The sequence below is a fragment of the Acartia tonsa genome, chromosome 12 (genome assembly GCF_053477335.1).
Source record: "Acartia tonsa isolate MP-2025a chromosome 12, ASM5347733v1, whole genome shotgun sequence".
Lineage (NCBI taxonomy): Eukaryota > Metazoa > Arthropoda > Copepoda > Calanoida > Acartiidae > Acartia > Acartia tonsa.
Genome location: NC_137271.1, coordinates 15,971,329 through 16,115,507, shown reverse-complemented (window position 1 = coordinate 16,115,507; position 144,179 = coordinate 15,971,329). Strand labels below are relative to the sequence as shown.

At 32.7% G+C, this 144,179-nt stretch overlaps 6 protein-coding genes across 6 annotated transcripts; 4 read left to right on the top strand and 2 right to left on the bottom strand.

Annotated features, from left to right (window-relative positions):
* Positions 1-7,715: 7,715 nt before the first annotated feature.
* On the bottom strand, positions 7,716-20,972 carry LOC145333209 (mitochondrial ornithine transporter 1-like). The gene is made up of 13 exons (XM_080178354.1): positions 20,927-20,972; positions 19,553-19,633; positions 19,168-19,257; positions 16,996-17,050; positions 16,446-16,499; positions 15,734-15,803; positions 15,396-15,454; positions 10,093-10,139; positions 9,759-9,822; positions 9,048-9,124; positions 8,817-8,872; positions 8,497-8,546; positions 7,716-8,098 (listed from the first exon to the last, which is right to left on the bottom strand). Exons 1-13 carry the CDS (start codon positions 20,970-20,972, stop codon positions 7,951-7,953), a joined length of 897 nt encoding a protein of 298 aa, XP_080034480.1. The 3' UTR covers positions 7,716-7,950.
* A 15,198-nt stretch (positions 20,973-36,170) lies between these two features.
* Positions 36,171-39,099, top strand: LOC145333848 (uncharacterized). The gene is made up of 4 exons (XM_080179107.1): positions 36,171-36,225; positions 37,171-37,298; positions 37,625-37,684; positions 38,155-39,099. The coding sequence occupies exons 1-4, from the start codon at positions 36,171-36,173 to the stop codon at positions 38,926-38,928; spliced, it is 1,017 nt and encodes a 338-aa protein (XP_080035233.1). The 3' UTR covers positions 38,929-39,099.
* A 42,018-nt stretch (positions 39,100-81,117) lies between these two features.
* On the top strand, positions 81,118-103,394 carry LOC145333755 (uncharacterized). The gene is made up of 9 exons (XM_080178981.1): positions 81,118-81,849; positions 82,055-82,172; positions 82,413-82,519; positions 82,889-82,978; positions 88,284-88,402; positions 89,060-89,134; positions 101,298-101,369; positions 101,761-101,944; positions 102,477-103,394. The coding sequence occupies exons 2-9, from the start codon at positions 82,084-82,086 to the stop codon at positions 102,842-102,844; spliced, it is 1,104 nt and encodes a 367-aa protein (XP_080035107.1). The 5' UTR covers positions 81,118-81,849; positions 82,055-82,083; the 3' UTR covers positions 102,845-103,394.
* Positions 103,395-103,735: 341 nt separating this feature from the next.
* Positions 103,736-118,648, bottom strand: LOC145333852 (uncharacterized). The gene is made up of 19 exons (XM_080179110.1): positions 118,591-118,648; positions 118,240-118,349; positions 117,445-117,583; positions 116,868-117,047; positions 115,333-116,787; positions 115,094-115,132; positions 114,832-114,951; positions 112,608-112,700; positions 112,177-112,241; positions 111,983-112,061; positions 111,785-111,820; positions 111,548-111,667; positions 111,218-111,310; positions 110,821-110,885; positions 110,662-110,740; positions 109,763-110,158; positions 106,431-109,676; positions 106,094-106,182; positions 103,736-104,172 (listed from the first exon to the last, which is right to left on the bottom strand). Exons 1-19 carry the CDS (start codon positions 118,640-118,642, stop codon positions 104,038-104,040), a joined length of 6,591 nt encoding a protein of 2,196 aa, XP_080035236.1. The 5' UTR covers positions 118,643-118,648; the 3' UTR covers positions 103,736-104,037.
* An 8,488-nt stretch (positions 118,649-127,136) lies between these two features.
* On the top strand, positions 127,137-129,743 carry LOC145334187 (uncharacterized). The gene is made up of 9 exons (XM_080179557.1): positions 127,137-127,175; positions 127,525-127,634; positions 127,814-127,931; positions 128,087-128,225; positions 128,584-128,633; positions 128,768-128,859; positions 129,133-129,175; positions 129,310-129,397; positions 129,520-129,743. The coding sequence occupies exons 1-9, from the start codon at positions 127,152-127,154 to the stop codon at positions 129,606-129,608; spliced, it is 753 nt and encodes a 250-aa protein (XP_080035683.1). The 5' UTR covers positions 127,137-127,151; the 3' UTR covers positions 129,609-129,743.
* A 6,309-nt stretch (positions 129,744-136,052) lies between these two features.
* On the top strand, positions 136,053-138,957 carry LOC145334215 (actin-5C-like). Its single transcript, XM_080179592.1, has 2 exons — positions 136,053-136,188; positions 137,663-138,957. The coding sequence occupies exons 1-2, from the start codon at positions 136,143-136,145 to the stop codon at positions 138,745-138,747; spliced, it is 1,131 nt and encodes a 376-aa protein (XP_080035718.1). The 5' UTR covers positions 136,053-136,142; the 3' UTR covers positions 138,748-138,957.
* Positions 138,958-144,179: the final 5,222 nt, after the last annotated feature.

Below are 144,179 nucleotides of genomic sequence, written 5' to 3'. Positions count from 1 at the left end.
CCTCGTAAAAGTGTCGAACTATGACGTCAGAAAAAATTAACAATCAACCAATGAGAAGCCAGTATTCACTGTAATTGACCAATGGTAAAACATATAGCGTTCTCTCATAGGTTAATTGTTAATTTTTTCTGACGTCATAGTCAGACACTTTTACGAGGTTCATGGCATATCATTGGTCATTTGTATTGTAAAATGTCATTTTTAATAAGCTGCTTCATAACGTACAGACATTAAACCTTGCAAGTTCTGCTACCAAAATACCAGTATGGCTCTTCGGTTATATCTTTGCAGTAGTAGTCTTCCATCAGCTCGCACAGGTTGTCCTTCCACTGCCAGAACTTGCAGCCAGGGAACATGGCACACTCTGCATGGCATTCTCTAGCATCACCTGTTGTCAAACTTTTGCCAGTTCTAAAATAGCAGACGTTGAACTCCCTGACATGGCATTCCTCAAACATCTGACAGGCTGGGTTTACAATGTTCAGCATAGTGTAGCCTCCTCCGGGGAAAAATGTCTTTTTAGTTTTGGCACAGATGTTATCCTCGCGCCACAGATACTCAAAACACCACTGATCATACACACAGGCAGCTATACAGCTGGCTTCATCGCAGACACCATTGCAAACAGTTTGTGTTGACTGTTGCATGCCATAATCTTCTAGGAAACATTCATCAGGAATGGTTGCTACAGTTCTGTTCACAGCCGCTCCATGTGTAACTAAAAAAGAAATAATATATCTAGATGGCCCATCTGACCCCAAATTTCGTCTTAGTGAAGGGGATACCTTTGGCAGACAATTTTTGTGTTTTTTTTGCATTCACGTAAAAGGCCAACAAATTTATTCTAGGTCATAATTTCTAGAAAGCTAACTTTAACCTAAGGAATTCAACTATTACTCTATACTAGGAAAGAAATACTTACACAATATAATTATTTTTAGAAAAGCTTTGCCTTTATCTAAAGAACTGCAACTATTTATAGCTGACTCATTATGCAAACGAAATGAAAATATTATGCACTTACCTACCAAATTCTTTAAACAATTTCAACCAATACCATGGCTGGGTTGTTCCTAAACTATTATCCTATTGGCTGATTTAGAGAGTATGTCTCTATTGTAACTATATAAAAAGACTTCATTTATACTCTATAACTAGGATATGTTCATTTGGTCTCAAGTTAGAATCCTACAGGATGAAACAATATGAGCGTTAACAATATTAAAACTTTTTATTATGGGTCTAAAAGTTACAAGCATTTAAAAATAAAAGTTAATTGAAGAATTAACAAATCATATTAAATTTAGTATACAGAAGCGAAAAAGTGTTAAGTGTTATGTTAGAATAAAAAACATTCAGACTTTCTATTAATGGGGGTCATCATTCTTCATTCAAGATTTGAATACGACAGGACAGCTCAAACATGTATGAAATACTATGATTACCATTAAGGACAGAGGACCCTACGGATACTGACTTAATAAACTACTAATCTACTACACAAAAATCATTGAAAAACCTGTCCCTAATCATATGAAAGGACGTATGGACGGACAGAATTCCTAGTGAGCTTCCTAAATGAAAACTATGTTGGCTGTTTTATGCTTACCTGTAAAAAAGGAAAGCTCCAATAAGTAGAAATTGAGTCTTCATTGTAACTCTTTTAAACCTTATATAAAAATAAACGTTTATTTGATGCTTATTCTAGGTTAGGTTAGGTTAAATAAAAGTTTTGAGAGCCCAACAGGAAAGTAGTATATTTGAATTGGATAGTAAAAACATGGTAATATTGAAGTTCCAAAACCAGTACGTGCGACTATCCGTGAAACCTTTATTTAAGTTCTTGTCCCCCTCTGCAATGTAATCGGTTCTGATTTTATTGTTATTTTTGAGATATTCATAAAATAAGTTGAAACTTACCTTACTGTAAAAGAAGAAAATAAGATAACTGATAATGTACGATTATTAAGCCATGGTTTTATACAAAAATTTTAAACAATGACAAAATTGTACAAAACAAAAATCAACAAGCAAAATTACAATTTATCACATATTTATACCTTTTTCCAACTGTTAAACAACTTACCAATAGATATGTGTTTTAGGGTAGGTTAAGATAGGTCAAGTTTTTTTGTATTTAGATAGTACATCAAAGCTTGTAGAGTAGTATTGCTATGGTAAAATACAACTTTTCTTATCTTTTTTACGTCTTTTATAAAATAAACAATAGTATCTAGGAAAATAATGATTTAAAATTACGAGGATGTTTAACTTTCATTTTTTTAATATTAAAATGTAGAGTACAAAGTTTTCTTATTGAGGCAAAAGATCGCAGAAACGGCTAGTCTGAATGAGTTGTGCGCTTAAGGGGATAGTTTTAGGCTACTTCTTTCCCATACAATTACTTTTTCATATTCGATGGCACAACAAATTTGGAACTTTTACTGAATTTTGATTCGTTGGATTATTAAGTTATTAAATCACTACTTTAATATACAGAAGGAATAATTTTGTGTGTTATTAATGGGGAAGTACAACAATTTTTCGACCATTGTCTGATCCCTTTAGATCCCTGCCAAACAACCCTTTGTATTGTGGCTATTGTATTATTAGCTTCAAGTTAAATGAGCCTTCTTAAAAGGATTGTTACTTTGGTTAGCCTTAGTTGTAAATCTTTTTTAAAACAGGAATATCTTAGATAACAAATCTTTAACAGTTTCCCCTTTACGGTAAAAAGTTATAGTATACCTTCAGGGATATTTAATGATAACACAATGATCATTTACCAATAAATCTTTATTATCAATTATACTGACAACAAGGATGACAACATCCATAAAAGCGAAGCACTGAAATGGTAGGACAAACGGACATTAACACTTGTATATTGTCAGAACTAAATAATCATAATATAAATGTATAAGAGTCAAAGCAAAATTGTAGGTAAATTTGTTGAAAAACTGCTTGATTCAGGATAATGATTATGGACATACTTATATTTTAGGACTTGATTATAGAGTTGCTTTGCTTATTACATTATACTTTGTTGTCCCAGGAATCTATATACCAAAAATCAGATCAATCGGATGATTAGATCACATAAAAATTTGTTGTTAAAAAAGTAAAAAAATCAACATGTTTAAAATGGACGTACGGACATTTTGTTGATGATTATAGAGTTGCTACGCTTTCTAAATCGTACCTAACTATTAAAGGAATCACCATGCAAAATTTGAAATCTATAGGACAATTCTAACATGCCTAAATTAACAAAAAAAGCTATCCGTTACGGACGGACGTACGGACGGACCGACCCTAATTATAGAAAAGCTTCGCTTTTAAAAATAGAGATAATTTGTCGTAGTAAGCACATGTTTAACTCTAAACAGAGAAAAGAAATAACTAAATATCAACATAAGTACCTAGTATTCATCTTAAACAAGGAATATACATTTAGAGGGAGCGCAACTAGCCGACAACCTGAAAGGCCACATAATCATATCAATCCTTTTCCTAAGTGCATATTTATCTTAACCAGATATTTATTATTACTTATAATTTTATTTAGTATAGTAGCATAAAAAAAATACTTTTTTTAAAGGAAAGGAATTTTATTGCACTGAAAATTAAACTTCATTTGATTGTAACTAATCTAAAGCAAAAATTGTTTGATTACATTTTTGTTCTTTTTGATAGTATATCCTTATTTTTTTATCTGATTTGTCTGCTTATTTTTTAGCCAAAAAATCTTAAAATATACAAAAAAGTGTGTCATTTTTTAATTTTTATAAAAACAATAAAAAGCCAAGTCTTAATTTTGTTTTAACTTTAACTAAAAGTAATTTTTAATTTATCCTTTACTTAACAATTTTATCAATCTATAAATATTTTAACTTGTTTATTTTATATGACCTTGAACTTGTGACTTTATTAAAAACTAGCAGCATAGCCCCTAGCATATAGTTGCTTTGTAATTGAAGGGGGTTTGTAAAGCAGAATAAAGCCTTAATCCAACCAAGATAAAAATCAAAAACCTAAATAGCCTAAAACAATCCCGGGACTAATGTGAAGCTTTCCTAAGATGAAGAAATCAATCTATTGAGTAGTTCTTGAAATCTTATGCTACAGACAAAAAAAACTTACTACTTTATGTAATATAGCGGCTTCGCCCCTAGCCTCTAGGGGCTTTTCCCCAAGAGGTATAATTACATCTTCTATTACTTACCCAGCAGAACCGATTGCAAATTTTCGCACCTACCCAGCAGGAAAACATTTTCTCGATTAAATAACGAATTCGCAAAATTCGTAAAAAAAAAAATAGCGATTAAATAATGAATTTGCAAAATTCGTAAAAAAAAATGGGGGGAGGATTTTTTTGTTTTTTGGGGGGTTGGGGGTGTCCCACCCCCCAAGAAATAGGATAATTGTAATAAGATATTAAGACATAAAAGAAATAGATTTTGTTAAGTGGCAGTAGCTAGATTTTCTTATATTGAAGGAAGTTTTCATAGACTAGCGTGTTTAATAAAAGAATCTGTCAGCTTAGTATTCTATTATTCTTATTGTCCACTGAACCGACAATTGCTTCTTAATATCCAGCAACAGTAGGGTTTTTATAGTACTGAGTATATTTTTCTTCAAAGGATATGGAAAAATTCTTCAAAGGATATGGAAAAAGTCAATAAATTTGTCGCAAGGATTGATGGATCAAAAAACAAGAAGCATCTTTTTGCCCTTTAATTCATTAGAAAAATCCTTTTACACAATCCTATCCTATTATTTAAAGAAGTAAGCTTTTTTTTTGTCTGTAGCGAGAGATCTTGCTAACCGCTGAACTGATATGGTTCTCTTTTAAGTAAGGCTGTTTATAGGCCCTGAGATGGTTTAAAGCCATTTTATTTTCATAAATAAGTCTGGGTATGATGGTTTTAGGTTATTTTTCTATTCTTTCATATACCTTTGAATATAGACCCCTAGATTCTAGGGGCGCATCCGAGAGTTAAAATTAAAAGGAAAAACCTTAAGTTCGGGGTATTAAGCACCCACCCCAGAATAGAGTTAAATATATCTTTTGGTGAATATAGCTGCAAAGATAACAGTGATACAACTGTCTTGACATTATCCAAAATTAATTAAACCTCAGAGTTTTACCTTCACAAATTTAAGGAATGTTACACCTGGTGAAGGGAATGCATTAAAACAAAGAGCAATATGTAACTCTGTCTATTTATGCGGGGAGACTGTTCCGAATTTTTAATGGGTCTTTTGTTAAATTAGCTAATAGCACTAGAAATTCAAACATAGTCGAGTAACTACAAAAGAACAGAAAGCAAATTGCTTGCAGAAAAAAAGCGTCTCCGCAACTAGGGCCAGGTAGTCGTCGTTATTAAATATCTATAAATTTATTGGTAATACTCATTCAAACAAATTAGACTCAACTGAAGTAGCAGCAGCAACTTCGCAAAAAAACTTGACAACTTGGAGTAAAAATCTGCCACACGCTGTTGACCCTTGTCTAAAACATGTCAAATACTTTGCCTACGTCTAATTGTTGCCTTATTTAAATTTAAATCTCTTGGTGCTCTTGTACCAACAACTTTACTTAGTAAAGCAAAGTACTTAATCTTTATATCTATCCAATGTATAAAAATAATATTGTGTTTTATTTTTTGATATTGACAACGGTAACGCCCCCACATATTTAAAAATGACATTCCTATTGAAAAATGCAACAAAAGCTTTTCATTAAATACACCTGAATGTATTTTTATATACGTCTTTTTTCTATTCAATTCGGTTTGCAAAGAAATATTCACAAGTGGTTAAGAATTGCATAAAAAACAAACAAACTAAAGAATTCTTTTCATTTTCTTATATTACACGTAGATTATCTTATATAGAAATATTTTTATTTACGTCAATTCAATTTATATCTTCATTTTTCATGATTATAATAATTATTTTATATTTATTTTTAGTAGCGAAGCTACTCTATAATTCACAATGTCCGTCCGTCCGTCTGTCCGTCCGTCTGTCCGTCCGTCTGTCCGTCCGCCTGTCCGTCCGTCTGTCCGTCCGTCCGTAATTAATGAATTGGGGGAAACGTGATTTTCTCGGCTCCTATAAAAGATAGAGAGCTGAAATTTTTTGACAACATTCCCATCATTAGGGAGCACAATTAACTATAAAACATCAATTGTGGTCGGACTGCTTTTTAGCAGGTTTTAGGCTATTTTTTTTATATTTTTCAAATTTTCCTCATATCTTTGGTGTTTATGGACCGATTTTCGAAATTTTTTCAGTTAAAGATATCAAAATTAAATTTCCCGTCTTTTGAAGAAAACAACAATGACGGTCAGACTGCCTTTTTGCAGGTTTTTTGCTATTTTTATATTTTTCACATTTCCCCCCATATCTTTGGTGTTTATGGTCCGATTATCGAAATTTTTTCAGTTAAAAATATCAAAATTAAATTTCCTGTCGTTTGAAGAAAACAACAATGACAGTCAGACTGCCTTTTTGCAGGTTTTAGGCTATTTTTTATATTTTCCAAATTTTCCTCATATCTTTGGTGTTTATGGTCCGATTATCGAAATTTTTTCAGTTAAAGATATCAAAATTAAATTTCCCGTCTTTTGAAGAAAACAACAATGACGGTCAGACTGCCTTTTTGCAGGTTTTTTGCTATTTTTATATTTTTCACATTTCCCCCCATATCTTTGGTGTTTATGGTCCGATTTTCAAAATTTTTTCAGTTAAAGTTATCAAAACAAATTTCCCGTCATTTGAAGAAAACAACAATGACGGTCAGACTGCCTTTTTGCAGGTTTTTGGCTATTTTTATATTTTTCACATTTTTACCCATATCTTTGGTGTTTATATTCCAATTTTCATAAATTTTTCAGTTAAAGATATTAAAATTAAATTTCTGGCGTTTTAAGAAAAGAAACAATGGCGGCAGGTTTTTGGCTATTTTTATATGTTGATATATTTCCCCATATCTTTGGCATTTTTGGTCCAATTTTAAAACTTTTTTGCATTAACAGTTTCAAAATATTTTTTCCCATTGTTATGTGCATCTAGTATGTAATTTACTTTAACCATCTTCATCATACAAAATAATACAAGGTTTCATGTTTATTTTCTCCAATAAATCTATTATTGATTTTAATATATAAACTTTAAATCTACTTCTACGTATTCCCATCCACAATTTTTGTGCTTCGCTACTTATGGATGTTGTCATCCTTGTTTATCCTAATAAATTAAATGATTAATAACAAGTTACTGGAACATATAGGTTTTCTTTTTGCAGTAGTTGCATTTCCCTCATCATAAGATAAAAGGTTTCTTGTTGTATTTATTTTGATAATAAAGGTTTCGTGCTTTTTTAAAGAAAACTCTTAAACCCCGCGTGGCTCAACACATAGGGCATCCGCTTGTCGTCGGGGAGGTAATGGGTTCGAATCTCGGCTTAACACCGCGCCAAGGGTATTAAAGGGTTCCTATTGCTGCTATGCTGCACGACATTAAGGGTTAGAGTAGAGGGAAAGCCTTGTCCCAAAACTGGCGCTACTCATTACAATGCCCAGTTCGGACTTCCAGACAAAGGTCGTGCATTCTGTTGGGTGTTACTTATCCTAATACTCAGGGTAGAGGAAAATTTATATTATAGGTCATTGACAGGGCTCAAAAACTCAAAAACAAAATATGAATTTTACATGTTTATTCAGACATTAAAAATGGTTACAAAAATTTAAATTTAAATGATTTTTACAAATATGTTAAAATATTTTTTTGTACATATTTAAATATATATTGAACTAAAAATGTTCAATTTATACACCTCGGTGTTTTATATAAAATACTTAATAACTTTTTTTTTTAAATTAAGTTATTTATAAGAAAAAATTATTTCACTAATTTAATTTTGCTAAAGAAACCACAAATTTAATCAACTTCACTACTATTCTGCTTTGTGAGGCTATTTAATAATTTCTTGGTATTCTCATAAGCGAGGAAAAGTGCTGCTGTGGCTGGAAAAGTTCTGAGAAGGCTTGGCAGCAGACCATTGTATAAAGCTTTGGGTCCCTCAGTTCTAAATTTAAAATAAGGACGATTAAGTTTAATATGCAATTTAAAAATGTTTATTACACAAGTCTCCAAAGTTTTATTATAACGTTTTCTTATTGGTTGGATTTACAACTTTGGGGAATATAGTAAATTTTTATTAGTTGTTTCATTAAGTTGAGTGTTCAAACGTTTCAACTACTAATTTTAATGTACAAAAGGGATAATTTTGTGTATCATCATTGGGGATGTTCATCGATTTGTCTTATCCCTTTAGATCCCTGACTCTTTTTATTTTAAATGACAGGTTTGGTGATTTTTTCAATTAAAAAGTATTTAAAGGTTTGGAGAGCCCCACAAGGTAATCAAATTAGGGGCTACAAAGTACAAAGATACAAGTTTTTTTTATAAAACTAATCCTGTTACCTTAATATTTGTAAACCAACAGCAGGAATACTTCTTTTGTCTCCAAACACCTAAAAATCAAACAATATTTGTGGCTAAAACTATTATTTAAAAAATGAATGACAATGAAACAGCCCAATTTCGCAAAAAAAATCAAAAGTATGGTATTTAGAGCCTTTAAAAATAATAATTTCATTCTAAAACAATAAGTAAGCAAAATTATTAAAAAATTTAAATTTAATTTATAGACCAATTACACTATACAGCTTTTTCTTCAGTTTACTGATAAGCGTTTTTTTAACCTAAATTTATGAAGAAGTACAAGTAATAAATAAAAAAACCTGTATCCTTGATTTGATGACATCCATTGGAAAAACACACGTCCAAAAAGTCATGCCTGAAATCATATTGTTTTAACTTGTCAACTGTTATAAGTAAAAATGGACTTGAGTCAATTATTTAATTAACATCCATATTTATGCATTTATTTAAAAATAAATATTAAGCAAATTAAAAATAGAATATTTATTATGACGACATCAAAAAGAACTTTTATCTATCTATCTCTCTACCTGCTATTCCCCCGGCACAAATTGTTGCCAAAGGACTGAGATCGCCTTTTGTCTTGCCTTCGGGGGTTAATAATACCCTAAAAATTAAACATTAAATAAAATAAAGTTTAATAAAATCATGTGTTTTAGGTTAGGTTAGGTAAGATTTGGTACTGGGTAGCCACACTGGGACCCCTGTGTCTCTATATATATGAGATATACAATTTCAAAATATATTTTTATGGTAGCTTCGCCATAAAAGTTGATGCTTCTCACAAAATACCTGTTGGGGCCTTAACCCTATGTTGATACCCAGTATAAACTAGGGATCTAAAGGGATATGAATATAGCATATACATCCCTAATGATACACTAAATTAACCCTTCTATTACAATTACTGGTTGAAATGTTTGTACATTTAAATAAATGAACCAACCAATCAAAATTTAATAAAAGTCCCCTAACGTTATTATAAGACTGTGGGGTCTAGTGTAATAAACAGCCCAATGTCCCCTCCCTTCCTGGTATAAACTAACCTAACCTGACCAAAAGAAATGAACAAACAACCAATACTAACCCATCCCTCTTTTATTTTCAATTTATTTCAAAACAATATTTGAATAATAGGAGGAGAGTGCTGGACTAGGCACTTTGAGGAAACCACCGAAAGAGGAGATAGTTTGTTTGCTCGACTAGACACATTGAGGGAAACCGCCCTTATAATATCTGACCTTGTACCCTCGTATCCCAGGAAGAAGAAAAAGTATCCAGGTACTTCTCTGGACCAGGTAGCTCCTAGGCAAAAACAAGGATGACAACTTCCTTAAATACGAAGCTCTGAAATGGCTTGACAAACGAACATTAAAACTTTTAGAGTGTCAGAACTGATTGAGCAAAATATAAATTTAATAGGTTTAAAATATGAGATTCTTAGCTACAGACAATAACAAAACTTTATAGGAAATATGCTGTTTAAAATGTGAATTTCTGAAAGCCAAATTGCATTTCTAAATGTATAATAAGAACAATTTTGAAAAAGATAAAAATCGAAATAGTCATAATTACCTAATCCAGTAAATAAACCAGTCAGCCCACTTTCTTTAATTATTTTTCTGAAAAAAATAATTATAGATAGAAATGTAAACAATTTCTTAAAACTTATATATATAAAGGGAAAAGGGAATGTGATTCTGACAAAAGATTCTAAGTAAAAATTTCCCCTCACCCCCCTTTTCCTTTTTCTCCCCTTCTTACACACTTCCCTTTCAGTTACACCAAAAAACAAAATATTTAATTACGAATTAATTGGCTAAATAGCAGTCTATATATGTTAAATGAATAGTGAGAATATTACCAGTGGTTTAAAACTATAAGACAATGGCTGATAAATTGATGTACATACCTAATGTTAATACAAAAGTTCCCTATTCAGTAGTTACAATTATTGGTTGAAATATTTGGACACTCAACTCAATAAATCAACCAATAAAAATTCCACAAAGTCACCAAAGTTTTAATCCAGAAAATAAGAAAACTTTAGGAAAAATATCAAATTACAGACTAACCTTGAATTGGATTTTATTATTGGTTGTTTTGTTTGGACACTAATTATTTTGAACCAACCAATCAAATTTGATAAAAGTACCGCAAATTATTATGTCAAAAAATAAAACTTTTGGTGCCAATGTAATTTACAGTCCAATTGTGGTATTCGGCAGCCGTGAGCCATGTTCTATGGCAACCCTGACCTTGGTTCGGAGAAGGGCCGAGGGCCCTCCCCCGAGTACTGGGGAAGGGGTCAGCCGACCCCTCCCTATGCCTTAAAATTAATGATAGATTTTGACAGCCTTATTATGGTTAAGCTGTATTGTTTGGTTCCCCCACCCTTTCCAGGGATGGGGGATCATTATTGCCCAATCTGATTATTGTATATGTATTCATATTGATTCTGCTTTATGATTACTTATTCCAATCTGTGTATTTATTGTTTGTTGTATATAACTTTAGTAAACCTTAGACCCTGAATAAAGGAACATCTGAATAGACTCTGTTTATTATTTAGTGATTGCTAGAGAAGCGTAGCTTCTCTATAATATATGTGTCCACGTCTGTTCGCACTGCCGTAGTCATTTGAACTCGGGTGTCTGCCATTTAACCTAGGCGGATACCACAACTTTTGGTGACAGCTGTGTGAGATTACGGCAAACCACAAGTGTAGAGCAGACGCGCAGCTGAGGCTAAGGTACTCCCAGCAGTGAAACTGGCAAAACTGACACAAGCAACCTGAATTACCCACCCTGGATAGCAAGGTCTAACTCTGTATCCGGCAGTTGTGGAAGCGAAACCTAGCGAAAGACCACTAAGTGTGGCGGAACCCGAGCTGCGGAGAGTAGCGAAATCGGACGAGAGACTGCGGAGAGCAGCGAAACTTGACGGAGAACTGTGAAAAGCGCCGACATCTAACAGAGGATTGAGCGCTCATGGGCTGACACAGGCCTGCGGACGGGCTGAAACAGGCCAAATAAGTGCAAACGGCTGAAAATAGGCCAACATTTACTGCAAGAGATAGCAGGATCCGAACCCGCAGCGCTGCAGGAAGGGACATTCCCTGCCGCCACCAACTGGATTCGGACACACGGCGCTGCAGGACGGGACATTCCCTGCCGCCGACTGGCTGAAACAAGCCAAATAGCTGCGAGCTGTGAGCGAAAATACGAGTGTAGTGTACCAAGCAGAAGAAAAACTATGTTAACTCCAAGTATCCTGAGAGGCTACAGCGCAGCCACCCATTGAGAAAAACAGATATTATATCAGATTTTATGGATTACCACCCTGGTGTGAAAGCTGAACAATAGATTTTATGGGCAGGGCTTGGTAAACAAATTTGTTGTGTATTGTGATAAAGCCAAAAATAGAACCTAGATGTAAGATAACAATGCATTGGTAAACAATCTGACCCCAAGCCTTCAGCACGACAAATACACCCCCTTATCCCAACGGAAGGGGAGGGGCCCACCATAAATTGAAGCAAATACAATTGAGGTGACATAACAATAAGCCAAGGATTAAGGAAGAGGCACAATTACCTCACCACCCAGTCACTTCAAACCTGCAGCACCCCCCTCCCCATAGGGGGAAAGGACGGCTTTACCCCGTCCCCTCACGCACTCCCCCTTCTCCCCACACTTGGATAAGTCCGTCCACGGTGCGGAGATAGCGACCGAGAGAACGGAGCGCAATTCACGGGTTGCGCAGCGGAGCTTGGGACGCAACAAAAATTCAACGGACAAAGGAGATAAAGCGGACCAATGAGAGAGCAGATTGAGGGATAGATGCGCGTTTTACCTGTGTGCGCAATCTGACGGCGCGTAGGCGCGTTGCAAGGAAAGGAGATTTCACGCACACACACACACACAGGAGAGGAGCTACTCCATAGCATACAACAGAGATATTTTTAGAAAAAAAGACTTGCAAGCTCCTCCCTCCTATCTATAGTGTGATAAGGAAAACCAAATCAGTTCCTGACAGCAGTTCAGACCCTCAACAACTATCTACACCTACCAGCCTACCTTAAAGCTCAGAAGCTAGTGTTCTAGTGTACACCTATTTTAGATCTTTGTAGCTTAAACTACCAACCAAGTGATAAACGGTGTTGGCTGCTAGGCTAGAGAGCCATAAGTGTAAACCACCTATAGTATTGACTTAAAACTTAGTGTCCCGCCGCTGAACCTTTGACCCGATGGAGCAGCCACAAGCGCAAGGATGCGACCAGCTCCAAGGATGGCTCCAGGACGATCCCCAGCTGGCTCCAGCCGAGTACCGCAAGCTGATGCTGAGTAACCTGCCGGAGTACCGAGGACCGCCCAAGCAATCCTGGAATTCCCACATCCGGAGGCTGGAGATGTCATGGGGGGGCACACGGTAAGCCGCCCTAAACCGCCGCAACGCCCTTTTACTATCCCTGGCGGGGCAAGCGGCGGAGATGGCCTCTCATCTGTTTGGAGAGGCAGGCCAAGCCTTGACATACGAACAAGTCAAGGCCGAGTGTGAAATGTTATTTCGTCCAGCCTATGAGTCTCAGACCCTGAAGCAAGCCTTCAGAGACTACAGGCAACACTCGACGGAGCCTATACAAGCCTACATATCCACAAAGTGTGCGCTGTACCGGGAGGCCTACAGCCACGAAGATTTGGAGTTATTGATAGATGAACTAAATCGCAGCATTCGCAACGCTAATGTGAAACGCATTATGATGGGTCATGAGATCGCCTCGGTACCTGAGTACACGAGGCGAGCCATGTTCACCGTGACCATGATCACCAAGCAGCTGAAGGAGGGTGTGTGCCTATTGGACGCCACCGACGGGCTCACGGGATCGGCCAGCGTCCAGTTGCCCCAGTATGATGAGTCGGAGCCAATGGAGATTGGCGCCTTGGCTCCGGGTCTCCACCAGATGGGGAAGGTTGCACCAGACGACAAGATTCCAGGCCGCTGCTACCGCTGCCATGGGAAGGGCCACCGAATCAGAGATTGTCCTACGCCTATGGAGGTCAGCCTAGAAGAGCGACGCACCCAGCCACGCCGTGACCGTCCTGCCAAATGTGAACGTTGCCATTACGCAGGCCATACAGCAGCCGAGTGCAAGGCTGACTGGGACCAGGTAGCCGGCCGGAGACGTGTAGCTGACAAGGGCGCTCACTCAGGAAAGCCCAGCCGAGTAGCCAACATGGAAGGGAGCGCGCCCCCAGCAACACTCCAGCAGGCAGCCGCCCCCAGCGCGGCGGGCCAATCAGAAGGAATGCCGCAGTTTGGGACCATCCCAGCCAGGATCAACGTGCTGGGAGGAGCGGCTGAACCCAACCGGGTTGGCCTGGGCTTCAGCCTCAACCACTTGGGACCGGAGTTCGTGCAGCCAACCAACATTGCGGAGCCAGAAGTCCTGAGGCCTCAACCATTCAGCCTCAACATGATGGGGCCTGCCAGACTGAGTCCCCCCAGCAAGAGCGGAGGGGCGCTACCCAGCGCCACCGAGACAGTGTACGGGGAGGCCCTGGTGGTCGCTGAGCAAGAGAGGCAAGAGGCGCTAGCCAGCGCATTGGAGTCGATGTATGGGGCGCCATCTGGCATCGCCACCTGGGAAGGACGAGAGGTGCGCCCCCGTACCCCCAAGCTGATGTCTGGGGCGGCAACCGCCGCCGCCACCTGTGAAGACTGGGGGGTGCTATCCAGCGCCCCCACACTGGTGCCTGGGGCGACAACCGTCGCCGCCACCGAGATACCTGGACCCTGGAACGAGCCTGCAGCCCCAGAGGGAGGGGTGACATCCGTCACTCCCAGTCAGCCAGCGCCACCAGCCAGCAGGGAGAGTCCAGCTATCCACCATCCAGCGCCCCCTGCCAGCAGAGAGAGTCCAGCTGTCCACCACCCTCAACTGAGCCAGGATAAGTTAAAATTGACAAATGTATTGTATCCAAAGTATTGTAACCCTCCAGCCTTGCCTGTGCCTCCCGCACCAGAGGCTGGGGAGATTGAGATTTGGGGTTATCAGGACTTGCCTGTGCCACATGCACCTGAGTTCCTAGGGCAGGGGAGGGATGTAATACAGGGCGAGCCTGTGCCACACGCACTCCAGCCCCATGCCACTGGGCATGCCATGGACGAGGGAAGGGACACCTTGGGGCTAGGGTAGCCGACGCCCAGACAGGCGCCAGTCGCCTGTCAGTCTGTCATTGGGGAGGGCATCGGGACGCCCCGGGCGTCCAAAGATAACACTCAATGGAAATTTATATCCAGCCAGGAGCAGTCCAGCAGTGTCCAGCCCCAAGAAGCAGTCGTGGCCCGAGCCGAGGATCCCCAGATGCGTGCGCGAGGACGATGGCTGTCTGGCAGATTCTCCCATTGGTGGATGGTACTGTGGAGCCTACTGCTAGCAGCTGTGTGGCCTACAACTAGCTATGTCTTGGTAGGGTGGGACTGTGCCAACCCCACCCATGTCACCGCCTACAACAAGGAGCAGATGTGTAGCAAGGAGCCGCTACACCAGGAGGTGCCCTTGGGCCATGAGGTACATGTCCTGCAGCAAGTCAAGATTCGGGAGACCACGGGATATAGCTGTCAACTCGCAGTGTCCCAGTGGACATTTAGGTGTGGAGTCTGGGGCCACCTGAAGGTCAATTTAACCTAGGCGGATACCACACAATATCCCCTCCATTACTGAGTAGAAAAAACTGTGCAATAAAAAAAACACGCAACCTTTCATGGCATTTATAAGAGGATTAATCAGTCTAACCCTAGCCTCAAGAGGAGGTTGCAGTTTTTGAGATCTTTAGCTTTAGACAAAAAAAACCATTACTACTTTATTTGTTTACCTGGTCACCCCAATAACACTGTGTTTCACTTCACTTCCTTTATGCAGTTCTCGTAGTGCCTAACAATAAAACAATTATTAATTTTAAAATTTAACATTACTGGAAATTTATAAAACTAAATCCACCTATCTATTCATTCATATATCCATTTATTTATATTATAAATCTATTTATTTTTCAACAAACTATATTTATGTATCTTTATTTAACCATATCTCCGTCCATTTATTCATATATCTATCTCTCTATTTATTCAACCAATTGCTGAATATATTTATCTACATATATATCTTTTTATTTATTTATCTATCTATCTATCCATCTAAATAAATATCTACCTGTAATTTACACTTGACAAGCTCTGAAGGACATATGGTAATGGATGAAAAGATAGAAGCACATGAACCTAGGGGCTAATAATCAATACTTTACCTTAATAACAATTCAAAACAAAACGGATTTTTTAAAAAGACGTCATAAACATTTGTGGGGCTAATGGCCAATGGGATTTTATCCCCTTAAACTTTGAAACCCCTCAGTTACCGCCCTCAAAATAAAAAGCTTTGACGTCCATGTTGAATCCTATAAAATTATGTAAGTATCTCCCAAATAGTTAGATCATATAAAGATTGATATACCTAACTGTTTTATTTATCTAAGTTTTAACCTTAATCCTTATTTTCAATAGGGCTCGGCAGCAGTGCACTAGCCTTCTCTTATTCTCAGAGAAATGAACGTATTACAATTTTAAAATCAGCTGGAAGTCTAAAATTGACCCAAATATGGCAATCCTTCTTTTTAACAAAAATTTTAAAAGTATCCAAATGTGTTTAATTTTAAGGCTTTTTCGCGGCTGCCCAACCCTAGTTTTAAAAGATCAATAATATTTTCGTTGATTATTGACAATAACTGTCAAAAAATGTGTTATTACTGGGTTAAATCATTGATATTGTTTGAATGATTTATACCCTTATTCACAAAGATCCTTTTAAATTGAAATTATTTTTTTTTATGATAGAACAATTGTTTTTGGTTAAGTATTGATTTCCTGCTAATGCCAGGCTTGGAAGACTCATATCATCTGGATTTTCTACACTAAGCATTCTAAAACAAGAATAACATACATAATTAGAATCCAATGAGGACGGGAAACACCACGAGATCTCTGAAGCAAATCTTGCTTAATAGTGTGCTAATTATATATTGTCATACGCCCTTTACACAAGCCTTTGATTGAACAACCTTTGCCTGGAAGTCCTAACTGTGCATAGTTAAGAGTTATGCACCATACAAACAACACACCTCCCTTGAAATTAAAAGGCCTGCCTTTACCTTTTTTACCCAATAATGGTTTTACACACCCCTGAATCGCTGTGCACGCCACTTGACTTCTTCTTCACAAAAATTAGAAGTGAAAAAGATCTTTACTGCCAGATCGACAGACTGAGTGAGTTACAGAGTAGATGCTTATAGGTCAGAAGAATCTTCACAGAAATATTAGGCCATGTACCTTAAATAGCAGCCGAGATTCATGTTTCCTTAGAACATTTTATACTTACAAAGATTAAGTTTACTCATATGCATAAATTGAAAGTTTTACCTCCCAACAAGTTTTTGGCATAATCCATAAGCTGTGAACAACACACTATTTTCCCCTGAACAAAAATGTCTTAAGCCTCAAATATAAAAATACTAGAGTTGGCTCGATATAACTATCTCACTATTGGCTAGTTTTATATAAGTACATAACTATTTGTCTATTTCAATTTTCCTCCCTCGCCATTACTTTCTATAAGAAAGAAGTAAATATTTAATATTTTAAATGATTTTGAAAAGATTTCTTTAATTATATTTTTATTTACATTACCATCACCAAAGGGTTAATATGATTAAAATTTTAGTTTTAATATTTGAACACTACGGAAGTGTCGCCACAATCGAATTCTTTTAAAACAGAGTTTTCTTAGATTTTCTATATTATGAACGTATATTTTTTGTTTATTAAATCAAGATTAAATACTTCAATGTAATTCAAATATCAACATGGATTGAAAAACTTTATTCATTCCATAAACAAATAGAATAAAGAAGAAGGTTAATGAAAAGCTAAGACCTAATCAAACTGGATTTAGACCAAACCATTCCACTATTGATCAGATAACCTCTCTAAGAATCATCATAGAACAATCCAAGGAATGGAACTCTGAGCTTTTTGTAAACTTTATTGACTACAAAAAAGCATTTGATTCTTTAGACAGGAAATCTCTCTGGAAGATCTGCCGACTCTATGGCATTCCAGAAAAGATAATCAATATCATTAAAGCTATCTATCATAAAGGAGGTGGAAATGTTATGTATAAAGGTAAACTATCAACCTTTTTTGAGATTGTAACAGGTGTCAGACAAGGATGCCTTCTCTCTCCCTTCCTATTCCTCCTTGCCATTGACTGGATCATGAAGAACTGTGAAAGCAATGATGGCATTCGCTGGCAGTTATTTGGCAATCCCAAATATTTGGGAGATCTGGACTTTGCTGATGATATTGCTTTGTTAACAAGCAATAGAAGTCAAATGCAAAGAAGGACTAACATGATAGCTGAAACTTCCAAGAAAGTTGGACTTGAAATAAATGTTCCAAAAACCAAAATACTCAGATTAAATGCAAACTCCCAAGAACCAATAACTATTGGAAACCAAATTCTTGAGGATGTTAACTGCTTTGAGTATCTTGGAAGTAAAATTGATGAAGCTGGAGGCAATTTGACGGATGTTAAAGCTAGAATTAACAAATCTAGAACAGCCTTTGCCAGCTTGAACAAAATTTGGAATTCCAACAACATCTCCATAAAGACCAAGTTAAGACTTTTCAAGTCAAATGATCTCTCTGTTTTGCTGTATGGGGCCGAAACTTGGTTCCTAAACACAGCAGTGGTCTCCAAGCTACAGACATATGTCAACAAATGTCTTAGGAGAATCCACAAGATCTTTTGGCCAAACAAGATCACAAATGCTGAGCTTTTAGAGCGCAGTGATATGTCAGACATCAAACTGACAATAAAACAGAGAAAATGGAGATGGTTGGGGCACACTCTAAGGAAAGGGCATGATGATTTAACCAATCAAGCCTTGACTTGGGACCCCTTCACAGGAAAAAGGAAACCAGGTAGACCAAAAACAACCTGGAGGAGGGAATTCCTTGAGGAACTGAGAGCTGAGGAATTTTCATCTTTCAGTGAAGCCTCTACTGAGGCCCAAATCAAAGATAAATGGAGAACCATTGTGCGTGGTCTATGCTCTGGAAAGAAGAGATAAATGGCGATGATGAAACAAATAGAATAAAGGTCTTATCGCTTTGGTCAATGAGAGTTTAATGATGATTATTGGAGCACTATGAGTTTTAAACATTTATTCCTTGGAAAACTTGAGCTCATTTATAGACATTTATTTCCTATATAGATCTGACATAAATAAAAGTTATCGCAAATATACTTAGTAAATATTTTAAAACTTGCAAATTGTAATTTTTTGGGGTGATTTGCCCCCTAAAAAAATTTCAGGGGTGATAATTACCCCACACAAGCAAACTTTACCAGCGGGATGAATAAGTTTTGAGGAAGGTAAAATTTTTTGGCTTCTTTCTCTATCCCCATCAAATAGGAAGTGCCAAGATTTTTACCCCCCTCTAAAAAGCTTGAACGTCTTTTGGCTTTAAATTCTACAATCTTCTATGCATATAATTATTACAACAGCTACAAAACTAAATAATACATACCAACATTAGCAATAAGAGAGGGTAAAGTACCAGCGTAGTATCCTCTAAATCCTTCAGATTTGTAGATCTTTTTTACACAATCATAGGTTCCTTCAAATTATTATCATTTTAGTATTGATGCTATCCAGTATATAATTTACTTTTGTGTGTGTAAATTCCTATAATGAATAATCCATGAGCACCTACTCTATAATCTTGCATCCTTTTATTTGTAAATGGTCATTTTTAAGACAGGGATTAGGGACCAGGATTCTGATAATTTAATCTAAGCGAAAATTTCCTCACAACTCACTTCCTTCTCCTCCCCTCTACTTTTCATCCACTTCCCTTTAATTACAGAACAAAAATAATTATAGAAAAGCTACACTAACAATAATAAGTTTACCATTATATAAGTGTGGGAATGCTTGCATTTTGACTTTTATAGTATCCATAGGTTGGCCCACAAACACACCACATGCCCCACCTTAACAAGAACAATATTGTATCCATAGGATGGCCCACAAACAGACCACATGCCCCACCTTAATAAGAACAATATTGTATCCATAGGTTGACCCACAAATACACCACATGCCCCACCTTAACAAGAACAATATTGTATCCATAGTTGGCCCACAAACACACCACATGCCCCACCTTAACAAGAACAATATAGTATCCAGAGGTTGACCCACAAACACACCACATGCTCCACCTTAACAAGAACAATATTGTATCCATAGGTTGACCCACAAATACACCACATGCCCCACCTTAACAAGAACAATATTGTATCCATAGGTTGGCCCACAAACACACCACATGCCCCACCTTAACAAGAACAATATTGTATCCATAGGTTGGCCCACAAACACACCACATGCCCCACCTTAACAAGAACAATATTGTATCCATAGGTTGGCCCACAAACACACCACATGCCCCACCTTAACAAGAACAATATTGTATCCATAGGTTGGCCCACAAACACACCACATGCCCCACCATAACAAGAACAATATAGTATCCATAGGTTGGCCCACAAACACACCACATGCTCCACCTTAACAAGAACAATATTGTATCCATAGGTTGACCCACAAATACACCACATGCCCCACCTTAACAAGAACAATATTGTATCCATAGGTTGACCCACAAATACACCACATGCCCCACCTTAACAAGAACAATATTGTATCCATAGGTTGGCCCACAAACAGACCACATGCCCCACCTTAACAAGAACAATATTGTATCCATAGGTTGGCCCACAAACACACCACATGCCCCACCTTAATAAGAACAATATTGTATCCATAGGTTGACCCACAAACACACCACATGCCCCACCTTAACAATAACAATATTGTATCCATAGGATGGCCCACAAATACACCACATGCCCCACCTTAATAAGAACAATATTGTATCCATAGGATGGCCCACAAATACACCACATGCCCCACCTTAACAAGAATATTAGAGTAAAACACTAGAGGTGGAAGGGGTTAAATAACTGTTTGTTCCCCTCCCATGGACCCTGTGCCGACTTTCAATTGGGTCTTTAAAAACACACCAATAGCGTTGGGAATTTTAACACAGCCAAGTCTGGTTATACATCTATACTATCAATTTATTATCGATACAAAAGATTTATTGAAAAGCTACACAGAAAATAACATTTTTTCCATGGTATTACGGACTGAAGGACAGACAAACATAGTGATTTAAAGAGTAGCTTCGCTACTAACAGAACAAAGATTTATAAAATTACCTACAGAGCCAGAGAATAAATCTATAGAGGCCTCAAAATTTGTCATTTCTAATGTGAAATTTTCTAAATATTTATTTGTTTATTTTAAAAGTAGTTAAATTATTTTTGTTTCGTTCACTTGATAGCTGTTGTTTCTACTGTTTGAATATCTTTTATCCGTTAAAACGTCATTTTTTCAAATAATTTATAATTTGTTGACTATGAAATCGTCATTTTTTCACTTCAGTACGTCTAAGTAACTTTACGAAATTTATTACATTCTTCTTCTTTATTAATCTTGAAATGTTAAAATAGTTATTCATCGCATCTCTTATTATAGACAGATATTAAAAAGGAAAATTATAAGATTAAAACCAATTTTGCTATCCCCGATGGGCCGAAGGGCTGAGCTAATAATACTGGTATTAATTTTATGATATGAATTTTAAAATTCGTTTAAAATTGTCTCTCATACGATGCTATACACTATTCTTCAGTATGTCTGAGAAACGGTTCTAATCCAGCGGAAATTAATCGATTTTGAAGCCATACTTGAAAATATCATTTGAGCACAAGATATTAACAAACTAAGCTTGTCTATTTCATAAAAGCAACTGAATCCATATAGTAAATATGAAAATTTCACTAATGCAATGTATAGTAGTAGTAAAACAGAAGTCACATGATTTTCAAACTATAAAACCATTCTCAACTATAAAGCCCATTTCAAGTTGTATTACCAAAATGGATATATTATTACGTGGATCTTACATCCGATTTTCATGTTCTCCAATAAAGTGAAAATACAATAACGATTCCCCTCTTCCACTCCCTGTACGAACGAACTATCCAATAAACGAGTATAATGTTAGCAAGCTAAATTGACTGAATTTCTCCCCCTGTCATAATATCCACGTAAATTCTACATCCATTATTAGCAAACATTGTAATGTTCCTCTAAACCAGCAAATTTGATACAGCTTTAGCTTTTATAGAGCTAATACGTTTGCTAGTTGTTTGTCATGTTAGATACATCCAAAATGGTTCTTATGTCTCCGAAACCGATTAATGAACCAGTTCTGAGCTTTAAAAATATGTATCGCATCGTAATTTAGACATTTCTACGAATAAGAAAATCTAAATTATAAAATCAATAACAGTTTAGTTGACCTTGGGTGTGACAAAACTGGAAATAATCTAATAATTTCTAATTTTACAATCCGCGGACAGCTGTCTATAACACAATACGTTAAATATGATGATGCAATTAAAGAATTGGCTGTAAAAAGGGAAAATAGTCGATAAATGAATGTACATCTCCAATGATGATACACAAAAATTCCATTTCTTTAGATCACAAATAGTAGTTGAAACGTTTGGGCACACAACTTGATGAAACAACAAATTAAAATTCATTAAAGTCGAAAGAAGTTTTGAGGCAACGAATTAGAAAACGTAACTAAAAAACTTAAAAATTTAATACTGTAAACTATTTTCAAATGTGAATAATGTATAATTTTTTATTTGTTCTTTTGTTGATTTTAGTAGATTTGTAGGGCTACTTTCTCTTTTTCTCGAAATCAAAATCCATATTTATCGATGTTTCGGTACGCATGCCTTGCCGTACACGAAATCTTAATCTCCAAGCCCTCCGAATGACCAACATGTGAATGTTTACAAATGTGTATTTATTACCATGAAAACGGTGAATCTAAAACAAAAATATAAAAATTAATTACATAATATTAATGGTTTATTATTTTTGTATATCGAGGTTGCGTGATTTCAATTTAATTAAAAATATAAAATTTCTAAAAAACTTTAAATTGGCACGAAACATATTAAATAGCATCAGAAATTGATAATTTTAGATTCAAATGATCAATAAAATTAAGGAAAATATTCGTATGTCAAAAGTTAGCAGTTAAATGGTCTATTTGTTGAAAAATTAATGTTTTAAATTTCTTCGTAAAAATATACCATACTACACTTATTATTAAGAATTAAGATAAATTCTTACCACATTATGATGTCAAACTAAGCAGGAAGGCTTATTTGAGATCTTCCACGGATTAGAGCGCATGTATATCCATCCAATACATTATTTTTATTCACGTAGCTCTTCACATGGGAATCAACAAGGAAAAAATGTGCGCGCCTTTGTTTGTTTACAAGCGAAGCGCGGAGATAGTTAGGAATGCCGCGTAACACACTCATTCTCTGGTGTAAGGAAAAGGGAATTAATGGGTTCAAACTTGCCAGGGAATACAAGAAAATCATTCCAACACACACCCGTCTAGTCACTGGGAATCGAACACAATAACTCATCTTAACATCATGCGTGCAGACAGTGTCCACAAAATCACAATCTCATAACGCATAAATTACAAGAGTTTAAAATGGCATGGCCATCAGGCCTAAAATTAATTATGGTAACTTACGAACACCACAATAACTCAAACCGACTCCACTACCACATAAGGATAGGAATAAGGAATGGGAAAAGCATTCAACATTCATGAAATGCACATTTACCACTCACACATCTCATTAATCATGGCCTCATAATCTCAATTAAAGTTAGAATTACAGACCATGTAATTGCGAATACATGAATTAATAATCAATAGTACCTAAACTTTGATTAGATACCTACATAATAATAGGCAAATGATTTTTATATTAAAAATCGCATCAATAATTAAATAATCAACTCAAACTTTTAATCAAAAGAAAGAAAGATTAAATAATGACATTTTTTCTACTAAATCTTTTTGCTAAAAAAGAAAAGTAAAATTTTCATAAAAAACTTCTCAAAGTTAAGCATTTTCTCCAGCGGAAAAATACTCGGGCTTACATCTAGACATTCTTAGATAAGATAGGTAAATCCTTAAATCTAACATGTTTAATAAAATAGATACTTAAATCTAAATAAAATATGACTGTAAAAAAATCATCAAACATCGGAAAATTAAAATTTCATAATTTTAAATCTTCGTGAATCAAAATTGCGTAAAATAAAATTGCAATTGAAATATGCAAATTAAATTACCAAAATAAAACAAAAGCTCAATTATAAGAAAAGAACTTCTCTAAATGCTGAGTTTGCAATTTCTCTCTGTTTTAAGAAGAAAGCAACTTGTACATATTCATACAGTCAAAATTAAGGCAATTTGGGGCCTCAGTTAGAATGAACCCCTCAAGATACAAACTAACCAATCTTTCAAATATTAATAATGCCATGTTCCAGCTATCCTGACGGACGTTATGTCTTTCCATCACAATTTTTTGATACTGCATAATTTCCGACAGGATTTCTGGCGCAGGGCTCCATCAACTGAAAATAAACATAATTAGTGATGTTTAAATCAAATCAAAAATTAAAAGAATCATGAATAATTCAAGAAACTTTAAAATCATCAGTCAAAGCAATCAAAATAAAATTATCTTATGCTTTAGTTTTGCCGTTCTGTAGTATGTCTGGCCGAGGTAACAGAGCTAAGATACACTATAGAGCGGTCTTATTAAGCTTAAATCTTCAAACTCAAAGAATCTACTTAATTCAAGACGAAAAAAATCTGCATTTTTCTTTAGGTACATCGGTTAAAAGGTAAATAGAAATAATTTTAATATATATGTAATATTAAATTATCTATGTGATTATAATAAATCTTAAAGAAATATTTGTATGATGTAAAAAATCTCATTGTGTTACTTTTTATCATATCGAATTTCAATTAAACAAGGATAAAAATGTTCGTATTTGCGTAGGTACCTAGGAAAATTTCCGCGAAAAAAATCCCTGGTCCCGGAAAGACTTGAATCATTGAAAAAACTTGCGTAAACGTATAAATAACTTAAGTTTGCATTTCAAATGAAAAAATCTTGCGTCGATTTGAAAGTTTAAACGAAATTGAGTCAAAATTTGCGTTTTTTGTCTTTCGAAAAAAAATATCTGATAAATCTACCGCAAAAATAAATTTCAAAGTTAAACAAGAACGATACTTATACTAAACTTTGGGTAGATTGATCTTGAGCAGACGTCTTGCGGAAGTCTCGTTACTCGTGGCGGCTGCGTCATCTGATAATTTGAACTTGCAAACCACGGTCCTCCCACCTGGGCGCACTTCTTCCACACGCCCCAATCTGAACTTCTTCATCAAATTTGTGCTATCGTCGATCAGCACCACGTCTCCCGGCTCGAGCAGCACCTTGTTGCTGCGCCACTTGACGGACTTGAGTAGCTCAGGCATGAGCTGCTCCTTGTACACCTGATGGAACTGACGGGTCAACTCCTCCAAGTTCTCCAGCCTCCTGGTGATGGGCTCTTTACAACCTGTTTCAAAGGTGCAGATTGCATCGTTGGTCCTGCCGCCTAACAGATCAGCAGGTGAAATTATTCTCCAGCAATTGACGTCATCTCCTTGGGTGGCATAGGTCAATGGCTTAGAATTCAGGACTCTTGCAGTCTCAGCACACAACACCAATAAATCATTGAAGGTTACAGTAGCACCAGCCAACTTCTTGTTCAACACACGCTTGACCAGCCCAACCTGCCTCTCCACAGTACCCACGAACGAGTGTGCTGCGCTGGGCACCAGATGCCATTCAAAATGCATTCGGGTATCCTTCAAAAGTTCATCCATAATTCGTTTGGCACCAGCCATATTGGTGCCTCTGTCTGTGGTAACCCTTCTAGGCATATTGTAAAACGCCTGAAGTTTTCTCAAGCCGACCAGCACGGCTTCAGTTGAATAATCAGTCAACACATCAACAAACACAGCCTGTGTAAATCTACAGGCCACAATCAACAACCAAACTTTGTACTTGGTCTTGGAACTCCTGGTGCCAACGCCAGGCTTCGTAACTTCGATCGGCCCCGCAAGGTCCATATGCACCTCCTTGAAGGGCACAGAGGGCTCGACACGATCTGGCAGAATATTAGCAATTGCGGGACTCGAACGCTTGGCATATTCAATGGAACATGCAGCACAATTCTTGACCACTTTCATAGCCTCCATGCGGCCATGTGTGATCCATGCATACCTGCGGCTTTGCGCCAACGTCTTACGATGGGCTCCATGCCCCAATTCATCGTGGGACTGTTGAAGGATGAGCCGCGTCAGCCTGTTGTGGCGGCTGAGCAAGACAACACCTGGGCTGTCCTTCATAATCTTCCTGGGGCCTCCAGCAGCGGCCTCTAGAGCCTCATCTCCTCTCCCGGACATTTTCAATATTGTAAATGTCCTAAGAGGATAACATCCATCATGACCCACAATGGGCCAACAAACCTGGACCTTGTGATGATAAGATTGAAGGGAGTCGAATTTCCCCTCGGCGTCCATGGTCATCTCCTTCTCTTGGTTGAAGGAAGTCAAAAACAGATCACAAACAGAATCCATGTATGTATTTGTGAAAGTATAGTTCTCATAATACTTAGAACTATCATTGTTGCTAACACCATCCTCATTTGCTGCAACGCCACGTTTCTTGATAAGCAGCGTTTTAAAGCAGTTGGCAGCCTTAAGAACTGCGGCCACAGTCCTCCTTGCCTGCCTGTAGGTCCTTCTTGCCAGAGACCTCCAAAAATCATTGTCCACTACCTGTGTGAACATTACCTTGAGCTTCGCCATCTTGGGATTTAGCTCGCTCTCGGGAATGGATGCATTTACCTCACCCGCCGTCTTAACGGGCCACTGGTCCTGTTCCAGGCGCAACCAGCTTGGACCTTCCTGGTATGTAGATCCAGGTTGTACATCCTCAATCGTACACAAACCACGCGTTGCCAGATCGGCAATGTTGTGCTGGGTTGGAACCCATCTCCAATCTTCAGGGCTCGTCAACTGTTGTATCTCAGAAACACGATGACTGTTAAAAACATTTAACATAACACTGTCACTGGATAGCTGAGCTAGGGCGCAGCTGCTATCACTAAAAAACACTTTGCCAGAAATGTTGAAAGGTAGGGCTCTGGCAACAGTATCCACAAGCCTTGCCAAAATTAGACAACTAAGCATTTCTAACCTTGGTATAGACTCAATCTTCACTGGTGCGACACGTGACTTGGCGCAACACAAAACTACATCATATCCTCCAGGAACTGGCCATCTCAGGTAGGTGACGGCTGCATAGGCCTGGTTAGATGCATCGCAGAAACCAACAAGCATTGGAAGCCCCAACGGCTTATCAGGAACCATCAAACGTCTGAACGACACATTTCCAAGTGCCGAACGGTCCTGGAGGCTGGACACGAGCTCCGACCTCAACTCTCCAGGTATAACATCATCCCAGTTGCATCCATGTATGCAAACTGAGCGCAGACAAAGCTTGGATTTAAGCAGCAATGGCGCTGCTAGACCCATTGGGTCATAAAGTTGTTGCACAATTCTCCAAACTTCACGTTTAGTTATCAACTCAGGTAAACTTTTCCAGAGGTCCTCCAGATCCAGATCCTCCAGTAACTTTCTACCCTTAATCTTCTCGCCGTGGTTGGCTCTGACAGGTAGGAACAACTTATCCTGTTTAGGGTCCCATACAAGGCCCAGAACTTTTACACTGTCAACATCATCTCCAGAATAAACAACAGATTTAAACTTGAAATTGCCAGGTGCAATCATATCCTCCAGCTCTTGGACCAGCTGGACAGCTTCAGGTTTACTATTATGACCGCTCAAACAGTCATCCACGTAAGTACAAGTCTCCAATTTGACCGATGGAGGATCTTGATACAAAATAAATTCAGAACTGAGTGGTTGCTGAACATCTCTCCAAACATCCTGCTGGGCTACAACGTCACAACCTCTAATCTTCTCAGATCCATAAACATCTTGAACATCCTGCTGGGAACGTCCACCAAAAATACGACCAGTGAGTCTGAGGGCGGTCACGGCCATATCTCCAGCCAAGGCCTCACCAAAGTTGATGGTTTTGGTAAGGTAGACCTCTGGCTCTCCATCAATTGTATCAGCGAAAAAAACACGTTTCAGCTGAGAATCTTCATAGGTAGCTAATAATGAATTGTAGAACTTCTGAATATCAGCCACGAATGCACACTTATAACTTCTGAACCGGATAAGATTGTGCATCAGAGTATATAATGGAACTGGGCCGTCCATCATAATACTATTGAGGCTTAGCCCCTTGCAGCAGAGGCTAGAATTGGCGCATATCCTCAACGGCGTGGAAATAGACTCTTTATATGCGCAGACTAGGCTCGAATAATACACGGGCTTAGTATAAGCTAGGTCTTCTGGCGAAGCTTTCTGATACACTCCACGAGACACAGCTTCTTGAAACACTTGGCAGAAGGTGCTGTATTCACCTTTTTTAATCATTCTCTGCCGGTCACGTAAGCAGATCTTATAGGCCTGCTCTGAATTGTCAAATAACACACTTGGCGGCTGCTTGTAGGGATATGAGGCCGTCCAAATATGGTTCTCAAGATCTAATGTCAGACCTTCTTCAATCAGCTGCCGCTTACGCACATCCAAGGCGGACTGCCCGGCGGCAATGGCGGCGCAATGACGGCAGTTCTTACAACCGCTGCACATTGATGGCGGCTGTATTCCCAAACTCTCAGTACTCAGGAACTCCATCTTGCTGACCTCCAACTTCACAGCTTTACAGGCGACAGGATTGGCAACAGTCCTGCCATCTGCAGACACAACTAAATAGCCTGTACCAAATAAGCTTCTGTACAGTCTAGAGTCACCAACCATTTTATCTGCACACGGGAACATAGCTGGTGTTAAATGGCCGATTAAAACATCAATCTTGCCGTCGACCATAGAAAAATTATCAGGCTTCATGTTGAAAATGTCGGCGGCGGCTGTAGGATCAATAGAACGCAACCCTTCTTCAGTACCAATGCTGGGCACTACCGCCGCCTCCAGAATATGTGAATTCCGGTTGCGGTCAACCAAACAAATCTTGACTGTAGGACATGCTTGGCTCTTTCCATCTGCCAGAGAAATAGTAGCTGTGCGACCAGTTGATGGCAACTCTAACTTCTTGGCAATACTTCTAGAAATCAACGTCAAATTTGCTCCACTGTCCCACATGGCATTGACGGTGACTTGACGTTTGTCAGCCGCCAACGCCGGGACCTGCTGCAACATCAGCATAAAATTGTTCTTGCTAAACAATTGTGATTCATACACTGCCGCAACTTGTCCACTAGCAACCGATTCATGCAATAATGAATTATGAGGCTGGTTGCAACTGTCAATGGTACAGCTGCCAAGCTTATCGGCTCTGGGACAATCGGCCACCCGATGCCCTTTTTGTAAGCAGAGCAAACAGGCGCCTATCTTCTTGATGAAGACTTTGCGTTCAGGAACAGACATATCCCTAAACTTGGAACACTTAAACAACAGGTGATCAGAGTTACAACCTTCCGACGGGCAAGGCTGTTTCTTCTTGGTCTTAGCTGGAGACCCAGGTTTACCAACGGCTGTAGCTGCGGCCGCAGGATTACCTTTCTTCTTGGAGGGGGTGTCTACATCGATTGAACACCTCATCAAAATGGCGCCACGCTGTTCCTCTATAATCTTCAACAGCTTAGGAATATTTGGGGTATCCATCGAGCCCAACGCCAGGTTGAGCTTGTCCTGGAAATCACGTGGCAACTTCTTGGATAACATTTCCAAAAGAATAATGGTCAACCACTGGCTTGTGGTGACTTCCTCATCATCATCATCTTTAGTCAGCTGCTCGAGCTGGCTAACTGCACCACCAAACTCTGCTAAGACTGTCACAATCTGGTTGGAGTCCGACGGTTTAGGCTTCTTCTCCCATTGGTTGAAAAGGCAGAGCATCTGACGTGTTTTGGACTTAAAACGTGCGTCGAGGTAAGCCCATTGAGATTCATGTGATTGAATCTGAATTAACTGAAGTCTCAACTCTTTATTTTTGCAGACCTTTTCACTGCTCAACAATAACTGTAAATATGACGGGTCCTGTCCTACGGTAAGCTTTTTAAAATTGTCCTTGAAACTTACGTAGGCTGACTCTGAGCCGTCAAAGCTTGGAAGAAGGCGTTCGTCGACACGATTCATATATCCTGGCGTGAATATAGAACCGGTGCCGAACTGTGGTGTGCCAAACGGCGACACAAATGGCGATGCTGTCGAAGCACCCGCCGTCGTTGTAGGCGGCTTCACAGGTTCAAGCTTAACCTCGGCCAGCCGTTTCATCAAAGCAGACAAAGTGTTTATAATTGGTTCTGGTAAGGGAAAGTATGACCCTTTGATAACCTTCACAATCTTTAAGCAACGATCATATAGTTCAGCCTTATGGTCAGGCAAATTATCACCAACTAAATCAACAACACTTTGAATGTCACTAAGCTCCTCCATAGCATCTAGAGCATCTTTCAGAGCGTTATAATCTTTTTGCACAGTAATTATATTAGAATAAATGTCACTAAACTCCTCAAGCTCTTGGATTCTCACACCAAGCTTGCTAAAACCGACCATAATGCTATCGAATGTCTCGAACTTGTCATGGACAAGGATTGACTCCTTAGTGAAATGTCTAACATCAAGCTCTGAAGATTCACTGACCAACTTCATCACTTTATTTAGTTCACTGGTTAGGGCCTCGACGGCTGGGCGCAGCCGTAGTCCCAGTTGAGCGCCTTTATTCTTTTTAGGACCCATGATTGTCACAATAATTAACTGTACTGATTACGATTATAATAGTGTGTGGTAAGGTATCACAACCAACACATTCACAAAACTTCACAGATATTTTCTTAGCCGCATCTGTTCTGTCTCGTTTTCATTGTTTCGGTACGCATGCCTTGCCGTACACGAAATCTTAATCTCCAAGCCCTCCGAATGACCAACATGTGAATGTTTACAAATGTGTATTTATTACCATGAAAACGGTGAATCTAAAACAAAAATATAAAAATTAATTACATAATATTAATGGTTTATTATTTTTGTATATCGAGGTTGCGTGATTTCAATTTAATTAAAAATATAAAATTTCTAAAAAACTTTAAATTGGCACGAAACATATTAAATAGCATCAGAAATTGATAATTTTAGATTCAAATGATCAATAAAATTAAGGAAAATATTCGTATGTCAAAAGTTAGCAGTTAAATGGTCTATTTGTTGAAAAATTAATGTTTTAAATTTCTTCGTAAAAATATACCATACTACACTTATTATTAAGAATTAAGATAAATTCTTACCACATTATGATGTCAAACTAAGCAGGAAGGCTTATTTGAGATCTTCCACGGATTAGAGCGCATGTATATCCATCCAATACATTATTTTTATTCACGTAGCTCTTCACATGGGAATCAACAAGGAAAAAATGTGCGCGCCTTTGTTTGTTTACAAGCGAAGCGCGGAGATAGTTAGGAATGCCGCGTAACACACTCATTCTCTGGTGTAAGGAAAAGGGAATTAATGGGTTCGAACTTGCCAGGGAATACAAGAAAATCATTCCAACACAATCGATAATAACCAAAGTTATAAAAAGACTATTTCTTAGATTTATCTTGTATTTTTACATTTACCCAACATACCTAAAGAGTTTATATTTTACTGAATGTTTAAAAATATTAACTATAAAATTTGAAATATTAATGTGTCTTAATGAACCAAACACTTGCTTTACTCGGCTGCTATTTTGGATGAACCTCAACCTGATATATCTCTGTTTCCATTTTTAACAAACCTAAGGACCCAAATTTCCAACAATAAGCGCTCAGAAAAGGGTATCTACACCACCCTATAACAAAATAATAGAAAAAATCTGCCTCCTACTTTTTCACCCCCCAAAGTTAGAACCCTATACACTCCAAATGATCGTTCCAATCAGAACACAAACATTGCTAAATCTTGTGAATAGATTTTAATTGTAAAATTTGTTTATTTATGATGCAAGCACGCTTCAATTTGAATGGTGTTTCTATAATGTGAAAAATTAAAGATTAGTTATTTTCACATCGTGTTGCCGTGGTTATTAAAATGGAAAATTAAAAGATTAAACCAGTTTTGTTAGGCCCGATCTAACAAAACTGGTATTAATTTTAAAATTTTTATTTGATATTCGTGGAAAATTTCCTGTAATTCGATGCTATACATGATTTTTCAGTTTGACTGAGAACCTGTTCTAATCCACCGGATATTAATCGGTTTCGATGCTATATTTTAATATTATTACGTACTCTATAAAAGGACATTCTAGACTGTCCGAGAAATAGATTTAGGCATTTTAGAATCAACCTCTTATTTCCAGACCCTTAATGAGATTTCTGTGTCGATCTGAGGAGTAGTAATATTGAAAGCGTAGCAAATCTATCAATACCATTACCAGAAAGTATATTTGAAATATATTCATTTTGCAAATTGAAACAAATTGATTATTCTTATGATTTGATTTTTTAAGTAAGGATTCCTTTTACGATGTTATAAGTCTATATTTATTACCAAAAGCATCCATAAGATAAAAAAGTTGATGGTTGTTGTCCCACCTCCAAGAAAAAAGCCTTAATCATTTGGCTGAATAGTAGGCATGTATTCGGAAAAGAAGAGCCAATCAGTCAAGTGGTGAGCGTTATTTAAGGCATCAAACGCATAGATTTTAAAAACGCTTATTTATTATTTTCATAATATAATTTAGGATTTTTTAAAAACACTTTGATAAATGACCCATGATTGGGTTAACCTACATTTCTCTTTCTTTTCCAAATGTATTCATTTCAAACAACTTCGCTACTGTTGGTTGTAATCGATCGATCTTGTTGTGATTTAAAACAATAGAATATTAAAAGTATTTAAAATAAAAAAAAAGCCTAAAGATTTTATATTGCGTTTTTATTTTAATTTTACACATTATTTGTATTTGTTGTTGTAAATTTATATTATATGAAGTAAATGCTACAAACTGTGTATATATATGAAAACAAGGATGACAACATCCATAAAAGCGAAGCTCTAAAGTCAAATGGTAAAACATTTAAACATTTTTAGGTCTTAATTATTAAAATGCTCCGCTTAAAAAATTGTATCTTGTTTTCCTAGTAATCAATGTTTCAAAAAAATCTGTTAAAACTGATTTATTAACTTGTAGTGCATAGGTAAGAGAAATCATATTTTCCCCCCATAGCGTTACGGACTGACAGACTTGTGTTGAACTAAAATTTTACCTGAGTAAAGCGGCACTCCTTATTTACTTTAATTTCTTAAGCATGAAAAGCAATAAAAATTGGTATATAAAATTTATATTTGCTTCTTTTCTGACTAATATATTACTTGTTATGTGTATAATATGAGTATTTATTATTCTCATATGTGTCAATTTTCTGACTAATATACTACTTTTTATGTACGTGTAAAATATGAGTATTTATTATTCTCATATGTGTGAACATAATCTCTGACGCGTTTAACCCTTACAGATCGGAACCCAATTCCCACCTTAAGACTCTTTAAGACCCCCCCCCCCTCTATCTCGACTCCTGTTACAGATAGAGACAAAACATTAATTTCTGGTGGTTCGTGTGTATTTTTAGATAAAATTACTTTTTCTAGTCATAGCTGTCACACCGCTCCTTAGCCGCTCTTTAGCGGCCAGTCATGAATTTTTAAAACAGTTGTAAAGCGGCCAATTTTAAAGCTAGGATTACCAAATTTTAGGCCCAACTTTTATTTTTCATAACAAAAAAATACTTTTTCTGACCATCGCCGAAATACGGCAAATAACGGAAACCACCATTTTTGGCGGTTACTACGAAAAAACGGCGGCGCCAAATAATACCTTTTTCTGTTTCGGATCACAATAAAAGACTACATAAAAAATTGGCTGATCTAGAGCTGTTTTAAAATTCGGCAACTGGCAGCTTAAAAACGGCAAAATTACAGTTAGGATATAGAAAATCGGCCAAGGAGTGGTCAAACGGTCTTGACCTTACTTTTCACGGAAGTTCATTATTGCTCAAGGATTTACCAAAACAATTTATAGGTCTCAAGATGTAACAGAAGACACGATATTCATGATATATGTTCATAGTAAAAGCCAGCAAAAAAACGGTCATAAAATCGGTCAGGGAGCGGTCGAACGGTCAAACCGTCAGAACACTAGTTTTCTCAGATGTTCATTGATATCTAAGTATTCACCAAAAAAAATTTAGGTCTCTACCTACACAAAAGTCATAATGTAAAAATTAAGATTTATTTAGAAATTTTTCTAATTTTGGTGCCACCTAACTGAATTTGACCGGACACCACGACCGACACAGACCTGATATCCTCATAAAATCAACTCTTAATGTTAAAGTATTCAATCCCTAATAATTTCAGCCGTCTATCTTGAATAGGAGTTGAGAAAATCATGAAAACTTAAGATCGATCTAACACTCCAATTTATTGACGAACCTTAATGAAACTTTGTTAAATTATGAAGAATAGTAACATATTTAATCCCTGAAAATTTCAGGTGACTTTCTTTTATAGGAGCCACTTTTCTGTCACTAACAGACGGACAGACGGATGGACATTTCGAATTATAGAGTAGTTTTACTACTAATAAGAGGGAGGGGATATCAGAGCTTAAGATGGCAAATTGTGCGCTAGCGCCAAATAATATCTATAAAACTTCTGATTATGTCAATAAAATTAGTCAGTTTCTTTTCATTCATTCAGAAAAGAGGTAAGCCACTTTATGTTCTACTTGCTTATTTCACAGCTACAAACCCCCTATAACCACTCTTCCTTAAACTTAATCCCTAGGTGGAGTTTATAATAATATTCCAGGAATGATTTCCTTCATAGGAGCACTCCCTAAAATAAAATATAAGTGCCAAGACAAAAACAGAAATTATAAATTAATGAAAAAAAAAGGGGATATTTATAATCTAGGTTAGAACACGTTATAATGGGTGTAAGTTTTCATAGACTTAAAAAAAACCAACTAATACGTTTACTTTATTTCCAAGTTAGGAGGGGGGAGGTTCTCTAGGAACTTTAAGGGAAAGCAGCAAAAAATATCCAGTAACTTTAAGAAACTTTAAGGATCTTTTGTTTTTATAGTTGAATATATTATTTGATATTAATATTATGAGCGGTAGGACAAACGAACATTAACACTTGTAGAGTGTCAGAGAATATAGAATATAAATGTATTAAAGTTGAAAAAAATTTAAGTAAACTTTTTGAAAAACTGCTTAAATGCAGGAAAATAAATCAGGACATACTTACATTTTTCGGAATTGATTATAGAGATGCTTTGCTTATACTATTGTACTTTGTTGTCCTAGGCATCAGTATTCCAAAAATAAGGTCAATCGGATTATAATATCACATTAAAATTTGTTGTTGAAATAGTTTAAAATCAATAAAAATGTTTAAAATGAACGTACGGACATTCTAGTAACGCTAATAAAGTTGCTACGCTTTCTAAATCACCATACAAAGTTTGAAATCAATAGGACAGTTATAACATGCCAAAACTAACGTAAAAAGCTATCCGTTCCAGACGTACGGGCGGACTGACCCTAATTATAGAAAAGCTTAGCGTTTAAAAAGGATATAGACTTAAACTTTTCAACCATTCTCACATTTTTCAACATAGCTCCTAAATTACCAATAGCAATAAAATGTATTTCCAAAATACACAATTTATAACGGTATATATAACATTTTCTATTAAATAATATATTTTACATTTCTCGCCAAATTTGGCGATTTTGAATCATTACCATTTTTAATGTTAATCTATTTTAGTGGCCCACCAAAACATGATTTTGTTCCAATATTTTTAAAACATACCTTAATAAACAAGAATTTTTAAAAAGAACCACGGCATATTTTATTGATCTTCAAAGGCGCAGAAGCATTGAATTTATTATTTATTTAAAATTGTCCCCCCGGATGGGATGACAAATTTTAGAAAAAAATAATATGGTCTTAAATGATTCCAAATTGCCTAATTCACAAGAAATGAGAGAGAATTTTTTTTGGTGGTGGCGGAAAACGGCGGTGATCAGTGGGAGAAGCAGGGAGCCCGCCGTTTTTATAAAAGATACCAAAAATATTTTACCCAATTATCTATAAAACTCAAAATAAAATTGCTGATATTCGTGTTACAAATTGCCGCATTCCTCCCTCTTTTATGAACTTTACTTTATTTGAAGAAATACAATAAATACAAACAAATGATTGTTTAGTATAACGATGAACTGGTTTTAATCCTTTGAAAATAAATCTGATTCTGAGCTATACTGAAATTTTTCTGATTTAGGATGAGAGGAATATTATCCTTCGTTGTTGTGCTTGGTGCATTGTGGCACTGCGGAAGTAAGTATTTTAGTTTGTTATCTCATTGATAATAATTATAGTGGCCCCAGGCCTAATTTTATATAGGCTGTGCTACCTCTAAATGTATATTCCTTGTTAAACATGTATACTATATGCTAATGTTGATGATTCAATTATTGTATAGAAAAGTTATATAGGATTACTGTCGAAAATACAAAATGACAGGAATTTCCCAAGATATTCTGCTTAACCTACCCTATTGGTGTTATTAGTGGGTTAAGCAGGACTGTAGGACCAACCCCCAACCCTGGTTCAGGGAGGAGCCTACTTGAAACCTAGTGTGTTTATATTTTAGGAGTAGAGCAGCTCTATGAACTGCTATCTTTTATAAGTAAGAGTATACCCCCCCAAAAAATTTTTTACCTGGGGGGTGGTATTTATCACCTCTGAAAACTGTTGGGAGGGGTAAATACCCCCCGTAATCTGTTGGTGGGGGTAATCACCACCCTAAAAAATTTCCCTTGGGTAAAGTTTTGTTTTGTTTTGGGAATGGGAGGGGGGGGGGTTAATTTAATAATGTAAAAGTACCTACTTAATAATGAAGTATTATTAAATATTTAGTAGTTTCTCATTCCTATACATAAATACACAATAATCAACTAACAAGTATGGCTAACTAATGAACCAATATGATTCTCCTTTAAAGTGTAGCTTCAAATAGGTCCTGGTAATTTTTTAAACTAGTTTTGGGAGGGTACAACCACCCTGTAAGCCTGCCAAGATAGATTGCCCCTAGAAAAAAAGATTTTTATATTTACTGAAATGCTTGATTAAGATAAAAATTGACTGGGAAAATTACAATAGCGGTATCAGCCTTCTACCTTTCCCATACAGAAATTTAATGTTCTCAAGAACATTACAGACCTTCACACATAGTGAGAGTTGTAGTCTTGTAGAAATTTATTTATCATTTCTTATGTATAGGAACATGTGGGGTCACTATCCCCCCAACTAAAACAGCATTTGGAACAACAACCACTGCAGATCCTGATACAACAACTACAGCAGCCACTGTAACAACAACTAAAGAGGACCTTCCATCTGCTGCTATGGTAGGTATAATTTAATTAAAAAGATAATTTTTATTGTTGGAGTTGTGAAGAGTGGTGTGAGCCTTAATGTTTTTATAACATTATGGTGGTTTTCTTACTTATTTTGATTTTTTTCTCCAAGACAAATAGACCCTAGAAAATAATAAAAGCAGATTGACTAAACCCCCTCCCCCCCCCTCAAAAAAAGGCCTCTAAGGGGCGTAGCTGAAATAGTAAGAAATAAACTAGGTATTTTCAATCCATATTATATATGTATGAATGGTATATATCAGAATAACTACCAACTTTTTGTGCATTATTTATATCATAAAATTTACCATATTCAGATTGATTCATCAGCTGACAGTGACAATAGTAATATGTTCTACAGTAGAAAAACCATGAGGGATGATATTAAACAAAAAATTTTAGTATAGTATAGTTTTATAGTTTTGGTTTGGCTCTTCACATACTAATATTGCGGCTTTAAATGTTGATGTGTATTTAATATTGATTTATGAACTTTTCTCTTTAATGTTGTTCATTAAATACATATCTATATTGTTGTTTAAAGTCTTTGACAATTTGTTAAATATGAAACTATTAATATATTAATTACTAGCGGCTGCGCCCCTAGCATCTAGGGGCTCTATATTCGAAGGGCAGTAAAATAGCATAAAACCCTACCCAGACTTATTTTTAAAAAATCAAATAGCCTAAAACTATCTCATAGCCTATAAAAAGCTTCACTGTAAAAAAAACCATATCAGTTCATCGGTTAGCGAGATCCTTTGCTACAGACAAAAAAAGCTTATTACTTTTTATTATAGAAAGAATTGATCTATGCAGAAACATTAAATATCATCTTTAAAACAGGTCATCAAATGGTTGTCCACACCCTTCAGAATTTCCAAAAGTATTACATGGACAATTCATTGGTGCACGAATTTATTACAATAAAGGAGGCCCAATTTCCTCCCTTGCCTGTAATGGAGATTATTCCGATAAGAAGGCTGGAACAATGCGTCCTGGATCTCCTGTAAGTATCTTGTGGATGGGGTCAGTGTATGTGCATTCTGGTTGTCAACTTCACATATTCGAAAAACCTGATTACCAAGGAAAGATGGCAACCATTAAGGGACCTGTCTTTCAATATGATGATAAAGATTATGGTGTTTTAAAAAAATGTTATGGACGTCCTTGTGTTAGAAGCTACATTGTAGAATGTGGTATGATTATGCCCAACTGTGTTCCGTCAGATGAATGGACTTCTGTAGCGTATTTGGACAATTCAGGTTCAAGCTTCCCAACCACATTCACTTATGAATATGAAATTGGAACAGAGTGGTCCACAGAAATATCTCAAGGTTTTCATATTGACGTGTCAGTTACAACAACAGTAAAAGCAAGCTTTTTTGAAATTTTTGAAGCTTCGGTTAGTACAACTTTCTCTACTGGTTATAACTGGCAACATACTAGCTATGAAGCCAGGAGTGAAGTATCAACTTTCAACATCGAAACAGAAATTCCAGCCGGCAAAATATTGAAAATTGAGCAGGCTAGAGGAGTGTGTGGCAATACTGCAATAAAGACAGAGATGTTTAAAACTACTGAGATAAACTCTGGTAGATCCAAAATCTTTTATCAGTAATTCCTCATGACAACCGTTCACAACACCTGCATCTGCAACCCGGAACAAGATATCCTGCAATCCAGTTTGTAAAAAATATCATGATATTATTTGATTTATTAATTATTAGACATAGTGTGTGTATTGTATATCAATATCTTATTTGTATGGCCATATGAATAAATATAAAAGCATCAATTTCTCCTTTGATATTTTTAATAGGGAAGCTACTCTATAATTTAAATATCCGTCTGTTTGTTGGAGATGAAGGAAGGGAAACATGATTTTCTCTTCTCCTATTTAAGAAAGAAAACTTCTTGTCAACAATATTATTCAGCATAATTAGCTAAAAAACAGGTTTTAGGCTACTTTTATATTTTACACATTTTCCTCCATATCTTTGGTGGTTTTGGTCAAATAAAACTTCCCGTCATTCTTCGGGATTTTTGTATCTCTAGATGAAAGGAGAAGTAACATTCTTTTGACTTTCAAATATTTCTTCATATCTGTGTTGTTTTGGTCCGATTTTCTAAAGGTGTCCTAACTTTTTTGATATTTTATTAAAACAGCTAGTCGGTGCTCCCATTGATTAGTAGATATAAAATGATCCATGGAATTTAGATATGCAATCGTTTTTTTTTCGTAGACCTCTTAATTTTGAAGTAGTTAAGTTTTATCCTTTAAAATTTAAGTTGGTTGAACAAGGACGTCCTAGGGGGAGGGGGGGGGGGGTAAAGTATTATTGGTATTTCAAAGAAAGAAAAGAAATTCGACCCCTATTACTTTAGAGGACAGCTGTCAACCTCTAATTTTCTGGATGTAGTGCATAGTTTAATGTAAAGGCCATTACAAACTATAATATGTATTTTATATCATGGTTCGAACAATAGTCTTTTGATTTTGGCGGTGGTAAAAAATCTTGATAGTGAAAGTAAAAATGTGCGGGAAGCGCACCAAAATCTTTTTTTATGTATTATTTTTTGGGGGGTACACTTACATTTATAGGACTTAATTATAGAGATGCTTCGCTTATAATATTGTACTTTGTTGTCCTTGGAAGTAGTATTTCAAAATCGGATATTTATATTACATAAAAATTTGTTGTTAAAAAAGTAAAAAAAAACTCAACATGTTTAACATTGAAGTACGATTGGTAACATAGAGATGCTACGCTTTCTAAATTGTACCTAACTACTCCAGGAATTAATTGGACAATTCTTAAATTAACAAAAAAAGCTATCCGTTCTGACAGACGGACCGACCCTAATTATAGAAAAATTCGTTTTTAAATAATAATCCTAATTTTAAACCCTTAAAGGTTAATAGTTTGGGTAAGGCAAAAAGCGATTTCACACTCTAGATTCTTTATGTAATTTTCTATGAGATAAAAGGCTATGATTTAATTTTTACTGCCTGTCTGTAATGCGTTACACGTGTAATATTAGAGAATATGGTATAGGAGTGCTCTTGAGGCTGATTTTTAAAGGCGAAGCTTTTCTATTATTGGGGTCGGTCCATCCGTTCGGAAAGGTTACCTCTTTTTGTTAATACTAGCGGCTTCGCCCCTAGCCTCTAGGGGATTTGCCCAAGAGGTAATTAAAGAGAAAAAAAATAATTACCTCTGAATATGCCAGCAGAAGAAAAAAAAATTGAGGGGGGGATTTTTTCATTTTTTTTGGGGTGGGGGATTGTGGGTGTCCAACCCACCAAGAAAATAGCCTAAAACCACCACAGGACCAGTAGGTATATTCCCTGAGGAGTAGAATCTGATCGGTTCAGTGGTTACCGAGATCTTAAGGGACAGACAGACAGACATCATTCTACTTTGTATTATAGATAAACTTGTTAGAATTGCCCAATCAATTTCAAACTTTGAATAATGATTCCTATAACAATAAGGTACGATTTAGAAAGTAACTCTATAATCGTTACTAGAAAGTCCGTACACCCATTTTAAACATGTTGCTTTCAAACCTATCTAACTATTCTTCTTACTATTTCTTTTACAAGCGGCTACGCCCCTAGAAGCCTCTAGGGGGCACTTGAGGAGAAGAGAGTCGAATTAAATAACCCAATTTCTTATTTTAGATTTTTTTTTTGGGGGGGGGGGCGAAATTTTTTATATTTTTTTAGAGGGGGGTGCCGGGTGCTCCCCCCCTCATTTTTAATTTTAGTAAAAAAATTTTAAATTTTTTTTTCGGGGGGGATTTTTCATTTTTTGGGGGGTTGGGTGTGTCCCACCCCCTAGAAAATAGTTATAAACCTTCCAGGGACTTATGAGAAGCTACCCTGTTAAGGAGAACCCGATCGGTTCAGAAGAGGCAATTTTGTTTATCATAATTATATAGGAATGTACATTAATTTATTATCGTCCATTGTCTTATCTTTTAAGATCATTGATCTACGCTGTAATTGATTCGCTATCTCTGGTTTAAATCATCCTTGTTCAATGCTTAAAATTCATAGTTGTTAATGATCTATTAATTCCTATTAATATTGAGACAACATTGTAATCAGGGATCTTAAGAGATAAGACAATGAATGAGATTATGTTTACATTCCACATGGTGATAAACAAAATCATCCCTTCTTTAGATTAAAATTATTGGAAGAAAAGCTTGGACACTCCTAGTTTTAACGAACCAATCAAGAATTTATATAAATCCTTAAAGTTTAAAGCTAACAAATGAGAGAAGATTTAAATAGAATTTTATTTCAGAATAATTTACAATACAATGAATGCAATTTACAAAATTCAGAAATATTATTTTCGGTCGGACAAACAAACGGCCATTTAAACCTCACTAATGAAGTAACTATTAAATACTTTATTTGTCCATATATTTATTATATCCATTACTCCCCCCCCCCCCTCCTTACTAAAAAATCCCCCTACCCAATTTCCCCCTGCTCTATATTTAGCCCTCTAACAAGAGTGACAAAATAATCCCCCAATGAGGGGAAAAAATAATTTCCCCACACCCTCCCCAAATTTTTTTTATCTTGTTTAAATGGTTGGGAAAGGATTATTGGGAACGGGGGAAACTTTTGGGGGATTATCAGTTAGGGGTGAGTGTTTATTTGTACAAACTAACGGTTTAGAAATAGCAAATTAGCATTCCAAATAATTATATATATTGATTTTATATGAAATGAAATAAACTAGTTGAACATGCACACATACATTGGAATATAAAATAGTTAAAGAGTATCTATGCTTCTAATGAATGATAGTATTTTGCTGAAAAATGCCTTTTTTTGTTTTTTTTTATTGAAAATTCCCCTCTCCCCTCGACCCCCCCCCCCTGATTTGCCCAGAGGGCAAAATCCCCCTTAGACGACTAGAGATATACTTTACTCCTCCCCCCAACCCCCCAACCCTACGGAGTATTAGCCCATTGGGACTTAACTTACTTGAATAAACCTAACATTAAAAAAATTATTACAAATATGCCTTTTTTGTCTAATATTTTAACAAAAATACTGAGGGTATCGAAAAGGGGAGGGGGTGTTTAACGTTGGTCCAATGCCAAATTAAGGGAAATTACCCCGCCCGGAGTATATACAAATGTGATTACATAAAATCTATGGTCCGTGTATCGGCCTACAGATGCTAAGGATAACAAATGCCAACATATGGGTGAGTCAGAAAAAGTCCCCAAAGTTTTGTAATAACGTTTATTTATTCATTGTCTTAGTAACTTTGGGAAGTTTGATTGGTGTGTTAATCAAGTTGAGTGTCCAATTGTTTCAGCCACTAATTTTCATAAACATAAGGGTAATCATTGGGAATAACCATTGTACATCATTTTTATCGGCCATTGTCTTTTGCCTGGAAAAATCACACTTTGATTTTCTCATTTTATTTGATATCCTCAAATTTATCAAATAAAATGAGAGATAGACATAAGCGACCCCCTTTTAAAATGAAATTGGAAAGGCCAGGCTTCCCTTTTCTACCCCCTAAAGGCTCCATACACCCCCGGATAAATTTCTGTGCACGTCATATCATGGAGATACAATTAAGTAACATACAAGATGCTCTTATGTATGACTAATCTTCATTATAAGTTTCAGAACCCTATCTCATATAGCTGCCAATTAAATCTTCTTTCAATTTAGATAATTCCATTTCCTATTTATTGTTCTTTATGGACAGATAACTCAATGGTCAAATGAGAGTTTCCAAGTACTAGTAGACCGACCTACACATTGATGTTTTTAAGAAACTAATTAAACAGTAGCCGGGCTACTTGAAAACTCGAAAGCAGTTTTTTTGTCAATATTTTTGTGGACATAAGATTATTACTTTTACAAACTAAAAAATGTATATTTATTATCCAAGTGGTGTAGACCCAATAGTGGTTGAAACGTTAGGAACTCAATAAAGCAACCAATCAAAATTCAATAATTTGTCCCCAAAGTTGTTGAGCCAACGATTAAGAAAACTTTATTATAAAAATTGAAAAGCACAATGTCCCCTCCCTTCCTGACAAATAGACATCAACTACTTTAAAATGAAGACTAGAGAGCCTTTATCTAACCTCCCCAATATAATATGTACAATAAACATTGAATATTAAGACATAACACTCCTTACTACTCCACAGAATACTTATTACATTAGATTAAAACAATAGAGGGAGAAGGGGTTGTATAACTAAGTCCCAACCCTAAGACTCTTTGCCGACTTTTAATCGGGTCTTTGAAAACCAACCAATAGCGTCGGGAATATAAATACAGCCAAATTGCTACAAAAGAACATAAAGCAATTTGCTAGCAGACGAAAAAGGTCCTAAACAAAGGGATTTATTCATACTACAGCCAAAAATTCCTAATAATTTAGAAATAAAAAAAGATAATTTAATCAAAAAGTAGAACGATGTCTGTCTGCCTGTTAACTCAGATGAAGCACAAGATCTCGCCAACCGCTGGGAGGAGTGGGCTCGAAAAATCACCCCCTGGAAATAAAAAAAAATATACAACTTTGTTAACAAATAGCGGTTGAGCCCCTTGCATCTAGAGGATCTGTATTGGATTAAGAGGTGATGGAATGAAAGATAGCATTAAACCACGATTAGATCTTAATATCAAATGGTATAAAACCACCCTAGAACCTATATGAAGCTTCCCTAAAATGGAGAAATTAATCGGTTCAGAAGTTATTGAAATCTTAAACTTCAAAAATAAATTACTACTTTTATAATAGGATTACTTTAGCGTTTGAAATTGTGAGAATAAATAATTTTAGTGATCATTAACAGCATTCTGCACTGTCTGACAGACGAACATACAGACATTATACTACTCTAATTGATTCTATTACATCTCAATAAACTACCTGAAATTATATCTATATTATTCTTTGGTTGGAACTGAAAGTTTTCTAGTTTATATTTAGGTTTATGAATATTTTATTATCAGAGATGGGGTTTTAATAAATGCCGCGTTTTTTCGACAATTTTTTAGACATTGATTGATTGAACGAAGACGATGGGAGAGTATACAACATAAGAATTTAAAATTTTAAAATTATTATTTTAGCCATACAACTTAAATCCATTTTCGGTGCATATTTATCAATGCATCTTTTTAAATCTGTATTAGACATTATACAAATGGCCAAAATAATAATTTTAAAATTTTTGAATACTTAAGTTGTATACTCTGCTAAAAACCTTATTCCATCTTGAAGATCAATGCCCCGTACGATTTTAACAGAGTATACAACTTGAAAATTCAAAATTTTAAATTATTATTTTAGCCATTTGTATAATGTCTAACACAGCTCTAAAAAGACGCATTAATAAGTATGCAGCGAAAATGGATTTAAGTTGTATTAGACATTAAACAAATGGCTAAAATAATAATTTTATAATTTTGAATTCTTATGTTGTATACTCTCCCTTCGTCTTCGTTCAATCAATCAATGTCTAAAAAATTGTCGAAAAAACGCGGCATTTATTAAAAACCCATCTCAGAATATTGTTTACAAATTATTTTACAACATTCTACCAGATGGAGAGAGGGAAAATGTACAGGGAAAATGGGGATGGGCTTTAAATTATACTGGTACCCAATGTTTTATAAGCGGTTGGTAGAAAAACTTTGGTTACCATTTATAAATTTTGATTTGTTGGTTCAACCTATAATTTTCATCTTGAGAAGGAATAATTTTATTTATCATCATCAGGAATTTTCATCAATTTATCAGCTAACAATGTCTTATCCCTTAATATCCCTGAAAAGAAAAGTTGTCTTTTAATCTTGTGATTGTTATTTTTGCATTATTTATTAGGTTGTTGCACTTTCCATGTTTACCTGGATAATGGATATAATATACATGGATATATTAACAGGGGAAATATTTACATGTTTCACTGTATTAGCCAGTTTCACTGTATTAGCCAGTTCGGTCATCCAGTAGAAGGGGAAGGGTTCTTGGTAATGTTATTTTAGCCAGCTGCAAGTATCACTTTATTCGAGTACATGAAAATCAGGTGAAACATCCAAGTAATAATATAAACATAGATTACCTGGACAAAATCTATTAAGATACACAACGAGATTAAAGAACCAAATCTTGCTAATAAAGTTCCTATGAATTTTACAGTCAAACGTCCTACAGACAACCAAATATTTGATTGTTTTACCTCTTTTCTTGTAGTCCTAACTGTGTGCTTGGTAATGAGTTGTGCCTGTTTTAGGTCAACAATTTTCCCTTAATCTAACTAAAATCTAATCTAAAAATACATAGAAGCAGTAGGAATATATTGAAATCCTTATTGGCTTGTAGTTTTTATAGCCTGATTTTATTACGAGGCAATGAAAGTCCAAATAAGACATAAAAAACAACACTTAAATTAAGTATATCATAATTACCTAATTAATTAATGTTCTTCCTAGAACACAGTAAAAGTGTCGGACTGCTATGACGTAAAATAAAAATTAGCCAATGAGAGGCCACTATAAATTTTACCATTGGTCAATAATGGCCTCTCATTGGCTAATTTTTTTTGTTACGTCATAATCAGTCCGACACTTTTACTGTGTTCTTCTTCCTAACATACTAGAACCGGTTTGTTTCTAGTTTAAATAATTCGAATTTATTGCCACCAATAATTCTTTAAATATGGTATAAAGCATGAGTATTATAATAAGAAAAAAAAATCACCCAACCTTATGAAGACAATAAACTAAAGTTTGGCATGCATTGATTGAGAAAGGGGACATAGAACTAAAAATTTATACTGGTCCTCAGAATTGTAATTACGTTTTCTGTTTAAACTTTTGGAACTTTTATTAAATCTTGATTGGATTGTACAAATGAATAGTGTCAAAATTTGTACATCAATAATTTTTCTATGGCTTTTAAGTTAACATTATAGAAATTTTCATTTCAATTAGAAATCAATAGGACGATTAAAAATGACTATTTACAGACAGATAGACGAACTGACGGACATACACATGTTAAAAATCGTTGGAAAAAAAACAGTTTTATAGAAAATTGTACCGACTCATTAAACTTTACTAAAACGTGGCTTACATTATTTGGACATTAATTTATTCTAAAAATAAGAACAAAAATCAATTTTCCTAATGATTTTTCAAAATAGCCCCCAATCCCCAAAAGAGCACTAAAGGCCATAAAATTTGAGAAAACAATAGTCTTAATTAAACATTAGATTTTTCTTTTATTATGGGAAAAAATGTAAAACGAACTTATTGATTTAAAGTAATTAGCTGATTCGACCCTAGCATTAAATTTATCTATCTATCTATACCAACGTCTTATTATAACAATTTCTCATGGACTTAACATATGTAGATGAAAAAAGTTAATAATCCACTTGTATATCTATTTATCTATCTATCTATTAACATCTTATTATAACAATTTATCATGGAATTTAGATACAGATGAAAACAAAGGTGGCTAATCTATCTGTCTACCTATTAATCTATTTATATAAAAAAAATAACAATTTCTTTTGGAATTAAGATATAAAGATGGAAAAAGTTAATAATCCACTTGTATATCTATCTATCTATCTGTCTATCTACCTATCTATCTACATATTAAAATAACAATTTCTCATGTAATCCAACTGTATACCTATCTATCTACTAATCTGTCTGTTTATCTAACTACTGACATCTTAAAATTACGATTTTCAGGGAATTAAGATATAAAGATGAAATAAAGTTAATAATCTACTTGTATATCTATCTAAATATCTAACTATCTATCTGTCTATCTGTCTAATCCAATTGTATACCTATCTATCTACTAATCTGCCTATTTATCTAACTACTGACATCTTAAAATTACTATTTTTCATGGAATTAAGATAAGAACATAAAAAATTTTAATATTCCACTTGTATATCTATCTATCTATCTACCTATCTGTCTGTCTATCTAGCTACTTATATATCTATCTATCTACCCATCTGTATGTCTGTCCAGCAAAATCTCAAAAAAAATTTCTTATTGAATTAAGATAAAAAAAAGATAAAAATTAATAATCCACTTGTATATCTATCTATCTATCTGTCTGTATATCTATCTACATCTTAAAATAACAATTTCTCATGGAATTAAGATATAAAGATGGAAAAGTTAATAATCCACTTCTATATCTATCTATCTCTCTGTCTATCTATCTATCTATTAACATCTTATTATAAGAATTTATCATGGAATTAAGATAAAAAGATGACAAATTTTAACATTTCATTTGTATATCTATTTATCTATCTTTCTATCTGTCTATCTATTAACATCTTATTATAACAATTTTTCATGGAATTAGATAAAAAGATGAAAACAAAATAATCTACTTCTGATCCCTTGACATAGTGTAGAAATACTGTAAATATATTTCAGGGATTATGGAACAATAATAACAAATCTTCAAAAATAATCTTTTTTTCATTTCTCTTACAATTTTACTATACTTAAAAGCGAAGATTTATACGTTAGGTTGAATTATCTTATCTTTGTTAAACTTTGTTTGATGATTCTAGGAGCAATGAGGTAATCTACAAAATGTACTAATCATATAGGCACTTTTCTATGTTTTGTATATTTTGCATTTTTTATATAACAAAAATGATTACTAGGACGACAAAGAACAATGTAAAAAAAGTAAAGCATCTCTATATAAGTCTCAAAAATACATAACAAAAATATATAACCTTAAAATCCGTCTGCTCTGCCTTGAAACAATACTTCTACTGACAATGCCTATTATGAAAACAATTGTCATTATGAATCCCTTAACCATGAAAATAGATATAAATATGATATCTGTTGATCTAAAAGGTTCTTCTTATTGTAAATAACATCATATTTATATACAAGGATGATTATTTCCATTAACTTGAATCTAAATGATTATATTATATATGGACACTTAGTAGTTATTTATCGTATCGTATTATAGACAGCTTTCCGCGGAAATCTAAATGAAAAATTATAAGATTAAAGCCAGTTTTGTTAGTCCCTAGGGTCCAAATGCAGAGGCTATCTAAACTAGTATTAATATTATGATTTTTATTTTAATATTCGTGAACAATTGTCTGTAATACGATGCTATACATGATTTTTCAGTACGCCTGTGAACCAGTTCTAATCCTGCGGTTTCAAAGCTGATAGTTTCGTTTATTTGTATTTTCATGAATTTAAAACTCTTATGTATTGCTGAAATATAAAGCTTTTGTTATCTTTTATGGCTAAAAAATCTTAAAAGTTACCCAAAGCCCTTAAACTGAAAGTTTGTTTTATTAAAAGGTGTAATTTCTTGCTGTTTGTGTTTCTTTAGATTACAATAGATCTAATATAGAAATATTTTGGCGGGTTCATAAATAAGTATTTTTTCGTTTGTTTTTATAATAATTTGGACCAAGTTAGGTTATATTGGGTACTTGGTAGCCCTGCAGGGTTAAGGTAAAATAGGCACTACGAGGGAAAGCACCAGTATTTTCAAATTTCGATGTATAGATATTAATGTTTAACATAGTAATGTCCAAGATCAGCTCAATTTAATTGAAGGTTCTCTATTTCAACTGATTTTCAGATACATAAAGATACACTTAAATATGAATCTATTATGCTGCATTGGATCTAATATGATGAGGATGTAGGAAGGGTAACAAAATAATATTGAATTTTAATTTAATAAATCCTTTATATTTTTATGAGATGTAAAAGACAATTTTATTCTATTTGTAATGCGTCTAATAGATGAAAAGGGAAATATTTAGGGGGGCAGATGGTAGGCGCGATATTGGACACGCGACCTCGACAAGGGTTGTCACGTGACCCCGACAAGCTGGCCACGTGACCTCACAAGAAATGGCACGCGGCAAAGATGCGCTTTGCCGCGGTGCGGTGTTTTCATAAAATATTTAAGAACACACACAAAAAAAATTTTTTTAGTAGTATTACACTAATCCCCAAAGTTTTATAATGCTGTTTCTCATTCTTGGTTTAACAACTTTGGGGACTTAAATTATGATTAGTTGGTTCATTAAATCCTGTGTCCAAATATCTCATCCCCTAATTGTAATTTAAAGAAGGGGTAATATTGTGTATCATCATTGAGGATGTGTGCCAATTATCGGCCTTTGTCTTATCCCTTTAGATAATGAGTAATTTTAAAAACTTTTAGCTATATTCAAATTGTATAAATACATCTTCTTACTTATTCTTAATTATTAAAAAAAATATTTTTTAATTTAACAGCTCTTCTGCTGTTTTTAAGGAACACTTTAGGTTGTAACCATAAACATGAAATTTTGGCAGATTACAAGAGTATTCAGGATGTAAAAATAACAAATAGTTTCCTTTACATAGATAGATAGATGGATGGATGGATAAATAGATGGATAAACGGATGGATAGATTGAAAAAGGCATGGATGGATTGATTAAAAGCATATCAAAGATGTAATAAAAAATATTTAACTAGATAGCCAGGTATATGGATGGATAGAAAAAAAGATAGACAAATATATGGCTGGATAGATAAATAGACCAATCAATATAGATTTAATAAAAGTTCCCAAGGTGTTGCAGTCAAGAATGAGAGAACGTTTTGATGAAACAATGGGTATCAGTGTAATTTACTTTTCAATGTCTTCTCCCTCCAAATAAAGATATACCTGTCAACAAGATATTATATAGGGATCTTAAGGGATAGGACAATGAACAACTTAGATATATACCCAATGATAATATTTAAAATTACCACGTTTATAGATAAAATTTATTGCTTGAAAATGAAATGTTTGGACATTATTAGTTTCTAAACCAACCACCAAAATTTAAATAAAAATAACCAATTTTTTTGAAAATGAATAAGAAAACATATTTCTAAAAATTTTGGTCCTTGTGTAATTTACAGTACAATGGTCTCTCTCTCCTTGAGTTAAACTATAGAATATATTTTTAACAATTAAAGAAAAACCTATCATCAAGGCATGGGGCAATGTAATATCTATTGACAAAATCAACTCTTTTATAGGTGTAATTTATTGGTTTTAAGGTCTAAGCCACTTCTAAATTGAAAGCAACAAATAAAATTTACATAAAAGTACCCAAATAAAAGTTTTGCGCCAAGAATACATGGTTCTAAAACTTTGGGAAGTAGTTTTACATTGTTGGTTAGGAGATTTCTATTATGGTACCAACAAATGATACCTAATTAAAAAGTGTCTTAAATTTTTAAGCCAACGAATAAGAAAACATGGTACTTAAACTTTGGGTAATAGCGTAATTTAAAGTTCAATGTCCCCTCCCTCCCAGGATATTATTAGGTTTTCTTCCCATGTCTTATAAAATTGGCAAATTTTCCAAGTGGATGACCCAGAATTAGACACGGGATACTGCATGCAGGTACTCAGAGATAGGACAATGGATGATTGTTTAACGTTACCCTTCCCCCCTAGTCTTTTGAAATCACAAAATTAGTAGAATACTATTACAGTAATGTTTAAAGTTGATGATAGTTATTAAGTTTCAGAAAATTACTGTGCTTAAATCAGTTAGGGAGTTGAATCCATTTTTATAGAAGCAGAAATATAATCTATGATTATGGTTTGGACCCTCTAAAACTGTAATCTACCCTTCCACTTTCCCCTCTCTTGGTGAAGATATCTTCAACACCAATACGATTTTTGAAATATAAGATTCCACTTTTGTCTTTCTTGTTGAAGATATCTTCACCAAGAGAGGCAAAAGTGGAATCTTTAATTCAAAAATCGTATCGGCGTTGAAGATATCTTCACCAAGAGAGGGGAAAGTGGAATCTTACATTTCAAAAATCGTATTGGCGTTGAAGATATCTTCACCAAGAGAAGGGAAAGTAGAATCTTACATTTCAAAAATCGTATCGGCGTTGAAGATATCTTCACCAAGAGAGGGGAAAGTGGAAAGGTAGATTACAGTTTTAGAGGGTCCAAACCATAATCATAGATTATATTTCTGCTTCTATAAAAATGGATTCAACTCCCTAACTGTAAATTGTAATAGAATTTATTTGTGGTGTAAGACGTTTTTTTCAGAAAGGGGAAGAAAATATTAAAGGGGAATAATAATATATTAATAGGAATATAATTTTCTTTTCAGATAAACAACTAGATATCAGTTGACAAATTATTTACTTTATCTCACCTCTGACCCTTGTATTTAATCCCTTTTAAAATCCCCTCTATCCTTTCTTGACATTGTTCTTTCCCTTTTTTGAATTAACCCTTTAACTAACCCCTTTCCCCTAATTACCCACTCCTCCTTCTGGACATCGCCATTCTTCCCTTTCTTTAATTTGCACCCCCCTCCCCTGCTTTATCCACCCTTTCCCCCCTTTATCCACCATCCCCCTTTTAGCCGGCCCCCCACCCTTTATTGACCCTTTTTTCTCCCCATCTCTTTATTTGGTTCAGCCACCTTCCCTTTTTCCCACAGTTTCCCTATTCTCTAATTCCTCCCCTTCCACTAAAAATCCTTACCCCTACCCTATTTACATTCATCCACTCACAAAAATAAACAATTAACATATATCAAAATATATTTTTAGTTCAAATATTTTTAAGTATGTTTTTTCGCTTTGGAAAAGATTTCTTTAACACATAAAAACTAATATCATTGGTAGAAAAAAAATCAAATTTATCTTATACAAAAAGATATAGGAATTAATTTCAGGATGTTATAAACCATGATGATTGCAAGTTTTCACTTTTTTCATAACTATCTAAAGTTTACAAAAAAAGGAAAAACCTTTAAATAATTGGTTTATATGCATTTACAAACTGTATCAAAAGTATTCTTAAAAGTGTTGAAAAGCAAAATTGTAAAAAAAAATAAATAATATATCTAAGTTACTAATTCTAAACTTAGATAACAATTTATAATTTATACACCTTTGCATTTTAGAAGCTTTCATGAAGTTAATCATTTCTAAAAGTTTCTTTGTTTGAGATATCTTTGAAAAATTTCTATCTTCTGTCTTGCTTTGTGAAATGTTAATAGAAAACTGAGTGAATATAAGTCTACAGGGGATTTATCATAATGTTTAAAGAAAACAGCTAAAGTTTCCAATCCTAGCTATATAAGACCAACACATTTCAAATAAATTATAAACCAACTTTTTTATAATCTTAAAATGAAAATTTTATTTTAGATTACCAATTGCATGTAATTAAAAATCTTAACTGTTAATACTAAAAATACTCAAACATTTTTTTTTTTGTTGCATTGTAAGATTTTTTCTGAATATTGTCCTACCCCCCTTTTTAAATAAAACCCCCAAAAAATTGCTGTCTATCTTTCTTCTTTCTAGTTGACGGTTTGCATTCCCTTTTTCTTTCCCCTACCCCATCTACCCTCTCCCATAATCCCCAATAAAAGGGTTATGTGTATAATTATTCTTTCTTGAAATAGTATATTACTGAATAATGGGAATGGGAAAGCAATACTCCTTAATGAATAATAACTTTTAATAAACATAAAACATATTAAACAATTATGTTTAATAACTTTTAATCTGTAATTAAAATTAACACTAATGTGCAGCGTGGCTTATCTCATATGATAATTTTTTATTCTTTTTAATTCTGAATTAGTTTACTAAAACATAATCTATTTAATGTGAATGTTTTCTTTAGATTATATCCTTTTTCATAGATTATACATAACTATAAAATATAAGTTTATGATTTAAACCCACACTTTACATTTGGACAGCTGAAGAATATCATTAATAACTCTCTACATTGCATGGGTCATATGCATTTGATGTTTTTACAAAATTACAAAAAATTTAAATATCTATACCTAATAATTTCAATATATTAAAAAATACCTCAATCATTTTATTAAATTTTTTAACCAAAAAAAGAAAAAAACTGTAATTTCTTCAGTCAATAAAATAACTGAGAGTAAGTTTGGTTGTTTTATGAGACCATCATAAAGATTGTACTATCTAATTTTAAATATTTACTTGGGTGTGAGGGGACCTTATCATTAAAGAATATCTTCCCCTTTAAGCCTTTGTTTGTATACCCCAAAAATGTTTGTATTTAGAAGATTAAGATATTCTAAGTAAAAGTATAAGGAAGAAAAATGCTTTTTTTATTTCAACAACTAGAAATAATTTTCAAAGTTTGATGCATACTTTCATTTTCTTTAGGGTATTGAAAAGTTTTTTTCTTTAAGTATTTCCTCATAAAGTTAACCAATTTTGAGATATTTACTTTAAAATACTAAAAGTCTGATTACTAGTGGAATATTCTACATGCACTTTTCCATGTAAATTCATATTATAAAAACATGATTTCGGACTAAACGACTAGGGCCATTTATAAGTGAAATTCTGACTTTTAGACTGTCTGTTTTAAGGTAGTCTAGGTTACTTAGGGAAGATCTTTATAGTGCCTAAAGAAAATTGACGTCATACAATGATACAAATGATTTGCTGATACACAGACTAAAATGCCATACCAATGGCAGGCCAGTATACATTTTAATTGACTAATGGTAGGCCAGAATTTATTAAGGCTCTTTGAAAAGCTTCCTACTTAGTTTGTAGGTTGTAAATATATATTTTAAAGTACTTTGCCCCAAAATTTAAAGTCCCATTTCTTTTGAAATAAAACCTCCCAATAACTTGAATGGTACATGAGTAATGATGATTGGTCATACACATAATATTTTCCCAGCCCAAAGATAAAGATATGTTATACTTAGTTACGCTTTAGTTTTCGTAAATAGATAGTTGCATTTTTTATAGATAGATAGATTAGCAAAACTATAGAATAGTTATTTCTCGTATCGTATTATAAACGGCTTTCCGCGGATATAGAATGTACAATTATAAGATTAAAACTAGTTTTTTTAGCCCCGAGGTGCCGGAGGCACCGGCTAAAAAAACTGGTTTTAATCTTATGATTGTACATTTCTATATTCGTAGAAAACTGGATATAATACGATGCTAGACATAGTTTTTTCGTATGGATGAGAACCGGTTCCTGTCCACCGGATTCGAATGAATACGAGAAAAAGAATTATAAGATATTTTTTTAGACCAAAGATTGATACACAGAAAGAAAGATAGATATATTGCTGGATAGATGGATTTATGGATGGATGGAATATGGGATGCATGGATTATTGGATGGATGAATGGATAGATAGATAGTTGAATAGATAGATAGATAGTTGAATAGATATATAGCTAATCATATAGATGGATAGTAAAATAGAGTTATCAATGGATGGATTATTAAGTTGAGTGCTAGATAGGTAGATCGAACGATATAATAGATAAATAAATTGATGAATAGATATATAAAAAGATAGATAGATGAATAAATCTAAACAAGAAAATAGTTTCCTATGGATATATATGTAGAGGAATTAATTTTCCCATCCTTTATGATGATATGTTTTTATTAGATACACCCCATTCCAAATTTGTTACGCTTTTCTACATCTTAATTTATTGGGTACTTAAAAATAAATAGACAGATAAACCCGCGTGTGCTTTTCGTGTGTTAGTGTTTTACCTTCAATAAGGTAAAGTTATGTTATATTGGGAGTAGGTTAGCCCCAAATGGTTAAGAGGGGTTCTGCACTTGCTAGGTACTTTAAGGAAAGCACTGTTAATTATTGCATTTACTGACATGTCTTTTTTCCGTAAACAATTAGGACTTTGGTTGTTTGCTGTAATGTAAAATAATTTTCCTATATTTTTTGTTATACTAATAAATAACAAAAATCTTCATTATAATCAAACGCTTTCATGAAGTCAAAATAACAATAATTCAATATAATTTTGGGTTTGAAGTCTTTGAAATCAGCTGAAAGCGTCGGTAATAAAAACACAGCCGAGACTCTACAAAAGAACAGAAAGCAAATTGCCAGCAGACGAAAAGGGTCTCCACCACTAGGGCCAGGTAGTTGTCTGGATTATACATCATACTCAAATATTTATTGTTAAAACAATATCTATCTGTCTAGTGAATGTAGATCATTTATTCTAGATTATCCCCGCTCACTTTACCTAAATATGTGAACATAATTTCTTAGAATATGGTGTGGGTTCAATACAACATAATATTTTTTTGTTGCGTTTTAGTACCTTAAAACCAACTTAATTTTTTTAAAAACTTAGATTATTTCAAAAATAAGAGGTCTACAAAAAATGTTATGAATCATTTTACATCTAAAACTTACTAAAAAGACAGACTAGATATTTTTTAGTTAGGACACTTTCTTTACTTAAATGCACTATGCTTACTTAACGTGGACATACTAACATTTTTAGACTTAATTCTAAAGATGTTTTGCTTATTATATTAGGAACGTATGATTCTTTTTATAAAAAGTTGAAAATCAATAGGACAATTCTAAAATGAATAAGTTAACGGACAGAGTTATTCTTTACAGATGAAGGGGCTTACTGTAAGCTTCACTGAATTTTTTGTAGGGAAGGAGTAAAATTGGGCTGTTTATCACACAAGTGCCCAAAGTTTTAAAATAACGTTTTACTATTTGTTGGCTTAACAACTTTGGGGACTTAACTTTGAATGGTTGGTTCATTAATCTGAGTGTCGAAACATTTTAATCACTGATTGTTTTTTTTAAGAATCATCATTGGGGGTGTACATTCATTTACAGGCTATTGTCTTATCCCATTTTTTGCATTTGTGTAGTTTTGATAAAGTAAAGTGTTTGCTCAACAATTTTTTGATATTTTGAATTCACACCTTCTTGACAGGGATTTAAAGGGATGAGACAATGGCCGACAAATTGATGTACATCCCCAATGTTAATACACAAAATTACCCTTTCTGTAGATTACATTGAAACGCATTGACAATTAATTTAATAAAAAAAACAATCAAAATTCATTAAAAGTCCCCAAAGTTGTTAAGCCAACGAATAAAAAAACCTTATAATAAAACTTTGAGGACTTGTGTAATAAACAGCCCATTATCCCCTCTCTCTGCCTTTTTGATGTTATCTTAACATAACAATATTAACAAAATTTCCCTTGTATTATCTATTTTTCTGTTACTTTAGATAAAAAAATAATTCCCATCGTGTAATTTTGTTTCATCTCAAGTTCTTTATACCCACGACCATGACTTAGCACGTAGCTTATCCGCTTAAACGTCGGGGATGTGAATATATTGAGTCTCGGCTAAACAACGCGTCCAAACTAAAGACTATAATGCTACTGCTGTTATGTCAGATGCGGGAATTAATAGTTAACCTAATTAGACGAAGCCCGATCTGTATCACTTTTGCACCACTTTTAATTCCTGTGACGTCATATAAATGAGGGAGATGATAGGAGAAGTGGGAAAGAAAAACCCTAAAAAAGAGTTGGAGAATTTCTCATTTTTATTGCGTCACAAGAATCAAAAGTGGTGCAAAAATGGCACAGATTGGGCTTCGTCACCTAATTACCATGCACAGTTAGGCCTTCCAGACAAATGTCGTGCAATCAAAAAGTTGGTTGTCTGTAGGGTTTTACTTTACCCAATATCCCGGGCGATTGAGCGCGTTACAGTACAATTCATAAGCATAGTATGTTATTGTTCATGTTCAAATATGATATGTACTGCTTTGTGAGGCAGGGTGTAATCTGTAAATTAAGTAAATGTCTTATTGTTAATTCCTTAAAGAATTTTCCAGTGCAGTATGGCTTCAAAACCGATTAATATCATCTGGATTAAAACCGGTTCTCAGCCATGATGTACACTCCAATGATGATACACAAAACTACCCCTTCTGTAAATAAAAATTAGTGGTTGAAACATGTTAACACTAAACTTAATGAATCAACCAATCAAAATTCAAACATCATGAAAGAGTTACACACTGAAGAATATACTACACAAAATAAGAAAGTTTTAAAGCATAGCTTTTCTATAATTAGAGTAGGTCCGTCCGCAACGGTTGACTCATTTCGTTAATTAAGACATGTTAGGTTTGTCCTTTTGATTTCAGACTTTACATGATGATTCCTTTTGTAGTTAGGTACGATTTAGAAAGCGTAGCAACTCAATAATCGTTACCAGAATGTCCGTACGTCCATTTTAAACATGATTTTTTAAAGCTAGTTTAAGAACAAATTTTTATGTGATATAATTATTCGATTGATCTGATTTTTGAAACACTGATTAATAGGACAACAATTGATGTTGTCATCCTTGGTACATCTGTATCCAAAGAAATATGATAGAATACAGGTAGAGGATTCTGCCTGGCTAGCCTACAATAGAATTGGAACTTTTGAAAGGGCCAAGTGAAGTTATGGCATTGAGTAATATCTTATATTAAAATAAATGCCTTTTTAAATAATTATATCCAACACATCTTGCGTCATTCCTTATCTTACTACCATAAAAAACGAAAAGGAAGTAATAAGACTTTACATAAAATAATTGGGGATATATTATTTATTATCTATTGTCTTATCCCTGCAATAGTTACTGAAACAAATAAGCAGAACATCATAACTGATAAGATCAGTTATGGGAGAAAGGGGAATATCGAATCAAGAAAACAATAACAAAAAATTCATGATTTTATTACATAATAGGATAGTTTTAAATCTTAGATTTTATATTTTTAGAAATTGCAGCCACTCAAAATTTGGATATATTGTAACTTTCTTTTTACTGAAATTTTAAAAAATAAATTCTCTCTTACAAATATATTTTGCAATCATTATCTATTAACAATACCTGCATAACATTAAAATTACAATTTAATTGCTGATCTCATATTTAATCACTTTACTTTTTGTTACAATCATTGATATAAAGTAAGGCTTTCTTTTCTTGGAATTGTGGATCCTTATTTGTTTTACTTTTCAGGTAAGCTTTATAAATATATATAAATGGTTTCAGGCTATTTTTTTAACATCCTTCTCCCTCCCCTAGAGAAACTAGTTGATATATTGTATACACGTTTGGACACTCAACTTATTGAACCAACGATTCAAAAAAGTTGTTATGCCAAAGAAGAAGAAAACGCTTTTATAAAACTTTGGTTACTAGTGTTATAAACAGCCTAATGTCCCCTCCCTCCCTGTTATATTTCTACTTATTTCTATCTAATTATTTATTTTCATGGTTGTTAATTTTTCAATATGTTTGTCTTTTTATTTAGAGAGTCTGATTGATTTGTCTATCTATTATTTGTTAATCTATATGTATGTATGTCTATCTATCTGTCTATCAACAGGGATCTAAAGGGATAAGACAATGGCCGATGTACATCCCCAATTATGATACACCAAATTACCCCTTCTGTAGATTAAGATCAGTGGTTGAAGCGTTTGAACACTCAACTTTATAAACCAATCAATCAAAATTCCATAAAAGTCTTAAAAGTTGCTAAGCCAATGAATTAGAAAACAAACAGCCCAATGTCCCCTCCCTTCCTGATCTGTATGTTTTTCTATCTGTCTATCAATTTTTCTGGTTGTCAATTCTATAATACTGAGGTTTAAATCTCTACTAAATATTTTGTTAAGGCGTTCAAACGAGTCAACCAATGATAAAATAAGTATGAAAATATTTTTATAAACGTGGTAGGATGTCTGCTAGCTGCTGCTGGAACGATATGGTTCTTCTTTGCAGAACTATGTGCTGAGATGGTTTTATCTATTTTACAGGAGGGTACCTCCATCCTAAAAATAGAAATCGCCCCTATAAGCAAGTATCCCCCCCCCCCCAAAAAAAAATACCTAGCTAAAAAATTCTTGATTACTGCAGAATGATAAATTTAAGGGGCTGCAAGAGGGTGCTGAGCCTTAAAAATTATTTTGAATGTTTTCTTGTGGTTTAATATTATGAGGAAGCGCTGGAAAGTGTCATGTGTGACGTCATAAAAATAAGTCTATAAAGGAAGAATGAGAGAAGTTGGAAAGAAAACTCCTAAAAAGGATGAATCTAGACGTATTTTTATGACGTCACATATGACACTTTCCGGCTTATCTATTGTTATTATTTGCATTTTTACATTGACACTTGTTGTCAACTTGTCAACCCAATTATTCCAATCTGTTGGGGGTGTTGTGGAAGGTGTAGGGGGGGGGGGGGGGAGCTACTGGGTGGAAAAGTTTGGTTGAAGCAGCAGGAGGGACAGGACAGTAGGGTATTTATTATATTAGTCCCTAAAGTTTTATGTTCTGTATTCGTTGGCTTAACAACTTTGGGGACCTTTAATCTTTATACAATTTTGTTTGGTTGGTTCATTTAGTTAAATGTTCAAATGTTTAAGCTATTAATTGTAATCTACAAAGGGGTAATTTTGTTTATCTTAATTGGGGATAAACACCAATTTAGATCCCTGGGTTGAAGATATGTCATACTTCGAAAACAAAAAATCTAAATATTGTTCATAAAAAGTTTTTTTCTTGTTAAACCCTGCGGGCCAATCATTAATATCTACCTAACCTAACCTAAACTAACCCCTAAAAACTACTGTGAAATACGGCGACCCTCTACTTGGTTTTCTTTCCATGATCCATTTATTCTATTATAATGTTTTGATTTTAAAAAGGTGTTTGATACTGTACAAGTCAAGATGCAGTTAAAAAAATTTTTTCTTTTTACAACTTTAGAAAATTAAAAGCTACAAATTGATGTTCTAAATAGCTAGCTTAACTTACTTTAAATTTAAAATAAGCTTATTTAAATAAGCTTAATGAAGAAATGCTTTCCTTTTGACTGGTTTTAAAAGCCATTCCTCTCTATATTAACGCAACGGTTGATTTCAAACTTTGCATTATGATTCCTATAAGAGTTAGGTACTATTTAGAAAGCATAGCAACAATACAATCTTTACCAGAAAGTCCCTACGTCCACTTCTAACATGTTGATGTCTTTTAATGTGATATAATTGTCCTATCGATCAGATTTTTTAATAGTGTTTCTTATGACAACAAAGTACAATGTTATAAGTGAAGCATCTCTATAATCAAGTATGTTCGTAAACAGTATCATGTATTTAAACAGTTTTGCAACAATTTTACTCACATTTATATGCAGGTTATTCAGTTCTAACACTTTACAAGTGTTAATGTTCGTTTGTCCTACCTTTTCACAACTTAGCTTTTGTGGATGTTATTATCCTTGTTTCTTTAAAACCATCAAAATTATTAGAGAATGTTATTGATAAAGAATAAAGAATAACATGTTTGATACAAACCAGGGAGGGAGGGAACATTTGGCTCTTGATCACTTTAGTCCCCAAAGATTTATAAAGACGTTTTCTTATTTGTTGGTTTAACAACTTTGGGGATTTTATTTGAATTTTGATTGGTTGGTTAATTAAGTTAAATGTCCAAACGTTTCAACTACAAATAGTAATCTACAGAAGGGGTAGTTTTGTGTTTCTTCATTTGGGATGTACATCAAATTATTGGCAATTGTCTTATCCCTTTCGATCCCTGGTTATAAACTTAGGTAAGTTTATATAAGTTATTTGCAATATTTGCTCATATGCTACTACCACCAATAAATTCTCATACAATACACCTAATTTGTTACAAAAAGCAAAATTTTTGAATGAAAAAGGATATTCAGTTTATTTGATTAACTGAATCTTTTTATTATAATTTTTTTTCTCCTCAGTCCCTTTGTCTGTAAAAAGCAATTAATTATTAATTGAGGCTCTTTTCAGGGAGGGAGGAGACATTGGGCTGTTAATTAAACTAGTCCCCAAATATTTATAACAACTTTTCGTTAGATCAACATCTTTTACTTTTATTAAATTTTGAATGGTTGGTTCAAAATGTTCTTGTGATTTTTTCACTGTATTGTGGTAACACTCCTTACAATATTGGAAGAAAATAACAAGGACACATAGTGTTAGGTAGTAGTGGATATAAAAAACGTGGATACATTGATAGGGGAAATTTGTTGTCAATTTAGGTTGCTAATATGAACCTCTTTTATTGATTATTTCGTTCTTCCAGTAGGAGGGTAGGGAATGTGGTAAAGGGGGTGGATAGAAGGTATCGTTATCTTAGCCGGCTGGGAAAATCACTTTTTCAGAGTACATGAAAATCTGGTGCAACGTCCATATAATTATAAATCGATTGGTAGTAAGTATAGCTTTATAATAAACATTAGAGTGTTCATACAAATAATAATATGTTTTGTAATTACTGAAAAACCTTACTTAAAAATCGAGAATTCATCACATATTATGTAACCGCTGAGCCAATTGGTTCACCAGTTAGAAGTTCTGTTAGATCCGAGGGCCATGGCTTACAAAACTGGTACTAATTTTATGATTTTTATTTTATTTTTATACGTGGAAAGTTGTCTGTGATACAATGCCATATATGATTTTTCAGGATGGATGAGAACCGTTTCTAATACAACGGATATTAATCGGTTTTGAAGCCAAACTGGAAATTTAGTGATAAATCTTTTAATTTTTTTTAAAATCTAATTTTCTTATAATTTGAGATGAGCACACATAAATGACGAAATTATGAATAAAAATTATTTTTTTTCTCATTAATTTCTTGCAGAAATTTGCAAGAAAGTCTTTACACAAAAAATTGCCCAAAGATAAGATTAATAAAAAACATTGCTAAAGGGTTGAACATAGGGTTAGGTTAGGTTTAAGATGTTTATACTAGATTATTGACAACATATGCCAGTTTTTAAAGCGAAGCTTTTCTATAATTAATGTTGGTCCGCCAGTCTGTACGTCCGTTCATCCTTATGTCTTTATTTTAGCTATTTTAGTTAATTTATTTATGTTAGAACTGTCCTATCGATTTCAAACTTTGTATGGTGATTCCTGTAATGTTTATGTACTATTTAGAAACCATAGCAATATCTGTACGTCCTTTCAAAACGTCAAAACGTGTTAATTTTTAACTTTTTGACAATAAATTTTATGTGGTATAATTATCCTATTCATTTGATTTTTGGAATACTGATTTTTAGAAGGCCTATTGAAGCTCTAAAATCAAGCGGGAGGAAGAACAAGTTGTAAAACTTGTAGAGTAGCATTGTAGGACTTCATTATAGAGATGCTTCGCTGAGAAAACTATACACGGTTCACTTGAAGCGACAGTAAGAGTAAAAAAATTCCCAGACATAAGGCCAACTGTTTCTAAAATGTCCCAATGAACATATAAATTTAGTTGAAAAACGAAAATTTTAAAATGAGGCCATTTTGAGAAAATTAGAATTGAAAAAAGTTTATTTTATGTTTTTCGTTTTTACACTAAATTCATATGTTCATTGGGACATTTTAGAAACAGTTGGGGAATTTTTTTTTCTCTTACTGTCACTTCAAATGAACTGTGATACCTTGTTCTTATTATTCCAAAGGTCAGGTTGAAATGCACAGGACAATTCTAACTTACCAAAGTTAACGGAAGAGGTATCTGTTACGAACGTACGGACCGACCTTCCCAAAATTTTTATAAGTAACAAGGATGGCAACATCCATAAGAACTAAGCTCTGAAATCAGAATGATTGACAAATGCACTTTAACTCTTGTAGATTGTCAGAATTTAATACGGAGAAAATTAATTTATAAAGTCTAACAAAAATGAACAAAAATTTTGTACATACTTTCATTTTGAGTATTTTTGAGAACAGATGCTGAGCTTATAATATTAAACCTTTTTGTCAATCATCATACCAAAAATTAAATTATTAGGATTAATTAGTCATAATAGCTAAAAATCAGCATTTTTTGGTAATGATTGTTCTTAAATTGTCCTTAATTATTATAATTATCATCATTAAGAGTTTGAAATTAATAGGACAATTCTAACATGTTTGAATTAATGATTAGAGCAAACCGTTACGAACGAACGGACCGAACCTAATTATAGAAAAGCTTGAAAATATTATATTGTTATTGGCTGAGTCTTGAGTACCCTAAAAAGTGATTAACTTGCCATTTGTAAGTCTCAAATGTGCAATATCCCCACAGTTTACTTTGATGTACCTTTCCCTTCCTTAGTAATTAAGTGTTACCACAATCGAACAAATAATTTGATAAACTTTCAAATAATATGAAATTAGCGGCTTCGCCCCTAGAGACCTCTTTGGGTACTTGAGGTTGTGGGAGATGAATTAGCCCCCTCTTTTTTAGTTTACTTTTAAAAAGAATTTATTTTGTGGGGTTAGTTTTTTCTTCAAGTGGCGATTTTTCACGGAAGGTTGGTGGTACCCTTCCCAAAACTAGTTTTAAAGCTTCAAAGGACCTATTAATTATTAATTAGCTACAATCTACATTGTAAAGGAGAAACAAATCGTTTAAGCGGTTAGTGAGATCCTTTGATACAAATACACACAGGGAAATCCGGTTAATTATATGAATATTTTTAGGTTGCATTAATTTAATCTATTATGATAAAGGCCAATATCAGTAAACTATTGTTTAAAGTCAATTTTGCTGTTTTACCAGCAAGTTTTGTTTCTGTTTTGTGATGACACTTATTATCTCTGTCACTGCTAAGTGTTTCTGATCTATCTATTTATCAACAAACAGGAATAATTATCAATAAAAAATAATAGTTATTTTTCGCATCGGCCCCTTTGAGCTAGCATAACTGGTTTTAATCAGTTTGGATAAGAATTTCAGCGGATATTAATCGTTTTCAAATCCATACGGCTTTACTTTACAACTTCATACTAGAGACGTGAAAAAAGTAAATCCATATGGTCTGGCATGGTCTTATAACTTACAGACAAAGTCTTTGAAACCGATTAATATCCATTGCAATAGAACTGGTTCTCAACCATACTGAAAAATCATGTGTAGCATCGAATCACAGAAATTTTCGTCAAATATTAAAATAAAAAACATAAAATTAATACCAATTTTGTTAGCCGGGGACTTAAAGCCCCTCTGGTTTTATCATTATGATTTTTTATTTTGATATCTACGGAAAGCTGTCTATAATACGATGCAATAAATTACTATTCTACATATGTTCCAACTTTTCACCTATTTGTTATTTAGAATGCTTGTCTTGTTGTTTCTGATATTTAAGTTGTTCTGGTTTGTGGAAGCTAATGATTTAACCATCTGTACTGTTACTGATATCATTCGGGGAGAGAGGGGACACTGGGCTGTTTATTACACTTGTCCCCATAGTTTTATAATAACATTTTCTTAGGCGTTGGCTTAGCAACTTTGGGGCCTTTTATAGAATTTTGGTTGAATCATTTAGTTGGGTTTCCATACGATTCAACCACTAATTGTTATCTACAGAAGGGTTAATTTTTATGTATCGTCATTTATGATGTACATTAACTTATCTTGTCTTATCTTTAGATTCCTGGATATTCTTTTTATCTATCTATCTTTTAATCTACATATATTTTTACTAATAGCGGCTACGCCCCCTTGAGGCCTCAAGGGGCACTTGAGATTGGGGGGGGGGGGGGCGGGGGTTGTATTCCAACCCCTTCCCCAATTTTGTATTTTAGTTTTAAAAGGATTATTACAAAAAATTGTGAGTGGGGGTAATTTTTTTGTAGTTTGAGAAATTCGATAACCAAGGGCGTCCAAGCTTTTTTATTTTGGGGGGTAATATTTTTTTAAGGGGGGGGGGGGGTAATTTGTATTAGGGGAGGGGTAAAATGGCGCGCAAAACGCAGAAAAAAATTTTTACCCACCCCAAAATTATTACCTTAAGGGTAAAATTTTCTTGGGGGGTAATTACCTCCTAACTAAAGGTGTTAAAAATGGTTCATGCTGGTGCTAAGTCAGGTAAATAACATAAATAAATAATTAAAGTAAAGGAAATGCCTTAGCCCCATACAGGCGCAACTCATTACCATGCACAGTAATCCAAGGGTGGGTTGTCTCAAGGACCAGATAACCATGCATATCATTTAAGCAAGTTTTGGTTCAGAGATCCACTGAAATAATATTATGTGGTGTATTACGTTCTCAAAGGTACATACATAATACATACATACGTCGAGCTGAAATACATACAGTGTGTTTTTTTTATGAGAACTTTTTTGAAAGCAATTTTACCCCACTTATAGTTATCAGAATTTAATGATTAATGGCTGATTTTCTTTGTTTTTTAAGAAAAAAAATATTTAAGTTTTTTTCTAAAAAGTACAGTAAAATCTAAAATCTAAAACTTAGGTGTCAACATCTAAAAATGGTTTTAGCGCATTTTTCTTATGCCTAAATATTCAACCTTTTGCAAGAATGGCTGCTAAACACTTCAAAGTTGATATATAGAGCCATAAGGAAAAAGGATAAGAGCATGAATACTCACCCCCTTTTCATGGTTAAATACTACTTCCCCATACCTAAATTTTTAAAGAAAATTTAGCAGACGAAAAGCTAAAACCTCAACTGGCTTTTTGTATGTCAATCATAATTTATTAGGTTTAAAAAAATTTAAGGAAAATATTTAAAATACAATTTCATTTAGAATCTTAAATTACAAACAGCCAGTTAATGTTTTGGTGCGGCAGAAAAGTATGTTTCACCTAGTTTAAAAATAGGAGGATCTACCTTTTATGATCGAAATTTTTTTTTTCTTTCAAATTAGCCTAAATTTAATATTTAAATCTAATTAACATGATAAAACTTTAAAATCTTTACTAATAAAAAATTAATAGTTTAGCTCTAAGCCACCAGGTTCGCTAGTTGTCTATTTCAAAGACATACATAAAAACTAAGGCTAAATATTAAATAAAATATTTCAAAACTTAATAATCTAAATAAGTGAATAATCTGTAATGCTATATATGTTCTTTCTAAGACAATACTCGTTTTTACAATATTTTTAACATTTTCAAGTGATGTTATTTACCCCTCAGGGTTTGGCCCTTTAGTGACAAAAATCCAAAACAAGAAAAATACAGACAAAATAAAAATAGATGAACGCTTTGATATTCTAGTTCTATATCCAAAGCTAGATGGCACTGAAAAATTGATTATTATGTTTTATAGTCAAATGTTTATATTAATTTGTAAAAACGTTTATTAATTAAGAAATAAAAGTTAAATAGACTGCAATATAAATCTTATAAACTAATAATGCTTGTAATGATTAAAGTCAGTAGCAAAGTTATGAGAAATTAATAATGATAATTTTATATCCTTTCATTAAGTTTCATCAGAATGGATAATAATTCAAAATATTTCTATAAAAATCAGATGTATGCTTCAAACAGTAACTATAATTGTCTTGAAATTACATTTAATTTTGAAATATTCCCATTTTGAAAAGTGGTGGAATAACAATAAAAATTCAGCGCGGCAATTGCTCAATATAGGCCTCTAGGCCCACTGCCTATTTTAGTCCTTCAAATACCTTGATTCCTCTCTTTTATTATTTTCTCTATGTATAGAGCTAAAAATGTAAACAGATACTATTAGGGACATGTACTAGAACATATTAAAGTTTGAAGGTCATATCTCAACCAGGGAGGGAGTTCTGTCCCCCCAAAGTCGACTACAGAAAATCCAATTTTTAAAAGCGAAGCTTTTCTATAATTAGGGTTGGTCCGTCCGTACGTCCGTCCGTCCGTCCGTCCGTCCGTAACGAATAGCTTTTTTCGTTAATTTAGACATGTTAGAATTGTCCTATCGATTTCAAATTTTGCATGGTGATTCCTTTAGTAGTTAGGTACGATTTAGAAAGAGTAGCAACTCTATAATCATTACCAAAATGTCCGTACGTCTATTTTAAACATGTTGATTTTTTTACTTTTTAAATAGCTTTTTTCGTTAATTTAGGCATGTTAGAATTGTCCTATCGATTTCAAATTTTGCATGGTGATTCCTGTAATAGTTAGGTACGATTTAGAAAGCGTAGCAACTCTATAACCATTACCAGAATGTCCGTACGTCCATTTTAAACATGTTGATTTTTTTTTACATTTTTAACAACAAATTTGTATGTGACCTAATTATCCGATTGGTCTGATTTTTGATATACTGATTTCTGGGACAACAAAGTACAATATTATAAGCAAAGCAACTCTATAATCAAGTCCTAAAAATGTAAGTATGTCCATAATCATTATCCTGTATCAAGCAGTTTTTCAACAAATTTACTTACAATTTTGCTTTGACTCTTATACATTCGCATTCTGATTATTCAGTTCTGACATTATACAAGATTTAATGTCCGTTTGTCCTACCGTTTCAATGCTTCGCTTTTATGGATGTTGTCATCCTTGTTTTCTTGCAAAGGGTAGAAGATTTAGGCATAAGAAAATGCGCTAAAACCATTTTTAGATGTTGACACCTAAGTTTTGAATTTTAAATTTTACTGTACTTTTTAAATAAAAACTGAAATATTTTTTTGGTGTTCTATTAATTGTATTAAAAAACGAAGAAAATAGGCCATTATAAATCATTAAATTCTTAGAACTATAAGTGGGGTAAAATTGTTTTCAAAAAAGTTCTCATAAAAAAACACTGTATATTAGAAGAGTATTCCATTTTTTTCGTGGACACCTAAAGTTAAACAGATGTAAAGCCCATCTATTTTACATTATGAATATTATAATAGATAATACTTGTTATCTGTCTATCTTACTAAGTATATATCTATCTATCACCCCCCTGTTAAAATCTTCCTATAGCTTTTCTATAATTAGGGTCGGTCCGTCCGTCCGTCCGTAACGGATAGCTTTTTTCGTTAATTTAGGCATGTTAGAATTGTCCTATCAATTTCAAATTTTGCTTGGTGATTCCTTTAATAGTTAGGTACGATTTAGAAAGCGTAGCAACTCTATAATCATCACCAAAATGTCCGTATGTCCATTTTAAACATGTTGTTGATTATTTTACTTTTTTAACAACAAATTTTTATGTGATCTAACCATCCGATTGATCTGATTTTTGGTATATTGATTCCTGGGACAACAAAGTATAATGTAATAAGCGAAGCATTTCTATAATCAAGTCCTAAAAATGTAAGTATGTCCATAAACATTATCCTGAATCAAGCAGTTTTTCAACAAATTTACTTACAATTTTGCTTTGACTCTTATACATTCATATTATGATTATTCAGTTCTGACACTCTACAAGTGTTAATGTCTGTTTGTCCTACCGTTTCAGTGCTTCGCTTTAATGGATGTTGTCATCCTTGTTATTTAAATACTTGTATAAAGTTTCTCTACATTACATCTTTAAATATTTCAAGCCGTTTCAATGAGATATTGACATAGAAAACAGTATATTCAAGCAAGTTTTGATTCAGATATTAACTGAAATAATATCTTGTGGGATAGTGTCCATTTATATGTACATATATTCCCTGGAATGCATAGTGGATATAAAATAGGTGGATATATTCATGGGGGAAAGTAAATCGTCAATTTAGGTTGCTAATATAAACCTCATGTATTGGTTTGTTCGTTCATCCAGTGGGAGAGGAGGGGATGTGATAAAAAAATTGGATGGCGAGTATCGTTATTTTAGCCAAATGTGAGTATCACTTCATTAGAGTACATGAAAATTTGGTGCAACATCCAAGTAGTAATATATCGATTGTATGTATGTATCTACTTAATGGTTGAAGAATGACTTTTCATAGGACAAGTGATTTACAACAATTGTTACATCTTACACTGATCATACTGCAAGGGATAGGCAATTTAGAAATTAATATAATTGTTTTAATAGAGATTAGAGAAGCTTCTCTATAAGTTACCGTTCGCGTCTACTCAACCATGAATATAGTCTTGGTCGTTTTTAGGTTTTTCACTATTTCGCTACTTTGTTATTGTGCTCTCTCGCTTTCTCACTATTACACTATTCTGCTATGAATAGAAACAATTTTTTTTATATAGTCCACATAGAATGAATAACAAAAGATTATTTGCAAAACATCATGTTTTATGCATTAAGCAATCTTCAGTTACAATTATCTTTTAATACTGACAATAATATTAGCATTCATAGATTTTTAGAATATTTTTTTATATTCTTATATTCATAATGCCCCCATTTCTGATTTCTAGAAACTACTTGGATATATAATATTGGTATATATAAATATTTGTATATAATATATACATGTTTATATATAAAGACATCAAATAGGAAATAAAACTACATATGTACATAATATTCAAATAGAAAGGGAATAATAATGTTTACAGTTGGGCTGAGCTAAATAAATCTCTTTGCTTAAAGTGAATTAAATATTAATTATATTAGAGGGAGAAGGGGTTAAATAAATGTATGACCCCATCCTAAGAACTCTCAATTAATTCTTTTAAAATCAACCAATAGTGTCTGGAATATTAACATAGCCAAGTAGCAGAAGTTAATTTGCTAGCAGGCAAAAAAGGTCCTTGGAAAAGAGGGGCAGGTAGTTATCTGTATATACATCTATATATACTATAGATCTGTTTTAATTATGATAATTTATAAAACACTAGTAAGAGTTTAAAATTTTTTAATGTATTTTTTTGTATTTGTGTATGTGAAAAACATTTGATAAGGGGAAGAGATTAGTTTGATTTGCCCAACCAGAACATAAATGTAGTAAGATAAATGTTTTGGATGATATATTGTGATTTAAAGCAAATGTTACCCATTCTTGTCCCATAATCTTTATTTTATTTTCAATAAACCTATTTTTTGTGTATATGTTAAAATAGGATATTTCAACAATTTTATTCTTTAAAAAAGGCCTTTAGGGGCACATACAATGTTTTCTTTTCAATCTATGTTAAGACAAGATGTTTTATTATTTGGATCTATAGCGATTTATGTTAGGAGGGGATGTTGTACCCTCCCCCAGAATAGCTTCCCAAGACCTATAAGAAACAACACGTAAAGGAGAACCATACCTGTCTAGCGTTTAGCGAGATCCTTCGGTTCAGACTTATAGACAAATAGACAAAGATTCTTTAATATAATGATGACCAGCGGCTACGTTCGTAGCTTCTAGATGCAAATATTTAGGTGCAAGTGGTTAAAACCAATCACTTGTGAATCAATTTATTGGGGAAAAGGTAAAATAACAGTTTTCTTGGGGCTTGTGTGACTATAGACTAACAGTAACTGGTAGGCTTACCTTCCAAGCAATGAAAACCTGACGGTATAAAGCTCATTAAAAAGGTGCCTTTTGATGTAAATTGTTCTTTAAAGCCTTTTGCCTTTTTATGTAGGGATTCTTTACTATTACTACCCCCCCCCCCCCCCCTCTTTCAGACTTTTGTACAAAGGATTGTAGTAGAATTTGTCCTAAAATTGGTCTAAAGCTAATACAAAGCTTCCCTAAAAATGATAAATCCCCATAAAAAAATATATCCATTATGAAAATTGAAATTATTAGTCAGGAGTTTTAACACTGTTAGTTTGTACAATCTAAGCAAGATTAAGAAAATTGCCCAAAAATTTTCAAACAACGTATGAGAGAACGATATTTGAAAACTTTGGGGACCAGTAAAATTAAATTCTGATGTCACTCCCTCCCTGAATAAACAGAAGTTTTAGTGATTTGTTGCTGCGCTTCTTTATATTTAAAATGTCCTTGTATATAGCGAAGCTACACTGCTATCTCTGTATTCATGAGAATCAAGTACGTTGGTTCGTCGGCTTATTATTATGATTATGCTTAACAAAAATCTAAATTTAAAAAAAAAATTATAATCTTTATAAATTATTGCATAATCTCTCTATTCTTTTTTTTATGCCAACTGAACATCTGCTATAAATTTTGCCGTTTGTCCAAACATTTTTGCTTCGCTACTAAGGAATGTTGTTATCCATGTTTAAATACTTCTGATTAGCAGGTTCCCATCCTAAGAGAGAGAGAGAGAGAGAGAGAGAGAGAGAGAGAGAGAGAGAGAGAGAGAGAGAGAGAGAGAGAGAGAGAGAGAGAGAGAGAGAGAAAGAGAGAGAGGGAGAGAGACAGAGAGAGTATCTTTGCAGAATGGGGATAAAGACTCTTAAAAATTTTAATTTTTTTTAAATCCTAAAATCAAAAAATTTACTTTTGCCAAGACAATTAGCTTGTCAATCAATAATAATGTTTTTTTTAGACAAAATGTATCTAATCTTAAAATAACTATTTTTAAAAATCTTTAGGTATTCAATAAGGCAAATCAAAAGTTTTCAATTCTTATGCTTATAATTTTAATCAATAATTTTGTTTAAGAAAAATTGGGTTGAACATCAAATTATCGTAAATTGTATTATCCTTATAAGATCCTTAAATTTAATTTTAGATACCAAATCTCTGTCTTTTATTATTTATAAGTTATAGGAATGGATATATTATTACTTGGATGTTGCACCAGATTTTCATGTACTCTAATAAAGTGATAATCAGAGCTGGCTAAAAAACGATACCCCATATCCACCCCCTTTACCCCATCTTCTCCCCTCCTACTGGATGACCAATAAATGAGGTCAATGATGACGAATTTTCCCTTGTTATTATATCCACGTATACTATATCCAATGTTATAGGGAGCAGATGGTCTAAACCTTAACAATATTCAATTTAAACTATGAGTAACACACGCTCACACACACACACACACACCCATACACACACATACACACACACATATACACACACACACACACACATTCACACACAGAGGGACAAATGAATTAGGGACATAACATATAAAGATTTACAAAGAAGCTTCTTATAGGTCCAGAGAAGGTTTATAACTATTTTGGGGAAGGGTACGGCAACCGTTCCAAAGAAATCGCACCTAGAAAAAAAGATTCCCCCCCTCCCCTTATTTGTTTTACTTTTCAACAAGATTTTAAGCATAGGATCGACCCAACTTTCCCTCAAATGCCCCTAGAGGCCTCTAGGGTTCAGGCAGCCATTTTTTTAAAAAGAGGATTCTATATACCAAGGGTTTGTACGTCCGTCTGTCTTTCTGTCCGCCAAAATGATTTGCGTAAAGATGTTTAAAATGGATATTAAGACATTCGGGAATAGTCCCTTTCTTTGCAACGCCCCTTAAGGGGCGAGTTTTCGTATTTCTAAAATGGCCTCTAATAGGTTATATTAGGTTATTTTAGGTTATATTAGGTTAGGTGTTTGCCCCGCAGGGTTAGGCAATTGGCCCCGCAGGGTTAGAGCCCTCTCGCAGGGGCTAGAAACAGGAGAAAAGCTACAGTGATAATACGAAGAATCGCCCCTTAAGGGGCATTGCCACAAAAGGGACTATACCCAGACTTTCTGGTAACTATTAAAGAGTTGCTATGTTTCTAATATTGTACCTGCCATTTACAAGAATCCCTAGCAAGGTTTTAAAAAGATTTTAAATTTTTGAAAAATCGATGAAAATGGGCATATAGACGGGCCGACCCAAAGTTAAAAAAAGTTTCGCTCAAAAAAATATTGGTCTCATGATTCCTAAGGGAATATCTAATATTCATTTCATAAACTGAACATGTTTTTTCCCTCTTCTGTTTATACATAAAAACAAATATTCATATATTGAGTGATATTTTTTGTCTGTCTGTTAAGATCTCCAAAAACGCTGTATCGATTGAGTTTATTACAGTAGGGAAGCTTTATTCATTGCTCCTAAAAGGCTTTTACTCTGTTTTTTTTTCTGTCCCCTAACTTCCTATTTTAATACAGAGCCCATAGATGCTAGGGTCGAAGCCACTGGTTCTTTCACATAAATTATAGTAAAGTTTTTTTGAGTCTGGATCTTAAGATCTCAATAACTGCTGAACTGATTGGGTTCTCTATTTTAGGTAAGCTTCATATAGGCCCAGTGATGGTTTTAGACTATTTTATTTTAAGATTTTAATCTTGGAATGGTTTTAAGCTACTTTTTAGCCCCTATAAATAAGGAGCCCTTAGATGCTAGGGTCCAAGCCACTAGCTGGACTAATATCAAGTTAACTATAAATTGTTAACAAACAGACAATCAAACCTATCTCCTATTACTTTTATTTGTAAGATTGCAAGAACACTTTTTAATGTATGAAACACAGTTGTAACGCTTTGTCTTGTGTTCAAATATTTTTGTTCTCATCAATGTTTAAACAAAATAAATTTTATCCTTAAAATAAAGTAACAGGATGGCTATCTGTCTATTTGTAACGAAGTACCTTGCTAATGATATGGTTCTCCTTTACAGTGATTCTTTTAGGCCCAGATAGGTTTTTATTTTTTTTATGGGATTTTATCTTCACCCTCCAAAGAGGAACTTCCTTTAAAAAAGAATCTAAACCCCCATTGATATTCGATTAGTTAGAACCGGTTCTAAGCTACACTGAAATCATGTATAGCATCGTATAACATACTATTTTCCTGAATACTGAAACATTTGGCCCCTCGTGGCTAAAAAAAACTAGTTTTAATCTTCTTATTTTTAATTTTAATATCCTCGGAAAGCTGTCTATACTACGATGCAATAAATAACTATATTAGTATTTTTCAAAATATTTTGAATTATGTTCGTCTTTGTCCCTGTTGTATTTTTTTTTGAATGTTTGAATATATTATGTAATTAACACTGTAAGGTGCTGCTTCCAGACATGGAAATGTTATCTAAAATTTCCCATTACCTTAAAATACAGATTAAAAGGCGAAGCTACTCTATAATTTAAAATGTCTGTAAGTCAGTCCGTCCGTAATGCTATGGGGAAAATGTGATTTTCTCGACTGCTTTTGGATGGCTGAAATCTTTAGGGAAGATTCCTTTCATATATGCGCATTTATTTTACATATTGAGTTTTTGATTCTTGAGTTTACATCAAACTTTCTAACTGCTTTGACATAAAATGAGCTCGGCAGCCGCGCGTCAGTCATCAACATCAACATTTTAAAATTTTTAATAACAGCTGAGAGCCTTAACCTGACCTAAATATGACAATCCCTCTTTAAAAATGGCTGCAGAGCCCTAGCACTGAAAATGTATCATTCTCCTATTTATAGATTTTAAGTATTATTTAGTAGTTTTTAAAAAGTACATGTTTGCACTTATTTAATAATTTTATTATGATATAGAAATGTAAAAATCAAACACTAAACAAAGGAGATAGGGTCCATCTTACAAATGTTGCCATGACGCAGTGATAGACGTATTAACATATCCTAATTATGTAGTAGCTTCGCCATAAAAAAATTCTCCAAACATGATATAGTATACTAAGTTTCAGAAAAAGAATAGAGGGTTCACGAGCTATATGTAACTCTACACACGGGTTCGGGACCCTGTCTCGATTTTCTAAGTGTTTTTCCTTGTTTTACTATGTATAAGAAATTAACAGATCATCCACCAAACAAAAAACGTATAAACATACCATAATTATATAATTATAGAGTAGTTTTACTACGAAAATTTTCTCCATACATAATATACAGGGTGTTCCTCGTAAACTGTTTTTTTTAAACGCTTATTACTCCCTTAATATTTGAGCTATCTTAGTAAAATAAAAAAGTATTTGGCAGCCTACCACTGCCCATTTAATGATATAGTGACGAAAAATCCACTAAGTTAACAGTAAAAAATCTACAAGGTAATACATAACAGGCTGATTTTAGTGAATATAAGACTAATCCACAAGAAAAATATGCCTTAGTTAACTTTTAAAGCAGCTGGTGAACAAACGGTGGATCACAAAGACTTACTCCAGACATTATAAGAACTGGCATTATAGTCTAATTCAGGTTCTTGTGTGCATTTGAAGCGAGCTCACATGAAAAATTAAATTAATGAAGAAGATCAATATTATGCCTATTTTTACATATTGTTCACTTATATTACACCTCAGATTCTTGAATATTGAGAATTTCTGGTATGCCATGTCAAGCCTGATCTATTTTTGTGATTAGAAAGTCTAAGCGAACAGCCGTTTGGATCTTAACTAATCCTAAGGTTCATAAAGCAAATATTTTCTTGCGGATTAGTCTAAATTCAATAAAATGAACCTCTTATGTAATACCTCGTAGATTTTTTCCTGTTTATTTTGTGGATTTTTCATTATTACCCCAAAAAATGGTCAGTAGTAGGCTGCCAAATACTTTTTATTTTACTAAGATAGCTCAGATATTAGGGGAGTAATAAGCGTTTTTAAAAAACAGTTTACGAGGGACACGCTGTAGTATGCAAAGTAGCAATTTCTTAAGAGAAAAAGAATAACAAAGTTACAACATTTATATAATACAATTAATATTATTATCTTCCAGGGATTTAAAGGGATAAGACAATGACCGATAAATTTATGTACATTCCCCAATGATAATACACAATATTACCTCTTATGAAGATTATAATAAATGGTTAAAACGTTTGAAACTCAAATTAATAAACCAACCAATCAAAGTTGATTAAAAGCCCCCAAAGTTGTTAAGCCAACGAATAAGAAAATGTTATTATAAAACTTTGGGGACTAGTGTATTATCAACGCAATGTCCCCTCCCTCCCTGATTAACTTACTATATATTAAATGTTGTATTCTTTATAAGCACAGCAACTATATACCAAGCGTATGTCTGTCCGTCCATCCAAGATGGCCAAATATATTCCTTGTTTATTGGCGGGTTTAAAATTGTATAAAGTTGCCAATGTTGTAACGCACAATTATTTACATTAATTGCTTTGAAATCACAAATCTATCAATCTATTGACCAAAACAATTTCTATTATACAAAATACCAGCAGCTACGCCCCCTAGAGGCCTCTAGTGGCATTTGATGTAGTTGGGGGTTGAATTCGACCACACCTCCAATTTTTATTTTAGTTTTAAAACGACAAATTAAAATAAAAATGATGTGGAGCTACACTGTAAAGAAGAACCATATCGGTTCAGCGAGATCCTTCGGTACAGAGAGACATACATAATACAGATACAACATTACTTTTATATAAGGATAACTTTGTTTAATTGTTCTTTTTTAATCTAAACTGTTATTATGGACATAACCATCCTTGTTTTCTTTATAATTCTAGAATAACATAAAAATAAGATACAATTTTCTCCTCTTCTACACAACACGAGAAAAAATGCGCAACTTGAGCTCGAACTCTGATTGGTCGACCATCTGCGCTCTGATTGGTCCGGAGACGGATTACGTCACTGGTCTCCGCCCATTGCTTCCGAAGAATGGTTGATGACGAGATTGGGAATTAAATGCGGGAAAACGAAAAGGCAAGACAGGGGAAGGAAAAAGGGAAATCGGAGGGGGGGAGGGTATAATTTTCCTATAAGAGAATCTGAAAGATTTTGTAATAACAAGTTGAACTTGTTATAAATAACTTAATTTCCAAAATTGTTAATGCAAAATTGATTATCATTGCTAATATTTTTTTATATTACATTATATTTACCTTAAATAGCGAAGCTAAATACATTTTAAATGTTAGTATGACTTTAAATTTCAAGTTTAACATTCCTGATCACACAAGAGGTTAGATAAAACACAGACTAGGACACAAAGCGAAGTAAACTTTTTATCACAATGTAAATTAAACCTGCGTATTTTAAAACCTAAATATAATTCCTTGAATAATTAGGCATAAACAAGGACAACAAGGTAAAATATAATAAGCATGGCATCTATCTTCATTTGATTTCTGAAAATGAAAGTATGTCCTTTTACTATATCCTGTATTTACGTAATTTTGCAACAAATACATGTGCAATTTTGTTTAAACTTCCAAAATAATGTTCTGCTTATTAAGTTCTGCCACATTTTAAATTACTTTTATATAATTGATTGTTGTAAAATATTCAATGACATTGCAGATATTTTTAATACAGAAATATTATTTCTATTGATAGATAGGTATAATAGTTGGTACGCGTCCTTTTTATGAATAATAGCGGCTTCGCCCCTAGCCTCTAGAGGCCTCCAAGGGGTTTATTCAACATATTTTTGTGTTATTTAGATTTAAAAAGAAAATGTAAAAAAAATTATTTGGGGGGGGGGTAGTCGAGCTCCCCTTCTTTTATTTTAGTTTAAAATATTTTTGTTGTTGTTGGGTGTATTTTTCATTTTTTGGGGGGTTGGGGGTGTCCCACCCCCCCACCCCCAAGAAAATAGCTTAAAACCATCCAAGGACCAGTAGGTATATTCCCTGAAGAGTAGAGCCCAATCGGTTCAGTGGTTACTGAGATCTATCTTAAGCTTCAGACAGACATCGTACTACTTTGTATTATAGATAGAATAGATAGATACCAATGATCTTAAGGGAACAATGCAGATGAATAAATGCACATCAACAATGATGATCAACAAAATCACCCCTTCTGGATTAAAATCATTAAAAAGTACCCAAAGTTTTCTTATCCAACGAATAAGAGAACGTTTTTTTTTATAAAACTTTTGCTACTTAATTAATTAAAATGTTGTTTATATTATTTATTTAAAAAAATGTATGCAGGACGAAGAAACCGTCGGCTGCTGCAGTATATTAGGCGAAAAGCTATAGCTAAAGTGATGTCACACAAAATTTCCTGTAGATATAATTAGTGGTTGAAACATTTGGACACTCCAACAATTCAAAATTCAATAAAAGTCCCCAAGGTTGTTAATAAGAAAACGTTAATATATAATTTAGGGGACTAGAGTATTAAACAGGCCAATGTCCCCTCCCTGCCTGCAACATTCCATACCTCTCTGTCTATATATTATACTAGCGGCTACGCCCCTAGTGGCCTCTAGGGGCACTTGAGGAGGAGAGAGTCGAATTTAATAACCCAATTTCTTATTTTAGATTTTAAAAGAAAAAGTTTTAAAAATTTGGAAAGGGCGCGAATTTTTTTTTGTTAATTTTAGTTAAAAAAATAAAAAAAAATTCGGGGGGGGGGGGGATTTTTCAGTTTTAGGGAGGGTTGGGTCGTCCCACCCCCAAGAAAATAGTTATAAACCTTCCCGGGATCTATGAGAAGCTATCCTGTTAAGGAGAACCCGATCGGTTAAGCGGTTAGCGAGATCCTTCGGTACAGACACACAAACACATAGACATCCTGTTACTTTATTATAAGGATAAGTAATATATATTATAGACAATCATTAGCTTCAATAATAAGGGTAAATGGATATTTATGGTTTTGGGATAAGAGGTAATACAATAAATATATAGATGTATAATCCAGACAACTACCTGGCCCCAAGTGCTGGAGACCCTTTTCATCTGTTATCAAATTGCCATCATTTTTTTTAAGGGACTCGACTTTGTTTATATTTTCGATACTACTAGCTTTTTTTAAAAGACCCAATACAAAATCTAGATAGGGTCTCTGCCTAGGTAGGTAGAGTTACATTTAGCCCGTGCTCCTATTCTTTTATTTAAATTAATGGTATTACATTGAAGGCTTTATTTTTATGATTAATTTATTATATCTGTTTCACAGTTTGCTTTTCCACATTGTTTTCTTTCTTTTTCGTGCTATTTAATTAAATAAATTGTAATAAATTTTCTTTATTTTTGTTTTTCAATTTCTTTCTTTTTTCCTATTTCTTTCCCTCTCTTTTTTTTTTGGTTTTGCTTTTTCTATGTCTTTCTTTTTATCCTTTTTTAATCTTTTGTTTAATTTATGGCTCGGCAGTTGTCTACTTTTTATTGCAGATTATTAGCTTACTGGGCGACTTTTTTTGGGGATAGCTAAACTTTTAAAGCTCTTTTTAGGAATATAAGATATAAGACAATGCATGGTCCAAAAATTTATATACATTAGACTATAAAAGTTGGAAAAATTTTTAATCAATATAATAGATTTGAAATCTGCATAAAATTTTAAGGATTTTTTATAAAATTCGTTTTTTATATAATTCTTTATTTAAAGGCGCAAATACAAATTAAGTTAAATAATTTTGAGATCTGTGATTGGTGGATTGAAAACTATCTGCGCTCTGATTGGAGAAGCTTAAGTGACGTACATCATTCAACCAATTAGAGCGTAGGTAGTTTCTAATCCATCTATCCTATTGGTCAAAATTTATTAACATAAATCGTATTTGCGCCTTTAAATAAAGAATTATATAAAAAACGAATTTTATAAAAAAATCCTTAAAATTTTATGCAGATTTCAAATCTATAATATTGATTAAAAATCTTTCCAACTTTTATAGTCTAATATACATACCTAATAAATTTTAAAAAGATTTCCTTTCTGTAGATTCAAATTATTCATGAAAAAAGTTTGGATATCTCACTACTAGTTTTAAACTAACCAAATTAACAAGATAATGTGTTTATAAAACTTTGGGTACCAATGTAATTTACAGTCCAATATCCCCTTCTTCCCTTGCTTTTTTTCTATTCTAGACCTCTATAACTAATACATGTATTGGTTATCCTTAGAATAAGTTATTATTATTATATAGATGCAGATATTACGATTATTACTCATTTATATTGCTAATCTATCTATTATTTTCTATTACCAATATAAAATAACTTTATTAGTATCATAGGTAGATCCAAAGTTTAAGAGACAATGAAACGGATATTGTTGTTATAAAACTTTGGGTACCAGCGTAATTTACAGTCCCAAGACATGGAGGAATATATTGAAAGTGCAAAATTAATTTAGAGTGTAAAAGCCAAATCTAAGTATGTTGGAAAATACTTTACTAGCAACCAGTAGTCTATATCCTAGAGCAACATAAAATAATGTGAAAATAGAGTAGCTGTTAGGTATATAGCAACGTCCTTTTATCCAATATTAACATAGAAAATGTGTTAATAGAATAGCTGTTAAGTACCAACATTCTTTTATCCGATAACAACATGGAATAATATGTAAATAGAATAGCTGTTAAGTACCAACTACATTTTATCTGATAATAATATGGAATAATGTGAAAATAGAGTAGCTGTTAAGTACCAACATTCTTTTATCAATATATTGACATAGAATTATATGTTAAAAGAATAGCTGTTAAGTACCAACTACATTTTATCTGATAACAACATGGAATAATATGTAAATAGAAGAGCTGTTAAGTTTCAACTACATTTTATCCTATATTAACATTGAAAAATATGATTAAAGAATAGCTGCTAAGTAACTGATATCATATTTTCCTATATCAACATGGAATAATGTGTTAATAGAATCATTCATGATAAGCATAAATTGATAATTTTACCTTTAATGTAATAAGAATGTTTCTGCTAGGGCTTCGAAACAGCTTAATATCCACTGGTTTAGAACTGGTTCTCAGCATACTGAAAAATCATGTATGATATTGTATTACAGACAATTTTTCATGAATATAGAAATAAAAATCGTTGAATTGATGCCAGTTTTGTTACTTTGGCCTCTGGAGGCAAAACAACAGGTTTAAGTCATATTATTTTTCAATTTAATATCCGCGGAAAGCTGTCTATAATACGATGCGATAAATAACTAATAATTTTTTATATCATTATATATTTTAGCTTGTTGCTAACCAAATATTAATAAGATTATCCTTGTTAAGATATAATAATTTTAATAATACATGTTTTGCTACAATTAAATGTCTTAATCTAATTATTCTATGCTAAAGATGAGTAAAGCCCTTGGGCGCCAGACCTCTCCTTCTCTCTCCCTCTCCCTCTCTCTCAGCAGGAGGTTGCTGCGTTACAGGGCAGGCAACAAAGGGGAAAGGGGATTTAATGGTTGCCTAGCGCATTTTGAGGGAAAGGTTAAGTCTGGGGAAGATACGCCATTTTGGGAAAATTCCCCGCGAAAAAAAAAATTTGGCGCAAGATTGGTGCTAACGTTGGTTGAGGTCCTTTGGGAGAAGTATGAAGGAGGTTGGGGGGGAGGAAGATGGGACCTGAGGGGAATTTAGCGGATTTATGCGGGGGAAAGGAATGCTATTGGGCCGGCGCGGGGCAGGCAAAAGTTGGGTTAGCCCTCTTGATCGAATTATCTCCAGAGTTCATTTGATTTGGACTCGTTGGTGCAAGCAGGAGTTAACACAATTATCAGAGCCGGATAATTCAATAGACTTTGGATTACGAGAGAGAGAACAAATTGTCTCTCCTTGGTTATAATACAATCCATCCCCCCTCTCAGGTCCTTATATTGTATTGGAGGGCACAAACAGGCACCCAACCTCAAAACTCATCTATCTATACTTTATAGATAATTCAATTTTGATGCCCTGATCTGTTGTGGGTAAGGGCAAGTGTGTGGGTGTTTGTGTGTCCAAATTTAATAAGTGCCTATTGCAAAGGGTGTGTTAACTACTACATCTATATCCTACTTAATAAACTCAACAGGGCCTGATATTTTTGCCCCCTGCAATCCATCCAGCCAGCCAGCCAGCCACCCATCTTTTGATGCAGTTCCTAAACTAATAATCAAGTTTACTTTGCGCTTTTGGCGCCTTTTTTTCTAATCAACAACCGGTTTTGATGATTAGCCTTTGCTTGCCGCGGTTTCTGGATAATTGATTGATTGAGTGATTGCAAAATATTTGCTGTTCCAAATTTAATTAAGGTAAGGATTTACAATTTAGATATGATTAAATATTTCTTAAAAATTTTATTTTAATTGTCAAAATATAAGTGAAAATTATTTGAATCAAAATGTTTCATACTCAGTGATTTGTTGACATTTCATGCAAAAAATTCAATATTTTCATTTATTTTTTAAATATGTTTGTAATTTTTATATTACTTTAATTCTTGATACAATATTATAGACACAAAGAAACTAATAACCCGCTAAAAAATGGATTACTCCTACCTCCAACAGCCGACCTTTGATACTGGATGTAATATCCCTGGAATGCCCGTCACAGAATCCAGCAATTTTTACAGGTAAAGTTTAATGAATGAACAGATTTCTATGTTACTATGTTAAAATATAAGAGTGGATGGATAGATGGATAGCTACTTTAATAAAGATATAGATAAATAGATGAAAAAATAGATGTATGTCTAAATGGTTGGATATCTAAATGGACAAATGATAAAAAAATTTAATGATGGAAGGATTTAAAGATTGACGGATTAATTGATAGTTATAGTTACACCATTATTAATATTTTCAATTATTAGTGACTTAACCAGCTGCGGACAAATGATGTCAGCGGCAGCTGCGGGCCAGTACTACAGAAGCAGCGCGGCTGCTGCCGCACAGATGAGAAGCGTCTACAATCCTGCAGGTTTGTAGCTATTTTGCCTTTTAACATTTATCATATCTTTACCTTGAAACACACTCTGCGTCTTATAATTGCGGTGCAAAGCGTCCATTCCCCCTATAGACAACCAACCTTTAATTGATTGCACGAAGTTTGTCTGGGAAGTCCTAACTTTAGAGTTCCGCCTGTTTTGAGCCAAGGCTTTCTACCTACTCGATCTATTTATGCCGCGCACCTGATTATAGGACAACCATGTTTAACGTCTTAGTTATGACGCGGTGTTAAGCCGAGATTCGAACCTGTCATCTCTCCGACGACGAGCGGATGCGGTACGCGTTGTACATATATTTGTGTATATCCAGGAAGCGGAGGATACAATCTATCTATTTCCAGGTATGCCAGGAGGTGGAGGGCAGTACAGTGTGATGGGCCGTCACCAGGATCCAAGGAGCTCCATGTTTGGATCATCACTTAATCTTAATGGTAAGTCATAATTTTACCAGTATTGCTTTGAAACCGATTAATATCTAGTGGATTGGAACCAGTTCTGAGACGTATGGAAAATATTGCAACAAATCATAGACAATTTTTCATTAATAATAATATAAAAAAATTAAATTAAACTTTTTTATTGTACTGTCCGTGGAAAGCTGTCTATAAAATGCGATAGATAACTATTCAATAATTAAGTAACTTTAGAATGCCTTGCACAAATTTTTTCTTCTAGTATTGTTGAATGTCTAATTAATTCATCTTTGCTTTTATGGATGTTGTCATGCTTGTTATTTAAATTTATTCCATTTCAAAACTTGTTACTTTCAAATCTAAAAATCTTTTACTTAAAAAGATTGAGAACTTTTTAGGAATAAAATATTTCATTTTTGTTTTAATATTGAAATAAGTTTTGTATTAAACCCTCATTTTTCTGAAATAGCTGTATATAATGCATGAGGAAGGGAGGAGACATTGGGCTGTTTATTACACTGGTCCCAAAAGTTTATAATAACGTTTTCATATCCATGGGTTTAACAACTTTGAGGACTTATTGCATTTTGATTCATTAAGTTTTTATTAAGGGTTAAAACATTTCAACCACTGATTGTAATCTGCAGAAGGGGTAATTTTTGTGTTTTATCATAGGAGATTTAAATCAATTTATCGGCCATTGTCTTATCCCTATGTGGGAATGTGTGTTTTCACTATAATCATATATTGCAAATTTTGGTTTTGATTAGGTTAGCAAAAAGGGCTAAAACCTGCACTTTGAAGCCTTTAAAAAGAGGTTGACACGTTATGGACATGATCCAAAAGTTTTTGTATAAATGTCAAGTTGAGTTTTACGATTATGATATGAAGCACTGTCATTTCTTTCAGAACATAATCTAATTGTTCAAACATTTGAATATATAATTTCATTTTATTTCTTATTCGAGTAGGGAATACATATATTTCAATTTTGAGCTTTAGAAAATCAGGAATTTAAGACATGAAAAAAATCCTATTATATAAAGTAGTAAGCTTTTTTTTGTCTGTAGCAAAGGATCTCGCTTATCCGATATATTTCTCCTTTACAATGTAGCTTCTCATAGGTCCTTTGAAGATTTATTACTAATTACCATTACCCTTCCAAGAAAAATGCCCTCAGAAAATTCCCACCCAGCCCAATTCTCTTTTAAATTTTCTGTTTAAGACTTAAATTAAAAATGAGTGGTGGTCGACTTACCCCCTCCTCCAAAAAGAATTAGAACAACAATATTCTTTTATTTATATTTAATGAGTAGTCAGTAACTATAGATATGAAATTTTTAGCTTGATTAAAACCTTCAAATAAAACCTTTTCAATATTACTTAATCCCTAAATTTTTAGACACTAAAGTAAATGAGCTAAGAAACATCATTTTTTTCTTTTTTGCATTTCAACATTAACTTTTCTTTGTTTATATATGTTGATAAATTTAAAGTATGAATGATCTCGCTAACCACTGAACCAAAATGGTTCACATTTACAGTGTAATTTCTGGAAAGGTTAATAAATAATTTGGGTGTGGGTACCACCACCCTTCCAGGATAAATCGCCACTAGAATTGAACCCACCCCCCAAAAAAACAACAACTTTAAAAAAAAAGAAAATGAATATGTTCGAGAGGTCGACTTTCCCTCCTCCTCCTTAAGTACCCCTAGAGGCCTCTAGCCGGTAACAATGTATAAAGTTACACAGTTTCTTAGGTTACTATTACATAAACAAAACTATAATCTTACTATTATCACAAGTTCCCATGGAATCATATAAATTTCCCAACAATTGTTAATCTTACAACAGAGATATCGCATGGAGAATCTCCCCGACGCTAATCGTCTTGACAAGGTGTAAAATAAGCAGAATAAATCCGTAGCTAAAGATGGACTCATGTTCAAATTAGTTCTGGGAATATGTAGAAATTTTACAGTATTATTGATTAAATTTTTTTGTATTTAAGACTTTTACGAACAAAAATACGAAGAAAGAAAAAAGATATGCCATTAAATTACTAAAATGATATTTAAATTTTGATTTTAAACAGTGTTTGACAATCGAGAATTTATAGATATTTTGCGATGGTTACGGACGGACATATAGAGTTATAGAGTAGCTACGCTACTAGAATTTGAGTTTTTTAAAAAAATAACTTTTACATAAGGTAGTTATTACTTTTTCTATGCTTCTATGGCGCATTTTTTATCCCACACACCCTCCTCCCCTCCCCCAAATCTGAATTCGTTTTTGTTTAGGGTACCCCTCTCAAAAAAAACCTACGTTGTAAAAGAGAACCATATCGGTTCAGTGGTTAGTGAGATCCTTCGGTACAAACAGACGGATATCCTTTTACTTTTATGTAAGTACTTGCTTCGCTACATAAATGTATTTCTGTCCTTGTTATTTGATGAATAAATCTCAAGTAGAGTAAATATTCAATATGTCCTTCCAACGTCACATTAGGATAATTAATTCTATCTATCTATAGCCATATCATTGTAAGCTTTCCCTTAAATTGCCGGCCAAGCCTCAACCCCCCCCCCCCCCTCCATCTTTAAAATAAATTATATAAAACTGATGTGCCTTAACCCTGCGGGGCTAGCCAGTACGTACAATAATATAACCTAACCTGACCGAAATTAATAAATAAACAGACAAAACACTTCCCCCCCCCCCAACCTCCACTTATTTTCAATTGTCTTTAAAAAAGGTGAGGGGGGGGGGGAGGATTCTGTGCTCAAGCATACATTTTAATGGAAAACACCATTGTCTAATAATATAATCTATCTATCTATCAGTACAATTACATTGGCATGTATTTATTCATGTTATAGGCCAAAATGCCATTAACCCTTTCATATTATGCATTCCAAAGAATAATCTTAATGAAATAATTTACAATAATTCTAAAAACTTCTGGTATTTTATTGAATCTTGATAGGTTGGTTCAAACTAGAAGTGTCAAAAATTCTACGGAAGGGGTTATTTTGTTTATCATGATTTAAGATGTATATCCATTTATCGTTTATGTCTTAACTGTTACTGTTTATAACTGTACAAAAAAAATAAAAACCATTAAACGCTCTTCTAAGGTCAAACTACCTAAAACTCAATTTTTTTTCTTCTTTCATCAGTTTTTCATAATCAGACAAAAAACAGGATAATAGACGCCTACTAAATCTTACTCGAACATCTAATACTAGCGGAAAGGCCCCTAGAGGCCTTTAGGGGTACTTGAGGGATGGGGAGGGGGGAGGTATTCGGAGCCTTACTTTCAATTTATAAGTTTTAAAATAAGATTTTACCAGGGGTTGCTTTTTTTCTTTGGGCGATTTTCTGCCCTTCCCCAAAATAGTTATAAACCTGCCCTGGGCCTATGAGATGGTACACTGTAAAGGAGAACCATATCGGTTCAGCGGTTATCTAATTTTTTCAATAAGGAGTGTTGAATACATGATAAAAATCTTTTTTTTGTGACAAAAACATACATTTTTCCCATTTTATATATTTTCTATTGTATATACCTTTGAATATTATCATCCTTGTTTTAATTTATGTAATGGAGCGTTGGGCAATAGGTCATAATTATTTTATAATTCTACAATCATAAATGCTAGCACATATATCATGGTAATATCACAAGGTTTAAACATTTTTTTCTTTTTTTTTGTCAAACATTTTTGTGGTTTTGTCGATGTACAATTTTTAAGTTTTTTATCTCTGGTATATTCACTGTTTTTGGTTGTAGACATGTTTTAATCTATTTTTCGGGAGGACGGGGTGGGGGGCTAGGAAAATAAATGTATACGAATAGATATCCCTTCTAGAAAGCTACCTGCCCCAAGTGGCAGAGACCCTTAGCGTCTGCAGCAAATTACTTTTGTTCTTTTGTAGGTACTCGGCTGTGTTTATATTTTTAACGCTATTTGATGATTTAAAAGACCCAATACAAAATCAGGCCCCTGTCCTGATAGTAGGGGGGGGGGGGGGAGTTACATATAGCTCATGTCCCCTCTATTCTATTACTTTCATTGCAGGCCAATTGTATAACCATTAAATATTTTCGTCAATCCACCTCTCCATGAAAAAAATAATTTAAAAACTGTCTTTTATATTCTAGGGGAAGAAATTAATTGTATTGCTTATTTAATTTATCTCAAGATTAAATGGGGAGAAAGCAAAAGAATCTGGCAATAAAACAAAACAAAGAATAGTTATAATAGTTATTTATAGCTTCGTATTATAGACAGCTTTACGCGGATATTGAAATAAAAAATTATAAGATTAAAGTTAGTTTTGTTGGGCCCGAAGGGCCAAAGTAACAAAACTGGCATTAATTGTATGATTTTAATTTTAATCCGTGGAAAATTATCTTTAATACGATGCTTTACATGAGTTTTCAGTATGGTTGAGGACCGGTTTTAATCCAGCGGATATTAGTCGGTTTCAAAAGCCATAATGGTAATACAATTCAAGTTTTAAAATCTTAACATTAAAAAGTTTTATTTAAAGTTTTAGAGTCTTTGCATATTTTATGTATCTAAATCTTAAAGATATTAAAAAAAGATTTTGAAAAAAAAACATAAAAATATAATATGAAATAAAAAGTATTTTTTTATGATATCTCAATCTTTACTAGAATGTATATAAGGGTTTATTTTGTTTACCATAATGGGGGGTCAAATTAACTTTAAGATTATTTTTGGTGACAAAAGTACAGACAACCAAATAATTATAGAATAGTTGCGCGCGTTACTACAAAAATGCCGCAATTATAAATGTTGTAAGACATAATGATGAAGCTTATTATTGGACAAAGTTTTTCCCAGATTTTGTTTCCCTGGGATAAAATCTGTATGAGGCTAATATAAAACACAATATCTGTCTTTACTAAACTATTTCTTATTCTTTATTTTATATTTTATTTATTTTGTTAGAATTTTGTACAATTTATTTAGAAAAACCTTTAGATTTCACAAAAGATATCTATTATTGTAATAAAAATTAATCCTGTTATTACTGTATAACACTTTATCGTTTCTCTTAATCCAAAAGTTATAAGCTTTTTAATTTCTTGAATTATTTAGTACTGCCGAATACGCTTGTTTTTTTTGGGGTGGGGGATGCTACCTACCCAAAAATATTTAAAACCAATCCAGGACCAGTGGTTAGCAAGATCCTTTTGTAGAGACATTCAAAGATCCTGTTACTTAAGGATTTACTATTATTCATTTATAAGTAGCGAAGCAATTCTATAAATCACTCTCTTTGTAGGCCTGCCCTACAAGATGTATCCCGGCCATGACGGCGTGCTGACAGAGAAAAGGAAACAGCGCAGAATTCGCACAACATTCACGTCCGCTCAACTAAAGGAATTGGAGCGTGCCTTTCAGGTAAGATTTTTGTTAGTAGGGAAGCTACGCAACGAGGGTATGTGTCTGTTTGTCAGAAAAACTAATGTAAGAGGTCCAATAATTTATAAAAAGTCCTGGCAATACTCTTTCCTTTACTTTCCCATCACGCTTCCCGATTCCTTACCCTTTCTTTTTCTTTTCCTTTCCTTCGGTTTTCCTTACCCTTTCCTAACCCTTTCCTTACCCTTTTCTCACCCTTTCCTTACCCTTTTCTTAAGCTTTTCTTACCCTTTCCTTACCCTTTCCTTACCCTTTCCTTACCCCTTCCTTGCCCTTTCATTACCCGTTCCTTACCCTTTACTTACCATTTCCTCACCCTTTCCTTACCCTTTCCTAACCATTTCCTAACCCTTTCCTTATCCTTCTCTTATCCTTTCCATCTCCTCACTTCTCTTCCCCTTTACTTCCCATTCTCTACCCCTTTACTTTCCATTCTCTTCCCCTTTTCTTCCTCTTTTCTTCCCATTTTCTTCCCTTTCCTTTCATTTCTTTTTCCCTCCACTTCCCTTTTCTACTCTTCCCCTTCCCTTGCACAAATTTCAAATATTATTTGAATAAACTTATTGTTTTGAATCTTTTTCCATTTGCATATCAAAACATTTACCAAATATATTTCAAATGACAATTTTTTTCCAGGAGACGCATTATCCTGATATCTATACCCGAGAGGAAATTGCCATGAAGATTGATCTTACAGAGGCCAGAGTTCAGGTGATTATATTATAGATAAAGACAGTCTTCTGGGCTCGGCAGCTTAAATCCTTAAATTTATACCCGTTTTGGATGCTTTGAAATTTATTTTTGAAGAGAGGGATTGCCATATTTGGGTCAGGTTTATACATTCAGCTAATTTTTAATATTGTAAAAGGTTGAGTTTCCAAAGGCTTACAGGCGGTTGCTAAGCCATGAATATTTCTAACAGTCTAAAATTATATTCTTTTTAATTACTAATATCAATTTTCATATAAATAAAACTTAAAGCATGACATTATAGTATGAGCAAAACATTACTCATAATTGAGAACTTCTTTCTCTTTATTTTTAGCCTGATTTTCATTTAGGACTCCTTAAAAGCTAATTTTTTAAGGATAACTTTATACTGTCATATGTTTAGATCATTGTTGTTGCATAACACTTAGATGATAATAATAATAAGATGAATACTATATCCCCCCTCCTCCGTATGGTAGCTCTAGCTAGCTATGGTATAAAGTCAACAGATATCTCTCATTAGTAAAGCCCAAAAATAATAAACTTTCAATTAAAAAATTCCCCAATTTTGCTAGGTTCAATATCATTTCCGCAAATTGTCATAACAGCAGAGTGTTTTATTAATGCAAAAAGACACAATAAAAGATATACTAAAGAATAGATCTATAGAATAGATGTATGATAACTTCCTTTCCCCCATTTTCAACGACCTTTTTCGTCAGCTAGCAAATTGGATGGGGACATACAGTTAATTAACCACTTTCCCCTCTAGTGTTTTACTCATATTATTAAAGGACGTGTTTAGAGGAGAAAAGGGGGAAAAGATTATTTTGTGCAGTAGTAATAATCTAAAGATTTTTTGGAAGTGATAAACCTCCAGTTAGTTCCCTTGTTTTGTTGTTAGTGTGTAGTATGGGGATTGCCCCCATGGGGGCGCCTAAATAATTAAAGGGGGGATAAATAGATAAGGAGTGTATAACCATCTGGCCATTTGGTCAAGTGGGTGTCCCTTCCCTTCAGCAATTTTTTAAAATTGTAAATTAATTAAATGGGCATTATCTCCTTCATTATTTCATTTTTTTTTTCAACTCACACAAGATAAAGAATACTGAGGGGGTAGTCTTTGTTTTCTAGTATAGATTTTTCTTGGGAGGGAAGTTGTACCCTCCCCCCAAATAGCTATAAACCATCCCAGGACATATGAAAACCTACACTGTTAGGAGAACCTTATCTGTTCAGCGGTTAGCGAGATCCTTCGATGAACATAGACATACTGTTACTTTTACATAATGATAGATTATTTTTTTTTATTAGGATTCCTTAATACAAAATTTGCCATTTTTATGGAAATACCCTTTTTGACTTTATGGCACATTTGGAGAATGGGGGTGGGGGGGAGTGGTATATCAATGTCAAATCAAGTGAAGGGGTTGTTGTGAAGTACTAAATAAATAACAAATAACATTCTTGTAGGGGGGGCATTTGGGTATTAACAGATTCAAACTTTTTTTGACCTAATTAAGCAAAGAAATGGGGGCAATGGAAATGAAGTTCTTATAAGTCATTCTGCCATTCGTTAGCTTAAAAACTTTAGGAGGTCGTGCATGAAGAATGTGTTTTATAAAATAGCAGTGTCCAAACTTTTGTACCAATAATTCAATTCAATATTTTTTTATGGAATTGGTTCTTCATTGATCATTAATTGGGTGATTCAATAATTGACCGTTCATTGTCCTAAAAATAAATGAATGGACTTCTAACTACAAGATTTTTAAATTTATAAATTGATCAACATTACACTTTATGATATTAATCTATTATGAATTTAGAATATCTTAAATTCTTAATACTTATTTATCGCATCGTATTTTCCGCGGATATTTAAAATTATAAGATTAAAACCAGTTTTGATATTTAGTTTTGCTGTTTTTTAATTTTAATATTCGCGGAAATCTGTCTATAATACTATAAATAACTATTCTTTTTTAGAAAAGCTTTTATACCATGAAATAACACCATATATATAAAATGTATTTTTTTTTCTAAAGTTGGTTAGGTGTGCGTGTCTCCTTAACATGGAAGGCTCGGCCGGATAAAATGCGCACAAAAGCATCAAAAATACTTTTCTTCCTATGTTATTCCTATTTTTATCCTAAAAATATATATTTGTATTTAGAAAACTAATCAATCTAAGTGTAGTCGAGCAGAGAGTTTCAGATATGTCTTTTATGTTTACACATTTTAACCAATATTATGTAAAAAATTAAGCTGGTCCCCAAAGTTGTAGAAATAATCTCATTGGTTGGCATTGGGAACTTTTATTAGCAATGAATTAACTTTTAACTAATAATTTTACAGATGGTGTAATTTTGATCATCATAATTGGGGTGGTACAACATAATATCATTAATGGTCTTATTCCTTAAGTTCTCTGACTGATATATCATGTTTGCTATACTAAAAATTGGATGTAACGTAAAAACATTTCAATTTCTATCTTTCTCTGATTGACGTGCAATCAATTCCGTATATTATTACAATTGTTTTTTATATTTGCAAAAAAACACAAGATGGAGAGCATAAGCATAATACTGTTTGTCTGTGTGTCTGTCTGTTTGTGTATTGAAAGATCTCGTAACCGCTCAAACATATATGGTTCTCCTTCACAATAAAGCTTTTTATAGTTCCAGGGAACTTTGTGACTATTTCAGGGGAAGGTACCCCCTAAAAAATTACCGTTTCTCTTCCTTGTTAACTCTTCATTATAAAACCAAAATTAAAGTAGAGTATCGATTCCCTATTGTGCCCCTATCGGCCTCTAGTGGCGTATCTGCTAGTGTTTTGCTACATTGACATATTTGCGGGAGTGGATGCACACCTCTTTGATTGACTTGATCAACCAACAGACAGTAATTGGAAAGATGTTTACTTGTCTTGGACAACAGGGACAGCACAATAGATTAATCTTCCCCCCAAATCTTAAAATCTTTTTCAGATAACTTGTGCAACATATTTGATGGTGCATAATAACCAGTGTTAAAAAATTATGTATATCCTCGTATTACAACGTTTTCCGCGTATATTAAAATAACAAATATAAATTTTATACCAGTTTTGTTCTTTCTGTCCTTAAGGGCTAACAAAACTTGTTTTAATCTTTTTAAAATCCGCATTAAGCTGTATATAATACGATAAAAAAGGCTATTAAAAAATGACGTTTTCCCCTATTTTCCTTTACTAATATCACTTTCCCTCTTTTCTTTCCGTATCATTTATTGGATAGCCTGATATCTAGTTGCCGAAAGTGTACGCAGTTTCCTGGGTGTTTCCTCATCCTAGCTCAATATTTACTACTAGCCAAAAAAGCTTCAAACTTCAAAAAAAAAATCAAAATTTAAAAAATTCAAATGTATAATGTATAAATCGTTTATACATTCAAATTTTGATTTTTTAAAGGGAAGTTTGAAGATTTGTAGCTAGTAGTAAATATTGAGCTAGGATGAGGAAACACCCAGGAAACTGCGTACACTTTCGGCAACTAGATATCAGGCTATCATTTATTGACTTTTAATAATCTCATCATTAACATAGAAGTTTAATCTGAAATCACTTTGATGGTATACAAAAAAATATTTATTATACAGGGATATAAAGGGATAAGACAATGTCCGAAAAATTATGTACATCCTTAATGATACACAAAATTACCACTTCTGTAGATTACAATAAGTAGTTGAAACGTTTCGACACTCAATCAGCCAATAAAAATTCTGAAAAAGTACCTAAAGTTGTTAAGCAAACAAATAGGAAAACATAATTGTAAAAACTTTGGGGACTAGTGTAATAAACACCCCAATGTCCCTCCCTTCCATGTTTGTTAGAAAACATGTCTGCTATCCGTGTTTATATAAGTGACTACAAGATATTATTTTTATGTGAACACCCAACCAGATGGTTGCTGCAAAAGATGTTTAAATGATTAACTACCCATATATATTTACTACAGGGGTGTTTCATAATTGAAGCAAACAGTTTAAATTTAGCACATAAACTCTTAAGTAATTGCTATAAGTCTAAGTGGGAGAAAGGTTACGTGTCCCCAAAGGTTTATAATAACGTTTTCCTATTCGTTGGCTAAACAACCTTGGAGAATTTTATTGAATTTTAAATGGCTGGTTCATTTAATTGAGTATCCAAATGTTTCAACCACTAATTGTAGTTTACAGAAGGGGTAATTTTGTGTATTATCATCAGGAATGTACATCAATGTATCTTATCTCTCTTTAGATCCTTCTAATTAATAGCATAAATATAACAAAGATACTATAAAGGTAAAAATTGTCGGAGTTGGATGGAAGTCCGGGGTGGTTATTTCATCCAGCTACAAGTTTCACTGTATTAGAGTACATGATAATCTGGTGTAAGATCCAAGTAATAAAAACTTATTTATTGTTAGCTTGTTATATCTGATTCAATAATATCAGCTATTTTTCAAAGTTTTACAGTTTTCAATAAACATAGTTGACTTTATAAAATGATAGAATGATATACATAGCTATTTTTATATAAATTGATTGATAACATTTTGTAACAGATGTTAGAAATATTTATATCATCATAGTTTTTCTTCCAAGTTTTCATTTTATTCTTAAATTTTGCTTAATAAAAAATATGACAAAGCGTTTTCAAAGCTTTCTTATTTGTTTTAAAAATCTGTTAAATTAGTCCTATTGTAATGAAAGTTTATAATACTGATAATGAATTAATGCTTATTGCAACTAAAATAACAATCTTAACTAATGGAACTACTTACAATATTATTTTTGGACCATGGAAAGAAAACGAAACCCTTTTCTGCGTTTTCTTCTATGATCCTTATTTTTTATTCTATTGTATTTAATATATCCCTATTAATATTTCTAAAAGCGAAGCTTTTCTATAATTAAAGGGTGTTTTTAAAAAAACCAATCGCTTCACTCTTTTCAACATAAACCCTACAGTTTTAGTCAAAAACTAACAAAAAATGACACAAATCATGCCCAAGCAATGACAATGAGAAAGCACTATTGAACTTTGATTTCTACTCACCTCTCCTAAGCAATACAGCTCGAGTCCTAGCCCTTGTGTAGAATTTTTCCTTACATGGAGATAAAAAATCAACAAATCGTCGTAAGTACTTAAAATCTTGTAGATAGACCCCATAATGTTTGGAATTTTTGATGGAGCATGTAAAGACCTTTCTATAGACATCTTAACCAGGTTTCTAACTCAATCCTAGCCAATTTGGCATTAAAAAGCCAGACCCATCAAACATTTAGACATGACGGGTCTCTCCAGTTCTTGATGTGTGACAGATCTTTCCTTTTGATGTCAAAATGGCTAAGATTGTGTTAGAAACCTGAGTAAGGTGTCTATAGAAAGATATTGACACGCCCCATCAAAAATTCTAATCATTATGGGGTCTATCTCCAAGATTTTAAGTACTTAAGACGGTTTGTTCTTTTTTTTAAAGACAGAGCAGTCATGTCTCAATGTTTGATGGGTCTGTCTTTTGGATGCCAAATTGGCTAGGATTGGATCTGAAATCTGATTAAGGCGTCTATAGAAAGGTCTTTATAAGCCCCATCAAAAACTCTAAACATTATGGGGTCTATCTACAAGATTCAAGTACTTTAGACAGTTTATTCTCTTTAAAAAAAGACAAAACTGTCTTAATTTGTAATGAAATATGCACTCTCCACGTAGAGAAAAATGTTTCACAAGGGCGAGGACTAAAGCTGTAGTGCTCAGGAGAGGTGAGTAGAAATCAAAATTCAATTGTGCTATCTCATTGTCATTGCTTGGACATGATTTTGGTCATTTTTTGTTAGTTTTTGACCAAAACTGTAGGGTTTATATTGAAAAGAGTGAAGCGATTGGTTTTTTTTTAAACACCCTTTAAGGTCGGTCCGTCCGTACGTACGTCAGTCCGTCCGAGATAGATAGCTTTTATTCGTTAATTTAGATATGTTAGAATTGTCCTATCAATTTCAAACTTTGCATGATGTTTCCTGTAGTAGTTAGGTACGATTTAGAAAGCGTAGCAACTCTATAAACATTACCAGAATGTCCGTATGTCCATTTGAAACATGTTGATTTTTCTACTTTTTTAACAACAAATTTTTAAGTGATCTAATTATCCGTTTGATCTGATTTTTGGTATATTGATTCCTGGAACAACAAAAAACAATATTACAAGCAAAGCAACTCTATAGTCAAGTCCTAAAAATGTAAGTATGTCCATAAACATTATCCTGTATCAAGCAGTTTTTCAACAAATTTACTACAATTTTGTTTCGATTCTTATACTTTTACATTCTGATTATTCATTTTAGACACTATACAAGTGTAAATGTCCGTTTGTCCTACCGTTTCAGTGCTTAGTGCTTCGCTTTTATGGATGTTGTCATCCTTGTTTTATCCCCTTTTTATAGTAAAATGATAGGTGTTTCTCTGATAAATAAGAAATGTAAATAAATAAATATAGCAACTTTCCTAGCCCATATAATTAAAAACCTACTCATGATCAATATGAAGCATGAAAATTTTCTCAGATTTTGAATATCACATTACAGCAATTGAATAGTTTTTCATTTTTATTGCTAAGAGTAAATTAAATGGGAAAAGAAAGTTAGTGCTGATTTAATAGATTGTATTTTTGCGGATGTGAACAAACACCCCCCCCACCCTTGATATCTTTAGACACATTGAACATTGATTTTTATGATTTGTAATCTTTACTTGATTGATAATAAACAGAACACAATATGTCCAACAATCTAGGGAGGGAGGGAGGGAGGGGACACTGGCCTGTTTATTACACTAGTCCTCAAAGTTTTATCACAACGTTTTCTTATTTGTTTGCTTTACAATTTTTTGGATTAGTTGATTCATTAAGTTCTATGCCCAAACCTTTAAATTACTAATTATATTCTACAAAAGGAATAATTTTGTGTATCATCACTGGGGATGAACATCAATTTATCTACCATTGTCTTATCCTTTTGATCCCTGCCAGCAATCTGATTACAATGGGGGGCGGGATATTGTCTTTCTAGGGGTGATATATCACTCTTTTGCAAAGTAGATGTCATTTTACGAGGGATAATACAATGGGCGATATTTTGATGTACGCCCCCCATTATGATTAACAAAATTACATCTTTTGTTGAAAGGTTGAAAAGTTTGGATTCTGCCACTTATAATAATAGAGATTTTTATAACATTTTTCAAAGATTTTTTTGTAAATAATATTTTTTTTCTTTTTCCTACACTTTATATTCAAGAGCCATTTCTTGAATGTTGTAGTAATATTATTTTTACATGTTTTTCCTTTTTCAATATTAGACTAAAAAGGGTTAGAATTTTCAAATTTTATCTAAGGTTTTTTTCAGTATTTCAACAAAAATGGCTTATAAATTGGTAAACCCAAAAATTGTCTTCAGCAAAGTAACATTATATTATTTGGAGGAAAAAGGTTGTAAATCAATTGCAACGTTCTCGATAAATACAATTTTAACTTTATGCATCTTAAATGAAAATAAGTATTTAAACGTACGTTAATTAAGGTATAACAATAGGCAAACAGGGATCTAAGTAATAAGACAATGGCCTATAAATCAATGTACATCCCCAATGATAATACAAAAAACTACCCCATTTGTTGATCAAAATTAGTGGTTGAAACGTTTTGACACTTAATTTAATGAACCAATCAATCAAAATTAAGTAAAAGTCCCCAAAGTAGTTTAGCCATCAAATAAGAACTTTGGGGACTAGTGTTATAAACATCATAATGTCCACTCTCTCTAAAAAATCTCTATTTTGACAACATTTAACCCCATGTTTTTATTGCAGCCACCAAGCATGTACCACTTAAAGAGCACCCACCCAGTGAAAATAACAACTTTGTTTTACAAAATGTTTTTAGATAAACACTTGGAATGATTATAACATAAATATGTTAATAAACACTTTAACATTATTTACCCTTTTAGATATTTTTTTACGCCTAATATAAATTTATGAAATAAGTCTTAAATATCAAGTAGGAAGGGGACATTGGGCTGTTTATTACACTAGTCCCCAAAGTTTTATAATATCGTTTTCTTATTCGTTGGCTTAACAAATTTCGTGACTTTTTATTAAATTTTGATTAGTTGGTTTAATAAGTTGAGTGTACAAAAGTTTCAACCACTTATTTTGATCTAGAAAAGGGTAATTTTGTGTATAATTATTGGGGTTGTACATCAATTTATCGGCCATTGTCTTCTCATTTTAGATTCCTGCTAAAATATAGTTTTTAGAACAACTTATCTAATGCCATCAAGGTTGGAGACTTTATCATTTATGTAACCGCGGCCAATTAATTTTTTTTATTATTATTTATATCGCTCTAGGGGATTTGTATTCGGAAGATATAGGGAAAGGCAGAAAAATAGCCTTAAACAATCCCAAGAATTAAAATCTAAGAATAAAACAGCTTCAAACCATCCTTGTATCTATGTGAAACTTTATTAGATAGAAAAAATCAAGAGTTCAGTCTTAAGCTTCAGACAAAAAAACTTTACTACTTACTACTAAACAAAACTTTTCTAAATTTTAATGGAGAACCTTATCGATTCAGTGGTTAAAGAGATCTTAAGGGACAGAAAAATACTACTACTTTGTATAATAGGAGAGTATTCTATTACTCCCCCTATTATCACCCCCCCCCCCCATAAAGGCAGAATATTAAATAAATTATACATAGAAACTACTCTATTTGTCAGGGATCAGCAGGGATAAGACAAAGAATGATAAATTTATATTCATCCATAATAATGATAAACAAAATTATACCTCCTGTAGATTAAATTTAATTTGCTAAAACTTTGCACACTTATAGCTTAAACATTCTGAGCCAACAAATTAGAGAGTGTGTTAATAAAATTATGGGTACTATTCCAGTGTCTTCTTCCTCCCTGCTATTTATACATACACATATCTTAACAAGATTGCTTCTATTTTCCCTTGTCTTATATTTGTAGACATTTCTTGGTGGGGGTTTAATAAAAATATAATAAAAACAAATACATATTATTAGGAAAGGAGGGAAAATTTGGCTGAAAATTATTTTAATTTTTAAAGTTTTAAACATGTTCCAATATTTGTATCCTTAAACATGTGGGGACTTCAATAAAAATCTAGATTGGTTGGTCAAAACTAGCAGTCCAAACATATAATTATAAACTACAAAGTGGTAAAATTGTTTATAATCATTTGATTATACATAGATCTATTGTTTAAGTAGATCAGCAAATTTTTTATTAACATTAAAAAAGCTTAAAACAGTATGAATGGTATATTATAAACAAATATGCAATTCATCAAAAAATGTAATTTCTATATTATTTTATATTTATAAGCCCCCTCAAGAGAAATCGCCTAATGCCAAATTATATATTCTGTAAGTTCCAATGTTAACCTTCCCAATAGGATTACAATTAGAAATTATTTCCTACAATTTAAGTATTGTTCCCCCAATCTAAAAGTGTTCCCAAGAAACAACAAATGTAATAATGGCAATAATTAGGGCAGCTAGGACAAGCTTATAATATTAAACAAATACAAAAAATATAAAGTTTTATATATAAAATGATAAAAACTATATGTACACTTTTCGCTATTTTACAAATTTGCTAAAATACTGCAACACTATTCCCCTAAGTGGGCAGGGGAATGTTTACATTTGCTGATTACCTTTGCCGCCAAAAAATTGCCGCCAAAACCATCGGAGTAGTTGGGTTGGTGTAATGGGGGGGAGGGGGAATATTGGCGGCAAACGCCTGGCGGCAAATTATCGGAGATTTTTGGGAGTACGTATGGTCATTTGATGGTTATTATGAGTAGTTTGGAATGAAATGTTCAACCAATAATATGTACGCGTATTCACCTCCCATATATTTCATAGATTTTATTTAAAGGTAATATTTTACAATGAGTTATGTATAAAATAAAACAAAAAGGTTATAAAATTATCTTTAATAATGTTTATTTGTTAAATTTTGACAAAGAAAATCGTATTTGAAGAAATATTACAGGGGGTATATTAAAATAACATATCGGCTGCGCCCCTTCTACTACTTAAGGGGTGGGGAGGGGGTCGACCCTCCATTATACCCTCCACATACATATAAACATCCTGTTACTTTCATATAAATATTTTTAAAAGCGAAGCTTTTCTATAATTAGGGTCGGTCCGTCCGTACGTCCGTCCGTAACGGATAGCTTTTTTCGTTAATTTAGGCATGTTAGAATTGTCCTATTGATTTCAAATTTTGCATGGTGATTCCTTTAGTAGTTAGGTACGATTTAGAAAGCGTAGCAACTCTATAATCATTACTAAAATTTCCGTACGTCCATTTTAAACATGTTGATTTTTTTACTTTTTTAACAACAAATTTGTATGTGATCTAATCATCCGATTGTTCTGATTTTTGGTATATTAATTCCTGGGACAACAAAGTATAATGTTATAAGCCAATCAACTCTATAATCAAGTCCTAAATATGTAAGTATGTCCATAAACATTATCCTGTATAAAGCAGTTTTTCAACAAATTTACTTTCAATTTTGTTTCGACTCTTATACATTTATATTCTGATTATTCAGTTCTGACACTATATAAGTGTTAATGTCCGTTTGTCCTACTGTTTCAGTGCTTCGCTTTTATGGATGTTGTCATCCTTGTTCTATAAAAGTTTGGGATCTACTGCAGTTCACGGTAAAATATTGCTGATAAGCAATATTTCCAAAAATCTATGAATTTTAAAGACTGCTAGCTGCCAAACGGCTGATCGTACAGATCATATCCGCACACCATTTTAAGCGGCATACGAAGGTCTACAAATAATCTGGATTAGCCAAGATCCAATTATGCACAGGGATAGCTTCACTGAAGAAAAATCGCGTAAAATAGGTATTTTTCGCACATTTCTCTGCACTACACTGGGAGATAATTGTGCATTATTGATTTATGGCTATTCCAGATTATTAATAGGCCTTCTTATGCCGCTTAAAACAGTGTTCGGGCATGATCTGTACGTTCAGCCGTTTGGCCACTAGCAGCCTTTAAAATTCATAGATTTTTTGAAATATTGCCTACTAGCAATATTTTACCGTGAACTGCAATAGATCCAAAGTTTGCTTAACAAAATAATGTAAATAAATTGTTTTTGAAAATTTTGTCGTCTTAATTATTATGGATTTAGAACAAATTTGAACAGTATTAAAGCTAAGATTAAACTTAAAGTAACAAATGAGAGTTTTTTCTTTAAGTGCATAAGAAGAAAAACTATTTTGCCTCGAACTGTTTTAAGAGTAAAAAAATATATTGTTGTTTTATAGAACATCATGTAATAAAATAAAGAATTTATTATTACTTGGATCTTACACTAGATTTTCATGTACTCTAATAAAGTGATACTCGTAGATGGCTAAAATAAAGATCCCATCATCCACCCCCTTTACCCCATCCAATCCCCTCCTACTGTTGATCCAACTAACCAATAAATGATATCCATATTAGCAACCTAAATTAATTACATTTTTTTCTCTGTCATAATATCCACGAATATTCTATATCCATTAATAAATTAAACTTATTTCAGGGCTACTCTATAATTCTCTTTGTCTGTCCGTCTGTCCGTCAGTCCGTCAGTCCGTAAAGAGAGAAATGTGATTTTCTTGACTGCTATTGAAGATAGACAGCTAAAAGTTTTAGTGAATATTCCTACGACCTATGCGTATCTTACTATTTTACCTCGAACTTTAATATTCTACAGTACTTTATGTAATACTAGCGGCTACGCCCCTAGAGCTCTAGGGGCACTTAAGGTTGGAGGGGGAAAAGCGAAAAGTGGACCTCATCTCATTTTATATTTGAGTTTAAAAAGAGTAAAAGAATATTTTTTTGGGGGGGAGGGAGTGAAGACACCCTCCCTAAAAATAGTTTAAAACCTTCCCAGGACCTATAAGAAGCTCCACTGTAAAGGAGAACAATATCGGTTCAGCGGTTAGCGAGATCCTTCGGGACAAACAAAAAACGATTACTACTTTATATTATAGGATGTAATTTTTTCAGGTTTGGTTTCAGAACAGAAGGGCTAAATTTCGCAAGACAGAAAGGTTGAACCAACAAAAAGTTTCATCACAGGTTAGAATAATTTTGTTTAGATAATTAACAATGGATGTTTGTCTGTCTGTTTTTCTGTATAGAAGATCTAGTAAAGAACGTAACCAAATATTTAAAAAGAGGAGAGGAGTAGGGGGAGGGAGTAATAAGCTTTGAAAACCAAATGAGACACAGGATAACTAAATAGAACCAGCTATTTCAAAGATATTTTGTTGCAATCCAATAGCCCGTATTATATTTTATTATGAGAATGTCATAAAATTGCCCAAAATTACCTTATGGAACGTATGATGTTTATGAATTGGGGGGTTCCGGTTCTGGAAAAAAAGGAAAAACTATTTGCCACACAAAAAAAGCATAAAACTTCTTTTGAACTGTTGAGTATGAAAACTGAAAATTGCTTATAATTTAGGACAGCAGCAATAACAACAACAACAACTCGCGTGTGTCCCCAGCCAACATTAAATCTGAGGCGGGCGGCGGCCGGTCCAGCTCCAGCGAGAGGTCAGCCGCGGACAAGGATGGTCGGTCACCCTCCCCCAGTATGGGAGGGGAGGATACAATCTCTTCGTGCCCAAGGAGTCCTCATGATAATGGTGAGTTTTATATTGAATTAAACATACGAAACAACCAAAAATTTACAATTATGTATGAATTAGAATAAATCTAAAGGGAGGACAATGGCCGATAAATTGATGTACATCCACAATGATGATACACAAAATTATCCCTTCTAAAAGTTGCAATTAGTGGTTGAAACGTTTGGATACTCAACTTAATAAACCAACCAATAAAAATTCAATATAAGTCCCCAAAGTTGTTAAGCCAACGTTTAAGGAAACGTATTATAAAACTTTTGAGAACTTTTGTGTAATAAACAGCACAATGTCCCCCCTCACCCTCCCTGAATATAACTTATTACAGATATTGTCAATAAATCACTGAAAATGATGAGTTTATTCAATAGCTTATCTAAGTCGAATATATAAATTTTTAGCAGATAATAACTTTTAATTTCTTCATAAGTTAGAATTGTTTGCAGAATTGATTGTTAATAAAAAAACTATTTTTATGTCATAAAATGTTATTGAGTTACTTTTATTTACGAATCAATCAATATTTTTTTAGGTTTGATCAAAGAGGATCGTAACAAGTGGTCTCCGCTGTCCACACTGAATGCAGGTCAGCTCGGCGGCGGCAACATCTCCGCCCACTCCCCGCCTTCCCCATCAACCGCCCTCTCAAACCAGCACCACAACCTGCACAAGAACTCGCCAACCGCCCCACAGCTCGGCCATCAGTCGCCATATAATCACCACCAGTCGGCGGCGATTATTAACGGCGGAAACAACGGCGGTATTCCCTCGCCACACAGCGCCTACCATTCCGCCGCAAATGCGAATTCTTTCGCTTCGCCGCTATCCGCCCTTCTAGGCACCGGCTCTCATTACTTGTTTAATTCTGAGGCGAAGGGTCCAACAGTGCAGATTTTCTAAATACTGTGACAATTAACTTACACACATGAACAAACCCTAATTTTAAAATAGCTGCGCGGATATTTGTTTAAAGGTGAAAATGTAGTTTTTAAAAACTTTAACATTGTGACCAAAATTTTGTATAAATTTGACCAAAAATATTATTTAAACCATAAAATTGTATTATAATTTCAATTTGTGATTTTTTACCCATTTTCTAGTCATTTAATGTGCAATAATAACCTTTAATATATATATTTTCGCATATTTTTTTTCTTATTACCAAAAAATTACCTTTAGTAATAGTATAGTTTTTGTATATTGTACAAATTTTAATCTCATAATTGCTAATAATTACTCATAAGTTTTGTTAAAAAATGCAGTCCCACAACTCTTTATAATTAATTGTTTTTCTTGTAATTAATTTATTTAAAAATCCTATAAAAGAATACTTTTTAAATACCCTGTATAATTTTTCAATGTGACCAAATCAAATTTGTAAAATAAGGTAGATTTAGTTATATGTACCATATAAATAATGACAAAATTTACAAAAATAAATTTTGAAGAATAATTATATTGTTTTATTTTAAATAAGAAGTTACATAAAAATGAAAGCTCACTACTTTATGTAATAAAACTTATTGTAATCAATTTAATGATATATTCGGCTGTTAACACAAAATAGATTATGCCTCTGAATAGAAAATACTTCTCAACATGACTATCTTGCTCGATAAGTTATTTTTATCTCATGAGTAGAGCACAATTAGTTCAGCAATTACCACCGAGTTCTGAAGCTTCAGACGGACAGACAGACATGGTTCTACTTTGTATTATATAATATATAAAAAAGATATTAAAGCTTGCTATAATTATTTATTGAATTACAGTGAAATGAATTAAAACCACACAGTGAAACACGAATACAAAAAATAAGATTACATAATAAAGAGAACATGTATAATATAAAAAAATAGTAAAAAGTAAATGCAGTTTTAAACCACATAGTGAAAAGTAAATTTATTATAATAACAAGCATGTGAACTGTGGACTGAAATTGACCATCATTATTTAAAGATAGGTTAATTTCTAGATAGATAGAAATCAAAGATACCAAAAATATGATATAATAATTTTGCGTAAATAATCCCAATTATAAAGCAGGTTTGTATCTGATGAACAAATGGTCTTTGTGTAAACCACCATCTACACTACAGCCCAGTTTCATCAGCTAGATTTGTTACAAGGAGATTAGGTGAATTCCTTTTCAATCCAATTCTTGTTCCTGTGAAGTCAATCTGGATGATGTCTAAGCTAGCAATATCAATAGTTTCTGGGTTCTCAATCTGTAAGTTAATAACATAATATAACACATTTGTTTATAATATTAAATATAAATACTCAAAAGAACTTTTAGTTTTTGTTAAAGGGCGAATATAGGTTGGATATGATATGAGCTTATATCAAAGGTGCAAGTATATACATTATGAATAACTCAAGCAAATAAAGATATTCCATTGGATAAGGCCGTTATAGCTAAAAACCTAGCCAATTGGGCTAATTTGTGACGTCAGAGGAGTGGTTCCCTAACATATTCAAATACCCATATTCACAACAGGATGCGTGTAGAGCTTGCCTAAATACTGTTGTTATTTTGCAGTACAAATAAATGAGAAAAAGGTTTCGGGAATTAATCAGGGGTAAATATACCCTCCTTCTACCTTCATACAAAATATATAAAGTAAAATATTTAAAAGTTAAAAAAACATCAAATAATGTAAAAAGTAAAATAAAAAATAATCAATAAAATTTTCTTGGAGGAAGAATGATTTCAAATCCCTGTTTTTTGTGGCCGTGTGTGTGTGTGTGTTGAAAATGCGTAATCAGGGATGTTTATACCATCATGAATTAATCAAAGATCTCTGTACAGTAGACTATAAAAGTTGGAAAGATTTTTAATCAATATAATAGATTTGAAATCTGCATAAAATTTTAAGGATTTTTTATAAAATTAGTTTTTTACATAATTCTTTATTTAAAGGCGCAAATACAAATTAAGTTAAATAATTTTGAGATCTGTGATTGGTGGATTGAAAACTATCTGCGCTCTGATTGGAGAAGCTTAAGTGACGTACATCATTCAACCAATTAGAGCATAGGTAGTTTCCAATCCAGCTATCCTATTGGTCAAAATTTATTAACTTAAATCGTATTTGCGCCTTTAAATAAAGAATTATATAAAAAACGAATTTTATAAAAAATCCTTAAAATTTTATGCAGATTTCAAATCTATTATATTGATTAAAAATCTTTCCAACTTTTATAGTCTACTGTACAGAAAATAAACTTTAAGACGTATTATTTACCCTAGTCAATAGTCCTGACGCCCTTCTACGCAAATTATTTTTATGCTTTTTAAAAATTAAATAAACTAGTATATAATCTAAAATAATAAACATTTAAATTATCTTTTAAGGTGTGTGCCAATGTAATAGTCAATCAAACTTAAGCAAAATAGTAAAAAAAAAGTCTTGTAAAGGGCTAAAATAAACGGTTTGTCGTCAATCTGATTTATCATATGTTCAATTGAAACAGAAAATTGCAAAATCTACTTAAGGATTTTTTTGAATTTTTAAATTTGGCATGGATATTCTAAAAGTATGAAATGGCACCTTTCATATAAGCTCATATCATATCGAACCTATATTCGCCCTTTAAAGATGCATTCTTAAAGTGAAGTTTGTACATTAAGTATACATAATATATTTAGCTGGTCCATATGACCCCATTTTTCATTAAACTTAAAAAGAGATTTTTTGCAGACAAAAACCTTTGTTTACTTTTTGTTATATACGAGATAAAGGCAACATTATTTGCTATGAAATTTTTTTATGATATGCTTTTTAAGAAAACTAACTTTATTCTTAGAAATTCAACTATTCATAACTAACTTATTACATTTTTTGTCATATGCTTCACATTATATGAGGAAGATGTTTGCACAAAACAATGTAGCCATGAAAAGCTTGATCTCACGATATGTGACAATTAATAGCTGACTCATAATGCAAACAAATTGATAAAATCATGTCTTTATGAACCAAGATTTGTAAAATAGTTCAACCAATGAGATGTCTTGAATATACCTCTAGTTTTCTCCTATTGGCTGATTTAGACAGCATATCTCTAGGTTATTTCTATTGTATATTGATATTTAAGTAGGCATAACAGTCTCTCCCCTGAAAAAATACTACAAAATTTTGATACCTTGAAAGAAAAAACTCCATTAGGTGCAGGTTTATAGCTCTTCTGGTTAAAAGCTAAATCTGTTCTACACTCACTAGACCACACAGGACCTGGAAATAACAAAATAACAATTTTGAATATGTTATCTATGTACATATTATAAAAAATTATAAAACAAATAAAAATTATAAAAATGTTTGAATGGTTACCATTTGTTACCTACTATTTAATTTAAGTTTAAGTTTGTAGAGTCGCTGAAGAACAAAAAAAGTGAAAACAAATTAAAAGAGTTTATTCATATTATATGATTAATAATCTAGCAGAAAAATATTATTCCAGGTTTTAAAATTAAATTTACCTGTTGAAGTAGTCACATAATCAGAATTACAAGCAGAGTTGTGGGCTAGAAAATTTATGGATTTCTTCTGATGGTCAGTATCAGTAAAAAGAAGTGGATATTGTATTTTTATTTGAATTTCTTCACCAAAAGATGTTCCTGCACTTTTGATGGGATTAGAATTAGCATCTAAAAGAAGAATCTTTATAGTATCAATCCTAATTCTCCAGAATGCATCAAATCGATTGTAAATATCAAGATCTTTTAGATTAATATAAACATGATATGTACTTTTCAAGGTATCAACATAATAGTTTCTTACTCCACCATAAAGCATAGTGTTGTTGGAGTCAATAACAAACTTGCCCCCAAACTGGATTGGTTTGCCAGGAATTTCAGCATCAGAAACAACACTTTCCCACTGAATCTTTATCAAAGTATCAAGAAGTGAGTCCAAATCATCTGACATGTAAGGCATGCTATTTTCATCACACACTCTGAAAGAGTTAAAATATTTGGCATCGCAATAATCAATATAGAGAGACATTATCAGGGCTCTTTGAGTCATGCTGTGCTCTTTTAGTCCATAAAACTTTTGATGTATAGATGACTGGACATTAAAAATATTTCTAACATATCTTTTAGACAGTAAGTAAAATTGGTCTTGGAAATATTGAAACAATTTCATGATTTTATTTCTGAAAACCTCTCTTTGTTCCTTAGTAATACTCACATAACTACTTTTCAACTTTTCTATTTCATTTTCATACTCTTTTTTTGACTTTTCTCTTTCAGCAATAAATTGCGTCTGGAATGTCTCCAGTTCTGATAATTGAGTTTTGATATTAGATATTTGAAGAGTTGCTCTTTCTTTGTCTAGTTTAGCAACTTCAAGTTTATCACTCTCCTCAGATAGTTTCAAAACTAATTCTGAAAAGTCAGCTGCTTCTGTTATCAATTGTTTGCCAACATCTGTTACTTTAGTCATTGCCATCATTAAATCATCTGTTCCATCAATCTCAAAATTAGTTGCTTGATTCATGGCATCAAGCTTTATTGTTGCAGTTCTATCCATTTCATCAAAGTCAGAACCCTTCATCTTAAGTTGAACCATTGTTTGAAGACTATCTTTAAAGCTGGTGCCAAGATTAAGATTTATTTCTGCTAAATTATTCAGATCTAATTCATCCATTAATTCTTGAATACCTCGAATACTCTGAACAATATTACTCAGGTCCTCTAACAATTCAAAAAGATCTATGTAATTCCCAATTATTCCAACCATTCCTAGAGGATCTTTTGATGCAATAGCTTTTCCTGATGAAGCCATAAAATTTCCTAGTGCTATTGATATTTTTATCAATGCCATGAACTTTTTTGCTTCTTGATGTTCTTTCCATTTTTTAACAGCTTTATCAAATTCATTAAACTCCTCTTGCAAATTATTTGTATTATTTGACAATCTCTCCATCAATGTAGATTGAACATGAGCAGATGATTGAACCAATTCAGTAAGTCGTGTAATTTGTTTTTGATAGCTTGTAATAACATCTTCTATATGTTGTTTAGACATTTCAGCTTCTTGTAAAGCTTGTTTTAGTGATTGTGTTTGTATTGCAGTTATTTGATCTTGAATGGTATCCAAAGATGAACTAATTTTATTTTCAATGTTGTTTCTGTGATCAAAACTAAACTTCCATACATTGTCAGATGAAGTCCAAATTGACTCTAGAACAGTCATTTCTGTATCAAAATATTGTTGCTGTTGAATCTTAATAATATCAAAACTAGCCTGAATTGTCTGAGCCATGTTAGTTGCGCCAGCCAACTGAATTTCCTGATTTATTTCATTTTGCTGATATGCTATCATTCTATCATATAATATTCTAGCAAGTGTTGAAACTGTTTCAACAGAATAAGCTGGGACATTATGAACATAGCTGACTTTATTTAGATCCAGTATTCTACTGAATTTCTGGGCAGCAATAAATGTGGATTGTTTGCCAACTGTAGTTGAATCATAAACAAAATTAAGCATAAATTTACTCATATCATCTACCAATTTTGAATTCTTTTTGGTTTTCATGACAGTCATTGCACAAACATACAAAAGGTTAATATTTGTTACATCAAACCAGCTAGACACATCCATGCCAGTTTCCTCAACTTTTGCAATTTTAGGACCACAGACATTATTACTATCTACTTTGGATATTTCTGGTGAATTTTGAAGTATGGTTACTAATCCATAAGATTTTTTATTCATAAGAACTTTCCCAACATAATAGTATTCTTCTTTTTTGGCCCAGGCGTCTACATTAGGATTTTGTGTTAATATTTCTTTAGACATTTTCATGGTGATAGGGTAGTCAAGAGCAACAATTCTTGCTTGTATGTTTAAATAATGACTGATAGTAATTGGACTACTCATAAATACTGTATCAGCTTTAATCGTCACAGTTTCTGTAATACTACTTGTCAACTCTTTCAATTTAGCAAGATCATACTTAGTTTCATATAGATTTAACTCAAGCATGTACTTTGCATGTTTCATTGATCCCTTTTCAGAGTTGAATTCTTGAAAAAAGTTATTAGATTCACCTTCATAATAGTTATCTATGTTCTTATATTTCTTGTCTTCTGGAAAATTGAATAAAATAGTAGAAAAATCTTCTTTTAAAATGTTGCATGGAGAAATATTATCAACAAATGTGCAGTTTATGATACCACTATCATTTCTATCACATCCATCTTTTGGTATATCTTTTAGGGAATTACAGTACTGATTGGTATAATTACTAGATTTGAAGTTTTTATAAATAGAAGGACTATCCAGCACTTGACGAAATCCAGAATAAATCTCACAGAAATACCAACTGTTTGTTGTGTATGAACTAAAATTTGAATTTTCTCTTAAGTCCAAGTGTTTTAAGTTAATCAACTCATCTAGGGACCCTTCTTCTAAGATTTCTAGTTGATTGTACCTCAATATTAATACCCTAACTTTATCTAATCCTCTAAATGCCCCTGTATTAATTATTCTAAGACTATTGTAAGTCATCACAATTTGTGACAAAGATGGAAATCTTTTAAAAGCATCTGTATTTAGAACTTTAAAAGGTTGATTTCTTATAACAAGCCTCCATACAGAAGAGTAGTCAAGTTCCTCATCACATTCATTTTCTGTGAGGTCATCTGGAAAGTTTGAAATAGTGTTTTGTTGACAGGTTAGTTCACCATCATTGATTACACAAGGACAACTAGATACTAAACATTATATTAGAAAAAAAATTTTATAAAAATTCTTGGTATTTAAAACTTTTTAGAAAATTAACTAAAAAAAGTATGCTCACCAGTGGTATTTGTTGTGTTCATTGAAAAATTCTGATTATTTCTGATATCTAAGTATTCAAGGTTTGCCAAGTCATTCAAAGCTCCTTCTTGTATAGTATGCAATTTGTTAGACTTAAGAAAGATAATCCTAACTTTATTCATTCCTTTAAAGGCATCTGTTTGAATCATTTCAAGCTGGTTAAAGGACATAGAAATTTGGGTCAAAGATGAAAAATTTGAAAAGGCATCTTTACTTAATACTCTCAATGGTTGGTTCTTTAAAACTAGTCGCCAAGCAGAGGAATAATCATTAACTTCATAACAACCATTTTTGATTAGGTCTTCAGGAAAATTTGAAAGATTGGTTCCATCGCAGGTTAATTTACCTCCATCTAATTTACAGGGACATGTTGGGCCTGAATAAAAATATTTTGAATAAGAAAATGGCAGTGTTAGGATATAGGGATAGAACAAGGGATCTAAAATCCATTCTGTTGGATGTCCTTGATTTTAGTACTAGAAACATTAAGCTTTTCTTGTTTTGACTAAAATTTATACCAATAGGTACTTTGGAGTGGGTAATATTATTGATACTTTTCTCTAATTATGGGTTGACTTAGACAATACTACTCTGTGATATTCATGTTTTAAACCTTAATACTTAAGTGTTCCATATCGTTTTTGTTATCATTTGTTAATAGCAAATTGGAATAAACATTTAAGGCACACCTTTTCTTTGAACTCTTTCATAATTTTCATTTTCTTAATTAAATATATAATTTTGCCTTTCTGAATTGTCGAAATTTTTAATATCTCATTGAGCTTGAACTCTAAATACAAATTAATTGTCATCTGTCATATCCTCCCTATATCCTTGGATTTTGTGGATTTTTATCTTTTTAATGTATAAATATTTTACCTGGAACTTTACATAAACTGTAAGGACGGGTATCATTGCATAACACATTATTCCATTTCCATCCATTTCTAATGTTAGCCTAAAATTATTAAAGTTCACTCTTTAAAATTTAACATTTTTGAGTTTGTTTTTATATTTTGTAATGTAATGAAATATTACCGAAAGACAATGTTGGTTGCCTGTGGAATAATTTGGATAACCATGTTCCCAAGCATTAAAAGTGACTGAAATAAATGATATTTAATGCCTTACAGCCTGATAGAACACAAAACAGGTTTTACTTGCTAGTCTATTGTAAATCTATGAATTAAGTTAAGAGCAATTTTTATGGTTTAATAGTGTATAAAGACAAAGTTTATGTGGACATAAAAAGAAAAACAAGGCTTAATCATACTATAAAGCAAAATAATACTAAAAAAAGTTTTCTTTAAATCTTTTTGGAGGGACAAGTAAGGAAATTAGGGAAGGAATGAAATTTTATAAAAAATAGTTACAGAAAAGAGCAAAAGAATAAAATTTGATATATCTAAGATATTTAGAAATCTAAAAAAAATACTTGGGGATCCATCAGTCCAAAACCAGGACCCATTTGTTAGAAGGTCATTTCCACCCAACCATACTGTTCCAGTTGAAGTATTACTCAAAAGACCTCAAAAATTAGATATTGCAGCTAACATTAAATATATATATAGTAACTATACACCTCTAAGACCATCCTATATCTGTACCCTGTTATATTTAGAAAGAGGGTTAAACCTATATTTAGAAAAATGATATTTGGATCCTTTTACTTTACTATTTTAATGAAATACAGTTTAATGTTTGAAAATGTATACATCTAATTTATCTTTGAAAACCATTCTTTTTATCTATTTTTATTGTTTACCTTTGATAAATTCTGATTCATAAAAATTACAAATTGATGCAAGTTCTGCATCATCTGATTCACAGTAGGATTTTGCATCTGACCAGGTTCTTCTCTCTGTCATAATTTTGTACAAGGATCCTAAATTTATAATGTATTATGAAAAGATCAATGTTAAATATTATCCCATTCCCACACAAAGTTCAAGATAATGAAAAAGCATAATGTATATACGATATAACAACAACAAAAAATAACCTGTCACAGAATCTTTAGTATATCCATCTAGTTTGCCTGTTTAAAATAAGAGTACTCAAAATGACTGTGAAGAATATTCTTTAGTTATTTTATATTATTCAACCAATTAAAATAAATTAATAATCAAAGAAGTATTAGGAACAATACTATACTACTCTAAATCCTTGTTTTTTATCTCTCAAATATATGAAAATTTACCAGAAATTTTACACAACCCATAATGACTGGTATTGTTACATATTTCATTATTCCATTTCCAATAATTTCCAATGTTAGCCTTAAGATAGTGAAGTAAATTTAAAAAAATTAAATAATAATTTTACACAAAATCTTTTTCATCAATTTTTTTGTAGTTCCTTTATTTTGTTTTCTTTGATATAAGAAAATATTACCAAAAGACAATGTTTATCAACATCAGAATTGTTTGGATAACCATTATCCCAATCAGTGAAAATGACTGAAATAGAAAATGTTAACAATGTATCACTGTCTGCTAGAAAAAAGAAGCGTAAGATGTGGAGCATATATCAAAAAATTTATTTTCTTGGCATGCCAATAATTTAATTCCAATATATCTTCTTAGCATTGCTAATTACCCCTATAGTATTAATTAAAACATATCAAGATTTCTAAATACCAAAGGACTATTATGATGAATTAGTTAACAATTGTAAAAGATTTAGAGAAAGAATGATTTTTAAAATTATTGAATTTAAAAATAATCAAAAGTTGATATAAATAAGAAATATGTCCGAAAATTTTTTAAAAAGTAGTTACAGGATAGAGAGAAGGAGTATGATATATCAAGAAATTAGAAAATTACTTGGAGATTCATCTGTCCAAAACCAGGACCCATTTGTGTGAAGGTCATTTCCACCCAACCATACTGTTTCAGTTGAAGTATTACTCAGAAGACCTTTAAAGAAATTAAAGAATCTATTATTAGTAGTGAAGCTACTTCATGACTATGAGATATCTGTTTGTCTGTCTGTGAGAAATGGTGTAAGGGAAACATGAAGTTCTTGCCTGCTATTCAAGGAAGTCAAATGAACATTTTAAAGAATATTCTATTACCAATGAGCATCAAGTATATAACTTACTAGGTTTATCAGTCTATGATCTGATAGTCAATCTTTTTGGTTGAAATAATTAGCTCAGCGGTTCTTATTTTTAGCATGAAAAAGCTTTACTACTTAAGGATGTTGTCATTCCTTGGTGCTCACGGCTGGTTTTTTATTAAATGAATAAGTTAGGGTACAATGTTTGGCACTTTCGATATAAGTAAATGATAATAACAAAGCCACAGAATACGATAATACCTTCAGAAAAATAGATAAAAATAGTTTTCATACTAAATTTAGGTTTTTTATATTTTTTTCTAAAATGTCATGACAGAAGATGCAAAATGTCGTCTTAGTTTTTTGAAAGGATTAATCTTCTCTGAAATCTAAATTATCAAAATATTTTTTTTGGTAAATGATTATACGATATATGTCAAACATTTTATCAGAAAGAAATATTTAAAATTGTGAAGTAGAAACCTGAATAATTTTTCTTGTGGAAATAGTTTTCTGCAAATGTTGATAAACATATGTCTGCTAGCATTAAGATGTTTGTACTGCCAATACACGTTGGGTTTTATTTAAAGAATTTCTTTAAAATGTTTTTTTTTTTACATTGTATACCAATAACGCAATATTTGCTATCAGAAAACCCCCGACTAAGACTCGCCTACGACCCGATCTTTTAGGATTGCTTTGTAATTTACATTTTTGAAAGTCTTTCAACAGTATACACAGCAAATTCTCTCTTTTTTAACTAACTTTCCGAATAATATACCTAAAGCATTTAAATTGACAAAGACTATGCTTATATTTTTACCATTCAAGTTTATTTAATATTCTAATAAATAGCGCAACCCTCCAAGTTTATGACTACTTTTCATGAACATATGATCTAAAGAATAAGCTCTGACGCAATGTCATATAAGGATATTATAATATTCATTAAAAAAATTGTTATTTTTGCATATATGTTACATTTTACAGTGTTTTGTGGCTCAAAAGAAAGACAATTCAAAATTATTTCATATTATATAGTTTAAATTACATAAGATAACCTAGAAATAGTAAAAAATTCCCTTTCTTTTTTTGTCGCAAAAGAGAATTCAACAAAGATTTTCATTAAAAAACACCTTAGTGTAAAAATTAAAAAGTTTTAACATGGTCACAAAAAGATTCAATTAGTTTATTAAATGTTTCATTTTCAGCAAATGACGATTAATCTCTATTACAAAGAATAAAGTGTAAAAAGATATTCTCGTTTTAATTTTAAGCAACTTAAAATGCATTTTAATACCTTTTAATGATTTATTTTTTAAAACATCATTTTATAAAATGTTATTGATTTTTAAAGTTATATATTAGAATGTTTTTAAATTTTGTTAACATTTTGTTTTAAATGTAGAAAATTGGTAATTCTAAACATTCAAAAAATGATTTTATTAAATTTTCATCACTTAAATTGCATGTTTGATGAAATTTTCAACTGATAATTCAAGAAAAATCGTTTAAGTTTTATTATATTTTACTTTGAAATGTTAAAAAAATATATTATTGTCAAAAATGTGGAAGTTATACTTTCCTTAAAAAAAGACCTAAAACATGCAAATTAACACGTGTAATGAGATTTTTTTTCTTTCAGGTTTAATTTAGGGTAATTATTGATATTTTTTGTAAAAAGGATTTTATATAAAAAGTTTTAAAACTCAAGTTATGTAGTGGTTCTAAAAAAGGTTGCGAATTTATGCAATTTTCTTGCAAAAAAAATTTTCTAGGATTTTAAAAATAGCAAAGGGTGTTATTAGACGTACTTACAGATACAATTGCTAAGTCATTTTGGCCAAACACTAAAATAAAGTTTTGACATCTGAGCGTCCAAGCGTGTGCTGCCTTTACCCTTACAATTAGTTTTCATTCAGTGTAAAAAAAACTTGTTTGTCTGTTCTATCTTTTAATCAAACTTCATATATTATTTTCTTGGCTCACCTTTGATAAATTCTAATTCCTGACTTGAGCGGATAGATGATAATTCTGCTCCTTGACCATCACAATTATTTCTAGCAACATACCACTCTGCCTTAACTGTCAAAACTTTATAGCAAGATCCTAAATAAACAGTATCTTTTAAAACTGTATTAAAATTGGGACATAAATAGATATAAAGGTTTTAAAGATTTATTCTTATTTTATATAAACTCCTTGTTTAGGAATACCAAATAATGATTAATTTTTCAATGACCAAGCTAACCTGTTGCTGGATCTATTGTCCATCCATTTCCACACAATTCTAAAATTTAAATAAATTATCCATAATACAAACTAGAACAATGTCTGTCTCTCGTCTTATCGAGAAAAAGCTTAAAAAGGAAAAAAAAATAACTGCAGTAAATGAATCCTATTTTTAAAATTGCAATTGAAAGATTGCTGCTATTTAGGGCATATGCAACACATAGCTCATCTATTCTTTATCATTTAACAGTTCCTTACTTGTTTCAGTTGTAGTAGTAATTGTTGTTGTTGTAGTGGTAGTAGTTGAAGTAGTAACTGTAGTTGTTGTTGTTGAAGATGAAGTAGCAGAAGTTGTTGATTTAGCACTACTTGTTTCAGAAGTAATTGGAGACTTGGATATTGTTGTACTTTTTGTTGCAGTAGGTATTAAAGTAGCTGTTGTCATTTTAGTAGTGTTAACTGTAATAAAAGTAGCTGTTGTTGTTAAATTAGCCTTAGCAGTGGTTAAAGATGTAGTACCAATCATTATAGTACTACTTGTTGTTAAATTAATTCTTGGTGTTGAAGTATTAGTTGTTGTTCTTGAAGGGGCGCTACTAGTTGCAGAAGTGGTTGGAGACTTAGAAACTGCTTTACCAGTTGTAGTAGTAGTAGTTATTGAAGTAGTAGTTGTTGATGTAGTTGAAAAAGTAATTGTTGTTGTGGTAGTAGATTTAGTAGAAACCATTGTAGCATTATATGTAGTTGTTAAAGAAGTAGTATTAAATGTTGAAGAAATAGTTGTAGTTGCATCTGCTGTTGTAGTATTTGTCATTGGTAAAGATATTGTTGTAGTAGTGGGTATTTTAGTGATAGTAGTTGTTATTTTAGTAGTAGTGGATGTTGGCATAATAGTTGCTAATTTAGTCGTAGTGCTGTGAATTGTGATAGTAGTAGTTGTATTTGGTGAATTAGCGATAGATGTAGTTGTTGAGGTATTACCAATTGTTTTAATAGTTGTTGTTTCTGAAGTAGCACTATTTGTTGCTGTAGTAGTTGGAAATGTTGAAACTGTTGCTGTTGAAGTAATTCTCGCTGTTGAATTAGGAGCTATAGTGTTAGTAGTTTTAGTATTAACCATTGTAGCAGTAGATTTTGTTGTTGAAGATTTAGTATTTGTCGTTGAAGAAATTCCTGTTGATGAAGTAAGAGCTGTTGTGGTGGTAGTAGATTTAGTAGTAACTATTGTAGAAGTAGATGTTGCAGTGTTAGTCATAGTTGTAATAGTAGCTGCTGTGGTAATATTTGTTGTTGTAAAACCAATAGTTGTTGTGGAAGTAGGTATGTTAGTGATAGTAGTTGTTTGTTTAGTAGTGGAGGATGTTGTTGTAATAGTTGCTGATTTAGTTGTTGTTGAATTAGTATAAGCAGTAGTTGTTGATGTAGTACCAGTTGTTTTAGCAGTAGTAATTGATGTTGTTGAAATAGAAGTAGCGTAAGTTTTTGTTGTGTTACTACTTGTTGCAGTAGAAGTTGAAGACTTGGACATTGTTGTAGTAGTCATTGTTTTTGTAGTAGACGTTATTGTAGTAGGAGTTGTTGCTGTTGATGCATTGCTGGTTGTTGGAGAGTTGGATGTTGTTGTACTAGATGTTCCTTTTGTAGAAGTGGTAGATGGAATATTTGTAGTTTTGTTTAAATTGCAGTAATGGATTCCAAAACTTGAAGTTTTAGCTAAAAAAAGGGAAAATTATGATATTTTTGTTTCAAAATAGGTTTTGCTAAAAAATTCAAATTGTTTTAATAACCATTACCTGATTTTATTGACAAAACATAAATTAGGCACTTTCGGGATTTGGTTTTATGTAACCACATTAAACAATCATGTTTCTTGCTACATTTCTTTGCACATTTTGAAGTTCTTTTTACATTTACATTTTTGATTCTTTTTATTGATGTAATGCCGAATTGAATTGTACATTCAGTAGCTGTCACTGAATAATATTTTAATTAAACATTTTAGTTAGATTTTTTATGAGTAAAAATAGAACACTATAAAAGTTTTTACTGCCCTATTTGCAATTAATTTAATGATATGTGCATCACTGCATATACGGTTTTTCAAAATTTAACTATACATAAAATAATAAACGTATTGATTAATTCAAATAATTTAAAATATCTAAAGTAAAAACAGTACATCAAATAGGCCTCTAAGCCTTTTATTTATTTGCTTTAAAATATATTTTGTTGCTGGCTTCGTACTGAATATATTTTACTAGAGGAATGGAGGAGCGAAGTTTAGGCGAGTTTCTACAAAACTAAAGAAAAATAGAAAATATTGCTAAATCGAGGTAGTTGAAAAATTATGTTTGATGAAGTATATATTACCAGAAGGAAGGCCAGGTATTATACAATTGTTGATACCATAGATAAACCCTTTCTTCTTTATTGGATCCACAATGGTCAGAAAACATTGGTTTTTAAACATTTGATAAACCAGGCAGTTCTTTCGTTTAGCACATTTCTCCTTATTGATTAAAAAAGTTATAGTCAAAAGTTAATTTTAAATATTTCTACCATTTCCTCGCTTGTACTTTTCATAGCAGTTGACTTCTACAGTGTGTTTTTATTTAAAGGAATAAAAGTATTGCTAAATTTAACAATTTGTCCCACTTACCATTGACAGAAATGAATAATCATGCCCTACCTATCTTCTAATATATTCATTTTAGAAGAAATTTGAATAACTTGTTTGTCATAACGTGAGTTAGGTTAGATTAGTCTGGGTTCTATGTAGCCCAGCAGAGTTAGGGCAGAGTTAGAACCCAACGCAAGGGTTAATTATAGGAAAAAATAGAAACCCCCTATTCAATATATTTCAAAATAAAAGGGGGGGGGGGGGGGAACTCAATAGTCACTTGTAAGGAAAGCACAACAATATATACCCTCATTTAAAAGTCTGTGAGTGTGTATGTGTATACCAAAAGAACTCCCTCACCACTAGAACGATATGATTCTTTTACAGTAAAGTTTTTCATCCTCCTGGGAATGTTTATAACTATTTTGGGAGAGGGTACCTCCATTTTTCCAAGAAAAGTTGAAAGTTAATTGTCGACCCTTACCCCCACCAACGCATTTCACTAAGCCTCCAGGGCCTTAGCCGCAACATACAAGAAATATTACCTCACATTTACTAATGTCTTCAATATCAAACTGTTGCATATTGAGTTTTGGTTGTTTGTTTTCTATTATGCATTGTTTTGAGTCCAAACTTGCATCTTCTGTACCATCATCTGTAACTTATATACAATATAAATATATACTTGTGAATTCTTGTAAGTTTTAAAGGAAAGATTAAAAAAAATAAGTGGTTTACCTTAAGATTCATACTTTTTAAAAATATGTAAACTTTTTTAGATCCGTTCTAACTGACATAAAAACTTATAGTGCAAAATTCTTATTTATATGCACAACAATGTAAATTAATTCAATATTTAACTGATTTGTCATATGTTATAAGAACGTAAATCATACCTGCAGCAGATATTTGTATAAACAATACAAAAACCCAGGGTAGAAATATCATTTTTCTTATTAAGAAAAATAATAAAGTTAGAAATGTAAAGTAAAATATGGATTTTTATAAAATTAAATTAATTTCTATTTAATTAAAAATGCTAAATAATACCTTTTGAACATACTTTAGCCTGAATAGAACATAAATTTTATAAATGCATAAGAAACAAAAAAAATAATGTAAACTTTTAGATGCATAGCATCTTAATAAGTATCTGCTTCCCTTGTTGTCTAACTCACTTCTTTTCAACAGAAAAGTTATACACTGCTTTAAGAGTATATTCTTTAATAGTAAACTTAGAGTTAAAGCTTAAGAGTGTAATATAGTTAAAATATGGTTTATTAGATAATACCTCTTGTATTTTTAAAAGCTAATATTTTCTATAATTAGGTTCGATCCGTCCGTCACAAACGGATAGCTTTTTTCGTTAATTTAGGCATGTTAGAATTGTTCTATCGATTTCGAACTTTGCATGGTGATTCCTTTAGTAGTTAGGTACGATTTAGAAAGCGTAGCAACTCTATAATCATTACAAGAATGTCCGTATGTCCATTTGAAACATGTTGATTTTTTCTTTTTTAATAACAAATTTTTATGTGATCTAATCATCCGATTGATCTGATTTTTGGTATACTGATTCCTGGGACAACAAAGTATAATGTTATAAGCAAAGCAACTCAATCAATTCCTAAAAATGTAAATATGTCCATACACATTATCCTGTATCAAGCAGTTTTTAACAAATTTACTTACAATTTTGTTTCGACTCTTATACATTTATATTCTGATTATTCAGTTCTGACACTATATAAGTGTTAATATCCGTTTGTCCTACAGTTTCAGTGCTTCGCTTTTATGGATTTTGTCATCCTTGTTTTATGTACAATTTTTATTAATCCCCTTTAATTTACTATTTTGTACTTCTTATTAGACTTTACACTTAGACTTACTTCAATTTTTGTATTGTTGAAATTTTTCAGGAGATAAAAGACAATGAAAATTAAATTAATCTCTCTCTATAGAATTTGTATATGCTATTTATTTTTTGTTAAAGGGTGTTAAAAAAACAATCGCTTCACTTTTTCAATATAAACCCTACAGTTTTGGTCAAAACTTACAAAAAATGACCCAAATCATGTCCAAGCAATGACAATCAAAAAATATCATTGAATTTTGATTTCTACTCACCTCTCCTGAGCACTACAGCTCAAGTCCTAGCCCTTGTGGAGATTTTTCCTTATATGGAGATTAAAAATTAGCTAATCGTCTTAAATACTAGAAATCTTGTAGATAAACCCCATAATGTTCAGAGTTTTTGATGGGGCATGTAAAGACCTTTCTATAGACACCTTAACCAGGTTTCTAACTCAAGCCTAGCCAATTTGGCAAAAAAAAGACAGACCCATCAAACATTTACACATAACGAGTCTCTCAAGTTCTTGATGTTTGACAGATCTTTCTTTTTGATGCCATAATGGCTAAGATTGAGTTAGAAACCTGGTTAAGGTGTCTATAGAAAGATATTGATATGCCCTAAAAAAAATTCTAAACATTATGGGGTCTATCTACAAGATTTTAAGTACTAAGACGGTTTGTTCTTTTTTTTAGTGACAGGGAAGTCATGTCTTAATGTTTGATGGGTCTGTCTTATTGGACGAAATTGGCAAGGATTTAGTTAGAAAGGCGTTCATAGAAAGGTCTTTATATGCCCCATCTAAAACTCTAAACATTATGGGGTCTATCTAAAAGATTTCAAGTACTTTAGACAGTTCATTCTTTTTAAAAAAAGACAAAACTGTCTTAATTTGTAATAAAATATGCAGTCTCTAAGTACAGAAAAATTTTCTACAAGGGCTAGGTCTCGAGATGTAGTATTCTGGAAGGGTGAGTAGATTCAAAATTGAATATTGTTTTCTTATTGTCATTGCCTGGACATAAATTGGGTCATCTTTTGTTAGTTTTTGACCAAAACTGTAGGGTTTATATTGAAAAGAGTGAACGATTGGTTTTTTTAAAAAACATCCTTTAGATCATAAATATTGCCCAGTCAAGCAATGATGTATGTAGTTTCAATATAAGGATGATATGTTGATAATATGCTAGCCATGGTATTATATTAAAGCCATGTAATCGATTTAAATGTTGTCAAATTAATATATGTATTTACAGTATATTGACAATAAAACTGCATACACCTTTTTTTGACAGGGACATCGACGCATCTGTGACAGTTTTTTGTTTTGTTTTGATATCAATGGAATAACATCATTGAATTCATTTAATTTTAATGAATAGGAATAAATTTATGAAATAGGAATAACTAAATATTTTATTTGATTACAGATAGTCTGTCAAATCTTTTAAAAATATTTTTGGCTTGCCTAAGAGCCAGGATTTCTTTAGCCTTAATTACATTTGTAGATATCCAAGAAAATAACAGTATCTTTTCTTCTGTTTCTAGCCCCTGCGGGGCAATCTTCTAACCCAACTTAACCTAACCTAAAATGACATCTCAAAAGCTACTGTGAAAATATGACTAATCGCCCCTTAAGAGGAGTTACCACGAAAGGGACTATATCCAATTTAAAAAAAAAATTTGGCCCATCGTTGATGCCTGTAGTGTTTCTACACTGTCTAATTTAAACCTTAATGTTATAGGAATCATCATGCAAAGTTTAAAATCAATAGGACAATCAAAACCAAAATTAACAAAAATATGTTTTTAACCTTTCTTTCTTACCAACTATAAATGCAGAAAAGCTTCGCTTTAAATAAAAGGATCAAACAATAACAATAATCTTACAAAACTACAAAACAAGAGTTTAAAAGCATTGAAGAATATGATAATGGTAGTGAGGGTTTGTGTGTTCCCATTATCTATAAGACATAAAAGGAAAATTTATGTGACACAATTTTATTAGACAATTAGATATTACCTTCCACTGTAAAGTATGATCCAAAACTAATTCTCTTTCAAAATTTAACCTAAAACAAGTGTTTTATTCCGATATTTCATCAGATGAAATACACAACGCACAAAATTTGGAATTAGCGACGATTTTATTCCTCCATGGCACTGATTTGCAAGCTGATCGGTCATAAAACTTGAACAAAAGAGGATGTGATGCTGGTCACCGGAGTTAAAAATGTCTAGAAATAATTAGAAAAAGTTTAGTGTGCGAAGAAATTCATCATGTAAAGTCATAAAAATGAGGGATTATCCATCTCTTTTAGAAGTTTTCTTCCCCACTCCTAATTTCTTTATTCCTTCTTTTTTTGACGTCAGAATTACTTTTGAGCGACTTTCTTCACTCACAAAATTAAGAACTTAAAAAGCAAATTTAACTTAATTTTGTGGATTTTCTAGTGTTGCACAATTCTTGTATATTTTTAATACTTGACTATTACAGGTTATTAAACTTTTAGACTAGCAATTTTTCAGCTACCTGTAGAAAAAATAGCCTTTAAAATTAATGTAGAATACGTGGATATTTTGACAAGGAAATTTTTTTTTAAAGTTGCTAATATAGTCAATATTGGTCAATACGTTCTTCATGGTCAGAGATGGAGTAAAGTCATTATCAAAGTCTCACAATATCCACATTTTTTCTATCAATTGCCTGCGATTTGGTCTTGATCATTTAATAATTGAGGAATCAACTAATTAGGTAAAGATAGCTTTAAATGCATAGTATATTGAAATGAAAATCATTTAGGTTTTGAATACTTATAAAGCAACGGAATTGCTTTTAGTAAATATTTTAAGTTAAAGATTTGACTTATTTATTCATTTCTAGGATGTTTTAAGCAATTTCTAAAAGACTGAATATCAATTTTCCTAAATGTTCATAATATACATAAAAAAATCTAAATTAGTCATAACTTTAAAATATGCACAATAGGAAATAGAAATATATTTTTGTTTGATAATAAAAGACATTTTATTATGTTTTTCTTTTTTTATTAAAAAAAGTAAAAAAAACTCTTGTTAATCTCCATTCTTTTTAATCTTATGAAAATGAGTTATTTACTAATAATAAATTAAAGGTATTCAATTATCTAGAGATGTAAATGTTCTGCTGCATTTAGTATTAGAATATTTAGCTCAGCAAAAAATTATGCGAGGATATAATTTCAGGCTTATCCATTCCCTCCCTTGAGATTGCGTCAATCAATGACAAAGACTTCCCGGGTTAGGTTTTGATTACTTTCAGTATTTTTCTTGTTAAAGTATATCTATATTACTAGAATTAGGGTAAAATCAAATTAACTTAATTAAAATACCAATAAATTAAAAACCCTTTCATGATATTTTTTAGTATAAAAGCTAAAGGTTAAAAAATTACTTTCAAAGTGCATGACATGAAACATATATAAAGCAATATTTTTTATTTTATATGTTTCATTTATAGAGGTACAATTTTTTCTTGCTGTAGAGTTGCTGTACTTGGACAAATTCTTTCAATCAACTGATTTCCATCAATTAAATGTATTTCTAAGATTTAGATAAAGGATATAAAAGGTTTGGTTCAAAAAATTAATGCAAAATTAGAATGATAGAAATTCTGATAAGAAGCACCTGTTTCAAAATAGATAAGTCAATTCTTTGCAAAAAACCTTTTAACATGCATTAAATATATCAATCATCAGACAAGCAAAAAACCTTTTATCATCCATTAGATATATCAATTAACAGACAAGATAAAAAGTTATATTCTAAAAATTGGAATTAAAATTAAAATCTAAATTATATATACCATATTATTTATCTTTCCCAAAAAGGATTTGGACTCTATAAACAGCAGTAGAGGTGACATTGGACTTTAATCTGTCCCCAAAGTTTTATAGATACATGCTCCCTTATCCCTGTTTGAACTAATAAGGGACACGATAATCCAAAATCTTTAAAAATCCTATCAATCTTTGTATAAAGTTTGGTGTTTTTCTTTGATTGAGCCTCGAATTTGAAGATTTTCTGGATTTCTTTGTTAGAATTCTAGCTATTTTTTCCCCACAAATATTTAAAAGGATGGTATTATTTAACAATTTTAAATTCCCAAATATGTCAAAATACTCAAGTCAAAAGTGAATTAGTTGTATCCCTTATAATTTTCACAAAGAATATGAAAAAGTTTGAGCTATAATCATTTATTTTAAGTTCTATTATGTTTGATTTAAATTATTTTTTATACAACATTTAAAATATTTGTTTCATTTTTGAAACAATATACAAGAAGGAATAAAAGTGAGTTTACATGGATTTTGGATTAAATCAACAAGATAATTTTACAAATGGTAATTTTAAGAATATGATAATATTAAGACTTATTGTCTAGTTAAGAATTTTGAGAAATTGGCTATGAGATTGTTTTCTAGACATGCTTTATCAAGAAGTTTAAAGGTTAAATTGAGTTACTAAGAAAAAGTGTGCAAACAAATTATTTTCATACCAATTAAAAAATTTTCTTTACTGATTTTCAATGATTTATCTTTAGCAGCTAATATAAGGTGTGATAATTGAATCAAATTATTGATTAAAAAATCGTCATAGTACATATTATACAGATAAAAAGTTTCTTTAAGAAATATAAATTCTGGCCTGCTTTCATTATATTTAAAATCAAGAAATAGTGCTAGCTTGTGGCTGAAATATTTTGAAAAAATGCATTCGTAAATCTTGTGGTCAGTTGTTCTTAATGTATTACATTTAATACATAAGTTTGTAATGGCTAATTTGAGCTTGAAAAGTTTATTTTTACTTGTTATAGTACGGCTTATTAGCTCCATAAAGAAATTTTTTAAATGTAACGAGATTTTTAAAAAGTTCTTTGTTAGATACAAATAATTTATCTCTGAATCTTGTTTTGAAAGCAAGGTGTAGATGGTACTCATAGGTTTGTTCAATTTGTGGACAGAAAGATACAGAAGATAACCTAGTTAAAGAGTAGATACTCCACTCCAAATGATGATTCATCAAATCTAACCTATTTAAGTTTAATAACAATATTTATAATATATACAGGGTGGGGCAAATAAGACCGGACAAACTTTAAACGGCCATAGCGCCAAAACTACTTGACCGATCAAGATGTTTGACCCCACTATAAAAGGCTTAGGTAATCACCTTTTAGCACAAAAAAAATCTTTGGACGAAGATGGGCTCGTACTCCGAGCTGGCCGCGCTTATGTTCAACAAGGCAGATTCGAAATGCGCCGGTGGAATAATCTGAATTCTCGACCAGGGCCCACTAAATCGGATCTCAGTCCATCTGTAGATGAGGTAGAGTTATGCAACTTGCTGGGGATACTGATAGATACATAAGTAAGACACTAGAAAAGACTAGAGCTTTCTATCTAGAGTAGCTTGGCTGTAGTACTCCGGCAAAGTGAAACGTGGCAGATTTAAAGATGTCAAAAATTGTGTGAAATCGTGAAAATTTCTCGGTTCTCGACGTTAGAGACCCATATGGAACTTAAAAACTCATTTTAGACTATGAATTGCGCTGACAACCCTAGCTAAATCTTCATGCCATTTCAAAAAGGTATAGAACGTCGTTCCAGCTCAACTGTGGTCCAAATAAGGGCCTCCGTGTCAAAGGGTAGCGTTAAAGTTGGGTGAATTTGGATTCTGCGGTTACTCACGTTCCTAAGGAAATAGGGCCTCCCAGCAGCCTGATCTTAATTCAATGGACTTTTAGGCCTAGGGCTACTTTGAATCATGCACCAATAGACGTGCCTATACAACAAAGACCTCCCTCATTGCCACCATCAAGGAGAAATTCGCCAGCTTGGACATGGACATGGTGACCAGGGCCTGCGGGCGGTTCAGGGGGCGGGTGAAGGCGGTGATTGGGGCTGGCGGCGATTTTATTGAATAATCTAATAGTCATATACCTATATTGCTTGCCAGTTTTTAAAATTCAATAAAATCTTTAAAATTGACGATTTTATGTTAATTTGTTTAGAAGTTAGAATTTGTCCGGTCTTATTTGCCCCACCCTGTATGTATAATTATTTTAAAATTTGCATTTATTTTTTAGGCTTTTTTTACGTTTTATTAATCATTAGTCGCTTCTCTCTTAGCCTCTAGGGGTGGGTGAAGTAAGGCTAGTAGCCTAATACTAACTAAAGACAGTAGTAAGGCTCCCATTAAAAGTTAAACCAATTCTGACCAGCTCTTTCCGAGATCTTAAGCTTTAGACAAAAAAAGGGAGTGGGTTGTAAATTGATCTCATCCCTCTAATATCTTATTTTCAGAACGACCTGATATATCTAAAACTTGGTTTGTGATTTTTATTTTTAAATAAAGCATTATCGGCTTTAAGATATTCATTCTTATTTGTTGCTTTACTTACCTTACCTCATAAGAGCGGGATTCAATTTGATTTATAAGTGATAATCTAAAGAATCCAGAGTATTATCTGTTTGTAATACTATATTCTGACATCCAACAGACAACCAACTTACTTTACTTGACTAAAATACTCAGCCCTTTAATATAAGTAAGTTTTGACTTTTAATATGATATATCCATTTATAAAATTGAACCTAGTAGGTTGTGGGAAATTTTCACTTAGAATTGTTTATCAGAATTCTGGTCCTATGACACTGTGGATTTTAAAAATGAAAGATTATAGAAAAAAAAATTAAATATGTCTTTATTACTCTCCCTGTAATATAAAGTAAATCTTTTCTGTAATTTGGCTGGTGACCCAATTATAAAATCTACCATGCTAAACAAAATTATGTGAAAACTATGAGAAATAAGTTATCAATTTGATATAACATTACAATTTTAGTGTATCAATTTTCTAAGCTTCACCATACAGACAAACAAGGATGACAACATCCATAAGCAGCGAAACTTAAAATACTCCTGAATAGATTAATGAACAAAGAAAATTTTTAATAAAATATTCATTGGTAAAAGAGAGGAATACAAAGAAAGAGAAAGACAAAGAAGGACATTTATTATATATGTATAAATATTGAGAAACCTAAAAACATTTAAAACCTTCCTAACCCTTAACAGTCGGGCCCCCTTCCGGACCTTAATCGACCAATGGTGAAAGGGAGGGTTGGGGGGCGGGGGGGGGGGTGCGTTGTACGATCAATCCGCCCTCTATAAAAGATCAAAACTTCAGTGCAATTTTCTTATTTATGAAGCTAGGATCATTTAAATTTTTTTTGTTTAAATATAACTTTGGATTTACACCAAATTTTAAAATGTCATGTAGACATGTACGACAAGCTTAAGTTTAAAATTTGAAGTTGTTTCTAAAAGCAAGTGTTAATAGGCCATCATCTTTGGTAAGCTTTGCTACTAGGATAGTTACTAAAAGCGGATGTCTAATCCCCCCCCCCCCCATCAAAAGAGATAATAATTAGCTTATATATAAATTTAAAATTGTAAACGTGGCATTATGTGTTATATAAAATTTATGAACACTTGTGTTTGCTTTTATAAGCATGTCAAAATTTTGTGTTCAATTAAGTCTCTGACTGCTTCCAGTTCAGCATGGCACTCAGGGCAATTGTCATGGTATGTTATTCGTTTAATTATGGAATAGAACTCATCCACTCATCAGCTACGTATTATGACCTTTATATTTAGGTTTTATCTTGCACATTAACAAGTTACCTTCAGTTAATATTGCTTAATTAACTCCTACACAAGATGCAACTAATTTTGATAATTGTTTAATGGAATAAAATTTGAAATTTTATAGAATATACTTTCTTTTTTTAATTTGGGATGGTTTATATCTGAAATGTTGTATATAGTAACTTCATCACTTTGTTGTAATAATGCCCTTAAACACAATTTCAGCCTAATAATTTAACAAGTTTGTTCAATTTATTACAGATTAATTGTCAATAAAACTCTTTAGGTTTGTGCCTTTATAAGTATTACATCTTATAATAATACAATAGCGAGTGTCGGTGAGGATGGTGTTAAGGAGCATGATAATACCGTTAAAAAAAATACCAAATTTAGCAGGTTGATTATTTTTGTCTCTGATAATTACATACATAATATATACATGTTTTAAAAGGGACAGTTCATATGATATGTAGTGTAGTTGATTACTGAATTTTATTATCTATATGATTTCAAATAAATTATTTCATTTAATAATGAAAAGTGATATAAGTGGGTCATTTATTCAAAATTATTAGATTGATGCAATCAAATGATGGTGATATTTTAAAGCAAATAGAGGAAACATTAGAAATAATGCAACTTGATATTGAGCAAAATCAACATCTGATCAGAAAGCTTTCTGATGAACAAAAGGTATTGTTTGCAAGCTATAACTAGATCAAACTTTTGAGATCTTTTATCATTGAGTTAAAAAAAATTTTCAAATAAAGATTTTATGTTTTAGTAGCAATTTTAAGCTGCTTCTTTGTAGTTGGTAAATGAAAAAACTTAATATGTTATTGTTTTAGACACTGAATGCAGAATATGTTGCCCGACTTGACAATCAAACTGCTATATTAAATTCCCATGAAACTTCACTAACACTAGCAAATGATAAAATAGCACAATCAGAAAAAGCCATAGATCTATCTATGATACCCATTGGAGGTAGGCCATATAAACATGAGCATTGTGTATAATTTACATTTTTTGACAAAAGCGTATATCCTTTTTTATAAAGTAGTAAGCGTTTTTTGTCTGTACTGAAGGATCTCGCTAAATGCTGAACTGATTTTGTTCTCCTTTACAGTAAAGCTTTTTATAGGTCCTGGGAAGGTTTTTAACTATTTTGGGGGAGGATGTCTTCCCCCCCTCCCCCCAAAAAATATTTCTTTATCTTTTTGAAACTCAAATTTTAAATGGGATGAGGTCGACTTTTCCTCCTCCTACCTTAAGTAAAGTGCCCCTAGATGCTTCTAGGGGCGTAGCCGCTAGTCATATTATAAAACATTAACTATATTTCAAGGTATTGTTGCTTGGAGTGGATATTACATTTCTAGACGTTCTCTTCCTAAGGCATGAATATTTAAAAAATATATAGATATAACTTTAAATTTAGTAAATACTTTATATTCAATGAATAATGAAAAGTTATCACACTTGACAACCTCACTGCATATCAAATGCTAATCTTGCTAATTTTTGTTAAGGGCTGGCAGTTGTGTGATGGATCTAGAATCTATTCAGGTCCTATGATAAACAAGTATACACCAAATCTGAATGGTGGAAGATACTTTTTAAGGTAAAATTATATAAAATTGGTTGTGTAGCTTTTACCTACCTAATTTGAATTTGTAAACTTTTTCAGTCTTAAACTTTTAAGTGCCCAAATTAGATTATGTTCAATCCTTTACATAAATCCATTACAAATATAAAAATGAAATAATATACACAATAACAAATTAAACACATAAATACTACATTTAGAATTAAGATAATTGGATTTGTTTTAGAGGATTGTTAACAACCCACTTCAGGAAGCTTAAGCATAAAACTTAACACTTAATTTATTTAGAGGAAGATATTCTAACTTTTATTCTTGGACGTATGAAAATCAGGTAATGTTTCCTGACACTCATTATTCAAGATTCTTATTGCAATTATTAATTGTTTAACAGTAAAAAGATATATGGAAAATACTGTAATGTAAATAAAATTTGAATATACTACCACCTTAATCTGTCTATTTAAGATGATGGGAGATCATACCCACACGTTTAGTGATCCAGGTCACAAACATTCTGATTCTGGACATCAACATCCTTACTGGGATGCAGGAGGTAAAATTAGCAAGACTTATTTTAACCATATATTAATATTTCTATACAGATTGACAAGTAATATATCAACAAATCATAAAAATTATCTTATCTAATCATTATCCAAAATATTTTATGTCTAGCATTTAATGATGGGTATGGAGATGACGCACGTGACAGAAGACACCCTAACATGAACTCTAAATCTACTTGGACAGGAAAAACTTGTTAAAAATAAATATCATATTGTATATAATCAATGCAATGGGAAGCTGTTTATAGTGCCTATAAAAAATGACGTAATACAATGACCAATGACCACTGTAAAAAGCTTCTTGCAATGGTCAAATTGTTTCTAATATATATAATCTATTCTATCGCCCCCCCCCCCCAACCCCTTGATTATAATTAGTTTTATTATTAGGTCTTTTACTTAAGATTTATTCTTAAATTTCTTTATTGAGCAGGAAAAATATATCATCAAAAATCCTTTTTCTTTCCCTTAATTTTAAAGTTTTAATCACCAAACGTACACATGTTCTCATATGAAGCATAACTAAATTTATTACTCATTAACAATTTGACAGGTTGGGGGCATGCACAAATACAATCTTCTAAAACTGGAATATCTGTTGGCTATGTTCACTACAGCAAGAGTGGCGATGTCGGGAATGAAGTCAGACCCAGAAATATGCATGTTCATTATATTATCAGAATTTATTAAGCCAAGAATGCCAACACAACATATTGCTAAGTAGAAATTTATTCAAATGTTTTCAAGTATTATATTAATGAATGATTTGATATAGAATGGTCTTAATTTTTTAAAATGAAAAAACTGCACCTGATTTTACTATTGTATTAAAATGCACATTTTGTTCTAATAAATTTTATAATTTTTAAAAATAAATTTTGTTCTTTTTAATCTCTTTGTCATAGATTGTAAGATTTTGTGGTAATTAAATAATTTATGTTATCTGAATGCGGCATAAGCGTGATTCTGTCTAGGCGGTGTCTGGTTCGAGCCTGGATCGCATTGCGTCATACTAGAGACGTTAAATAACTTGCTAGATAGTACTTTCAGACAAAGGTCGTTCAATAAGGGGTTGGTTGTCTGTTGGATGTTACTTTACCTAAATTCCTAAAGTAGATGTTTAAGTATCGTATTCCATACAGATATGTTAATATATAAATAAGTATCAGGATTAAATCATTGAAAAACAATTTAATTCTTTAAAAATTTATGTTTTTGCATAGATGGCCCAACTTGATGAACTTGTTGACCTAAGAAACACACCCAATATTTACTTGCTCACACTCGCGCACCTACAAAAACAAACAAGAACAATTATGATCATATGTAACTTTCCATAAATGTGACTCCAAAACATATCTAATTTATCTGAGTCGCTAGTGAATCGAATAAAAGCTACTCTCAGAAATAGATAAGGCACATATTACCCTCCGACTAATCAGTGTGTGTGTTTGTGTAACAACGCTAAGTCAGCACATTTGACCGTCCGTCACATTTATTTAACAGGTTATTTTTCCAACTCTGATTTAAAAGCTGTCTTTTATATCCTGCAAATGATTCAATAAAGAATATAATCACAATGTTTAAAAAAATATTGCTGAAACTGGAATAGTTATTCATCGTATCATTTTATAGACAGCTTTCAGCGGATATTAAAATAAAAAATGATAAGATTAAGACTTGTTTTTTTAGCCATGAGGGGCCATATTCTCGGGCTGACAAAACTGGTATTGATTTATGATTTATATTTTAATATTCATGTAATATTTTTTTGTAATACGATGGTATACATGAAATTTTAGTACGGCTTAGAACTTGTTCGGATATTAATCGGTTTCTAAGCCGAACTGGAGAGCTTTCTATATTTTTACAGACGGTTTTAGGATATTTTCCTGCATTTTCAGCCTTTTTAAAGTACATCTAGATGGCATGAGGCAAGGAGAAAATACGATATTTTAAAATGTAGCAAAGTAAGTAAAGTTTTTCTTCTTTGGTAAGATATCTCAGAAACGACTGGACTATTCAGGGAAGCTTTGTTTCAGTCATGGACCTTTTTCTTGAGGTGAAATTATACCCTTGAGTATAATAAGTACAATATAGTATTTTAGCTGTATATTTCTGTCCTTTTTTTGACTGGGAAACTTCGTGTTGATATTTGATAAATTCTGTTGTAAAAATAATGAAGAAAAATATAATACTATGAATTAGAGTTGTTTCTTCAACTTTAATTTTGAGATCTCAATGTGCTGCGCTTTTTTAAGGAAAATATGAAGGAAATTGTAAAGGGAAAGGCAGAAAACTATAAAATAAGAAAAGAGTTCCAAGAAAAAAGCATTCATTTGAAAATTAGATTACAAGCACATCAGACTGACATAATCATTCTGTAATTAATAACTATTAAAATCTCCTTGGAACCCATTCAACCCATCGCCTAATTACCCAAAATTTAATTGGGTTCTTAGAATGGTTATTAAAAAAATATCACAATAAAGTTTTTATCTATGAAATGATATTTTCTGGAGAGAAAAAAATTGTTAAAACCAGCCACATCATAACAAATTAAGTTTATCGCTACTTTTCTGCTAGATATTCAAAACTAACACACGAGTTGCGGCATTGGTTGCGCAAGTACCCAAAGTCAGCCAGAAACTGCTAAATTCTTGTACATTCCCTTTAAGCCAGTACCCAAAGTCTGAGACTCGAAAAAATTGAATATTCGTTCCATTGTCCCCTCCCTTACTCCCTGCATATTCTCTCAATAAATTACAAGATTTAGCTTAAAAGTGTAAAAAGCTGACTTTAAAATGGATATGCAGTAAAAGATAGCGAATGTTAAAGCTTTAAACATGACCAAATAAGGCAATAAATCTAAAAGTTGAAGCTTGCAAAAAATTAGGGAAGGGGAGACAAAAATATCTTAACCATATTAGGAATTAGATTAAGCAGTTAGACGCTGAGCTACTCCATAACTTTTACCTATAAATATCCCTTTTAATAATGCTATAGTTGAAAGGTTAGGTTGCTTTTATCCTTAGATTTACTTTTTACTTTTTACATTTTCAAGTATAAGAACGTGTACTAACTTTGGTGATATATTTTTGAAAACAGCTAGTTGGCTCTTTCAGTGATTAGTAGATGTAAAATGATCCATAGAATTTAGATATGCAATCGTTTTTTTGTAGAACTCTTATTTTTGAAGTAATTTAAGTTTTAAAAATAAGTTGGTTTTAAGGTGCTAAAATGCAACAAAAAAAAGAAGAAAATGCCTGTGCTAGGATATATTTAAGTCATAAGGAAAAAGGATAAGAGGATGAATACTCACCCCTTTTTCATGGTAAAATACTACTTCCCCATCCCTAAATTTAGAAGCAGACGAAAATCAAAAGCCGCCCAGGGCTTTTTGTAAGTAAATCATAAATAATAATGTGAATAAAAAGAAAAGCTATATTTAGCAAACAGCCATGGGCGGTCAGAATCAGCTGAATGTTTATTATGAAAAAAAATTTCCCCCTTTTTAGAAATAGAAGGATTCATCTTTCATGAACAAATTTTTTTAAATAAAAATAAAATTCTATGTAATTTTTAATTAAAACATTAAAACGAAAATATCTAATCTAATATTCTTGCCCTAAATATGGAAATAGTAAAAAGTAAAAAAATATTTTTTTAAAATAATTTTTAATCCTCCCATTTGAAAAGTAGTGGAATAGCAATACATTTTAGCGCGGCAACAGCGCTGAGTAGGCCTCTAGGCCCACTGCATATTTTCGTCTTCTAGTTGCTTCGATTCCTCTCTTTTTTTTTTTTTCTCTATGATTTAAGTTTAAAGTTTTTATTCACTGAGGTTCAACAAAATCAGTTTTTCATTAATTACCCGAGAGAATTCAAAAAGTAAGGTGTCAAATTAAAGATCTTACTATTTTTGTTCATAATGGCAATTGGCTTCTTTCTTTGTTGCGTTTTAGTATCTTAAACCCAAATTAATTTTTAAAAATTTATTTACTTCAAAAATAATAGGTCTACAAAAAAACGATTGCATATCTAAATTCTATGGATCATTTTACACCTACTAATCACTGAAAGGACCGACTAGCTGTTTTATAAAAAAAATCACAAAAGATAGGACACGTTCTTTAAAAAAAACCATGCTCATTGCTCATTTAAATGTTTATTTTGTTATCTGTGTGCTTCTTTTTAAAAATCATTTTGCGATTATTATTTTGACATAGGACCGCAGCCATAATGTCATTACTAGAATATTGTTAAATAGTTGATATAAGATTCTAATCTAATTGTAAATAAATATGTAAATATCAGACAAAACCATATTGAAAATACATTAAACAATACCACTTTACTTATTGAAAAGTAACACAAAGTCTGTCTGACAGTAGCTGAAGATCTCGCTGACTGATATGGTTTCCTTTACTGTGAAGCTTCTTAAAGGTTTAGTTAATGTTTATAAGATTAATTTTTCATGGAAAAAATGCTTAATTAAAAAGAAGTTTTGAATGTATCAAGGGAAAAGGCCTAAAAAAAGAGCAAGAAAATAAATATCCAAGTGATAAATTTTTTCTCGGTCAAAAACCCACACGTAAAATTTTACAATTCATAATTACTTATAGATGGGAAGGGAGGAGAGATTATTTTGGGCTGATAATGGATTGATACCCAAAGTTTTTTAATCCCTTCTCAATCGTTGGTTTATAATAAAAAAACATTGGGTATTTTATTGCCAACAAGAAAGAAAATCAAGTAATTTTTAGCAACACTTAGTAGCAATGACGACCTTTTTATCTGCCCCCCAAATATTATTTTAGATCATTACGCTTGTTGGCTATCTATACCTTATTCCTGCTGAAATCAAGGTAGGTTGTTTCAAACTGGCTGTGCCCACACTTTGTAGCCAATTATTTTAACGCGCAGAATGATAATTATCAAATGCTTTGTTAAAGTCAAAGTAACAAGAGAAAAAAGAAACCTACTTTCTATCCTATAATATAAAGTAATAAGCGTTTTTTGTCTGTAGCGAAGGATCTCGCTAACCGTTGAACTGATATGGTTCTTCTTTACAGTGAAGCCTCTTATAGGCCCTGAGATTGATTTAGGCTATTTACTTTTTTTTAAAAATAAGTCTGGGTAAGGTTCTAGGCTATTTTTATGCCCTTTAATTATAATGCCTCAATATGCTAGGGGCGCAGTCGCTAGTGTCTGTCATAGTATCTTCTTTCGTTTTAAAATAAGTTTTTAGCAGGTTTTAGACTTTAAAACAAAAGTATTGGTAATCACGACGCACCCCCTACTGATTAAAGAAATAGCCCTAAAGATATGATCTACCAATCCCTCCCCCCAATAGGCTACTCCCTTATTTATACACTTCTTTTATGCTAGGTTGGGTTAATTAGGGTTCAAGATGTCCCTGTAACGTCCCATATGGCTTTTAGCTAAAAGTATAAACAAGAATTTAAAAATATTGCATTCGAAAAGAGTTCTAAATAAATAGTACATGTTCTAAAAAGGGGTTATGCAATCAGAAGCAGTAAGAGCAAATAAGGGGTAAAGTGGAAAAGGAAAAAAGACTCATTCAGAAGGGAAAGGGATAAAGCTTAATAACTAATACAGAAGTGGAAGGTTGAAAAAGGAGAAAGAAGGACAGTTTAGAAAAGAAACGAATTTGGTAGGTTAAAGAGGGGAAAGGAGAAAGGTTGAAAAAAGGTGGGAGGTTAAAAAGGGTGAAGGAAAAAGGGTTAAAAAGGGGACGGGGTATGCGCATGATGGGTCAGCACTTTTGTCTTCTTGAGGTCACACTAACACCTCATTACATCGGAGGACATAATTCACAGTGGGATTATAAAGAAGTTTTAAATCTAGATTTAAGTAAAGTTTTAAATATTTACAAATACAAAACGAAATTGAACTTTTTATTTTGTTATTTTCTGTCCAACTATATTATGGATACAAAGAATAAAGTGAAAGAATAGAGGGGGCCTGAGCTGTAGGCAAATCCGGGGACCATGTCCTGATTTTTAATTAGGTCTTTATAATCAGCTAATAGTTATCTGGATTATTTATCTTAACTTATACAATTATTAACACAGGACTTTTATTTACATAAAGTTGTATCATGTCGGGCTGTGCCACTAGAGAGTTTGTAACTGCTGCGGTTAAGATGTCATGACAAAAGTAAAATATGGCACAGACATTACATTACGGAATGAATTGAGTTTGATGACCATCCAATACCAATCTCTGATAAAAAAAATTTAGAAGCACACAGAAGATGGGTAAAAACCACATTTTGGGTGTAAAATGTTAAACAAAGATCTTATTACTTAAAAAACCAAGGGGCTTCAGGTATGGCAGGATCTGCAAATTTTTTTTTGGAGATAATGAAATTATTTACCAAAACTTTTTTTTGTAATTGACCTATAATAAATTCATCTGCTTTTAATTTTTTAGTAAAAATTTTTGAAAGTTTTTCTTTTCAGAAACATGTTAAATTTCTATTAAAATATTTCCCATTAAAGTTGCATGATTTACAATTCTTTCCCATGGTGTTCCCTTTTTCTTGTACATGAAATATCCGAATTGCTTTCCCATAAATTCACCCCACCTCCCCTAGTTCTACTTGACCAAAAGTTATAAATTGTCGCGCCCCACAGGGTGTCAGGTTAGATATACTATTGTATCTCCTGTGGTAAGGTCTCCCTGTAACACCCGATAGACAACAAGATGTGTGACGAGGATGTTGCCGCCCTGGTTGTTGACAATGGCTCCGGTAAGTCAGCAACCCCCCTCCCCCACTTTCACCTCAAAATAATTTAGCCCCTTGAAAAAAGATGGTTTAAGATTTTTACTAAGAGTTTTTGGAAAGCGAATTTTATGATTAGGGTCTGTACGTCGTTAATGTAGACATGTTTGAATTGTCCAAAAGATCAAAAGCTTTGGATGGTGATTCCTATAACAGTTAGATATGATTTATAAAGCGTAGCAACTATATAATCGTTACCAGAATGACAGACGTACAACAACTCTTCCCATTATCCCATTCATCTGATTTCGCATCTTTTAAATAGTTTCATACTCTTTAAAAAATTAAAATTATCCGCTCAACATTTATTAGGCACTAACTAAAGTCAGATTTATAGAAAGACCATTGTTCTATCTCTGTTTCCATACTTTTTCTCCCTTTAATCCTATTATACAGGGTGTTTCAATAGAAACGTCTTTTTTAAAATCTTAATTATGCATAGAAAATAAAACAATTATATAAAATGCTTTATATATTTGAAAACCTATTCTGGGACATTTATGTTTCAAATATTTGAAAATGATTTTTCAATAAAATATGCCTTAAAAACCGGTTTTTCCAAAGGCCTTATTTTTGAAGATTTACAGATTTAAGGTTGAAGAAAAAATGTGCACATTTTTTAAAATTCAAATTGCGCGGCTTGTATTAATAGTAGAAAACGTCATGCATATCGTTAGAATCGTCATAAATTTTAGTTTTTGAATATATAAATACTATTAAAGTGCTAATTGTAGTTTAGGAGCTACATTGAAAAATGTGAGAAATACTGAAAAGTTTTAAGAAATTTGGAACATTTTACCGCGTAGCTCCTATACTATACATAGCACAGGAATGGTTCTTACATATCCAAAAACTAGAGTTTATGACGATTTTAACGGTATGCATAACGTTTTTCTACTATTAATACAAGCCGCACATTATGAATTTTAAAAATGTGCATATTTTTCCAGAATCTATAAATCTGTAAAATCTTCAAAAATAAGTCCTTTGGAAAAACTGTTTTTTAAGGCATAATCTATTGAAAAATAATTTTCAAATATTTGAAACATAAATGTCCCAGAATAAGTTTTCCAAATATATAAAGCATTTTATATAATTGTTTTATTTTCTATACATAATTAAGATTTTAAAAAAGACGTTTCTATTGAAACACCCTGTATAAAGTACGCTTTTTTTTGTCTGTAGAGAAGGAAATCGCTAACCACTGAACCAATATGTTTCCTATACAGTAAACCATCTTTTAGGTCAAGGAGAGGTTTATAACTATTTTGGGATAACTTTTTCTTTTTTAAACTTAAATTAACAATAGGGGGAGGGGTTGACAAAATTAAATGGGGCGTAACCGCTGGTATAAGATAAAATACTAAGCATAGACCCTAGAGGACAAGGTTAAAGCCTTCAGTAACTTTATAATGAAAACTAATGAGTTATTTTTGCGCAGGTATGTGCAAGGCCGGTTTCGCCGGTGATGACGCTCCCAGAGCCGTCTTCCCCTCCATTGTCGGCCGTCCCCGCCACCAGGGTGTCATGGTAGGTATGGGTCAGAAGGATGCCTATGTTGGCGATGAGGCCCAGTCCAAGAGAGGTATCCTCACCCTGAAGTACCCCGTTGAGCACGGTATCATCACCAACTGGGACGACATGGAGAAGATCTGGCACCACACCTTCTACAACGAGCTGCGTGTTGCCCCCGAGGAGCAGCCCGTCCTCCTCACTGAGGCTCCCCTCAACCCTAAGGCCAACAGAGAGAAGATGACCCAGATCATGTTCGAGACCTTTAACATGCCCGCTATGTATGTTGCCATCCAGGCTGTCCTGTCCCTGTACGCTTCCGGTCGTACCACCGGTATTGTCATGGACTCTGGTGATGGTGTCTCCCACACTGTCCCCATCTATGAAGGTTATGCCCTACCCCATGCCATCCTCCGTCTTGACCTGGCTGGCCGTGAGCTCACCAACTACCTGATGAAGATCCTCACCGAGCGTGGCTACTCTTTCACCACCACCGCTGAGCGCGAGATTGTCCGTGACATCAAGGAGAAGCTGTGCTACGTCGCCCTGGACTTTGAGCAGGAGATGTCCACCGCTGCCGCCTCCACCTCCCTCGAGAAGTCCTATGAGCTTCCCGACGGTCAGGTCATCACCATCGGTAACGAGAGATTCCGTTGCCCCGAGGCCCTCTTCCAGCCTTCCTTCCTGGGCATGGAGGCCTGTGGCATCCACGAGACCACCTACAACTCCATCATGAAGTGCGATGTTGACATCCGTAAGGACCTGTACGCCAACACCGTCATGTCTGGTGGCACCACCATGTACCCCGGTATTGCTGACCGTATGCAGAAGGAGATCACCGCCCTGGCTCCCTCCACCATCAAGATCAAGATCATTGCTCCCCCCGAGAGGAAGTACTCCGTCTGGATCGGTGGCTCCATCCTGGCCTCCCTTTCCACCTTCCAGCAGATGTGGATCTCCAAGCAGGAGTACGACGAGTGCGGACCCTCCATTGTTCACCGCAAGTGCTTCTAAACACTATTCTCTTACCCCTTCTAAACTGGTGCCTACTACTGCTTATAGCAGTACTTATGATGGTTAAAAATATCAAATAAAATCCACTAAAATTTTAAAAACTAAACTAAAGTTTATATAATATTACTAATTTTATGAAAATAATATATTTTATTTACTCCTAATGTAAAAATAAATAAATATGATAAATAAACAATTCTGAACATTCAATGAGGTTTTTTTAAAAATAGATATTTTGATTTCAAACAAACTCACTTTTATGCTTATTTTTGAAACAATTTGAAAATATAGTCGGAAAGGGGGGGGGGTGTTAATTTTCGTTTGTTTGTTTATTACGTTTGGTAAGGTTAGGTTAGGTAATTTGGAAGTGGGTAGCCAAAGTGGTGTAGGGCACAGCAGGTAAATGCCCCCCGTGTTAATGTATCTATTAGAGGGAGTCAGAAAACAAAGATTACAACGTACATAAAAGCGAATCTTTAAAATTATAAGAAATGTCAAACGGACAACAACTCTTGTAAAATGTATAGTGTCATAAATTGATAAGCGGAACTACTCCCATATATAAAAAGTTTTTTCAAAATAACCTAAAAAATTGTTTTTTGACTATCAACAATAATGTATAAATACTTGACTTCTAAATACTAATTTTATTCTAAAGTATCTATGCAGCATAACCTAATTCTAAATACTTCATCTATAAAAGTAAGCTTTAATTTTGAATGATAATTTAATAAAAAAAAGAAAATAGTTTTTTTTTATATAAAAATGTTAAATATTAAAATTTATGTATATCAATGTATTTTAAACACCCCCCCCCCCTGCTGATATTGTCTCTTGCTTAAAAAATCCCTTCCAGTTTACTTTTAACATCCAACTAAACTCAAGGTTGATCATATTATTTTCTTCTTTTTTTAGCAACATTTTCTGCCTTTATAGTTCTACAAATTTCTTCATTTTTACCTATCTTTTAATATGTAAATTAAATTAATATGACTTATGTCATTTAGACTGATGAGGGTGCAATGTCCATAGAAATATATTTCAATAAATAGCTGGGAAGTATCAAAGACTTTTTCACTCAGTGAATTTATCATTAATTTGTTAGTCCTACAAAATTGTACATAAATTTGTCGCAAAATTGCTTAAATACTGGATATTTTACTTTGTTAACCTAAGAATCATCCTTTCAAAAACCAGATGAATAGCTAATACGATAAATATAATATATAAATAAACGTGGGAAATTTGTTGTAACGATTATAGAGTTGATACGCTTTCTAAATCATCCCTAACTACTACAGGAATCATCATGCAAAGTTTGTAATCGATAGGATAATTGTGATATGTCAAAATTAATGATAAGAGCTAACCGTTACGGACAGACGGACCTATCCATATATTATAAATTCTTAGCTACTAAAAGTTTCTTCAAAACTATTTAATCCTGTTCTATTTTGTATTTATGTATATTTTATTGGTGTAAACACCAGGGAGGGAGGGGACAATGGGTTGTTTATTACGTTAGTTCCCAAAGTTTTATGGTAACATTTTCTTTCTTGATATCTTAACAACTTTGGGTACTTTTATTGAATTTGGTTGTTTGGTTCAATAAGCTGAGTGTCCAAACGTTTCAACCACTAATTTTAATCTACATTAGGGTTAATTTTGTGTATCATTTTGGGGGATATACATGAATTTATCAGCCACTGTCTTATCCCTATAGATCCCTGAGTGTAAACACAGATGTTTAAATCTTGGATTATCCCAAATAAAATGGATTAAAATTAGTACTACTACTAAATATGTCTATCTTACTATCTACCTATCCAACAATGATATCCTATTGTATAAAGTAGTAAACTTTTTTGTCTGAAAGATTTTAAAAAATAACAAACTGGTTGAGATTCTCTTTTTAGAGAAGCTTCACATAGGTCCTGGGATAACTCTAGGCTATTTTACTTTTAGATTTAAGGCTTGAGATGGTTCTAGGCTATTTTCTGTCCTATTCTTAACCATGCCTTTAAATAAAAAGCCCCTTTAAGCTAGGGCTAGCATCTTTATATTTCTTTATATCTATTCATTTATCTATTCTTTTCAAGATAAGAAAAATTTCTCATATTTTTTCATATTCAAAAAACCGAAAACCATTTCAAGTTAAACATTGATAATTCAGATATCTTCTATTTCAAAAAGCGAAGGTTCTCTATACTTAGGGTCGGTCCGTCCATAAGTCTGTCCGTAACAGTTATTTCTTTTCATAAAGTTCTCATATTGTTTGTCTGAATCCTGGTCCCTTGTCCATGAATAAGATATTAGCTACTAAACACAAAAGGATTAAGGATAAGGTTAAATTAAAATTAAATACCCATAACATTATGTTCAGTTAATATATTAAATGTTTCGGACAAGCGAAGTAATTTTTATCAAAACCATAGAGGTCCAGTGGTTAACAAGATCTTTTAGTATTAATTGAAAGATGTAAAATTTGATATAAAAATTTAAATAAATGAAGTGTTTACAAACCTAAAATCTTTTAAAAATTGTTTTTTTTATCTCTTATATTGTCATACAGTTCATTCCAAAGGTTTGGTGGAATTTTATACAACTGTTAGTAACACAAAACAATGAAATTATCATAATCTATTTCTCAGACTATAGACAATGAAATTTAAAATTTGTTTTATGCAAGGAAGTATTTTATTGATAAGAAATTGTATGGTTATGTAACTTTATGTAATTATGTAATTTTGACCTTGTAGAAAATTCTAGAAATCTTCCACGTCAAAAAAAAGGAAGTCAATCATATCAATTTTAATTTCTTGGGTTGAAAATAAAAATAGAAATTTAGTAGCTTGCTAAAAATGGCGTCGTGTGGTACACTAATAAATTTTCTGAACTACAGTCTGCAGATTCTTTTGCGGGTGGTGCTCCCGATTACTGATGTTACTACAGGACCTTATCTAATGTATCATATGTTTATCTAGAGTAATAGGCGCAAGCTGCAGACAAGACGGACAGACGTTACCTACTCGGTTTTAACTGCAGAGAAGCTTCGCTTCTATTCCAAATAACACTTAGGTTATATTCACAAGGTTGTAATTTTTCACGCCCCACCAACCTTATTTATTTTTGTTTAAAACCTTAAATAAAATTAAAAATTTTTTTTGAGGGGGGGAGGCCGAGGGCTTTGGGGGATGTTAATTTTAGATTTAAATCTGCTATTTTTTCTGCTTATCTTTCGAAAACAGAGCTTGTACTAGTCAATAATATAAAGCTTTTTCTGTCTTTGTCCTTTCTATCCACTATACTGACTAATATCACCAATCTAGGAAAGTTCCACATAGATCCTGGGCTACTTCATTTTTATATATAATGTGTGTGTGTGTGTGTGTGAACCTAAGTAGTAATGAAAAAGGATGAGACACATTTATATAGCCACTAGGGTCAGCTCATGCTCCACTTTCAAGCACATAATGACTTGACACACAGTCTCATGAGATCTCCTCTTTATAATCTCAAACTCTCCGAGTATAGCAAGTGTCCCTAAATCAGTCATCAAAATGATTGATGCTTTCTGCAGAGAAGCTTGGACTAAGGGTTCAAGGTAGAATCAATTCTGTCCAGGTTTATAACTATTTCTATCTCTTCATTTGATTTTCTTGATGTTAGAATTATTTATAATTTCTTGCTAATTGAGTATGTAGTAATGTATATAAGAAAAGGACATACATACATAATGTCACATTAGACATGTTCCACTTCAGATTTACTTTTCACCATTGGAGCCTTCAGAAACATGGAATTTAAATACTTCTTTGTCTCAGGATCTTTTATTTCTTAAACACCATTACTAATATGATAAACATCTTTAATTCAAATCTATTTAAGGTTTTTTTTTTTTTTTTTTTGGGGGGGGGGGTTGAAGGACACTTTTTCAGTTTTCTAGCGAAAAATCCCTTTAAATATGTCATGAAATGCCAACAGATTTGCCCCTCTAGCTCTTATAAAGTTAAGGTAATGAAGTTTTAGCCTGGTTCACAAAAGACATAGTTCAAACTCTTAGAACTTTTGGTTGACCTTTAAAAGTTTTGGGTCCACCAATTTGTGATCTGGTCTTAGGTTACATTTACTGTTTACCTTTCTCTGAGGGGTTAAAATTTTAACAGGACTGATTCCAAATCTTTAAAAATTTTGCTTAGAAAATAAAGATTATATTTAACAGTGCTTATCTTATTTGCACCTGGGATCAAGAGTTCATTTGATACCTTTTCAAACCCTAAAACTAGATGGAGTATCAAAGAATACTTACTTCCATTCTTTCCAATCATAGGATTACCTTACCTTGGCTACCAGACATTACATAATTCGGATCCTGAACTCACCAAGAAATACTGGCAAATTAAAGTAAGTTTGTTTTGCATTGTGATTTAAGATATACATTAAATTTTTCACCATGATAAGTGTGTTCTGTAAAAATTACTTTACTTCACTAATTGTCTACGTAGGTAGTGCTAGCTTTACATTTTGAACTTTTACCTTAATAGAGAATTACATTACTGAATTATATGGCTGCCTGGATTGATAGATCAAAAAAAAAATTTCTAAGTTCTATATTTGCCATATGAAGAAGAGTCAGAATATTTTGCTGCTTTTCTTTTCACAAAATTAAAACAAGGATGACAACATCCATAAGTAGCGAAGCACAAAAATTGTGGATGGGAATACGTAGAAGTAGATTTAACGTGTATTTATTAAAATCAAGAATAGATTTATTGGAGAATATAAACACGAAACCTTGTATTATTATGTATGATAAATTACATACTAGATGCACATAACAATGGGAAAAAATATTTTGAAACTGTTAATGCAAAAAAGTTTTAAAATTGGACCAAAAATACCAATTGGACCAAAAAAGATATGGGGAAATATGTCAAACATATAAAAATAGCCAAAACTTGCTAAAAGGTACTTTGGCTGCCATTGTTTCTTTTCTTAAAACGCCAGAAATTTAATTTTAATATCTTTAACTGAAAATTTTTTTAAAATTGGACCATAAACACCAAAGATATGGGTAAAAATGTGAAAAATATAAAAATAGCCAAAAACCTGCAAAAAGGCAGTCTGACTGTCATTGTTGTTTTCTTCAAACAACAGGAAATTTAATTTTGATATCTTTAACTGAAAAAATTTCGAAAATCGGACCATAAACACCAAAGATATGGGGAAAATTGTGAAAAATATAAAAATAGCCAAAAACCTGCAAAAAGGCAGTCTGACCGTCATTTTTGTTTTCTTCAAATGATGGGAAATTTAATTTTGATATCTTTAACTTAAAAATTTTGAAAATCGGACCATAAACACCAAAGATATGGGGAAAATTTAGAAAATATAAAAAATAGCCTAAAACCTGCTAAAAAGCAGTCCGACCG

Coding starts and splice junctions, on each gene's coding strand:
- LOC145334215 (XM_080179592.1), top strand. CDS start 136,143: ATGTGTGACGAGGATGTTGCCGCCCTGGTTGTTGACAATGGCTCCG. Junction 136,189..137,662: donor GGTTGTTGACAATGGCTCCG/GTAAGTCAGCAA, acceptor ATTTTTGCGCAG/GTATGTGCAAGGCCGGTTTC.
- LOC145333209 (XM_080178354.1), bottom strand. CDS start 20,972: ATGACAAATTTTGAGGCCTCTATAGATTTATTCTCTGGCTCTGTAG. Junction 19,258..19,552: donor ATTCCCACACTTATATAATG/GTAAACTTATTA, acceptor AATAATTTGAAG/GAACCTATGATTGTGTAAAA. Junction 8,099..8,496: donor GTTGGTTTACAAATATTAAG/GTAACAGGATTA, acceptor TTTTAAATTTAG/AACTGAGGGACCCAAAGCTT.
- LOC145334187 (XM_080179557.1), top strand. CDS start 127,152: ATGGCACTCAGGGCAATTGTCATG. Junction 127,635..127,813: donor AAAAATACCAAATTTAGCAG/GTTGATTATTTT, acceptor CAAAATTATTAG/ATTGATGCAATCAAATGATG. Junction 128,860..129,132: donor GGTGGAAGATACTTTTTAAG/GTAAAATTATAT, acceptor TAATTTATTTAG/AGGAAGATATTCTAACTTTT.
- LOC145333852 (XM_080179110.1), bottom strand. CDS start 118,642: ATGATATTTCTACCCTGGGTTTTTGTATTGTTTATACAAATATCTGCT. Junction 116,788..116,867: donor TGTTTTGTCAATAAAATCAG/GTAATGGTTATT, acceptor CCCTTTTTTTAG/CTAAAACTTCAAGTTTTGGA. Junction 111,311..111,547: donor TGAATCAGAATTTATCAAAG/GTAAACAATAAA, acceptor CTAATTTTTGAG/GTCTTTTGAGTAATACTTCA.
- LOC145333848 (XM_080179107.1), top strand. CDS start 36,171: ATGAGAGGAATATTATCCTTCGTTGTTGTGCTTGGTGCATTGTGGCAC. Junction 36,226..37,170: donor TGCATTGTGGCACTGCGGAA/GTAAGTATTTTA, acceptor TCTTATGTATAG/GAACATGTGGGGTCACTATC. Junction 37,685..38,154: donor ACAGTAGAAAAACCATGAGG/GATGATATTAAA, acceptor CTTTAAAACAGG/TCATCAAATGGTTGTCCACA.
- LOC145333755 (XM_080178981.1), top strand. CDS start 82,084: ATGGATTACTCCTACCTCCAACAGCCGACCTTTGATACTGGATGTAAT. Junction 101,370..101,760: donor AACAAAAAGTTTCATCACAG/GTTAGAATAATT, acceptor CTTATAATTTAG/GACAGCAGCAATAACAACAA. Junction 101,945..102,476: donor AAGGAGTCCTCATGATAATG/GTGAGTTTTATA, acceptor ATATTTTTTTAG/GTTTGATCAAAGAGGATCGT.